Source organism: Nuphar pumila, chromosome 3, assembly GCF_984573655.1.
Source record: "Nuphar pumila chromosome 3, dmNupPumi1.hap1.1, whole genome shotgun sequence".
Taxonomy (NCBI): Eukaryota; Viridiplantae; Streptophyta; class Magnoliopsida; order Nymphaeales; family Nymphaeaceae; genus Nuphar; species Nuphar pumila.
The window spans coordinates 130832584-130976762 of NC_143251.1; the positions used below are offsets into that span (position 1 = coordinate 130832584).

The 144179-nt window shown below is 39.2% G+C and overlaps 2 protein-coding genes and 1 long non-coding RNA gene across 4 annotated transcripts; all 3 read left to right on the forward strand.

The window, feature by feature from the left end:
- The first annotated feature begins 29997 nt into the window (after positions 1-29997).
- Positions 29998-80755, forward strand: LOC149843833 (uncharacterized). The gene is made up of 4 exons (XR_016431167.1): positions 29998-30525; positions 33159-33219; positions 33366-33565; positions 80259-80755. It is a non-coding gene; the product is annotated as an uncharacterized LOC149843833 (long non-coding RNA).
- A 5761-nt stretch (positions 80756-86516) lies between these two features.
- On the forward strand, positions 86517-94492 carry LOC149843834 (nucleobase-ascorbate transporter 2-like). Its single transcript, XM_090001957.1, has 14 exons — positions 86517-86738; positions 87156-87253; positions 88467-88643; positions 88749-88849; positions 89464-89539; positions 90351-90410; positions 90689-90873; positions 91066-91162; positions 91949-92035; positions 92883-92941; positions 93057-93148; positions 93243-93320; positions 93455-93615; positions 94137-94492. The coding sequence occupies exons 1-14, from the start codon at positions 86648-86650 to the stop codon at positions 94347-94349; spliced, it is 1575 nt and encodes a 524-aa protein (XP_089858083.1). The 5' UTR covers positions 86517-86647; the 3' UTR covers positions 94350-94492.
- Positions 94493-114544: 20052 nt separating this feature from the next.
- LOC149843835 (shaggy-related protein kinase eta-like) lies at positions 114545-123773 on the forward strand. Of its 2 annotated transcripts, none has more exons than XM_090000086.1 (12): positions 114545-114673; positions 116060-116158; positions 117088-117147; positions 117223-117495; positions 117581-117655; positions 117763-117819; positions 119592-119732; positions 119826-119876; positions 119950-120045; positions 120692-120775; positions 121282-121383; positions 123290-123773. In XM_090000086.1, the coding sequence occupies exons 1-12, from the start codon at positions 114602-114604 to the stop codon at positions 123383-123385; spliced, it is 1206 nt and encodes a 401-aa protein (XP_089856212.1). In that variant the 5' UTR covers positions 114545-114601; the 3' UTR covers positions 123386-123773. The 2 variants fall into 2 exon arrangements, with proteins under 2 accessions (XP_089856212.1, XP_089856213.1); XM_090000087.1 differs by having other exon boundaries at positions 114661-114833.
- The last annotated feature ends 20406 nt before the right edge of the window (positions 123774-144179 follow it).

Consider the following 144179-nt stretch of genomic DNA (forward strand, 5'->3'; position numbering starts at 1 on the left):
AAGTCTTGAAAGAAACATAATAGATTTAGAACCGCATAATTGAAAAAACTAGCTTGCTGAAATTGACTAGACATCAGCATTCATTAAATATTAAAATACATGGACAGATCACAATTGGCTACCTTGATTATTCTAGTACAAATTAAAAATAAAACAATCTTTTGACTGCATATGGTGGCCCCTCTAGGTGGGCAGGGGTGGGCCCATGGGTCACATGCAAGAACAATAGGCGTCACATTTTCATCCAATAAAGGATGATCTATGAACTTTGTCATTTTAATTAAGGTACGTTTGAAAGCAAGGAAAACTCTTGTAGAAAAAAAATTGCTTATAAAAAGTTTTGATATGATATTTTTTCTAAGATAAAAAATTTTCACTGTTTTGGGTAGTATGAGAAAAATAAAATGAAAATTCTTAAAAAATGAGAGAGAGGAGGCGGGGAGGTGGCAGAGTTTTTTCGAAAGGTGGTAGTGGTGGACATGGTAAAGCTTCTGCAACACCATTTTTCGAGATGTGGGTGATGGTTAGATGGATACAACAACAACTACGCCTTCATCCCAAAACAATTGGGGTCAGAGATATGAACCAAAAAAAAAAAATCATTCTGGGTCTTCCACATGAATCCTTCTCTTCCAATCATTTATATCCAATGTCATGTCCTCGGTGAGGTTCAAAGCATTCATATCCTTTATTATCATCTCCAACCAAGTCTTCTTAGGCCTACCACGACCTCTTTTAACTAATATATTTTCTCATTTCTCCATCCTTCTAACTGGAGCATCATTAGGCCTTCGTCGAATATGTCCAAACCATCGTAAACGATTCTCTCTCATCTTATTTTCAATGGGTGCAACACCTACCTTCCTACGTATCTCCTCGTTCTGAATATTATCTTTTATTGTATTTTCACACATCCATCTAAGTATACACATCTCAACTACACTCATTTTTTGAATATGATGTCTCTTGGCAGCCCAACATTTCGTACCATATAGTAAAGCAGGCCTAATAGTCATCCTATAAAACTTTTTCTTCAACCGCAATGGCATTCTACGATCGCACAACACTCCAGTTGCACTTTTCTATTTCATCCACCCAACCTTTATCCTACGATTTACATCTCCATCAATTTCTCCATACTTTTGAATGATAGATCTCAAATATTTGAAACAATCATCCACCGGTATTTCTTACTCACCAAGCTTCACTACACTCTCATCACTACTTTGTTGCTTACTAAACCGACATTACATATATTTTGTCTTACTCTTACTCAACTTAAAATCTCTTGCTTCCAACGTCTTTTTCCATAATTCTAACTTAGCATTAACCCCAGCCCTAGACTCATCAATCAAAACAATATCATCAGCAAACAACATACACCATGATACATTTTCTTGAATTGATCTCGTAAGCTCATCCATCACTATAGCAACTAGGAAAGGGCTTAAAGCAGATTCTTGATGTAACCCAACCGTTATAGGAAAATTGGTTGTCACCCCTCCACAAGTGCATATATTGGTTATTACTCCTTCATACATATTTTTAATTATACTAATGTACTTGAGAGAAACACATTTCTTCATCATTGTCCACCAGAGAACGTCCATAGGTACTCTATCGTATGTCTTCTCCAAATCAATAAAAACCATATGCAAATCTTTGTTCCTCTCTGTATATCTCTCAATAAGTTGTCTAAGAAGGTGTATAGCTTTCATAGTTGATCTTGCAGGCATAAAACTAAATTGATTCTCCGATATCATGACAACCTTCCTCAACCTAGACTCAATCATCCTCTTCCAAAGTTTCATAGTATGACTCATGAGTTTTATACCACGATAGTTTGTGCAATCTTGTATATCACCCTTATTCTTATATAGAGGCACCAAAGTACTCTTCCTCCACTCATTAGACATCCTATTTGTCTGCCATATCTTGTTAAAAAGATTTGTCAACCATTCTAAACCTTTCTCTCCCAAGCATTTCCAAGCCTCGATAGGTATACCATCTGGGCCAACTGCCCTTCCTGATTTCATTTTCTTCAAAGCCTCTGCAATTTCTTTCTTTTTGAATCTTGCGCAAGAAGTCATGATTCATCTCATGAAAAAGAATGGAGAAGTCTCCAAGATCCTGAGCATGACTTTCATTAAATAGCTTATCAAAATAAACTTTTCATCTCTCTTTAATCTCATTTTTTACTAAAACCCTTTGCGTTTCATCTTTGATACATCTAATCATACTGAGATCCCTCGATTTCCTATCTCTCATCTTTGCAAGCCTATAAATATCCTTCTCACCCTCTTTGGTATCCAACTTGTCATAAACCTCCTTTTATACCTTATCCCTTGCGTTTTGAACTATTTTTTTAGCTTCCTTCTTTGCTATCTTATACTTCTCCAAATTCTCATTATCACGACTCTTGCTTAGATTTCTATAACACTGTCTTTTAACCTTAATAGCTAATTTGACATTCTCGTTCTACCATGATGTATCCTTACCTAGCGGTGCACCGCCTTTAGACTCACCCAATACCTCCTTAGCCGCCTTTCTCATGCTACCCGCTATCGTACTCTACATTGGTTAGATGGATGCTAGTGAAAAATCATCGTGGTGTTTGTGGTGATAAAACTTCTTTGGCACCATTTTTTATGGTGAATGGTAGTGGAAAGGATGGTGATGATGGATAGTAGAAAATCATCATGGGAGTATGGTTTTTTGAGATGTGGGTGATGATGGGTGGTGGTGGTAGAGCTTCTTTGGCATCATTTTTCATGAGGTGAGTGATGGTGGTCACCCCATGGGTGCTAGTGGTGAGATGGATAGGAAAAAATCATCATGGGGGAAGATAGTTTTTGGAGAGTTGAGTGATGGTGGGGAGTGGACTTCACTTTTTTCTCTTAGTTGAAAACATTTTTACACCTCCCTTTAGTGAGGAATATGTCTTGTAAAAAATGTACATTTTAGAAAAAAATTCTCAAAGATATTTTTTTTTTCTTTAATCGTACTAATTTTTCATTTTGTATCGTTTTTCCTACATCTTTCCCACTTCCAAACGTGTCCTAAAGCTTTGTTTTGAGGCATTGGAATGTGTTGTAAGGTTGCGTGGTGATAAGACAGCGGTTGAGAGGGTCACCCCCAACGGGGGCACCCTCCCAACGGCTAAGCCATGTAGACATGTGACAGTTAAACATAAAACAGTTAAATTAACATAAACATAAGTTAATTAAAAGATATGAAAAATATGATTAGAAGGATTGTGACCCTTTAAAACTTCTTCAATCTACATGTCTCACTCAACCCTCTTTTAGGGTTACAAAAAGGGCTTACAGATGATAACATACAAGAAACAGACAAGTATTTGTTGGATTGTCGATTTTCTGAAAACAAGAAAATCACTCTGAAGGGCTTAGAGGTTAAAGAACAGTCCTTGGTGATTCCTTACATAACAACGCACGCCTTCGACCCCGGGTTCACCCTTAACCGCAAGTGCAAAAATCCTTACATGTGTTGGTCCATGGCAACTGCTAGTGGCATAAGGCCAAGTTCATTAGCTCTATCTTGGGTTTACTAGTAGTCTCTCTATATATATTGGTCGCATCACGTGGTGCAGAAGCAAACCTTGTGGTCTGTTTTGGATACGCCATCTTATCCAGAAATGTGGGATAAGTTATGATGCTTGGTTGCTAAGCATAATGCAATATCTCAACCTATCCTGTTTTTCAATACAAGTTGGTTTATCCAAAAGATACTGTTCATGTGGATATAATAGACACGAGGCATCTCTTAATAGTCTGACATTCATGCATGGATTTTTTTAAGTCACTTTCTATGCAGCAGTGATGCATGCTTATAGCCCCGTTGTTGATCACCATATATCTCATAATTTCTCAGGATGAGAGCTACACTCATCTCGGGCAATGCCAAGATGTGTGGTGATCAATCAATTGGGTTGTTGCATGCTCACCATGCAGCGACTATGCATATAATGTGAATACTTTTTTTTTATGACTTGAAAACCTATTCAAGGCATCAAACTATCGTGAGAGGGTCCGAAAGTCTCATGTGGACTATTCCTTTTGTTCGACAGTTAAACTTTAGGCCATGTATGGATAACAAGGAACAAAACCTGATTTTGGGTAAATTAGGTTAATTTTACCTGAAACTAAGTTTTTTTTTTTTGCAAACGTGGTTTGCCAAAAGCCAACAACACATATTTTTTTGGGGGGGGATAAAGCTTAACAAAGAGTTGTTTGGGTGACCAAAAACTAAAAAAAAAAAGGGTCGAGCATTTTCCAGTCAGCCACCTGCCAAAAAATGGCTGGTCGTGCCCAAGAACTAAAAAAAAAAAAGACTAAGAGAAAGAAAATAAATTATGGTCGGCCATTTTCATCCGATGGCTGGCCAAAAAATGGCAAGGGCCGCAAGGCAGGTGCCACCCTTGCCTAGCAGCACCAATCCAACCATTTCCCAGTCTGTGGCTGGCCAAAAAATGGGTGAGTTAATCCACAAATCTAAAAAATGATGAGAAAAAAAACATTGGCCAGCCATTTTTTGACTGGCAGAAAAATGGTTAGCAATGTTTTTTGAAAGCAAAAAAAAAAAAAAACCATATTCCGACTAGTCACCGACATAAAACATCTGAATTGGTTATGCCCCAGTCCAATTATTTTTTGACCATTGGCTGGCCGGGCTAGAGAAGGGTGAGATGGGAGTGTAACGGCCCAAGATTTTTAACTTGAATTTGCTCAAAAATTATTTTTTTTTAAATCATCAACTAAAACTTTTTAAACTTTGGTTTAAAACCTCAAGTGGGTTACATATCATACAATATGATAATACTAAATTTAAGACAAATAACATTCCTCATTTAAAATATTTCGATTCAAACAAACATAGTGATACATATCCAAAATGAGCAATAATGTTTTTCCAAAATAAGTAATATTGTTTATCACAAAATTCAGTTCTCAAGAAAGAAAAATAACAAACTCGTTGGCGCTCCACAACATCCTGCATTCGCTCTAAAACCATACATCATTATTCACCTGAAATCCTGTAAAAAGGGTCAGACTCGTGAAAGCCTAGTAGGTCTAGGCCATAACATATATTGATTGATTGTACAAAGTTAACACATATATTACTTTAATGATAACATAATCTAATCAATCATATATCTACAATATACATCAATCATGATACACATACATACATACACATAATATATTTCAACCATAATGCATTTATTTACAAAATAACTAGATAGGATCATTCACCAATACGCTAACAAGTTCATTATAAACAAAACTTCATGTCATAATCTATAGTTTCTCAACTATCTCAACAAGTTCATATAATCATGGCAATCCATCATAACCATTATGTTTAACATGTTCAACCTTATAGAGATTTGTTGTATCTTGAAAATAAGTTTATCGTCGGATTACATGATCTTGGATTGGACACCCTCACAAAGATCGTCATAGCCGAATTACCTGGATTGGACCTGTATACCGTCACAGAGATCATTCTAACTGGATTACCTGATTTTGCATTTACATGTTCTTGCATAAATTGTCCTTTTAAAATTAATTCCTCAATGGGCTACTTGATCTTTAAAATTTAATTCATGAATTCTATAACCATATATGCATAAATATAATTAACCACTAACAGAATCTTTGATAACCAATTCGGGCACCAACATGTATCAATTCAATTAATCAATCACAAGGTTATTGTCTACCACTTTAGGACATCAAATCATATGAATTCTTTTGACCTAAATAAATTATTTAATTTGTTAATTAAATATAATTGATAAATACTAGTTAATTAATTAGTCAAAATGACAAATTAAATTGAATGCTAAAATAATCTCTATTTTAATTACTTTAAATTTCCAAAAATTTGATGGGTATTTCAGGGAGGGTGAGGCCAACAGGTGGTGAGGGGATGAGAACAGAGCTGGACTATTTCGCATAACTATGTTGAAAACCAAGTTGAAAAAACAGGGGGTGGGGTATTTTGCACAACTATGTTGAAAACCCAATTTTGCTATCAAACCAGTTTTTGTGTTTAGTAGCATCCAAAGTCTAAGCAGCCACCAAAACCAGGTTTTGAGTGCAAAACTTAATTTGATACCTAAAACCAGGTTTCCAACCTAGTTTAGAGTGTCATCCAAATTGTACCTTTTAGGGTTAAACCTTTTTGCTCACTAGGAAGATACCTCCAACACTTTAACATGGGTGCATATGAAAATTTGATTGTAGAGTCTTCAAGGAGGAGTGTTCTACTGTCAGTATGCGAACACATTTTGGTTGATGTTTTTCACCTGGTTACTGTAAGATGGCCTCAAGTGGACACCAATTGGACTTTGACTATCTTTCGTAGTTTTCCAATGTTGTACTCTGTTTTGATGGTTGATGTCTCACCGGCCTAATTTTTGTAATTTTGCTTTAAATTATTAGTATTAAACTATTTTGTTCTCTCAAAAAAATTTGTAGAATATATGGAAGAGAATGGACGACCAAACATTCACCTTAGCCATATGTGTTGGATTAACCACCACGATTAACGTGGTGGTTATCCACAATGTGGATACATCCCCATTGAGGGGTGATCCTGCCGATAAATCAGCATGAGATAAAGGGGAACGGTGCGTAACCGTTCCCACCTTATGCATATAAGTACAGGGTATCATGAGCGACCCTGTGTGTGAAAAAGGAGATCGAAGGTCTACTCACCAACTGCATCTGGTAGCCTGGGCTCGTGAAGGGCAGCAGTCCGGCTGAGCAGAAATTCCGGTGACCAACTTCGGCGACCTCCGACCTCCGTAAATGGCAGCATCAGGTACGTTGTCTATATATTTTTTTTGTTTTGTTTTGTTTTTGCAGGGCCACCGCTCTACAGAGATGCCGGAAGTCTGCGGCCTCGCCGGAAGAAAAACCACGCCGGAACCCTACATTGGGTTATGGGCCCACACCCCGCTTCCGCCGCGGGGTGTGCTCCGGTTTTGACCAGAAACGCAGGTCACCGTGGGGTGACCCTGTCGCCGGCACCGGCGACTGTCGCCGTTGGGCGACAGTATATAAAAAAAAATACTTAACTCTGGTTTTTTGAGGGTTTTTTCTGTCGGCGAGGATCCCGCCGGCGTCTTCTTCTTCATCCGCCATTAGGAGGCTGCGGGAGTTGTCGCCGACGATTTTTTGAGTCCCCGGATTTCTGAAATCTTCTGCGGCATTGGTCGGCGGATGGATGCTTTCGCCGGAGAAGGGCGTCATCTGATGGCGGCGTTGGTCGCCGGCGGATGGCGACGTTGGTCGCCGGCGGACGACGGCATTGATCGCCGGCAGGCGCCGGCGTTGGTTGCCGGCAGGCGGCGGCAACACCCTGCAACAAATGAAAAGGGTCGAATTAGGGTTTTCTGAACCCTAATTCGATCTTATCATTTTTATTTTTGTTTTTCGAGTCGGGTTCATTTTTTAACCGGACCCGCCCACCCGAATCCGATCCATAAGGTGACCCGGATCGGATCAGGGATTCGAGTGGGGACCCGCTCGGGTCCGACCCGGATAAGGTAAACCCCGGGTCAGACCCAGATCCAGCGGTTACCGGGTCCGACCCGGATCCGGTCATTACCGGGTTAGACCCGGATCCGTTTTGTACCGGGTCTGACCCGGATTCGGTTAGTACCGGGTCCGAACCGGATCCTGTTAGTACCGGGTCTGACCCGGATCCAGTAGTACCGGGTCCGACCCGGATCCGGTTAGTACCGGGTCTGACCCGGATCCAGAAGGGTCCAAGCACTATTTGGCCTGAACCGGATCAAGGACTGACTCAGTCCCCTTCCGGGACCGGTCCGAAGCCATTTTTGGCCGGTTCCTTCCAGTTTCGCACCGGTTCCGAGATGCTAAGACCCTATTTTTTCTAAATATAAGAAAATTTAGGGGTTTTGGCATACGGTTATAGGGTTTTAATAAACCTTTGTTCATATTTGACCCGGTTCATAAGGTTCAAAACCGTTTCAGACCCTTGGATGACCGGTTCGGAGCTGTTTCAGATCGGTTCAGAGTGCTTTAAGACCGGTTCATAGAACATATGACAGGTTCATTCAGTTTTAGAGCCATTTCAAGAGTCATGTGTCTGGTCCATTCGGTTTACGGACCATTTTAAGATATAATTTTGCATATTAGCATTAAGGATAGTTAGATGAATCAGTGTTTTCATGTCACCAAAGTGACTGAATACACGTGAGTCATAAATGAATTTTATACTATCATACAGTTCCTAAGCCGTTATGCACATTATACTTATATTCATGAAACGATAGACGACCCAAAGGTAGTTTTATCGTGTTTGGAATTTAAGTAGGGTAGAATAAGGTAAATGTGTCGAGATACATCATACATGTGTATCCAAAGATACCTTGTGTTGATGGTCTATCTTCACAAGAACCTTAGTTTTACCGAATATGGTCGGTAAGCGAAGTGGTTTCGCGTGTTGAAGCTCTTATCAAAGTAGGACTTTGATGACCCCCTTCACTCGCCTGGAAAGAAGCATATCAAAGGCCATTATCATTTTGCTTTTTCCACTAAAGTTTTAGTCTCGTATGAATGCTTCCTGATACGTGTCTTTTGTCATGCAGTTTCTAGTTTTGTGATTTTAGATGGCTCTAGCTCTATACCTTTTCTAGATGGATCCAATTTTAGTGATTGGAAATAAACTGTTTTATTTGCATTAGGGTATATGGATCTAGATCTGACCCTAAGGATAGATGAACCTGCTTCCCTCACTGATCAGAGTATTGCTGATCAAAAGATTGCTTTTGAGAAGTGGGAGCACTCGAATAGACTTAGCTTGTTGCTTTTGCAATCTAAAGTAGCTAAGAACATTCGAAGTGCTATCTCACAATGCAGAACAGTGAGGGAATTCATGAATGCCATTGAGGCACAATTTGTGAGTTCAAACAAGGCCAGAGCCAGTACCCTGATGTCAAAACTGATATCTATGAAATATACTAGAGGGGGAAACATTCGCCAGCACATTTTGGAGATGAGAAACATAGCGTCTCAGCTGAATGACATGAAGCTCACCATCTCTGATTCTTTCCTAGTGCATTTAGTTCTAACGTCCTTACTTTTGGAATACGGACCTTTCAAAATCTCGTACAACACACATAATGATGAATGGACATTTAATGAACTCATGTCCAAGTGTGTTGAAGAATAAGAGAGGATGAAAGGTGAGAAGGTGCAGAGTGCACATATGGCTTCTCATACGTCCAAAGTAGGACCAAAGAAGAATGCATTTAAGAGAAATGCTAGGAAGAAGCCAACTGGGGATACGTCATCCCAAGATAAGCAATCCAACTCTGCTCCCATAAAGTGCTTCTTTTGCAAGAAGAAGGGACACATAAAGGCAGATTGCATAAAGTACAAAAAGTGGTTGGAAAAGAGAGGTAATTTGTCATTTGTTTCTCATGAATGTAATTTATTACAAATTTTTTAAAATAGCTGGTGGATTGATTCTGGTGCTACTGTTCATATTTCCAACTGTCTACAGTTGTTCCTGAGCAGAAGGGAACCAACAATGCATGAGAAAAGCATCTATTCGGGAAACAAGATGTGTTCACATGTGAAGGGTGTTGGAACCTGCAGGATTACTCTGGATACGGGCGTAGTTTTAGATCTTCATGATGTCTTTTATATTCCATTGTATAGTAGAAACTTAATTTCAATTTCAAAGTTGGATAAATTTGGATATTGTTTTAAGTTTGAAAATTCCAAATTGTTCATATTCAGAAATTCAATTGAAATTGGTTCTGCATCTGTTTATGATGGTTTATATAGATTGAATGTGAAGATCTAAACTCATGAGTCTTTGACTTCTGAATACGCATTAGTTGGAAATAAACGTAGCATGACAGATAATAAATCTTACATGCTTTGGCATCGAAGGTTGGGTCATATCTCTGAAAAGAGAATAAAGAGACTGGTAAATGAAGGGATCTTGCAATCTCTAGATTTTACTGACAATGACCCATGTGTTGATTGCATAAAGGCTAAGCATACAAACACATATAAAGAGGGTGTCAAACGCAGTAGTGAGATATTAGAAATAGTCCATACAGATGTATGTGGACCATTTTCCCCCTGTTACACAGGCAAAAAATATTTCGTCACCTTTATTGATGACTATTCTCGGTATATGTATCTTTACTTGATTTTCGAAAAATCTGATGTTTTTTAGATGTTTAAGGAATTTAAGAAAGAAATAGAGAAACAAACCGATAAGGTTATTAAAATAGTCAGGTCTGATAGAGGTGGCGAATATTATGATAGGTTTACTGAAATGGGGCAAAGGGAAGGACCATTAGCGCGATTTCTTAAAGAGGAAGGCATTGTGCCTCAATATATCATGCTTGGTAGTGCCTATCAAAATAGTGTAGCTGAAAGGATAAATCGTACGCTTAAAAAAATGGTCAGGGCTATGTTGAATTATTCAACACTTCCCATAAAGTTGTGGGGTGAAGCCTTAAGGACTGCTGTGCATATTTTGAATAAGGTTCCTACGAAATCTGTGTCTAAAACTCCTTACGAGTTGTGGACAGGTAGGAAACCATCACTGTCTTATATGCACATATGGGGATGTCCTGCAGAGGCTAAACTGTATAACCCCCACATTAAAGCCTTTGATCCAAGAACAACCAGTGGATATTTCATTGGTTATCCAGAAAGATCAAAAGGGTACAAATTTTATTGCCCATCTCACTCACCACAGATTGTTGAAACGGATAAGGCTAAATTCCTAGAAGATGGTTGAGTAGGATTAAGTGCACTTCAAAGCATTGGTTTTGAGGAAATACAGGATCCAGTTTCATCACCTGTTAAGGAAAACATTGAAAGATACCACATTGTTATTCTTAATGATGGTGTGGTTGATCATTTGATTGTTAATGCACAAATCCAAAGTGAACCTATTGTGGACAATGCGGAAGAGCACGAGCAGGATGATCAGGTTTCATCTGAGCCTGAGGAACGACCTGTTTGGAGATCCACAAGGATTAGGAGATCTGCCATATATCCTGATTATGTGGTGTACCTTCAGGAGCCTGGTGATTTCATAGATATGGATGATGACCCGTTGACTTTTATGGAAGCTGTTGAAAGCAAACAATCTTTGTACTGGATTGAAGCCATGAAAGAAGAGTTAGACTCTATGGCTAAAAATCAAGTGTGGGATCTTGTCATGTTACCTAAAGGAGTAAAGCCCGTAGGGTGTAAATGGGTCTTTAAGACCAAGAAAGACTCCAAAGGTAACATAGAGAGACATAAAGCAAGATTGGTTGCTAAAGAATTCACCCAGATGGAGGGCATTGACTATAATGAGACATTTTATTCTGTCTCAACTAAGGAGTCAATGAGGATTATTCTGACCCTCGTAGCTCATTATGACTTAGAGCTACATCAGATGAATGTGAAAACAGCGTTCCTCAACGGGGATCTGAATGAAGAGGTATACATGGAACAACCTCTTGGTTTCTCTGAAAATGATCGTTTGGTTTATAAGCTTAACAAATCAATATATGGACTTAAACAGGCCTCCCGACAGTGGTATATTAAATTTTCCCAAGTCATTGTGACTTTCGGGTTTACAGAAAACATTATTGATCAATGTATATACCTTAAGGAAAGTGGGAGTAAGTTCATTATATTGATGTTGTATGTGGATGACATCTTACTTGCAACCAACGATATGAAGTTACTTTCAGAGACAAAACAGTTTCTTGCATCACATTTTGATATGAAAGATATGGGTGAGGCTGCTTATGTTCTTGGCATTGAGATTCATCGAGACCGAGCAAAAGGGTTGCTAGGCCTCTCTCAAAGATCCTATATAGAAAAGGTGTTAAAGCGATATGGGATGGAGAATTGTTCTCCTACTTCTACACCCATATCAAAAAGTGACAAGCTGAGCCTAAAGGATTGTCCACAAAACGATATTGACAAAGCACAGATGAGTGCTTATCCATATGCATCAGTTGTTGGCAGCTTGCAGTATGCGCAGACATGTTCTCGACCAGATATTTCTTTTGCAGTAGGGGTACTTGGCAGATTTCAGTCTAATCCAGGTTTACCCCATTTAAAGGCTGCCAAGAAAGTCTTGCGGTATTTGCAAGGGACAAAAGACTATATGTTAATGTATCATAAAGTTGATCACCTCGAGGTCATTGGCTACTCAGATGCGGATTTAGGAGGATGCCTTAATAGTAGAAAGTCTACTACTGGGTACGTCTTCTTACTTGCTGGGGGAGCGATCTCTTGGAGGAGTGGAAAGCAGACGACCACTGCTGCCCACACCATGGAGGCAGAATTCATTGCATTGTACGAGACTACTTCGCAGGCTATATGGTTAAAGAACTTCATATCACAGTTAATGGTGGTCGATTCCATTGGGAAGCCACTGAAGGTCTACTGTGATAATGAAGCTGCGGTATCCTTTTCAAACAAATACAAAGTACTTTGTCATGCAAGCATATGGAATTGAAGTATTTTGTTGTTAAAGAAAGGACAGAGAATCATACACGACCAGCATGAGGATGTGGAGAAGAGATCGTATTTAAGGAAATAATACAATAACCCAGATTTCACCAGAGAAGAATAATACACGACCAGCATGGTTTTTCTTGCATAGATCTCTTGATGGAGATAAGTACTACGGTAACTTTGTAGTTTTTTTTTTATAGGCAAGCTGGGGTTAGTCTGACCCCTACCAGATATCTCTTAAGCCCCCATGTGGCAGAGAGATTCGAACCTGGGCCTTCAGCTTGGCACAGGACCCCCCTTACCACATGGGATACCACCTCGGTAACTTTGTAGTTGGTAGTAAAACTGTCAAAACCTATATTTCACATTAAGGTTTAGTTCAAAGCTTACTATCTAGCGTTAACTTTGATACATAAAAAAAATAGTAAGCGTGGCATGTTAAACATGATCCATAGGTTAGTTTTTACTTTTGAATATTAAAACTTTGAATAATAGAAATATACCACAAGAAGTTCTACTTTGAAAATTAAATCTATGCAAATCAAAAGTGTAACAGAAGTTATGGTGGTTGATAAGCTCTCTCTCTCTCTCTCTCTCTCTCTCTCTCTCTCTCTCTCTCTCTCTCTCTCTCTCTCTCTCTCTCTCTCTCTCTCTCAAAGGCATCGTTTGTCCGCTTCGCCTGGTCTCCTCCAGTATTGTCAGTCCTTCTCCGTTATCTGTGATTTTCAAGGCTCCGTCTACTGTGGACAATTTTTTTTTCTCTGAAGAGTGCCCCATCGATAGTCACGGGAGCTACCACGCCTCGGTCTCTCATTCTATTGTGGCTACGCCAGCACCGAGCAGTCATATCTCATCCTATATGGGTCTGTCTGTGGTTGAAGCCAGAGAAATGACTTGTGCGATCAAAGACTTACAAGCCTAGGACAAAGGAAAAAAGAGCTACACCGGTGCAGATTTTTATGACGGCCTAGAAGGAGATGACAACTGGGAAGATCTTCCTCGTAAATTCATAAAGTTTGATGGGACCGGCAACCCCAAGGCTCATCTGGCTACATTTTTCGCCGAATGCAACCGATTCAGAAAGAACAATAGGGCTTTATTCCTATGCTTTCCACGCAGTCTAGAGGGAGTTGCAGCAAGATGGTATGCCGACCACATCAACCCGATTGAACTGCGAGAATTTGACAAAGTCATCAACTTGTTCATTGAAAGGTTTCTCTTCAATACTGAGGCTCCGCCTACCCTCAACCATCTTTTCAACCTAAAGCAAAATGACAATGAGAGGGCAAAAGATTTCATTCATAGATGGAGATCCACCTGCAACCGGATGAAAGATCCGATATCAGAGGAGCATGCACTCTCAATAATTTTGAACAATTTCTCTCAACCTCTGAAGGGTCTGATCTCTACTTCTCCATCTAAATCTTTCATCAAGTTAGCATATTGTCAATATTGGTACCAAAGAGATGATCGTTGATCCTCTTACTAAAGGGCTAGCACCGGGATTATATTCCGAACATGTAATGAGGATGGGATTGTTAAACTCTTTTTGACATATGCATATAAATAAAGTGATCACTTTCAGACTTTTGATTCTCATTATGGTTGTTGTTAATCTCATAAGGATTAGAGATTCAACTAAGGACCTTTAGAATAGAATATAAAGGCCATTCTATTCATCAAGTTATTTCCATAAGGTTTTCTGGTTAAAAAGATTTATCGCCGGATCAAGTGGGAGAATGTTGGATTAACCACCACGATTAACGTGGTGGTTATCCACAATGTGGATACATCCCCATTGAGGGGTGATCCTGTCGATAAATCAGCATGAGATAAAGGGGAACGGTGCGTAACTGTTCCCACCTTATGCATATAAGTACAGGGTATCATGAGCGACCCTGTGTGTGAAAAAGGAGATCGAAGGTCTACTCACCAACTGCATCTGGTAGCCTGGGCTCGTGAAGGGCAGCAGTCCGGCTGAGCAGAAATTCCAGTGACCAACTCCGGCGACCTCCGTAAATGGCAGCATCAGGTACGCTGTCTATATTTTTTTTTTTTTTTTTGCAGGGCCACCGCTCTACAGGGATGCCGGAAGTCTGCGGCCTCGCCGGAAGAAAAACCACGCCGGAACCCTACAATATGATGTTTCTTTTTTGAGCAAGTATGATTTAAGAACAACCAACACTACAGGAAATATGGGTTTTGTTGGCATACTAATAGCGCCAGCAAAAACCTTTGCTAGCGCAAGAATGCACCAAGAAAGGTACTGCCGTTAATGCATTTTTTGGCGCAACTTTACACTGCCAGGAAAAATATATTTTTGCTAGCGCAAATTTGCACCAGAAAAAAGTTAATACTGGCGCAGAACTGTGCCAATAAAGATCTTTCACGAAAAACGAAATGATCTTTTACTAGCACAAAACTGCACCAGCAAAAGTCCTTTTTTTTACTGGCTTTGATCTTATGCCAGTAAAAAAAACTCAAAGAAAGCTTTTTTTACTGGTGCAGTTTGCACCAGTAAAAACAATAATTTTTTTTTCAAAATAAACCTTTTACATATCATTGTGATGATTTGCATCTGTAGAAATAAACCTTTTAAATATCACTATGATGGTTTTCAATCATAATTCAACAAAAGTGATACTGTGAACAAGTATAACAGGTAGGGACTGAACTTAAGATGAAACAAGTTGATGAGAATTAGATATTCAAGTAGAACATAGCAATATAGAACAATATGGTATATAATCTTGCAAAAAAAATAAATTTGAAACATGACATAAATCTCCATCATTAATAGATAATACACATAAACTAGATATGTGAATCACTGCATCTCATATTATTCAAATTTTGTGTAACACGATCAAAATGCTGTAGTCAGAGAAACTCCAATCGTTCTCTAACACTGACCGAAGTAAAGCAGGACAAAAATACAAGTGAGAACTGACCATCACATAAATCCCAGCGAACAGAATTCTTGCAACAACAGCAGTGACACACATATATCGAAGGTAAGGATTAGATGGAATCATGGAAACTCTGTAAAGAAAAGAGATACTTGCATAATACAAGATATTATTCATCAAGCTATGACACAAAATATGACATTGTTTACCAACATTGTTCTTGTCCAAAGCAAACTTTAGGGAATCAATATTAGTGGGATCAATGATAGTGGCCTATAATTAGCAGTAGATATGCCAAGCATGATAGCCAAATGCTACTTCCAATCACCAGGAAAAAAAAAGAACAAGAAATTAGAATATGATAAAAAAGCAAGACTTGCAGAGAATAACTAGTTGACATAAAAACCCCATATTTAAGCTGAAAATACAAGGACAAGAAGCCAACAAACCATGTAGCACCAAAACAACAAAGAACTTACAAGGACATAATGCAGTTCCCTGACACCAAAAATCTTACACAAATATAGCAGAATTATAGACACAAGCACGTTCATGCATCCATACAAGAAATACACACATGCATGCACAAAAGCACAACAATTTATGTGTAGAACTTTTGTGATTAATAGAGCATATAAGAAAAAGAAAGTTTTCAATGTCGAAGCATTAGTAGGCCCCAAATCAGCATACTAATACCTCACATGTCTGAACTGGAAGAGTTTTTTTTCTTCCTGCCAAATGGTCCATTATACTTCAAGTGAACCAAACACGTTCATGCATCCATCAAATTACAACAACAAACGTTGTTACCTGGAACAACCAAATTCACAGCCTTGGAAAAATAAAAAGAAACCTGTTAATATGGTATGTGTGATTGGTGGCAATATCAAACACATGGAAAGCAAAACTTTGGAAGCATGCAGGAAAATCAGTCACAACAGAAGTAATAGGAAGCCATTTGACTAGTTGAGAAGTCATCTTGGATTTTGAATTGAACATTACCTTCCATGTGGCTTTGCAAGAGGTGATACCTCAATTGGATAGTCCAGCACAAATGTTGGATGCACGAATGTTGGTTCCACAATTGTCTCAAACACCTGAACAAAGAAAATCTATAAATTGGAAATGCTGGGTATTTGAGATATAACTTGAATTACAAAGGAATAGTTTACTAAGGAATTCAATATTTTATAGGAACAAACATGAAGTCAATTTTTTACCTCATTAAGAACATGACCCACAGATGGGCACATCTCAATGGAAATTCTGTCTTTTTGAGTTAAATGACTTTCTAATGCAAATATCACAACTTCTTTAGCAACTTTGGTGTCATCTCCCAACTCATTAAAATTGATTCTAGTTGCTTCTTTCACAAGATTATGCATAGTTTCTCTCGTCCACGGTCTTTCCAGGCATATTTTAGTCCCCTGAAGACAAAGCTATTGTCAGACAACTTGAAGGTTGAACAAGAAAAGCTACTTATCTTCAAAACAACCCCAAACTCTAGGCTTTCAATAAACCAACATTCTAATGTCTTGAGGCAGTCTACAGCTAGAATTATTTTCCCAAATGCATATGCCATTCTGCAACCTGTTTCACTAACATGAATTAACATACTCTGTTCATATGTTTACAGCAGTCCAGATGGACGGTTGTGCCTCTTGTAAGGACAAGAAATACAAATTAAAAAGGAACAACCTAGAAAAGCATAAGCATTTGTTGACTTAAGCACCCATAGGATGCATGATTCGAAAATCAATCGAAAAGATATGCAAAGAGCATGATCGGTTGAATAATAAGAGCCGCTAAGCTAGGAAAACCCCTTATTTAATTCAAACGATAACACAATCTAGAGGTCAAAAACAAAAAAAAAACACGGCAAATTCATTATAGTCGCTAAGCTATGACACTCGCCGTACGAGCAACGCTCAGCGAAGGCGATGAAGAAACCCTAGATCGGACTGAGAGGAACCCTTTTGTTGCTCAGGATAGAGTTGGGGTGAAAAAAAAGAAGAAATGAAAAAGTGAAAATAATATTCCCGCGCCCCCCCGCCCCCCCAAAAAAAAAAATTTTTTTTGCTGGCGCAACGTTACTTAGTGCCAGAAAATCCACACTGGCTTTGTTTGGATTGCGCTAGCGAAAACATTTCTGATGGCGCAATCCATTTCTGAGCCAGTAAAAGCAACTTTGTGATGGCGTTACCGCTGGGATGCGCCAGCAAAAGTTATTTTTCTTGCAGTGCAAAAGGGTCTCCACTTGTCTGGCTGGAACAGCTAGTGCACATAATCTTATGTTAGGACGTTACAAGTTCGAATGCCAATAGTATATGGTTGTATAACCCGTAGGGTCGGACTAACCCCAACTTTCTCTGTAAAAAAAAAGTACGACTTAAGAACAACATTGAAACTTGAATTTGTTGGCTTGAAGGCAAATACCACCCATGGGCGTTGAGCATGAAACATGAGGTCCATATGTTTCATGAGGAATTAGACAATGCTAGGGTATTGCATTTTTCAAGAATCATTGCTTGCCCCATGTGTGATTTTCAGCATGTCTTTCTATGCACTTGTGCAGCATAATCCTCACCAGAAACGTTTTAAATGCAACTCATCAATTGTGAAAACTATCACGATATTTTTATAATCTTTTGTTTTCTCGCGTTTATTGAGTTGAGAGAGATCAATAATTCATTCTATTTCTTAGATTCATGGACCAAATTCGATTAAATGGTGTCTTTCACTAGCATTTTTTTCAAACTCTTCAACCTGGAGTTCAGCTTTAGGAAGCATGAGTTGCGATGGAACAGCCGAGTGATGATGATAAGGGTCAGCCTACAAAGGTGATCTACTTTGCCTTATCAAAGATTTCGAGACTTAAAGGGTCAAGTCTCAAAGTTGGGTTGGGTTTTTATAGACACGGGTTTAATACACAACTTTGTGCAAATTGATCTCTCACACAATACCAAAACCTATAATCAAAGAACACCAAGTGTATGAGGTGGTTGTGGGTGATGACAGTAGCTTAAGGTGTTTTTAAAGTTAAAAACTTGCCAAAATAAGTATATATATATATATATATATATATATATATATATATATATATATTAGGGTAGTTAGATATCTTACTCATCATGTATCCAAACCAGTGGCGGAGCCAGAAGTTTTTTGTTGGGTGGGCAGACTTCGGGTGGTGATCATCGACCTCTGTCGGTGGCGCAGTGGCACGAAGCTTCCATGGTGGTGAAGATCATACATCGAGATCGAACGCCTGTTTCGGTAGTTGAGCCACCTCCTTCTCGGTGGTGATCCAGCAACAAGCCGAAGGTCTTCCAACTGAGGTGCCTCCTCAGCTCTCTCTCGGAGGGGACGGTCCTCGCCACAGCATCCAGGCAGAGCAACTTTGTATCGCAGGGAGGCGTGATCTCCACACATGCACGACCCTGCTCTGATCTTCTTCGACAAGCATTCGCAAGGAAAGAATGCAACCTCCAAATCGTGGGGAATGAAAAAGAAGACCCGAGTCATATCATATTTCGACTCGGTTTCTAATTCTGGGGTGGGCGACCGCCCACCCATGCCCACCCCTGGCTCCGCCACTGATCCAAACCAACCCAAATGACTAGTTGCTAGATTCGGATTGTGGTTCTGGTTGGGTCAAGAAAATGAAATCTCAAACATGGATTCACATAATTTAGAAGGTGCATTTTTTTTACAAAAATACATATAAAATACTCGAGTCAAGTCAAGTTGGATATTTGGCAAATATCATAACCCAAACTTTGTCCCACATATTACTGAGGTTGGCATTTTTATATATGCCCATCATGCCCCAGTATTCTGGTGAGTACCCACTCCAAACATTCCTGTTGGCAACCTTATTAGAAATATAAAAGATATAAAGGAAATGAACAGAAACATTAAATAGGTGATGTTTTGATAATGATTTGCTTATATAAGAGTAAATATTATATTTCATCAAAACTGTAATATGGTAATATATTGGAAGTTTAAAATGACAACTAAGATATCCTTTTATTTATTTATTTATTTTTTCCTGTGATGTTCTGAAAATATCACTAAACACAACCTAAGGGGACCAAATTATTATTTTTATATATTTTATGTAAAAGAATATCCTGAATACCTATTTGGGCAGGCTTGGGTTTCGCTCGACCGCTGCTTCGAATGTTTACGTAAACTTTGATCTTTTTGGCCTTTTCGTCCCGTACAATGCGCGGGACTTGCAATCAAACAACACCTAAAGACCCATACCGATTTGCATTTTAAAAAGCTCAAAAGTCAATAAAACTATGTGGCATTCATCCAAAATGCAAACAGGCGGTCACGATGTCGGCATGAGCAAAAAAAACTCATGTTCACCATGACCTGATCTGCTTCCCAGCTAATGTGAGGTTGGTGATGGGTTTAAAAATGTAGTTGGAAAATATTAATGCTCAAATATATGATATTTTAAATCTTTGTTTGTTGACGAGGGAACTAACAGTGGACAACCCTTTACTACTGTTGGTGAGACCTTTCTATTTATCGGTATAAGCACAATCAAATAATACTTGTCTCTGGCCCTATGACTGCACAATGAATAGATTGAGCAAAGCTCGGCCCACAGGCTGGCCATTTACATAATGAATCGAGCCCAAGCCTAAATGTAGGCTCGATTGTGTAAACTAGCCGAGCACAAGCAGCGTAAGAGCTAGGGAATATATGTTAGGCGTCTGCCCAATCTCAGCTTGCTTATGGGGAAAAAATATCTTCATGGGATTCGAACCCAGGATTCCTTCAGTTATGATAGACCTGTTAGATTCCCACGAGTGATCATCATCATCATCCCTCTCAATTAGATGTCGAAAACAAGGCAAGGCGTTCAATCTTTTTGTTTTGAAAAACAAGAATTTGTGACACAAACATTTAATTTTAATCAATAAGGACCATTTTTAATGTTTTAATATATAAAAAATTTAATTATAATGTTATTAAAACTATTAAAATAATATTAAAAATGTTAAAATAATGCCATATTCATGTTAGAGTTGTGTCATAACGTAGGCACTCTTGATTAAGGGTGTCAACGGGTCGAGTTTACCTGGAACGGGTCGGGTTTACCTAGACCCGACACGTACAATACCTTATAGGGTCCGGGTATGGTAATAAATAAGAAGACCCGATTAAGACCCAGGTCTGGACCTAAAGGTTCGATTAATACATGGATCCGGGTATAGTTTGTGAAATTTTATACCATACCTGAGCCTGACCTGAGTTTCGATTAAGCCCCACAAATTTTCAATGTAAAAATTATAAAAAATATTATTTTACCATGTATGGTCCGGGTCTGGTTCATGTAGTTCTTATTAGGTCCAGGTATGATTTCTCTTATGGTGGATCTGATTAAATTCGAGTTTGTACCCGATACCATACCGAAAAATTGGGGTCAGGGCTGGTTTCATCTGGGTTTGAACCAAACCCAACCCGTTGATACTCGTACTCATACTCATGCCTCTAAACAGCGTGTCACTAGGACATAGGCATGCATAAAAAAAGAAACAATGATATTTTATTTAAATCAGGCCCATATTCGGTATAAATCTGACAGTATGAGTCTGAATCCAATCCAACTATGTGAATCCAGATAAGTTCAAAACAGATATCATAAGATTGTCTAGTTGGATCAACGTTGAAATCAAGGTAAACAAATACTGTCAATTCGGATCAAAATCTTAGTTCAATTCAATCCATTTAACCTTCTCCACATGGAATAGCTACTTGATGCCACAGGGGCTCAGGTCATAACTTGCCACAGGGAAATACCCGTCGAATATGGATTCAGAACCAGACCTACTTTTCGAATCTCCAATTTATGGCTGAGCATGTTTGATGGCTCGTCCAGTGTACGGGATGAAAAAGATGTTCAAAATGATTTGTGTAACAAACATTGGACGTGACAGATGGTGTTCCGCACGTTCGCTGGGTTCATTAACTTGCATTGTTTTTTATTTACCTCTCTCCTGTTACAAAAAGAACAAGAACAGAAAGTGTCACGGGCCTATTTCCTTCAATGGGCCAGTGCGGTGCGACAGTCCTTTCCTCACCGCCGCAAGCCTACTAGTTAGCTCGCTTGCCGATCGCGAAAGCTTGTAATCAGAGTGCAAGAGAGCAAGAGAGAATAGGGGGAGCGAAATTGTAATCACAAGAAGCAATCACAACGAGGGTGAACAAAAGAAAGCTCAACACATTTACTTCATTCACAATTTTGCCCACAGGCCATTACAGTTCAAGTATACGGACTGCCCCTTCGGGGTATTGATTCACCTGAACCGGGCAGCTTACATCAGACTCAACAAAAGCAAAACAGACTCTAAGGGCAACTGTACACTGTAAGTCGCAAGGGAATATGCTCCTCCCTTCAAATCATGCACCGTCCTCGGCGCCATCTGTTTCGTGGTAAGCCCTGACTTCAGCCGGGTAGCGGCGGTTCATTCGAAATGCAGGCTCCCACGTTGGTTTCGATGTTTTCTCCCACTGCACCAAGTATTTCTTCGCTTGCCCCAAGTAGTTGACCTTGTGGCGAAGGATCTGACTGAGGTGCTTCTCGGCCCGTTGTGCTGTCGGGGCCCTTTGCATGATGGGAGCGCGTTGTGGCACACTGTGTTCCGGGTCTCCATCATCTGAATGAAATTGCTTGAGGTTGCACACGTGGAACATCGGGTGCACCTTGAAGTCGGGGCAACTCCAGCTTGTATGCCAGCTTGCCCACCTTCTTTGTGATGGTAAAGGGTCCTTCATACTTTTTGAGTAGTCCGCGATGCCGCCCGCGAAAGATGCATGTGCGACCAGGATATAACTTCACCAACACTTGGTCCCCAACTTGGAACCCTGCGGGCTGACGGTGTTTGTCCGCCCACTTCTTCATTCTCTTTGTCGCTTTGTGTAAGAATGCCTTTGCCAATTTATTCTGCTCGTGCCAGTCGCGAACAAACTGATAGACGAAGGATGGCCTTCCCTTTTCTTGTGCGGCAAGAGTGTGCGGGGTCAGTGGTTGTTGCTCCGTGGCTATCTCAAACGGATTGTGGCCTGAAGACTCGCTCTTCTGCAGATTATAACAAAGCTGTGTCACATCAAGGAGCTTCACCCAATTTTTCTGATTGGCATTAACAAAGTGCCTAAGGTACTGCTTCAGTATCCCGTTGATGCACTTTGTCTGCCCATCTGTCTGCGGATGAAAGCTTGTTGAAAACATCAACTCAGAGCCAAGTAGCTAAAATACTTCACGCCAGAACTTGCCTGTGAAGCGAGCATCGCGATCACTCACAATGTTCTTTGGTATGCCCCAGTGCTTCACCACATGCTTTACGAACAACTCTGCAGGGCACTCCTTGGAAGCTAGGATGAAAGTGACATACTTTGAGAAACGATCCACCACAACCAAAATAGAACTGAGGCCCTCTACCTTTGGCAGACTAACAATAAAATCCATGAAGATGTTATCTGAAGGACGTTATGGAATTGGTAGAGGCTCAAGGAGACTGGCAGCCTTCTGGTTTGTCCTCTTATCTTGCTAGCAGATGAGGCATGTCCGCACATACCCTTCAACGTCGTCTCTCATCTGCGGCCATTAGTAGCCGCGCTCAAGGAGTGCTAAGGTCCACTTATGACCAAGATGGTCGGCCCATAGTGTATCATGGCACTCCTTAAGTAGCTCTCGGCGAAGGCTTCCCCACCGTGGCACAAAGATGCGTCCCCCTTTTGTTACGAGGAGGCCATCATGTAGCCAAAATCGTCGAGTCTTCCCTGCCTGCGCCAGAGAAACAAGGTGTTGTGCAGTCGAATCCTGCTGCGTACCTTCGCGGATGCAACTCAGCAATGCACCCTCCAAATGCACTTCAGAAGGCTCAGCGCGTGCAGCTGTCAGTTCAACCCTATGGCTCAAAACATCCGCCACAACATTAGTCTTTCCAACCTTGTACTCCAAGGCAAAGTCGAACTCAGCCAAAAACACCTGACATCGAGTTTGTTTAGGCATCAACTTCTTCTGCGTCTGAAAATAGCTCGTGGCCACATTGTCCGTCTTGATAACAAACTCAGCACCCAAAAGGTAGTGCCGCCAAGTCCTGAGACAATACACAATGGCGGCCATCTCACGTTCATGTACTGTGTAACGCCTCTCTGCATCTTTCAGTTTGCGACTCTCATATGCGATCGGATGGCCATCTTGCATAATGACTTCGCCAATGACAAAGTCTGAGGCATCCACGTGGACTTCAAAGGGTCTCGAATGATCAGGCAGTCGCAACACCGACTCCCTCACTAAGGCTTTCTTCAAGCCATCGAAGGCATCTTGGCACGCTCTTGTCCACAGCCATACCCGATTCTTCTGTAACAAATCTGTGAGGGGCGCAACAATGAGGGAATAGCCTTCGATGAAACACCGATAATAGTTTGCCAAACCAAGGAATGACCAAAAGTCTGGCACTTTGCTTGGCGAAACCCATTCCTGGATGGCCCTTTTCTTCTGCCCATCCATACGCAGCACACCACGCCCCACAACGTGGCCAAAGAAACTAATCTCCTCCTACCCGAAGAGACACTTCTCTCGTTTGACACAGAGGTCATTCTCCTTCAGCACCTGAAACACTGTTCGCAAGTGCCTGACATGTTCATCCATGTTGCTGCTGTAAACCACGATATCATTCAAGTAGACTACCATGAACTTGTCTAAGTAAGTGTAGAAGATCTGGTTCATTAAAGTCGTGAACGTGACTGAAGCATTTGTCAACCCGAATGGCATTACTAGAAATTCGTACGCACCATAGCGGGTGACACAAGTTGTCTTCGGCTCATCACCCTCAGTAATCCTCATCTGCCAACAACCTGATCGCAGATCTAGCTTGAAAAAGATATGAGCACTACCTAGCTGATCGAACAAGTCCGCTATCAGTGACAATGGGTACTTGTTCTTCACTGTGACTTTGTTCAAAGCACGATAATCCACACATAATCGTTTGGAGCCATCATGTTTTATCTGGAAAAAGGACTGGGGCACCAAATGAGGCTTTGAATGGACGAACAATACCTGTGTCCAACATCTCGTCTAGCTGTTTGCGCAGCTCCTTCAGTTCAGCTGGCCCCATAAGGTATGGAACCATTGCGGGAGGCTTCGCTTCCGAGGTCAACTCAATCTTGTGGTCAACCTCACGTCTTGGCGGAAGACGCTTTGGCAATTCCGGAGGCATCCCCCCCGAAACTTCTCCAATAGTGGGGCTAGGGTCGGTGGCACTATTGCTTCTACCTTCCCTTCATCTGCACACACTGCAACTAAGAATGTCTGTTCCCCATGCTTGACACCCTTCTTTAGTTGTATTGTCGATAACACTGAAGACTTGCCTTTCTCCGTAAGGCACTGCATTGTGTGGGACAGGTCTGATCCTATGATCGTCAACGTGTTAAACTTTGACAGCATCATAACATTCTGGCTTCGCAGAAACTCCATACCTCGAATCACCTTGAAATCGTCTAGGGGCACCACAGAGAAGTTGGCTTTGCCGACCCAACTCCCCACTTGAGTAGCCACATCTCTTGCTTCACTAAGGATGGGCTTGGCCTCAGAGTTTATTGTTTTGATGGTCCTCTGTTTTGGCCCAGTTTTCAAGCTCAACCGCTCTGCCTCTTCCCGCGAGACAAAGTTATGTGTGGCCTCGGAGTCTATCATTGCTGAAATAGACTTTCTATTCATAATGACTTATACGTACATAAGTTCCTTACTGACCTGCATGTTCTTAGCCACGCAACTTCTAGTTGTGTTAATCGATCGCATGACCCCCATCCTTGGTTGCATCGCTTCAGTATCACTGTATTCTTTCTGTGCAGCATTTGCTTGCCCGTCATCCTTTACGAGGCGCTTTGGACATTGCTTGACAATATGTCTATCACCGCAGAACCAACATGTCACAACCACACCCTTGTTGCTGTTGTTATGCTTTGTGAAGTTCTATTTCTTTTCGAATTGATGGTGTGTCGACGCCTCACCGTTATCATTGCGCTGCTCACCCTCCGTGGTTAGGCTTCTTCCCGACTTTGATTGATGGGGTGAAGGCTTACGCTGAGTGTCAAGTAAGCGCTCGACCGCCACATATGCATCTTCCAAAATACGGGGGTTGCTCCTTTTCACTTCAGACTGTGCCCATGGCTGAAGTCCCACAATGAACCAGTTGAGCATGTCGTCTTCTGACATATTGGGTAACTCCAGCATAAGCTTCTGGAACAATCTTATATATTATTGCAACGAACCAGAGTGTTTGAGCTCACGAACCATCCGGTGTGCCTGTCTCTACGCATTTCTTGGCATAAAGTAGTTGCACAACTCCATTTTGAAGTCATCAAAGGTGTCTATCACACATTGACCCTTCTCCATGTCATTGCGCTTCCGCCTCCACCAAGCGATAGCATCTCCATCAAGTAAGGTCGCTCTAACCTTAATCCTCAGATCTTCGAGGGTCACATTCTGGATATCCAATTAGTCTTCTACTTGGAACAAGAAGTTCTCAATGGCCTTGTTGTCACGAGAACCATTGAATTTTGAGAGTCTTGGCACATTAATCATTGATGGCCTCTCACCATTTCTGCCATTTAGGGTCACCGTCCGCTGCAACGTACAGTTCTTTAACTGAAGCTCCCCTACTTCAGTCTGCAAATCGGTCACTATAGCCGTCAATGAAGTGACCTGCACCATTAAAAAGGTTACCTGCTCTTGCAAGCTCACCACTACATCATTCAGTCCATTGAATGATTCACATGCGCGTGAAATCACTTCCTCATGCGAAGTCACCTCTTCTACCAGCTTGTTAACAGTTGCAACCAACTCTTCTTGGCCCCGAGGTGAACCCATCTCCTCAGATTCGCCAACTGCCTTGCCTTTGGTGTTGCGCAAGTTTTGATAAGGCACCACGATGTCTTGCTCAAAAATCGCAGTCTGTCGACGTGTCTGTCGACACAGACTCCGAAATCCCTTCTCCAGCACGAGAATGGGCTCTGGTACCACTTGTCACGGGCCTATTTCCTTCAATGGGCCAGCGCGGTGCGACGATCCTTCCTCACCGCTGCAAGCCTACTAGTCAGCTCGCTTGCCGGTCGCGGAAGCTTGTAATCAGAGTGCAAGAGAGCAAGAGAGAATAAGGAGAGCGGAATTGTAATCACAAGAAGCAATCACAACGAGGGTGAACAAAAGAAAGCTCAACGCATTTACTTCATTTACAATTTTGCCCGCAGGCCATTACAGTTCAAGTATACGGACTGCCCCTTCGGGGTATTGATTCACCTGAACTGGGTAGCTTACATCAGACTCAACAAAAGCAAAACAAACTCTAAGCACAACTGTATACTGTAAGTGGCAAGGGAACAGAAAGAACTATGAAACAAATAAAAAAACATCGACGGGAGTGGGGGCCCCGTCAATGCATCTCTCTCCCTCTCCCTCTCCTTCTTTGTGTCTAACCCTCATGGAGTACTTTCTCATCAGGCTCGTCATATGCTTTCATGCGTCGAACGATCACCCAGCTTGTTCTCCACCCCTCATCGAGACACAGGCTCCAAGCGCCATCACCCTTTCCTCTCTCTCCAGCCCTTTCTCTCCCTCCCAAAGTTCAATTGAGCCCTCTCTCTCCCTGCAAACCTATATTCCCCTCTCGAAGTTCGCCTGAGCCCTCTTTATCTCAATTGAGGGCTACTCCCTCTTTCTCACCCTATCTAGAGATGACGCACGACACAACCCATGGAAATGAAGAGGGGTACTGATTTAGTTTTTTTTGCAAAATAATTTATTTTTTCTTAATGTCTTCTTTTTTTTTTCTAGATTTTCTGAACAAGGATTACCAGAATGAACAAAAAACCACTGTTACCATCTGAGTCTCTTCTCTGAATTTTTCTTTTTCTTTTTTTTTTGTGTTTTTTTTCTACATTTTTGGGGATTTTTATGAGCTAGGTGTCAAGAAGCACTCCTTAGGCCCCCTCTTTCCTTCTCTTCTCTTATGTGAATAGGAAAGGCTGAGACTCGTGAAACCCTAACGACTTTTTCTGCCCAAAGAAGGAAGGAAGGATAAAAATTAACTTGTTTTAATTTGTCTTTTGATGATTGAAGTGAAGAAAAAATATACTTTTAGGTTGTAGTTGTCTTTTTTTTTAAAAGGCCATATTTATGAGTGTAATCAGTGCTATTTTTGTTAGTAATTTATGTGAGATTTTTTAGTTTAACTTTAGTTGAATTTCAATTGCAAATGATGGTTTCTTATTAATGTTTTTTGTTTCACAAAATTTTTTAAGATTCGATTCTATTTTTCTTGCTACTAAATAGAATTTATTTTTAATTCTTAGTAAGTTTTTTTTCATATTTGTTTCGGAGAGAGAGAGAGAGAGTACTCCAGACGTTGTTTTTTTTCCAGTATTTCTGTGAGTATTTTTATTCAATTTTTTGGTTATTAAAATTTCCATTTTTTTTTTACCTTTTCTTTAAAGAGGAAAAGGCAAGAGAGCGATTTTGAAATTCAGATTTCATGAAATAAAACGGGGGCAGGCTTGAAAATGAATTGTGTATTTCATAATTAATATAATATTTTTTATTTTATTTTCATAAGAAATTATATGGGATCGAGATAAATTTGTAAATATATGTTATTTTTCTATAATTTGAGCACTATTTTTTTTTTCATTGTTTTTTCTATGATTTTGTTCAAAGATATTTACATTTTTGCTATTTGTGCAATAACTTGTATGTGATGATTTTAGGGTGGTAAACATGAATGCTATTTTTGATCATTGAGACTCGAATCAAAGAGAGCTCTTTCGTTTCCTGAGAAGGTAGGGCAAGACCCTCTATGGTTTCGATGGTTAACCTCTCCTCTCTTTCCTTCTCTTATGTTTTGCTTATTTTTCATATAGGGGTGTAAGTCATTGGGGAGCTGTATTTCTCCCACTTGGTTCGGTCAAACTCCGGGCTGCATTAGCTTATTAACTCAAGCCATCATTTGTTGTCTCACTTATGTATACCTGTTTTTGTTGAGTCCATGAAGTTGATTTGATTTTTGTTTTGGTATCTCTGGTGATTATTTTGGCTTGTTGGCGGTAGCAAGTAAAAGAAGAACCACCAACAATTGATTTTGCACTCATGCAATGCAAAGTTTGAGAGAATATATCACCAATTATATCGAGAAGAACACTAAACAACAACTCGAGCACTTGGAATGGACCTAGAAACAAAGCAATCTGTCCAAATGTTCGATCAAATGTCAGTATTAATTAAAACCATTGTTTAATTAAAATCATTGCAAGTGTTTATAAGAAATGCATATTCACTTCATTCTTCAAAATCAAATTCATATTCAGCAAAAATTCATTATTTTAGACATAATTTCGTAATTGAATTCATATTTAGACAAAAAACCACAATAAACTTATTAAAACACACAAAATGGTGGACGTATCGGGTCATGAAATGCAAAATAAAGTAATTTGACCCATTATCCATGACTGCCCAAGTTATCCACACATTATCATCAAACAACAAACATTTGCAACATAGCTTCTGAGTACAGTCTAAACAAACGATAAACTTAAAATAATTGTTACGGAATGAACAAAACCAATGTTCGGTTTCATCTTTTTTGTTTATTTTGTACAACCTTGGACAAGCCATCGAACCTACCCTCAGGGTACATTCGAATCAGCCCAAATAACAAAGTGTAGAGTTCAGACTTTGTCGGGATATCAAATTTGAAATGCCAAACTTAGATTCATATAATTTAGTAAGTTTACTTTTACTTCAAATCAAGGGTGTCAATGATTCGAGTTTGGTTGGGGCCCAGGTAGAACCCGACTTTGACCCGATTTTTGGGTATAGTATTGGGTTCAATTTTGAGTCTAATTGGGTCTATTATAAGAAAACCATATCCAGTCCCTGATAAGAACTATATGAACCAGACCTAATAAAATAATATTTTTTATTATTTTTACATTGAAAAATTGTGGGTCTTAATCGTAACTAAGGTCAGGCCCGAGTCTGGTATAAAATTTCACAAACTATATCCGGACCCATGTATTAATTGGACATTCAAGTTTGAACCCCGGTTTTAATTGGTTCTTTTTATTTATCACCATACCCTAATCCTACAGGGGTTTGGTCCCGCTAAACCCGACATGTTGACACCCATACTTCAAAATACATATAAAGCACTCGGGTTGGGTACGTGGCAAAAATCTTAAGCCGAACCCAGTTCGCATATTCCTCGGTCGAATTTCGGTGTACCCCAATATTATTTGAGTCGCCATTTTTTTTATGTCCAATTGTCCATACTTAGGAATTTGAGTTTGAGTCGGGTCCGGTACACCCGTACAAACCCGACCCGTTGATAGTTTTACTCCAAATCCAATATAATATCGGTTTGACCTTGAACCGAACCACATCCGACCCGTTTCCATTCCTGCAAGTAGGGCGTTTGGGTGTATACAAGAAACACCGCCTTCGGCCTTCACTGCACTCTCTCCCGCTCGAATTCCCCGCCAAATCATCTCCCTCCAAATCCCTCACTGCATCCAAACACCTTCCTCTATCGATCTTCTTCTGAAATCCATCTCTTCTCCTTCTTATCTTCCTTGTCAGGAACTTCGGCGGAGGGGAATTCCGAATTCCGTGTCCCCTGAAAACCCTAATTCCTCTCTCGCCCGGCGATGGAGGGGAAGGAGGCAGAAGGCATCGCCCTCCTCTCCATGTATAACGATGAGGACATGGATTTCGATGATGATGATGACGACGACGATGATCATGGTGGTGGTGGTGCCAATGACGATGGTGGCGTCGACGATGACGACGGCGACTATCGCAGAGACGATTGCGTTCAGTCCAGAATGCCTGGCTAGTGTTTTCCCCTCGAGAGTCCTTCTCCGTCGCCGCTGCTGTCGATGATGCTAAGCCGGCGGGGGTACAGGATTCTTATGGAAGGAGGACGAACGGCGCTGGCTTGGCGATCGTCGACTACTCTCACGACGAGAATGCGTTGTCTCCGAAAGAGGAGGTAATACGCTGCCTTCTTTTGTTTAAATCGTGTTAGTGAAACATCTTTGTTATTCATGAGAGTTAGGGTTTCAGTTTTGATTGTTTTTTGGTGGGTTTAGTTGAACAAGTTATCTTTGAGGATGGATTTTTTTATCTCTTTATTGATATTATCATCATCTTATGCGTTGCTGTTGGGAATCGATTAGAATTAAGGTTTACTTAAAGAATTTGATGGTTGAATTGGGGCTTATGGAACAATGTGGTCTGATTATGATTTTCGTGAAATATTTTGTTGTTCTGATTCTGTTAATACGGTCATTGTCAAAGTTAACTGATCGGTGGAGGTGTAGATTTGTTAATGGTGTTCATTATGTTTTTGGTGAATAGTCTTTGATGTGGATCGACATTATAATTGTTTCATTAAGGTTTATCTGATTATGGTTCAGCTGAATGTGAAATCTATTTGTTAAATTGTATATTGGTTTCAGTGCTAGGGATCTGTGAGCATTGTCTTTTCTTTGAACTATAACTGCTTATCTGATTATTGGTTGATACCAAGATAAAATCCATAAATAAGCCTCAGTTTTTTTCTTTCTTTTTTGGGTCTTGACGTTCTTTTTCATGTTATAGATTTGACTGTTGGAAGCTTTGCGGTGAAGAGCTGTAAGTTTTAAAACTTCTGTTAGTTTTGCTACTTCCGTTCCCTCTTAGATATGTTCTTTGTGACCGAACATGGTTTTGTTCAGTTATGGATTAAAAGTTTTCATGAGGCTTCAAGGGCAGGGTAGTAATGGCATACCAATGTTGTGAAAAGCGTTGAGGAATAGTGAAGCGCTCCACCAAAAATGAAGCGAAGTGTAAGCCTCTAGCGTAAAGCGTGATCCTCAAAAAAATTGTTTTTGAAAACTTAAAAAATATCAAAAAATACAAATAAATAAAAAAATGCTTTATTGATAAGCAACAACCAATAAAAAATAGAAAATCTCAAATAAATACTGAAAATATGAGATTAACATGTAAAAGTAACATTAATGCAACAACTTGATCTATGCAAGTATCTAACAAATAAACTATGAGCATTCAAGAAAAATTAAGTAACAAAATCACTAACAATCAAATTTCTCAAAATCATGTCATCATCATAAAATGCATATTAGCATTAACAACCGAATTCCTTTCTTAGTAGATAAAATAAAAAAAAACAAAAAATAAACAAAAAATAAAAAACTTTACAATCTATTCTTTTTGCAAGCAATTGCTTCAAAAATGATTTTCCAATCTATTCTTTTGCAAGCAATTGCTTCAGAAATCTTTCTTTCTTACAGTGCATTTTTAACTTGCATGTTCGGTGCACTACCTGACATTGAATAATTTCCAGCAGATATTTGCTTTAAGAAATACAATATTCATATTTTATTGGCCTATTTTCAGGTTCTCTTAGGCTAGATGATCTAGTGGCCATGATATGTCAAAGATTAAAAGGACAGTTTTCAGAAGGTGAAGTGGTACATGGAAAAAGATTAAAAGGGCAGTTTTCAAATTTCTGTCGCTGCAGAATTTTGAAGGTTCTCAATGGCCGAGAGTGCCAAAAAAATGGGAGCATATCAACAAATAATGTGAATAGGAAGAGATAAAATACAACTGCAAAAAAAAAATGATATGCAATTTCATCTAATAATAACATTAAAAAAAACCCGACGTTCCAAGCGAAACTGCAATCATTGTTTACATCCATACATGTTTTCGTGCACTGGATCAACCAAGTAAAAATTCCGTAACAAAATCACATTAAGGAACAACATACTCAACTTGAGGCAACCGAAGAGAGAGAGAGAGAGAGAGAGAGAGAGAGAGAGAGAGAGAGAGAGAGAGAGAGAGAGAGAGAGAGAGAGAGAGAGAGAGAGAGAGAGAGAGGTATTGCCCTAAACCATCAGGGTCTCCCCTAATTTGGGTCAAATGGGGGTTTTGAGCACGTGCCTCATAGCCTATGAGGCGCACACCTCATGGTATTTTTGCATTTTCCGCACGCCTCAAGGTTCAAGGGCCCTCGCCTTGTGGCAAGGTGTGCTTTTAACAACCTTGTGGCATACTATAAAGTTTTTTGTAGTATCAATGAATTATATATAGGACAAACAAAATCTTTTACCTGATAAAAGGAATAGTAAGAGATCAATCAAGCAACTCTAGTACAAGCTGATTGCGAGGGAGATGGCAGAACTATCTAATAGACTGTACCGAGTTTACATTAAGCTATGTAGATTCCACTAATTCCATACATGAATTGTGTTGTAGATGGGCCTTCTTTCTGCATGAGAAAAACACTGAAATGACCGCCTGCAACAGTTATCGGGATTCTATCAACTAAAAGTTAAATGATCAAAATATAACACAAAACCTATGACCAGAAAGTTATGTGTTTCTAAGACCCATCTGATAACACTATGAAATCCGTGACTATTCACTTATTGCTATTATGAACCTCCAAAAAGTTGCTTGCATTGATTTGGTGATGTTCCCTTGTAATGAAGGTTGTGATTCTTTAAGTTAATATATTTCCTCTAAATACATAGTATCATTTTTGGTTTAGTTAGTATTTTATTTTGATTGTTGGTCCCTCAATTAACTGCTCAGCTTTTTCCTCTTGGATCACAGGTGGCTGAGATATTAAGTATAGGTCTAGTTGTGATTGGGGCAGAGCTTCAACATGTCAATGGTTTGTTCTCTCAGCTTTCTTACTCTCTGATGCTAACTTTGGGTTTATTTTTGCAAATATCACTTTGTTGTTGTGTGATATATATGTTTTTTCTACTCATTGACGTGAAGGAATTGGATAATGGTTTTATATTATTGGTTATCCAGATATGGATGGGAGCTATGTAACACGGACTCTTCTAACAGGGCACCTCACCGCACCCGCACCCGCACCCGCACCCGCACCCGCACCCGCACCCGCACCCGCACCCGCACCCGCACCCGCACCCATGCAGGTGTGACACTTGGACATGGTTTCCTTTGTGTCAGGTGAAGTCAACCACATTGAGGTCCATTTCTGTCCAAAGGTAGATTCAGTTAACCCTAACCAAGTTCAGTTTTATATATATTTTATATATAAATATATAAATGCACATACATACACGTAGTGTTAACTTAAAACTGTTAAAAATTATATATATACCCTCCCTGCACTCTTGCACCCAAGTCTTTTTAAAGTGTCGCATCGCCGCATCCACATCCACATCCGCACCCGCACCCGCACCCGCACCCGCACCCGCACCCGCACCCGCACCCGCACCCGCACCCGCACCCGCACCTATGTGACATAGCATGAGAGTTAATGTTACATCATTTGCTTTGTTGCGTCCATTTGTACAAGGGCATATTTTTGCAATTGAAAATGATCCTGCTTTGTGTATAAATAGTGAATCTTATACTCTTGCCCGTCTTTACTTCTGAGTGTGATATCTTGAGTGTTAATTTTGTTGTTGAGTGGACATAGTATTTGTTAACTACACAAGGCAAGATATGAGTATGACATTAGACTTATGGAGGGAAATCCTGAAGAACAATGCCTAAGAGTTAGTAAAATAAAAAATAAATATAAAGTTATAAACCAAGACGATTGAAAATATAAATGCCAGGTATGAATAGATCACATAGTGACTAAAGCAAAAATTTAGTTTACATTGTACCAGAGTTACTAATCTAATAATTTTGAAAATATCACAATTTTATCATGAGATTATTAAACAGTATTAAAGATGCCCTATTTCGATATGAAGTATCATTATTTTCAATTTATCGTGAGATTTTCATGAATATTTACTAATATATCATGGTTTTTTTATTTTTTGTCGAGGAACAAGAAATGAGTATTCTTACACTTCATAATGTTTCTCTTCAGTGATGTAACTGCAAGGTGATACTGATTTATTTATGTTGGCAATAACATATCTTCCATGTAAAAATAACAATAGAATACATACCAAGAAGTGTTATATACCAACAGCTAATACATTTGCATTGGTTGACACTTGAGAAATATTATGAAGTTTAAGACTACCCATTTCTTATTCGTCCTTGACAATTTTCCATTGAGCATTGAAGTGTGAAAGATGATTGGCATGCATGTTTGTATATATCATATATAATACATTTTCAGACTCCCGTGCTACTAAGAGCATATCCAAATGTGTGGTAGCAAACCGCTCGATATAGTACACATACACACCCGAGCCCGCCAGGTACCTGGCTGAAACCTGGCCCGTTATACGCCCGAGTTATTTATTATTTTTTTAATAATATAAAATCAAAGCAATTGACTATTGCATAGTCAACTTGGTAACTATTACTATTTACCTAATTAGTTACATTAATTTTATGGAAACTAGAAAGATAATTAATTAGGTGCATGGGAAGTTGGGAACTTGTTAATTATTACTATTTACAAATAGATTTGGGCTGGCCCCTGCCTGTTTCACATTGGCCCATTGGGCCAATGGGCCGGGCCATGGGCTGCTCTTCAAACCTGAGCCCGTTAAGAACTGGGCCCAAACCTGGCCCTTTATTAAACAGGGTTGAGCCCTCTCTGAGCCGGGCCACACTTAAAGCCCGGCGGGCCGATGCCCACCCCTAATAGTACTCGAGGCATCCGTTAGGGAGATCCAATGTCTCCCTATTTGTTCCTAATTGTGATGAAGCGCCAGTGAAGATGCTAATGGTAAGATCACTCCGGTTGCAGTGAGAGGTTTTTCTTGGAGTCATAGTTTATATGTTGATGAGTCCTTGTTCTTTATTATTGACAGAGGAAAATCTGTGGAGAGTTTTATTAAAGTTATTGGTGAATTTGAAGAGGTGTCAGGCTTAAGAGTGAGCAAAGAAAAAACAATATTTATTCCTTTTGGGGTTGACAGTGTCAGTGTGGATCAGGTTAAGAATGTTTGTCAGTTGCAGAGAGGGGGCCTTCCGTTCAAATATCTAGGATTACCTGTTTTTCAGGGAAGTCTTAAAGCTGCTCAGTTCAATAGCTTGTCAAATTTCAAAGGAAAATTGACTCCTGGAATGGGGTTCTTCTCTCCTTGGCAGATCGTGTGACTCTTCAATTCTGTGTTGGCATCTTTTCTGGTGTACTGGATGATATTGATGTTATTCAGTCTCCCTAAGACGGTGGTGAATAAAATAGAGCTCATGATGAGGAAGTTCTTGTGGTGTGGTGTAAATGGATCCAATAAAATGCATTTGCTTAGTTGTAAAGAGGTTTTCAAACCTCGTAAAGAAGGAGGTTTCAGTATAAGGAGGATAGAGGAGGTGAGTCTTGCATTATTGGCAAAAGGTGCTTGAAAAGTGGCTAGCAAGAGATCAGATCCTTGGACTCTTTTGGTTCAAAGCAAATATTTGCATATTAATAATATAATAGCCTTTGGATGGAATGACATCATGGTTGAGTGTCGTGGGGATGGTAGTTAGTGAAGAGGGGAGTGGCTATTATGGGTGAAAGACACTTTTGTGGACAGTGGGCTTGGGTGAGATCATTGGGTTTTGGTTTGATCCTTGGGTGGGACATTTCTCCCTCATAAGTCTCCTAGAGGGGAATTATTCTTGTAGAAGATGAACCGAACTTGAGAGAGAGAGAGAGAGAGAGAGAGAGAGAGAGAGAGAGAGAGAGAGAGAGAGAGAGAGAGAGAGAGAGAGAGAGACGGCTGTGCAAAGAAAACAGAAAACTTAATCCTCATTAGGGCTTCTCTCTATATTAAATAGAGAGAGGCAAAACAAAGAAATTACAACTAAGACCTTATGAAAAAAGTATTTCAGAAAACCTCTAATAAGGAACAACTTAACCTAAAAACCACCTATTCTCAACACTCCCCCTCAAGCTGGCATGCTCAGCTTGTCACAGCATCTGGAAAAATTAGGCCTAGCAAGAGGCTTTGTAAACATATCTGCAACTTGGTCTTCAGACTTTAGGTATTTTGTAGTGATATGACCAGCTTGAATCATATCTCTTACATAGTGACAATCAACCTCAATGTGCTTTGTTCTCTCATGAAAGACAGGATTGTTTGCTATATATGTTGCTGCTTTGTTATCACACATCATGGTCATTGGAGAGGAAACCTTCACCTGGAGATCATTAAGAACAATGCGAACCCATATCAATTCAGCAGTTGTTTGGGCCATAGCCCGATATTCTGATTCTGCACTCGACCTGGAAACCACATTTTGTTTCTTACTTCTCCATGAAATCAAGTTGTCTCCCAGAAACACACAGAATCCTGTGGTAGACTTTCTATCTACTACAGATCCAGCATAGTCAGCATCAGAATAAGCTACTATCTCCAGAGTTCCACCTTTCTTGAACAATAACCCCTTTCCAGGAGAGGATTTTAGATATCTGAGAATCATTATGGCTGCATTCCAGTGTACCTCAGTTGGTTTGTCCATGAACTGGCTAACTTTGCTTACTGCTAAAGCAATATCTGGTCTGGTCACAGTTACATATAGTAACTTCCCTACTAGGGAGCGATAGCGTTTGCTATCAACAGGTTTTGACCCTTCTTCAACCAACTGAACTTTATGGTCCATGGGAATATTTGCTGGTTTAGCTTCCAACATGCATGTTTCCTTTAATAAGTCAAGAACATACTTCCGTTGAGACAGAACCATCCCTTCACGGCTTCTAGCAACTTCTATGCCCAGAAAATACCTGAGTGAACCAAGGTCTTTTGTAACAAAGTGTTTGTGAAGATGAGCTTTTGTGGCTTCAATAGCTTTCACATCATCTCCTGTAAGAATGATGTCATCCACATATACTACCATAACAACGATGCCAGAGCTAGTTTTCTTTATAAAAAGAGTATGATCTGCTGCTGATCTGTTAAAACCAAAGCTTGACATCACTTCAAACAACTTTTGAAACCATGCACGAGGACTTTGTTTCAAGCCATAAATCGCCTTTCTCAATTTGCACACCTTATGACACTCCCCCTCAACCTCAAAACCTGGAGGTTGTTGCATGTAAACGGTCTCGGAGAGATCCCCATAAAGAAATGCATTTTTCACATCTAATTGACACAAGTTCCAGCCATGCTGAACAACTACTGAGAGAACAAGACGGATGGTACCCATCCGTGCAACAGGAGAAAACGTTTCAAAGAAGTCAATTCCATATGTCTGGGTATATCCTTTCGCGACCAATCTGGCCTTGTACCTTTCAATAGAACCATCAAATTTGTACTTTATTGTATATACCCATTTACAACCAACAATGTCAGCATCTGCTGGGGAATCAACTAGATCCCAGGTATGCTGAGATACCAAAGCCTTCATTTCTTCTTGCATAGCCATCTTCCAGCGATTATCAAGTGCTGCCTGCTGATAGTTCAGAGGAATGGTTTCAGCAGACAAGGCTGAAATAAAAGACTTCATCTTATGTCCAATTCTGGCATGGGAGACAAAATGAGCTATGGGATATAAGGTGCATTGTCTTGTCCCTTTTCGTAGAGCAATAGGCCTGTTATCATCATCCTGAAGAACACTATTGTCAGTAGAACTTATCTCAGGAGAAGAAGAAGATGAAGGCTCTTGCGGAAGTGGAGCTCTACGCACATATACCAATGGAGGATTATTAAATCTGGAAGAGGATGAAGTTTGGTTCGGTAAGGAGGGCACATATTCGAAAGGAAAAGGAGGTATAGGTAATGGAAAAGACTCAGCTGGATCAACCTGCAGCGGAGAACCGGAACTAGAGTAATATGGAGAGGATTCCAGGAAAGATACGTCTGCACTAACATACTCTCGGCGAGAAATAGGATCATAACATCGATAGCCCTTCTGATTTTTCGGATAACCAATAAATATGCATTTTGTAGCTTGAGCTGCTAATTTATCACGGTCAGGGCCAAGTTTATGAACAAAACAGACACATCCAAATATTTTTGGTGAGAAAGAAAAAAGTGGGGCATTAGGTTTTAGGATATGTAATGGAATTTGATCACCCACAGAAGACGAAGGCATGCGGTTGATCAGATAGCAAGCAGTGGTAATCGCATCACCCCAGTATGACGCAGGAACATTGGATTGAATCATAATGGTCCTTGCAACATCAAGGAGGTGCCGATGTTTTCGCTCAGCCACCCCATTTTGTTGAGATGTATAGGCACAGGAAGTTTGGGGTTGGATGCCATGATCTTGGTAAAATTGTAACAGATCTTTTGATTTAAACTCAAGAGCATTATCAGTGCGAACAATCTTGACACTAGATTCAAACTGAGTTTTTATTTCAAGAATTAGGGATTTGATAAGACTTGGAACATCAGATCGTTCTTTTATTAAAAATACCCATGATAACTTAGAGAAATCATCAACAATAACAAGATAATACCGACACTGAGTCCTAGTAGGAATCTTACTAGGACCCCATACATCTGCATGAAGAAGTTCAAAAACTTTATTACTCGACTGACTCTGACTCAAAGGGAACGAACTTCGATGATGCTTGCCCAACTGACATGCTTCACACTGAAATGATGTGGTGGAAGGAATCTGAGGAAAGACCGACCGAAGCTTTGACAATGAAGGATGACCAAGACGACGATGCCACTGAACAGGGCTGAATGAATGGTCCAATGCAGCATGAACAGAACCCATTGGATGATGTAGGTAGTAAATTCCATTTTCTTCATAGCCTCCACCAATCTTCTTCCCCGTCAGCAAATCCTGAAAATGACAACCCATTGGATCAAATATTACTCTACAATTTTGTTCTTTTATAAGGCAACTAACAGAAAGTAAACTTTGCGGAAAGTTTGGAGCATGAAGTGCATTTTTCAACTGTAATGAGGAGGATATAGAAATATTTCCCTGACCAACAACCGGGGAGGATCTCCCATCGGCTAATGAGACTCCAAGTTGAGCCTTAATGACCTTTAGATCTGAAAAAACACGAGAATTTCCACACAAATGTCTGGATGCACCAGAGTCAATAACCCACTTACTATCATTCGGATGGAGATGATTCCCGATTGAATAGGCAATACCAGCTACAGGAGAACTGGAACTCAAAGGTCGGAGAGCAATCAACTCATCATATTCCGCACGACTAAGAGTGATATTATTTTCATTTGCAGTGATATTATCTTGTGCATTAGTTGCCTCAATAGTAGTAACATGAGCTTTAGGATTATATGACTTTGATGTAGAAGAGAGTGGCCGACCATGCTTATCCCAACAACGATCTTCTAAATGACCAGATTTTCCACAGAATGTACATTGAAGCTTTCCTCTGCCTCCCATACCACGTCCACGTCCTCGTCCTTTGATATTCCGAATATTTCCACGGCCATAACTAGATGGGGCAACAAGAGCAGATGTCTGAGTCACAGGCTGAGATTGTGGCAGAGATATCGCAAGTCTACTCAGACGATTGTAAGCGTCAGCAAGAGTGGGAACATCTGAACCAGTCAACATTTGAACTTTTGCAACCGAAAAATCTGAAGAGAGACCTGTAAGAAAACGAGCAACCATGGTTTGTTCTTGATGATCCTTTTGCTTCGAGCAACACAAAGGCCGGTGAGCATTAAGTCTTTCAAACGCAGCTTTGACAGAGGCATAGTACTGGGCCAAGGTCTGATCTCCCTGTTGCAAGTTATATATTTCCTGTTCGACTTGTAGGACACGACTCACATTCGTTTCTTGTGAGTATGTATCACGAAGATTGTCCCACATTAGTTTGGCTGTATTATAGTAGATCAATCCATCTGCAATATGGGGTTCGACACTGTTCATGATCCATGACATAACTATGTCATTATCTTCATCCCAAGTAACATATTTTCCCAATTTCTCAATGGGTTCGCCTTCCAACAAAATATGTTTTCGACGATGTCCAGATACCGACATCATAAAAGTTCTGGACCACCTGGCATAGTTGGTTTCATTCAACCTAACAGAAGAGCCATACGAGAAGGGGTTGGCAAACGCCTTATACTCCCCAATATGTTCCATTTTGGAATCACCTTTCGACGTTTCAGCTATACCAAAAAAAAACTCACTTGAACAACAAGTGTTCAAAAATTTTTTTTTCAACTCAGCAGGAAACCACTCCTGCTGTTCCACAACATAAAGATCAATCCAGCATGAAATCACATTTGCTATTTTCCATGACAGAAGAGTAACTTCAACACTCGACACAACAGGGAGTTAAAAAAAATTCAGTTGCTGTAGTTACCACAGAAATTCCGATCCTTGCTGCACCCAAACACATCACCACACATGATAAAATGCAGTCGCAAGACACACTGTTAACCAAAACTTGCTGTTCTCCAACATATACGACATGACATCCAGTAAATATCACACAAAATCAGCTTTTGCAAGAACTCAACACTTACGGCCACAAAAAAAAATAAATTCTGTTTCTCCCAAACAGCAGGAACACACCTCGACGAGAATTCAACACTCACGACAACAGAAAAAAAATTCTGTTATTTCCACCCATCAGGAATATCCTTCGACACCTTATGAACCAACACACAACTCGTCATAGCAGCAGGAAGACTCGGCACCACCAGGTCGCAGCAAACTCCCAACAACGTAGGTATTCACGAGGAGAGAAAACAAAAGAAAACAAGGAGATACAACACCCACAGCAGGCATCCACGACGAGCACGAGGAGATACGACCCCCACAGCAGGCATCCACACCCAGCAGATGATACGACACCCACAGCAGATGATACGACACCCACAACAGGCATCCACGACCAGCAGAATGCCAAAAAAAAATATTTAAAGTGCTGACCTGATTAGATCATTACTCAGCGTGATCGAAGTTTGATCATGATCATGAAAGCCTCCATGAATCGACTGAGATCTGGTAGAGCACGATCACACCCACGTCACAGTCGATATCTCGATCACGCTCCCACTTCACAGTCGATCACGTTCCCACGATCGGCTGTGGCTTTGATACCATGTAGAAGATGAACCAAACCTGAGAGAGAGAGAGAGAGAGAGAGAGAGAGAGAGAGAGAGAGAGAGAGAGAGAGAGAGAGAGACGGCTGTGCAAAGAAAACAGAAAACTTAATCCTCATTAGGGCTTCTCTCTATATTAAATAGAGAGAGGCAAAACAAAGAAATTACAACTAAGACCTTATGAAAAAAGTATTTCAGAAAACCTCTAATAAGGAACAACTTAACCTAAAAACCACCTATTCTCAACAATTCTAAAGAGGTGTACATTTCCATGAGAGGAGAGTGAGGGTTCATCACATTATTTCTGACACTAATTATATGGATCAATACTTGTCTAACTTTCATGTGCAGGTTAGTGAAATACTTTGTATTTCCAGCCACGTCAACCTTCAGCAGAGAAAGGGGAAGAGAAAGACAGGAGGTTGCTGCACAGAATAGGTCAATATCGTGGCCTAGAGAAGCTGTGTTTATATATAGTGTTTTACAAAAATACTATGAATGATAATATCCTTGATTATAAATACAAAATACAAGTATATGCACATGTGCAAATTAGAAACTAAAGTATGGATCTGGACTGAATGTAAATCCAGAACCATAACACGCCATCTTTAACATAACACGCCATCTTTAACAGTCTCCCTCAAGTTGTGCATGATCTTGAATCATGGACAACTTGCTTTTTAAAAACCAAAAATTATATTTGGTCACTTTTTGCCTGACAAAATGTTGATCTATCTCAATATGTTCAGTACGATTGTGATGAATGAGATTAAAAGAAATATTTATCGCACTTTGATTGTCACACAATAATAATGATCTTGAGATAGGTTCTCCCAATTCTGTTAGCAAGTGTCTAACCCACGTAGCTTCTGCTGTAGCCGCTACCATGTAACGATATTCAACCTCAGTACTAGATTTGGTAACAACCTTCTGTTTGCTACTACTCCAAGACATAATGTTGCTGTCAAGAAATATACAATAGCCTGAAACTGACCTTCTCTCGTCTGGATCTCTTGCCCAATCCGCATCTGTATAGATAAAGATTTTATGAGCCCCTTTATCTATAAGATTCCTCTTGTAAACAAGTCCATCTCCTACTGTACCCTTTAAGTATCTCAATATCCGTTTAACTGCATCCATGTGCCCAGTTTGAGGTTCATGCATAAATTGAGACACTTGATTTATAGAATAGACAATGTCAGGTCTAGTGAAGGTAAGGTACTGGAGCATTCCGACTATACTTCGGTATCTGGTGGGATCATCATATAAGTCTCCATCTTGGGAACTCAACTTTTGCTGTAAAACGCTCGGAGTAGCTAAAGGCTTGCAATCTTTCATCCCTGCTTTACTTAACAAGTCAATGGTATATTTATGTTGTGTTAGGCTCAACACATTGTCTTTCCTGTCAACTTCTATTCCAAGGAAGTACCTCAGTTCTCCAAGATCCTTCATTTTAAAATTTTGACTCAAGAATTCCTTGACTTCCTAAATATGATTGCAAGAGTTGCCCGTGATAATGATGTCATCTACATAAATCAATAAGAATGTGATTGTATGCTCGTCCCTGAAGATAAAGAGTGAGTGATCAAGAGCCCATATCGAAAACCAAGATTTTGAACTTTGAGAGAAAAGCTATCAAACCACGACCGTGATGCCTGTTTTAAACCATAAAGGGCTCTCTTTAATTTGCAGACATACGCCTTAGGATCTCCTTCCGCATATCCAGGTGGTTGTTCCATATAAACTTCTTCTTTAAGAGCCCCATGGAAGAAAGCATTTTTTACATCCATCTGGCTCAATGTCCATTTGTGATGGACAGCTAGAGATAGTATGTTATGAATTGTCCCCATCTTGATCACAGGACTAAAAGTCTCATCATAATCCTGACCATATTCTTGAGTGAAACCACGTGCAACAAATCTTGCTTTGTGTCGTTCAATGCTCCCATCAGGTTTATACTTTATCTTATAAACCCACTTAGATCCCACAATGTTTCTATCATTGGGTCTGGGAACAACTTCCCATGTTTGACATTCATGTAACGCTTTCATTTCATCATTCATTGCCTCTATCCACTTGTGTGACTTGACTGCCTGATAGAAGGTAGTAGGTTCATCTTGCTTTTCAACCTGTGACAAAAATAACTAAAAATCCAGAGTGAAATTATCGTAACTGACCAATCTCTGAATTGGGTGTCGAATTCTTTCTGATCTCCTAATAGAAGTATGATTTTCAGGTTCATCAACAATCACATCATGAATGGTGAAAATATTTTTTGCTGCTCTTCTCGTATAGACTGGTCCTGAAAACTTGTCAACCTCCTTGGGCAGCAAATTGTCAATCTCGATTTGAGTTGTGCAACAGGTTTCATCTGGTGCAAGAATAGGCATGGGAGCAACACTGCAAGCTGATGAACACTCTCCGTTGATGTTAGCGAACAACTCAACATTCAACCATGGAGAATAAACTTCATCATCATGACACATATTTTGTAAAGAATGCCCATCTTCAAAATTCTGCTCATCAAAAACCACATTTCTGGAGATCTTAACACGCTTGGACAGAGGCTCATAGCAACGATATCCCTTATAATCATCCGTATATCCCACAAATATGCACTTAGAGGCTTTATCCTGAAACTTATTTCTTAATGATTTGTCAATATGCACATAGCAAACACAACAAAAAACTCGTAAATTATCTTAATCTGGCTGCTGTCCAAAAAGAGTATAATAAGGTGATTTATTTGCTAAAATGATCATCGACAAACAATTTATAATATAAACTAAACCGCGGAGTGAAAAGCTTCTGTCCATAACTTAATAGGAATATGACTCTCATGCAACATGCTGATCACACTCTCAACAATGTGGCGGTGTTTCCGTTCAGCCACATCGTTCTGTTGCGGTGTGTGCGAACATAAAACTTTGCGACTTATTCGATTGTTTCGAAGAAAAGCAATAAAGTCATTTGAAGTGTACTCACCTCCCCCATCACATTAAAAATTCATAATATTTGACGAAAATTAAGTTTTGACAAAGACATGAAACATTCTGAACAATTGAGGAACTTCAAATTTATGTTTCATGAAGTATATCCAGGTATAACGAGAATAACTATCAATGAAAACAACATAGTATCGACTTCCCAAAAAAAGAACAGGTAGGTGCAGGACTCCATACATCAGAATAGATAATCTTAAAAGGTCTTGAAGCTCTTTTATTAATTGAATTGAAAGGAAGAACATGACTCTTGTACAATTGACAACTTGTACATTTCTTATTATAAAAAATAGGACTCAAACTAGATGAGGAGACACGATTATCTCTTATAAGCTTTTCAATAAAGGAGGAACTACAATGACCAAGTCGACTATGCCAAATATTTGACTTATTACATTTAGACATGCTAAGAAGACATTTAGAAGAGGATTCATCGGACTCCAACGAAGGCTTCAAGACGATAGAAACATAAACACGAACAAAAGGATCTTCCTTGAAGATATACATATTTCCTCGTCGCTCCCCTTTAACGAACGTCTCCCTCGTTTGAAGGTCCTTGACATACACAGAAGAATGAGTAAATTCGACAGAAGAATGTGTATCATCAACTTTGGAAACAAAAATAATGTTCTTTTTTATATTAAGAGCAAGTAGAACATTGGACAATTTAATGGATGAATTTAAGAAGGGTATTATGACATTCCCAGTGTGAGAAATGGAATGATGAGTTTCATCTCCAGTGACAATACTGCCATTATCGAAATAAGGAGATAAGTTTGAGAGTTTAGCTGGGTCTCCCGTGACATGGGTGGCTGCCCCAGAGTCTATATACAATACTCCCTATATGAGATGTCTTGACAAGTGTCTACCGCAGTCCAATCTGCACAGAAAACAGAAAATCTGTATATATATATATATATTGTAAAATTGTCTACGAAGAAACAATACGCATACAAGCACAAATACTTTATGAAAGATGTGCACGAAGGCACTCACACAACACTTGAACAAAATACGCACAAAAGTAGCAAACATGCACTAAGGCATATATTTTATAGAAAAGAGCAAATGCTTGAGACTCTCAAGCTTAAGGAATAACAAGGGGGAACACCCCTATTTATACAAAAACAAAGGGGTATAAGGGGGGCTCCCAAAGGAGTCGATGGGGAGCCCCCAAGGACTCTATTGGGGGACCCTCAATGCACCTTTATGAAAAGGAAAAAAAATAGAAAAAAAAGAAATACAAAAAAAAAGAAATTACAACATATTCCAAGTGGAATATGCACAAGATGTGAAATTACAAGAATACCCTTTTCGGGTATAAGAAAATAAAATATGTATATATATATATATTTATATATATAGAGATACATATACATATATGATATATATGTATATGTATCTCTCTATATATAAGTATTTATATTTATACTTACAACAATGGTTTTGGAGATACATTTTAACACCCCCTTCAAACTTACATAATAAGAAAAGCCTCCTTTTGAAGCAACAGGTGCGGGTCCTCAAACATCTGAATGAACAATTTCAAAAGTTTTAGAAGAGAACATAGTTCTTTGCTCAAAAGGCAAACTCCGCATTTTTCTGAGAATACAATCATTACAAGAAAATGAACTTTTACATAGGTCTTTTGTAAAGTGTAAATAAGATAACTTGGTGATATTAGGATGACCAAGTCTTTTGTGCCACACATTTATATCTTTGTGTCGGGCAACATTACAAAATTTTTTTGGAACTTGAAGAAAGTTCATATAGTATAAGTCTCTCTTCCTAAAACCTTCCCCAATCAATTTCCCAGACTGATGATCCTGTATTAAACATTTATCACAAGAGAATTTAATATCGTAACCATGGTCCGAGAGTTGAGAAATAGAGAGAAGGTTTAAGTTTAGTTTAGTTATAAATCTAATTTTTGGAATAAAAAAGTCTTGAGTTTCAAAATTACCTATGCCTTTAATTTCAAGAGAGGTTCCATCCGCAGTGAAAACAAAAGATGGAGAAACATTTTTTGAGTAATCGGAAAACAAAAATATGTTTGGGGACATGTGAAAAGATGCACTGGGGTCCAAAAGCCAAGAGACTTTACCTGGAGAGGAAGGAGTAGACACAGCGGCACCGGAGGTAGCTCCCTTGAGGAGAGGTTGAAGGGCTTCCATTATTTGACTTAGAGAGAGATCCACTTGAAGATGCCTCTTCTTTTTGCGGTACACCGGTGGTAGCCATTGCGAGAAGCTTCTTCCATTTGGGACATATGGGTTTGATATGCCCCGGTTCTTTACATAAATGACAAATAAATTTGCTATAGTCCTTTTTTCCTCTTTGCCCACCATTTTCACCTTGATTTTGTAGTTTAAAGTGAGAAGGACGATAAGTTTTTACATTGTTTTCGGGTCTTGATACGGCATTGACCCCATTGTTTTCTTCATAATTACAAGGAACCGCAAGAACATTTGATCCTTGTTTACATAAACCCATACGAGTCTCCTCATTACTTAATTTGGTGAGTACATCTTCAAGAGAGGGAGGAGTAAACGATGATAGAAGAAATAACCTTATTTGCTCAAATTCGGGCCTTAGCCCATTTAAAAAGTTGAAGAACCGATCTTCTTCAAGTTGCTTGTGACAGAGTTCAATCGCCTCTCCACTTCATTTTGGTTTAAGCATGGCAAGCTCGTGCCAAATGGAAGAAAGATCGGCAAAATATTCCCTGATAGTCATTTCACCTTGAGTAAGAGAGAAAACCTTTTTTTGAAGGTAATACTTATAAGATAAGTCCCTTGACGTATACATTTTCTCAAGATAATGCCAAGCTTCTGATGCTTTCTTGAACTTAATAATGTTGGCATTAATCTTAGTTTCAACGAATGCGAAAAACCAAGAAAGAATCTTGAAATTTTTTATTTCCCATTCATCGTGCTTCTTAGAATACTCTTCAAGGGCTTTGATTCTTTCTTCTCCCTCAAGAATCTTGATTTCACTTTCGTTTACCACGGTAATTTTGAGTTCCGGTTCCGGAATTGTGCCTTGCACGTAACCTTATAGCCCCTTTCCTTTTACGTGAGCCTCAATGTTCCCAGCCCAAACATGATAATTGAACCCATTTAGTTTGAAGCCAAGAGCAAAATGAAACTCTTTTTCGCCCATTAAGAAGTAAAGAGGAAGGGAGAAAATACGTACCAACAAAAGATTTCAAATCTGACTTGCACAAGATTCTTCTAAAATATTTGAGAAGCAAGATCCACCACTTCAAACTTCAAAGATCCGAAGGCACGCTTTTTGAGGCACTCAAAAAAAAGAAGAATCCCACGATCCTCTATCACCAACCTTGCTCTGATACCATGTAAAATTGTCTACGAAGAGACAATACGCATACAAGCACAAATACTTTATGAAAGATGTGCACGAAGGCACTCACACAACACTTGAACAAAATACGCACAAAAGCGTAAAAGTAGCAAACATGCACTAAGGCATGTATTTTATAGAAAAGAGCAAATGCTTGAGACTCTCAAGCTTAAGGAATAACAAGGGGGAACACCCCTATTTATACAAAAGCAAAGGGGTATAAGGGAGGCTCTCAAAGGAGTCGTTGGAGAGCCCCCAACGACTCTATTAGGGGGACCCTCAATGCACCTTTATGAAAAGGAAAAAAAGAAAAAAAAGAAAAAAAGGAAATACAAAAAGAAAAGAAAAGAAATTACAACATATTCCAAGTGGAATATGCACAAGATGTGAAATTACAAGAATACCCTTTTCGGGTATAAGAAAATAAAATATGTATATATATATTTATATATATAGAGATACGCAAGGTTGTTAAATGCGATGAGGCGAAGCGAGGCGTAAGCTTTGAGGTGTTGAAGCGTAAGCTTCATGATCAAAATAATAAAATATATAATATTAATAAAATAATGAAATAAGAAGTGAAAATGAGTTATGCATACAATTACAAAATGAGTATACATAATAGTTGTAACACTGAGAGAGAGAGATAGAGAGGTTGTGATTTACTGTTTCAAGTTGACACAGATTTGAAAGTGTGTAATGAGCAATCAGAGTGTGTAATGAGCAATCAACCTCTATCATGCATATGTAGTGACACTGAAAAGCAGGTGATGCCCGAAAATATAAACCCAAAAGTAATGTCCAAAATACAATGCATTTTCTCTCTTAGGCCTGTATCAGGGGTTCAATCAAACCTTACACATACAGATCACTGACCATAATCTTTGGCCATTTGGAAGGAGTTAAGTCATTAGGGTTAAATGTCATTGAAAAATGCACAATGTAAAGTTTGTTACATAACACATTCCATCATGTCCACATCTATCATGTTCTCAATGTCAGCATTAAAGCAAGCCCTATAATGACCAAAGCTTTCATCAACAGAAAATGGCTACGAGTTTGTATAAAAAACAAATTAGATAAAAGACCATGTAATAGCAAATTAGACAAAAGATCATGTGATAGAAACAGGCAATATGAAAGCACAACTTACTTTTCTCCACAAATTTGTTCACCTGAAGACTAAAAGAAGAAAGAGGAATAGGTTCCAATGTTGTTACCAAATACATATCATTGAACTCATTATTTGTATAAGTCCCATCATTTATAATACTGCAATTATTCTAAAAGAAACCAAGTAAGCACACTAAAAGAAAAGCATCTAAAAGGGCATGTGAACTCGTAATTACTACAGTTAGCAAACACCAATTGCAAAAATCATAGGGCAACCAACCAACATTATTTTTATGTAGAAGAATAAGAGGAAGAAAAGCAGACGACCAGATTGTAGAAACAAGTAAAACGAATATGAGTGGCATTTATGTTCTCACTTAGAGAGGAAAAAAACAGCATAATTTAGCAACCAACCAACATGATTTTTCTGTAGAAGGATAAGAAGAACAAAAGCATACAACCAGATTGAAGAAAGAAGCAAAAACGAATACAAGTGGGCATTTACATTCTCAATTAGCGAGGACAAACACAACAGAGAGGAAAAACTAACATAATTTAGCAACCAACCAACATGATTTTTTTGTAGAAGAATAAGAGGAAGAAAAGCAGACAACCAGATTGCAGAAAGAAGTAAAACGAATATGAGTGGGAATTTATGTTCTCAATTAGAGAGGGCCAACAGAACAGAGAAGAAAAATTAACAAAGAAAGAAACAAAAAAACAAAGAAAGAAACAAAAAAACAAAAACAAAAACAAATGGAGGATGATGAAGAGGAGGGAGTAGGTAACAAAGAGGAGCTTGTCAAGGCTCTCGTTGGCAACGTACTCGTAGACGAGGATCTTCTCGATGCCCTCAGTGCAGTAGCCGAGCAGGTTGACGACGTTTCGGTGCTGCACATGGGAGAGGAGGGTCGCCTCATTCTTGAACTCCTTCTTCCCCTGCCTTGACGCATGCTACAACTTCTTCACCGCGATGTCCCTCCCATCCTTCAACTTCCCCTGATCATCATCCCCACAAATCATCAAAACCAAAACCATCAACAAAGCAAAAAAGAAAAAATACCCCATTTTCTCCCTCCTCTAGGCCCTATGAAGACGACGTTCTTCCCCATATGGGCATTCATAAAAAAAAATCCAAAGATTGATTCAGTACCTTGTAAACAAGCCCATAACCACCTTCACCGATACAGTTATCGGGGTGGAAGTCGTGCGTCGCCGACCTCAACGCGGTGAGGCAGGGGTGGAAGTCTCACCTCTTTTATCTTATACTGGAGAAAATCTAGAACCTGTATGTCGTGGAAGTTGCGATTTTCTTGTCCTGCGAGACGAGAGAGAGGGGAGGTGAGAAGAAAGGGGGGATGAAGGTTTAAAAGAAACCCTCGCGCTCCCCCCTCTTTAGTGTTTTATATTTGTGGGTTGTACATGATGCTTACGCCTTAGAATCGAAGCGGGCCTTGAAGCGAGGCACACGCTTTACAGTGCTTCGGTACTTTGAGGTTGTGCTTCGCCTCTGAGGCGTACACTTCAGGTACTGAGGCGTACGCCTCTCACAACACTGGAGATACGTATACATATATGATATATATATATATATATGTATCTATATATATATAAGTATATATATTTATATTTACAACAATGGTTTTGGAGATACATTTTAACACACACACACACACACACACATATATATATATATATATATATATATATATATATATATATATATATATATATAGAGAGAGAGAGAGAGAGAGAGAGAGAGAGAGAGAGAGAGAGAGAGGTGCAGATCAAGCACGCACGACCTCCAAGCCCTAATCGTTATAAAGTAAAAGCAATTTTACAATGTGACAATATTACAGAAATGCCATTAATGAAACAACATTGTGCGTGTTTTATTGGCGTCCAGATCCATACACATGCTCTATTTTAACACCCTCCCTTAAGTTGTACGTGGTTTTAGAGCATGTACAACTTGCTCTTCAATAGCCAAAATTGACGTCCTGTTAACCCCTTGGTAAACAAGTCTGCCACTTGATCTTCTGTTCGAAGATGACGTAGTTCTATCTCTTTCATCTCGACTTTCTGTCATATAAAATGTGGATCAATCTCAATATGCTTCGTTCTGCTATGCTGAATAGGGTTACATGCAATATTGATTGCGCTTTGATTGTCGCATAGAAGAAATGATCGAATAATTGTCTCCCCAAGATCACTCAATAAGTGTCTAATCCATGGACTTCTGTCGTGCCTGCGGCCATCGACCTGTATTCTATCGTGCCACTATCTTTTGTTTTCTACTGCTCCAAGACACTAAATTGTGTTCAATGTATACACAATATATCCAGAGACAGATCGTCTTTCATCTGGATACCCTGCCCAATTTGCGTCTGTATAAGTGATGAGTTCATGTCCTGTATGTAGGTCATCGTTTTTGCGGTAAACAAGTCCGTCTCCTATAGTTTCTTTCAAATAGCGTAGAATACGCTTCACAGCTTCCATATGACCTTCCGTTGGAGCATGCATAAACTGAGATACCTGATTGACAGCATAAACTATATCAGGTCTGGTAAAAGTCAAATACTGCAGCATCCCTACGAGACTTCTATACGTTGTAGGATTGATACAAAGGTGGCCATCTTCAGAGCTCAACCTTTGATGTAGTACACTCGAAGTGTTGACAGGTTTGCAATTTGTCATCCTGACTCTTTTTAGAAGATCAAGAGTGTACTTCTGTTGCATGAGTGTCAATGTGTTTTCTTGTCTGTTAGCCTCCACACCAAGGAAGTACCTTAACTCCCCTAAATCTTTCATCTTGAAAGTTTTCATCAAAAACCGCTTCACTTTTTGCACATGATTATCAACATATATAAGAAGAAGTGTAACGATGTCTGTCTCCTGGTAAATAAAGAGCGAGTGGTCCAGAGAGCATTTTCTAAAACCATAGGCTTGAATTTGCATGGAGAAACTTTCAAACCAAGAGCGAGACGACTGTTTCAACCCATATAGAGATTTCCTTAGCTTGCACACCTAGGCAGTAGGATCCTTCTCGGCATACCCAGGAGGTTGCTCCATATATACTTCCTCCTTTAAAACCCCATGCAAGAATGCATTTTTAACATCCATCTGACTAAGCTTCCATCCTCGGTCGACTGCTAAGTATATGATGACACAAATTGTGCTCATTTTAACTACCAGACTAAAGGTTTCATCGTAATCTTCACCATATTGTTGCATGAATCCTCGAGCAACAAGTCGTGTCTTATATCTATCAATACTTCTTTCGGGCTTATATTTTGTCTTATAAACCCATTTTGAGCCAACTACATTCTTTCCTTCTGGTCGAGGTACTATTTTCCAAGTCTGACACTCATGAAGAACTTCCATTTCTTCATTCATAGCCTCAATCCAATGACGGGATTGAAGAGCTTGGTTAAAACAAGTGAGTTCATTCTGCTTTGTGAGTTGAGACATAAACAACTGAAAATCAAGAGAAAACGTCTCATAACTCACCCATCGCTGAATAGGGTGCCTGATGCGTGACGGCCTTTAAGCTGGATGACTAGAGATGATTTCCACATCCCTCGACCCTGTATTTCTGTCCCTTCTAGTGTAGATTTGTCCAGAAAAACGTTCAACTGGAGGTGACTCAACGAAAGATGGCTCAACATGCATCTGTGTGTCACTCAACTCCCTATTCAAGTCGAAGGAAGGACAAGTCGCTTGACATGTCTCATGTATTAGCAAAAAGGTCTGCGCTCATCCATGGATCATATACCTCTACTGCTCGAGATGACAACGGTTCAGAGTCATTGATCTAAAAATTTTGTTCATCAAAAACAACATTCCGAGAGGTCCTAATACGTTTTATAGTAGAGTCATAGCATCGATAGCCTTTGTATTCATCCGCATACCCAACAAATCTGCACTTAGCGGCCTTATTCTGAAATTTATTTCGCAAAGATGAATCAATATGTACATAACATACATAACAAAAAACACACAACTCATCATAAGATGGATGTTGCCTAAATAAAGTATAATAAGGGGATTTCTGATCTAGAAGTGCCATAGGAAGACGATTTATGACATGAACAGATGTGTGAAAAACTTCTGTCCAGAAACTAATGGGCACATTGCTGTCATGTAACATGCTCATCGCACTTTCGACAATATGCCAGTGTTTCCTCTCTGCAACCCCATTTTGTTGAGGGGTATGAGGGCAGAAACCTGTTGACTTATTCCTTTATCTCGAAGAAAAGCAATAAACTCGTTCGATGAATACTCTCCTCCACCATCACATTGTAAATGCACAATATTACAGGAAAACTTTGTTTTGACCATCGAATGAAATTCCCAAAATATTTGGAAAACTTCATGCTTATGTTTCAAGAAATATATCCAAGTATAGCGGGAATAAGAATCAATAAATATAACATAGTAATGACTGTCAGAGAGAAGGAATAGGGGCAGGTCCCCAAACATCGGAAGAAACAATCTCAAATGGCTTTGAAGCTCTTTTATTAATAATATGAAAAGGAAGAACATGGCTTTTGCAGAGTGCACAAGATGAACATTTTTTATTCTTTAAAAAAGAACATAAACTAGACTTTGGAAGAAGACCATTAGATACAAGTTTTTCAATGAAACCCCGACTACAATGTCCCAAGCGACTGAGCCAGATATCTGGCTTATTACAATGAGATGAATAAAAAATTTTCAATGGATTGAAAGACAAAGACTTTGAAGATGAAGATACTGAAGAATGCTTGGACGACGCCAACTGGAGAACTGAAACTGAGGGAATCTTCTTGAAGAGGTACATGTTTCTTCGTCGCTCCCCCTTAGCGAACGTCTCCTTCGTTCAAAGATCCTTAACATAAACAGATGAGGGAGTAAATTCGATTGAAGAATTCATATCGTCAACAAGTTTAGCCACAAAGACAATGTTCTTTTTAATATTAGGAGCAAGAAGGACATTTGACAAGTGAAGTGAGAACTTTGACAGAAGAATATGTGCACTGCCGATATGACTAATGGAGTGATAAATTCCATCTCCCCTAACTATACTACCTTTTTCAAGATAAGGCAATAAGTGAGATAACTTACCCGCATTACCCGTGACATATGTGGCAACACCAGATCCAACATACCATTCTTCTTGTTCATTTTGCTTGATCGTCATCTGTGACAATGCTGATAGCAAAAGTTGTTGCACATCTGCAGATGGTGCTTTCGAGTCCACAGTAGTAGATGGCTTATTCTCAATTTTGTTTATTTTTTCTTTGTTCTGCAAATTAAACCAACAATCGGCTTTCACATGTCCTCATTTGTTAAATAAGAAGCAAGTGGGCACTTTCCTCTTATTCCCTTCATTAAAAACACCCGAACTATTAGGTGTAGGCAAAATACCGCATCCTCCCTGCCCAAAACGTCCTTGACCCCTGCCTCCTTGATTGCCTCCATACCCTCGTCCAAAACCTACAGAAGTGTCCATGGCCAAAACTGAGTGAGAACGAGCTGATTCATTTCCTTCCGCCCTTTGTTTCATAATCATCTCATGCTGGAGAAGTTTCGCCTGAAGATCATCAAAGTTGGGCAAGTGGGGAAGACATGACAAAGCTGTGGTAAACATGTCAAAATCAGGGCCCAATCCATTAAGAAGTTGTTGTACTTTATCTTTATCTGAAATAGTACTTCCAATAACAGCCAATTGGTCAGTGATACTCTTCATGCGGCCTATGTATTCCATAACTGTCATTGCGCCTTTCTTCAAACTCTGAAACTCATTTTTCAAGTACATAACTCGAGCTTCTGGTATCTGAGAGTATGTCTGAGAGAGCTTACTCCATAGTTCTGTTGCAGTGCAATCATCTGAAAGAGTCGCCAACACTTCTTGAGAGAGTGCTGACGTAATATAAGCAACCAAAGACTGATCCCGCTTTCTCCAAGTTGTATACTCTGAATTTTTAACAGATTTAGTAATTGTGTCACCCTTCTCATCCTTGGTTTCCTGCAAAATAAGCCGTGATGGTACAGGAACAGAACCATCCAGATGTTCATCGAGATCCTGACTCCGTATAAACGGAAGTATTTGTTTCTTTCATGTCAAGAAATTAGAATGAGTAATTTTTTCTGTAACGAGCTGATTTAAGAAATTTGCTGTAAGATCTCGTGTTTTCAGACCTTAGTCACTTCATGAAAAACTTTGAAATTTGGCTAAGTCTGGTAAGAAAATCGTTTGAGGCTTGAGTTTAGACCAAGGTCTTAGAGTTTGGGTTTGACCCAAGTCTCATCATCAGGGTCTAGACAAGCCAATCGATGTGTGGCAAAGAGTTTTAAATTCAACCTTTAAATTCAAGCGAAATTCAAGCGAAGTTCGGGTTATTTTCGGGCGAAATTCGGAATTTGATATTCATGTAATATATCGTTGGATGCGTCTCGAAATTCTGAGTGCAATAGAATTTTACTTTTTCAAATCCGAGTTCCGGTTGGCCCAGAAATCACGTTTTTCTAAAATTTTAGCAGTTTGTTGGGACGGATCCGAAATTGGATCGGATTGAATCCAAGGTATAGGATCCAAATTTTTATGGATTTGGGTCCTAGTTAGGTCCTACAAAAATCTGGAATGGATATAAGTCTTAATCCAAATCTTGTATGAGTATGGGTTTGGATCTTGGATCCGGATCCGATCCAAAATCCAAGCTTAACATTTTTATGACTTTAAATTCAGCTGGGAGTTTTAAATTGGGGTTATTATTATATAAAAAGTCTCCAGGGTCAACATGACCAATTTTGGGAACTTTTGAGTACCCATTAATAAGTAAATTCAAAAAATTGTATTTATTAAATTAATGATTTTTATTAATTTCGGGAATAGAGTTAAGAGGGTTTAGGGTTAGCCCTCTTCCCTAATTAAAAAAGGGTATTGAGGATTCCATACCTTTTAGGATTAGGAGGTCAAATAGTCAACCAAATGTACATTAGGGAAGGAGTCTAGAATTTGGAAACTCCCTAATGTGGGAGACCCAAATCTGGAAACTCACTAATGAGTTTCCAGCATTAAATAGGAGAAGGAAGGGGGGCGGCAGCCCTTTTCCTTTCTTTTGGCTGGAGAGAAAAAAAAATAGGAGAGAGAAAGAGAGAGAAGAGAGAGAGAGAGAGAGAGAGAGAGAGAGAGAAAGAGGAGAAAGCAAAGAGGAGTGAAGGAGGTAGAAGAGGAGGTTGGAAGCATTGGAGCTCAGCCACACGGCCCCATAGCCTCTATTCTTTTCTTTTTCCAAAAAGGTACGGGTACTTCTTGAAACAAATGAGAAATAGGGTAAAGATTGGATTTTCCATGCTTCTTTTGATGGAAATCCATAGAGGAACAGTGAACCTCGATTTTCACCGTTATCCCGTTTCGTATAAGCTGTATTTTTGCTGTTTTAGAGAAATATATATATAGATACATATATATGACATACTAGGGGGCAAATTTCTCAAAAGAGGTGTTTTGCTGCTGTTTTTGACAGCATGCACAGGTCCAATCTGGACCTGTGTACATATTTTGGACCCAGCCGACAGGGTCGGCTGGGCTGGGTATCTTTTAAAAAAAAAAAAAAAAATTTCAGTTTTTGCAAAATAAGTGGTGCTGCTGTTGTTGACAGCATACACAGGTCCAAACTGGACCTGTGTACATGCTGTTGGACCCAGCCGACAGGGTCGGCTGGGGCAGGTGTGTGTTCTCAAAAAAAAAATCCAGTTTTTGTGGGGTGGGTTTTGCTGTCACCTTTGACAGCCTACACAGGTCCAAACTGGACCTGTGTGTATGCTTTTGGACCCAGCCGACAGGGTCGGCTGGGCTGGGTGTTCCCTTGTTAAAAAAAAAGGAACACATGATATTTTTTAGTAGGCAGTTGTGCTTAAATAAATTTTTTTATGCTGTTGATTGTTGACAGCATACACAGGCCCACACTGGGCCTGTGTATATGCTGTTAAGCCCAGCCAACAAGGTCGGCTGGGCTGGGCAGGGTTGCAACAAAAACATTTGAAAAAAAAAAAATTTAGTTTTCTTGTAACAGGTATGCTGTTCTTTTTGACAGCATACACAGGCCCGAACTGGGCCTGTGCACATGCTGGTGGACCCAACCGACAGGGTCGGCTGGGCTGGGCATTGTCCTTTCAACAAAAAAATAAATATAACAAAAAAATAAAACAACAAAAACTTTGAAATCTGTTTTTGTGAAGTATCGGCTGTTGGTTTGGCTGGCTGGCAGCCAGCCGAGTGGCTCTCGGCTGACTGCCAGCTGCTGGCCGAACCGACAGGCCCAGCCAAGTGCTTGGCTGGGTGAGTGGATGGTTTTGGCAGGGCTGGGGCAGGCCCAGTCGACCCAGTCAGTGGGTGCTGGCCTGGGCCTTGGCCTTGAGAAAATTTTTGGGTATACTTTATACAGGAAATTTTCTGTACAGGTGGGACTTTTTGACAGCATACATAGGCCCAAGCTGGGCCTGTGGATATTCTGTCAGACCCAGCCGACAGGGTCGGATGGGTTGGGCTGTTAAATACAAAATTTTTCTCATGTGGATACGGTAACATGCTAGTAACATGAGTGTGTTAAATTAAGAAAACAGAGCCTGTTGTGTGATTAGTAAAGTTTAGAATTTTTAGTCTCTTGAAGCACGATAAACTTTAAGAATGAGTCATGTACTTGAAATTTTGATTTCCATATCTGTTGGAACATGTTTACACATTACTCCATGATAAAGTTTGTTTTGAGTACTTACACATCGATGGATTTGACATGTGTTGTTGCACATACATAAATATATGAATGCTTCTTTGCCCATCTCAACACAAATCATGGTTAAAGGTATATGTAGTAATGATTGCACAAAGATGCTTGCATACTATGCATATGCACGGGGAAAAGGGGCATAACATGGGCAGTTTAATTTGCATATGGGAATGTCATATTTCATGTTCATTATCAATTGGTTAATTTGTTACATATATGACTACACTTTGCAGACATGTTAATACCATTGCATACTTTACATATGATTGTGATTCGTGCATTAGTGCTCCGGTGATCAAATGAATCATCGCGGGTTTGGTAAACCCGAGTTGTGGAAATGTTTCCCTTACTCATTTCAATGCATTGCAAAGATCATGCCTTATTAATATTTCAGTTTTATTGCACTGTTCTATATGTTTCCACAGGCCGGAGTCCTATGATGGCTCTCGCGAGGTAGATGCGAGCTTTTATCTTTCTTTTTGCATATGATGTTGCAAAACTTAAGAAATTAAATTTAAATAAAAGAATTATAAAGCACAGTGTAATATACCTTCTGGGATCACCCATCCGGAGAATGGAGATCTTAGAAATCCGGTCTTGGGGAGACTGTGAGGATACAAAACTCCGTGTGCTTAATTTTGGTCCCCTGAACTCGATATTGAGGTTCCTTCTCCTGGCCACGGTTTTAGGGAGAGTCCGCCACTTTACCTGGGAGTGGTGTGTTTGACACAGCTGTTGTTTTTGGTACCAAGGAAGTGGGACTTGTGGGCGTGGGGTGTCCCTTGTGTCCCCGACATTAGATGTGGAGGTCTAATGTTCCGAAGGTGATTCGGTCGAGGGCTAAGTTGGAACCCAGTAATAAAATATAAATTGTGTGCTAAGCTACCCTGGGAACCTAACTTAACCTCGGGGTTTGTACCCGTTTGGTGTATCCGCGGGCAACGGTAATTAAAAAGAGAAACTTAAAGTTGTATGCATTTAATAGGGCATGCATAAGGAAACAAAAGACTTAAATGGAAGATAATAAAATGATTCATGCATTGCATAAAAGACATGCATTTTTCCTGTTATGCATTAGATCATGCATACTTTAATGGTTTCCTTACTCAGTACATGAGGGTAGATGTTGAATGTTAAATTCTTGTTGCATGCTGAAATTTTAGTAGATGCTACTGCTTTACTGTCTTTGCGTGCTTAGCAATTATGATTGTTGCATGATTAAATTCTCAATTGCTATAAACTGTCTTGTATGTATTTCCATTAATTGTTGCATGATATCTCATCTTCATTCTTTATCTCACTTGTTTCATTAAGAAGTAGCTGTGCTCAGGATTTCGATTCTGACACCCTACTTCGTTGGTTTTTCGCAGAAGCAGGTGATCAGTGAAGTCGACAGCTACTGCGAGGGCGTGAGAGTCACAACGAGTTTTGACAGTCTTCTATGTGGACAGAGTGGCTCTTTGTTTTGTTTTTTTTATTTAGTGTTCTTGTTATTTGCTTATTGTCATCAGTAGTTACTTGAGTCAGACACTTTCTTTTTGAGATTGGTTTTTCATTCATGAATAAAGGTAATGGTTAGTTATGGATGTTAATTGCAAGTTCCTTTGTGGTTTGTGGCTATCCAGTTGGAATTGGAACTGTGAGGACCCCGGGTCTCTGGGAAGTTTTCCGCACTGTTCTAGGAAAAAAAAAATTCCGCATTTTCAAAGGGGATGAGTTGGGGTCGTTACAGGTTTGGTATCAGAGCCCCACAAATACTTGCAATTTTATCGTCTTTTAATGTTTAATTCTCATAATTGGTATGTGAGCCCTGTCCTGAAGCGTCAACAAGTTGTGACTCGTCCTCCAGAGCAGTCTTCTTCACTGGTATGTTGCTTAATACTTTTGCTTACTTTATATAAGTCCTGTGTGATTATGTTACTTAAAATTTAATGTTCTTTGGTGTGAATTAAAAGTCTGATGTGATTCGGGAACGAATACTGTTAATGATCAACCCTAAAGGGGTAATGTCAATAATAGTCTAATTTGAAAAAGGTGGTGCATTGTAGATGTCGCACTATACCCGTAGAGGCGCTTCGTCTTCTACTGCTGCTCCCACGAACTGGCAGGAGGAAAGAGATTTCATGATGGAGACCATCCATACCCTAACAGAGACTATGGCGGCACAAGCTGCACAAACGGCCCAAGCAGCACAGGCTGCACAGGCAGCGACTCGTGACCCTCCGGTCAACCTCGTTCCCAACGCAGGTGGCGTTTCGTTCGAGAGGTTTCTGAAGTTGGACCCGCCTTCCTTTTCAGGAAAAGCAGACCCGGAGGCTGCCGAGAGATGGGTCGAGGAGATTGAGCGGGTGTTTGACGTCTTACTTGTCCCTGAGGAGAGAAAGACACCCTTTGACACTTACCGCTTAAAGGGCGATGCCATGAACTGGTGGGACACCCTGCGAAGGGTGAAATTTGCTGATTGGGATGAGATTCCTTGGGAGACGTTCTTGGAGGAGTTTCTGGACGCCTACTTTCCCCCTTACGCCGAGGAGCAGATGCAACAAAGGTTTCTCGATCTGACTCAGGGGACCATGAGTCTAGTGGAATACACTACTAAGTTTCGGAGTCTTGAGAAGTATAGCCCAAACCTCTTCAAGAATGAGAAGGCAAGGGCGGCTAGATTCGTGCGTGGACTGAAGGACGGGTTACGGACTCGTGTGCTCGGAGGTCGTCCTTCTACCCTGGCTGAGGCGATCGAGTCGTCCACCGTACTGACCGAGGACTGAGAACGATCCAAAGGTGGTTTTCAGAAGAAGGGTGGCAGCGGAGGAGGTTCTTCAGGCGGGACCAGGAAGAATCCTCCCGCAGGAGGGGGAGTGCAGAACGGGAAGAAGCAGCGGACCTGGGACGGGCGACAGCAGGGCACGCAACAGGGCCGACCTCAGCCGCGGAGACAACAGGGGAAGGCCCAACCGGCATGCCGCAGATGTGGCAAGAATCATCCATTAGGTTTTTGCCCATCGTTTAAGGGGGTATGCTACCAGTGCCAACAGCCAGGGCACATTGCCCCCTTCTGTCCGAACAAGCCTGCGGTTCCGGGTGGACAGCCGCAACAACCACAGCAGCAGAGGCCTCAACAGCAGCAGGGTCAGCGCAAGACCAATGGACGGGTCTACGCAGCGACAGCGACCTCCCAGGATGATCAGGCTGATCTGATCGAAGGTATATTCTTAGTCGCCGAACACTTTGCACGTGTTATGTTTGATTCGGGTGCAACACACAGCTTTATTTCCTCTTCGTTTGCAAAGTTGCTTGATTTGGTTCCATCTAGCCTCGAAAGGGCTCTTGATGTGATGTCACCTATGGGTGCATCCTCTTTCTGCGGGAAGTATTTTCCGTCCGTATGCGTGGTGATAGAAGGCCATGAGTTGTCGGCCGATTTGGTCATTTTGGATATGACATTCTATGATGTCATCTTGGGCATGGACTGGTTGTCCAAGCATAATGCGACCCTCCAGTGTCGGGGCAGGAAGGTAATCTTGGAGCACCCCAAGTTATCGACATTGTTGTGCCATTCGACGAGACCAACCGATGGGGTGAAGATCGTGTCAGCTTTGAAGGTCTCCAAGTACCACAAGAAGGGTTGCATGGTATTCTTGGCCAGTGTTTCTGCTCAAGACAGTCAGGCGCCGTCCTTGGAGCAGTTAGACGTTGTCCGCGAATTCCCGGATGTTTTTCCCGAGGATTTGCCGGGTTTGCCTCCGCATCGAGAAATTGAGTTCTCGATCGAGCTAGTGCCTGGTACAGCACCAGTTTCACGCGCTCCGTATCGCATGGCACCTGCTGAGTTAGGGGAACTGAAAAAGCAGTTGCAGGAGCTTCTTGATAAAGGATTTATTAGACCGAGTGTATCCCCTTGGGGTGCCCCGGTCCTCTTTGTTAAGAAGAAGGATGGTTCAATGCGACTTTGTATTGACTACCGCATGTTGAATCAAGTGACGGTGAAGAACAAATACCCTTTGCCTAGGATCGATGATTTGTTTGATCAGTTGAGAAGGGCCAAGGTGTTCTCGAAAATCGATCTTCGTTCAGGATATCATCAGCTGAGGATTAAAACCGAAGATATTCCTAAGACAACGTTCAGGTCCAGATATGGGCATTATGAATTTCTAGTGATGTCATTTGGACTTACAAATGCCCCTGCGGCATTTATGGATCTGATGAACCGGGTTTTCAAGTTGTGGCTGGATTCTTTTGTCATCGTGTTCATAGATGACATTCTGATATATTCGGAGAGTGTGGAAGATCACCGAGAGCATTTGCGACTCGTGCTGCAGACACTGAGAGAACATCAGCTTTATGCTAAATTCTCAAAGTGTGAGTTTTGGATCGATAGGGTGATGTTTCTTGGTCACGTGATATCCGAGAGAGGTGTAGAGGTTGATCCAGCAAAGGTGGAAGCCGTTTTGTCATGGGAACAACCGAAGACGGTGACAAACATTAGGAGTTTCTTGGGATTGGAGGGTTATTATCGTCGATTCATTCAAGATTTCTCGCGTATAGCGGCTCCGATGACTCGGTTGTTGCAGAAAGGAGTGAAGTTCGAATGGTCCTCTCGCTGCGAAGACAGTTTCCAAGAGTTAAAAAAGAGGTTGACCACAGCGCCGGTGTTGACATTGCCTTCCGGGGCGGGTGATTTTGTGGTATATAGTGATGCGTCAGGGACTGGACTGGGTTGTGTTCTTATGCAACATGGAAATGTCATAGCATACGCTTCTCGACAGCTAAAGGTGCATGAGAAGAATTATCCCACACACGACTTGGAGTTAGCGGCAGTAGTGTACGCGCTGAAGATTTGGCGTCACTACCTTTATGGAGAAACGTTTGAGGTCATGTCTGACCACAAGAGCCTCAAATATATCTTCACCCAGAGGGACCTGAATTTGAGGCAACGTCGGTGGTTGGAATTCTTAAAGGATTACGACTTCTCCATCGCTTACCATCCGGGTAAGGCGAATGTGGTGGCTGATGCGCTTAGTAGGAAGGCGTCAGTCACAGCAGCTAGCTTGATTGGACGCAGTTGGGATCTGGTCGAGGAGTTCGTACAATGGCAACCTTTTTCTGATGACTCCGAGCGCATCCTTTGTGCCGGGATGCAGGCACGACCAGAGATCATAGACCGAATCGAGGAACTCCAATCAGAAGATCCGGACTTTGAGAAGTTGTGCGATAGTGCTCAGAAACCAGAAGCGCAGTTTCGCCGGGAGGAGAGCGGAACCATTATGTTCGGAGACCGATGGTGGGTTCCTAAAGCATTACGGGAAGAGCTGATGAGTGAAGCTCACTGGTCGAAGTATTCCGTTCACCCTGGTTCCACCAAGATGTTCAAAGATCTTCAGAGGACGTACTGGTGGAATGGGATGAAACGGGACATCGCGGAGTTCGTATCTCGGTGTCTTACTTGCCAGCAAGTGAAGATTGAACACCAGAGACCGGGTGGACTTTTGCAGCCTCTTGAGATTCCAGAGTGGAAGTGGGATGATATCTCGATGGACTTCATCGTAGGGTTGCCTAAGACCCGACGACAACGAGATGCCATATGGGTGATTGTGGATCGTTTGACAAAGAGTGCTCATTTTCTTCCGATCAGGATTAGTCAAAGCTTGGAGAGCTTGGCCGATCTCTACGTAGAGGAGATTGTTAGGCTTCACGGAGTGCCTCGTTCGATAGTGTCCGATCGAGATCCGAGGTTCACATCTCGATTTTGGCGACAGCTTCAGAAAGCCCTTGGCACTACCTTGAAGTTTAGTACTGCTTTCCATCCGCAGACAGACGGGCAGTCAGAGCGGACAATTCAGACGCTCGAGGACATGTTGAGAGCGTGCGCTCTGGATTGGGCCGGTGATTGGGACAAACATGTGAAGCTTGCAGAGTTTTCTTATAACAATAGCTTTCATGCTAGTATTGGCATGGCCCCGTATGAAGCACTGTATGGCCGACCGTGTAGATCACCGGTTTGTTGGGATGAGGTTGGAGTGAGAGCAGTAGAGTCTCCAGAAATCGTCCAGCACTATGCGGATCAGGTACGTTTAATTCGACAAAGGTTGATTGCAGCTCAAAGTAGGCAAAAGAGTTATGCCGATCAGCGGCGTAGAGAGCTCAGTTTTGAGGTAGGCGATCACGTGTTTGTTCGAATCTCGCCTACGAAAAGTATCTTCCGGTTTGGGAAGAAAGGCAAGTTGAGTCCCAGGTATGTGGGACCCTTCGAAGTCCTTGGACGTGTCGGAGAGACTGCGTATCGAGTAGCCCTTCCTCAGTTTTCGCAGATTCACGATATTTTTCATGTCTCGATGTTGAGAAAGTACGTGCCTGACCCCTCACACGTAATTCACTATGAGGCAATCGAGGTACAACCTGACTTAACAACGGACGAGAAGCCGATAGAGATTGTGGAACGCCAGAAAAGGGTACTGCGCAGTAGGACGATTCCATTTGTAAAGGTGCGTTGGCAGCATCATGGGCTAGATGAATGCACTTGGGAGCCTGAGGCGGATATGCGTCAACACTATCCTCTTTTATTTGGTACGTTCTAATTTCGAGGACGAAATTCTTTTAAGGGGGTAGGGATGTAAGATCTCGTGTTTTCAGACCTTAGTCACTTCATGAAAAACTTTGAAATTTGGCTAAGTCTGGTAAGAAAATCGTTTGAGGCTTGAGTTTAGACCAAGGTCTTAGAGTTTGGGTTTGACCCAAGTCTCATCATCAGGGTCTAGACAAGCCAATCGATGTGTGGCAAAGAGTTTTAAATTCAACCTTTAAATTCAAGCGAAGTTCGGGTTATTTTCGAGCGAAATTCGGAATTTGATATTCATGTAATATATCGTTGGATGCGTCTCGAAATTCTGAGTGCAATAGAATTTTACTTTTTCAAATCCGAGTTCCGGTTGGCCCAGAAATCACGTTTTTCTAAAATTTTAGCAGTTTGTTGGGACGGATCCGAAATTGGATCGGATTGAATCCAAGGTATAGGATCCAAATTTTTATGGATTTGGGTCCTAGTTAGGTCCTACAAAAATCTGGAATGGATATAAGTCTTAATCCAAATCTTGTATGAGTATGGGTTTGGATCTTGGATCCGGATCCGATCCAAAATCCAAGCTTAACATTTTTATGACTTTAAATTCAGCTGGGAGTTTTAAATTGGGGTTATTATTATATAAAAAGTCTCCAGGGTCAACATGACCAATTTTGGGAACTTTTGAGTACCCATTAATAAGTAAATTCAAAAAATTGTATTTATTAAATTAATGATTTTTATTAATTTCGGGAATAGAGTTAAGAGGGTTTAGGGTTAGCCCTCTTCCCTAATTAAAAAAGGGTATTGAGGATTCCATACCTTTTAGGATTAGGAGGTCAAATAGTCAACCAAATGTACATTAGGGAAGGAGTCTAGAATTTGGAAACTCCCTAATGTGGGAGACCCAAATCTGGAAACTCACTAATGAGTTTCCAGCATTAAATAGGAGAAGGAAGGGGGGCGGCAGCCCTTTTCCTTTCTTTTGGCTGGAGAGAAAAAAAATAGGAGAGAGAAAGAGAGAGAGAGAGAGAGAGAGAGAGAGAGAGAGAGAAAGCAAAGAGGAGTGAAGGAGGTAGAAGAGGAGGTTGGAAGCATTGGAGCTCAGCCACACGCCCCCATAGCCTCTATTCTTTTCTTTTTCCAAAAAGGTACGGGTACTTCTTGAAACAAATGAGAAATAGGGTAAAGATTGGATTTTCCATGCTTCTTTTGATGGAAATCCATAGAGGAACAGTGAACCTCGATTTTCACCATTATCCCGTTTCGTATAGGCTGTATTTTTGCTGTTTTAGAGAAATATATATATAGATACATATATATGACATACTAGGGGGCAGATTTCTCAAAAGAGGTGTTTTGCTGCTGTTTTTGACAGCATGCACAGGTCCAATCTGGACCTGTGTACATATTTTGGACCCAGCCGACAGGGTCGGCTGGGCTGGGTATCTTTTAAAAAAAAAAAAAAAAAATTCAGTTTTTGCAAAATAAGTGGTGCTGCTGTTGTTGACAGCATACACAGGTCCAAACTGGACCTGTGTACATGCTGTTGGACCCAGCCGACAGGGTCGGCTGGGGCAGGTGTGTGTTCTAAAAAAAAAAATCCAGTTTTTGTGGGGTGGGTTTTGCTGTCACCTTTGACAGCCTACACAGGTCCAAACTGGACCTGTGTGTATGCTTTTGGACCCAGCCGACAGGGTCGGCTGGGCTGGGTGTTCCCTTGTTAAAAAAAAAAGGAACACATGATATTTTTTAGTAGGCAGTTGTGCTTAAATAAATTTTTTTATGCTGTTGATTGTTGACAGCATACACAGGCCCACACTGGGCCTGTGTATATGCTGTTAAGCCCAGCCAACAAGGTCGGCTGGGCTGGGCAGGGTTGCAACAAAAACATTTGAAAAAAAAAAAATTTAGTTTTCTTGTAACAGGTATGCTGTTCTTTTTGACAGCATACACAGGCCCGAACTGGGCCTGTGCACATGCTGGTGGACCCAACCGACAGGGTCGGCTGGGCTGGGCATTGTCCTTTCAACAAAAAAATAAATATAACAAAAAAATAAAACAACAAAAACTTTGAAATCTGTTTTTGTGAAGTATCGGCTGTTGGTTTGGCTGGCTGGCAGCCAGCTGAGTGGCTCTCGGCTGACTGCCAGCTGCTGGCCGAACCGACAGGCCCAGCCAAGTGTTTGGCTGGGTGAGTGGATGGTTTTGGCAGGGCTGGGGCAGGCCCAGTCGACCCAGTCAGTGGGTGCTGGCCTGGGCCTTGGCCTTGAGAAAATTTTTGGGTATACTTTATACAGGAAATTTTCTGTACAGGTGGGACTTTTTGACAGCATACATAGGCCCAAGCTGGGCCTGTGGATATTCTGTCAGACCCAGCCGACAGGGTCGGATGGGTTGGGCTGTTAAATACAAAATTTTTCTCATGTGGATACGGTAACATGCTAGTAACATGAGTGTGTTAAATTAAGAAAACAGAGCCTGTTGTGTGATTAGTAAAGTTTAGAATTTTTAGTCTCTTGAAGCACGATAAACTTTAAGAATGAGTCATGTACTTGAAATTTTGATTTCCATATCTGTTGGAACATGTTTACACATTACTCCATGATAAAGTTTGTTTTGAGTACTTACACATCGATGGATTTGACATGTGTTGTTGCACATACATAAATATATGAATGCTTCTTTGCCCATCTCAACACAAATCATGGTTAAAGGTATATGTAGTAATGATTGCACAAAGATGCTTGCATACTATGCATATGCACGGGGAAAAGGGGCATAACATGGGCAGTTTAATTTGCATATGGGAATGTCATATTTCATGTTCATTATCAATTGGTTAATTTGTTACATATATGACTACACTTTGCAGACATGTTAATACCATTGCATACTTTACATATGATTGTGATTCGTGCATTAGTGCTCCGGTGATCAAATGAATCATCGCGGGTTTGGTAAACCCGAGTTGTGGAAATGTTTCCCTTACTCATTTCAATGCATTGCAAAGATCATGCCTTATTAATATTTCAGTTTTATTGCACTGTTCTATATGTTTCCACAGGCCGGAGTCCTATGATGGCTCTCGCGAGGTAGATGCGAGCTTTTATCTTTCTTTTTGCATATGATGTTGCAAAACTTAAGAAATTAAATTTAAATAAAAGAATTATAAAGCACAGTGTAATATACCTTCTGGGATCACCCATCCGGAGAATGGGGATCTTAGAAATCCGGTCTTGGGGAGACTGTGAGGATACAAAACTCCGTGTGCTTAATTTTGGTCCCCTGAACCCGATATTGAGGTTCCTTCTCCTGGCCACGGTTTTAGGGAGAGTCCGCCACTTTACCTGGGAGTGGTGTGTTTGACACAGCTGTTGTTTTTGGTACCAAGGAAGTGGGACTTGTGGGCGTGGGGTGTCCCTTGTGTCCCCGACATTAGATGTGGAGGTCTAATGTTCCGAAGGTGATTCGGTCGAGGGCTAAGTTGGAACCCAGTAATAAAATATAAATTGTGTGCTAAGCTACCCTGGGAACCTAACTTAACCTCGGGGTTTGTACCCGTTTGGTGTATCCGCGGGCAACGGTAATTAAAAAGAGAAACTTAAAGTTGTATGCGTTTAATAGGGCATGCATAAGGAAACAAAAGACTTAAATGAAAGATAATAAAATGATTCATGCATTGCATAAAAGACATGCATTTTTCCTGTTATGCATTAGATCATGCATACTTTAATGGTTTCCTTACTCAGTACATGAGGGTAGATGTTGAATGTTAAATTCTTGTTGCATGCTGAAATTTTAGTAGATGCTACTGCTTTACTGTCTTTGCGTGCTTAGCAATTATGATTGTTGCATGATTAAATTCTCAATTGCTATAAACTGTCTTGTATGTATTTCCATTAATTGTTGCATGATATCTCATCTTTATTCTTTATCTCACTTGTTTCATTAAGAAGTAGCTGTGCTCAGGATTTCGATTCTGACACCCTACTTCGTTGGTTTTTCGCAGAAGCAGGTGATCAGTGAAGTCGACAGCTACTGCGAGGGCGTGAGAGTCACAACGAGTTTTGACAGTCTTCTATGTGGACAGAGTGGCTCTTTGTTTTGTTTTTTTTTATTTAGTGTTTTTGTTATTTGCTTATTGTCATCAGTAGTTACTTGAGTCAGACACTTTATTTTTGAGATTAGTTTTTCATTCATGAATAAAGGTAATGGTTAGTTATGGATGTTAATTGCAAGTTCCTTTGTGGTTTGTGGCTATCCAGTTGGAATTGGAACTGTGAGGACCCCGGGTCTCTGGGAAGTTTTCCGCACTGTTCTAGGAAAAAAAAAATTCCGCATTTTCAAAGGGGATGAGTTGGGGTCGTTACATTTGCAGAGGGACCAGAAGACGAGAGGAATCCATATCGATGAAACAACGAATAAGCAAACAAGGCAGGAGGAAAGAAACGAACTGATTTGAGATCACTTAATCAATCAGCAGAGCTTCAATAAAACATGTACTTGCACAACCAATGCTTGAAAGGAAACTTTTTTTTTTAGAGTTGAGAATGTAACACAGATAAGCACAAAACTGATTTTACTGCTGATTGAAAAGCACACAAATACAAGTTCGGGAATGATATAATAGTGAATGCTGGACTACGACAGCAATATAAAAAAAAACGAATATGAACGTCCAACAATATAAAAAAATATGGAATACAAAGGAAACGATTTAGACTAGTGCAAGTTGTATATTAAGTAGAAAATCACAACTTAGATTGCTTGAGGATTATATGATATAACTTATTGACTTAGGGACAAAAGACAGATAGCATTAAATTAAAGAAATCAGAATAGAGGAACGATAATGACGTACAACAAAAGAAAAAAGGGGGATTTATGACAGAGGTTTAAGGAAAAGAGTATTGAGGGTTGCACGTGGTGCTTTGAGGTCTGCAGGTATTGGGGTCTGCACTATGCATGCTTTGAGATCATTAGGTTCAGAGAGTTATAAAGCAATGAGGGGTCCCGATAGATATAGTGATAGAGATCTGGACGAATATGAAGATGATGAACAATATGAAGAATAAGCGAAGGGGAAGAGGACTAGAAGTTTTACCGACAGGGATTTAAAAGACAATATGACAGGAAACGAAGATCTCGTTAAATGATTCTCTGGTAGGGTTCCGCAACCTGAGTTTTAATACCATATGAGATGTCTTGAGAAGTCTCTACCACAGTCCAATCTACACAGAAAACAATATATATATATATATATATATATATATATATATAGAGAGAGAGAGAGAGAGAGAGAGAGAGAGAGAGAGAGAGAGAGAGAGGCACAATGGTTGGGGTGGCTCAAGTACGCACGACCTCCAAGCCCTAATCGTTATAAAGTAAAAGCAATTTTACAATGAGACGATATTACAGAAATGCCATTAATGAAACAACACTGTGCGTGTTTTATTGACGTGCGTATGGATTTGGATCTAGATCCATATGCATGCTCTATTTTAATACCCTGGTCATTTTGTGCTATTGTCATCTTTGAAAGAGTTGCCAATAAAAGTTGTTGCACATCATCTCCACGAAATTTACTCTCATCAGGCTGCCTTTTTGATTGAATAATATAATTCTTGCCTTTATTTTAAGGGTTGAACCAACAATCAACTTTAATGTGCCCCCTTTTTTGACAGAGGAAGCATGTGAGAATATTTCTTGAATTTCCTGCATGAGAATTAAGAGGCATGTTTGGGGTAGGAAGCAATCCACTTCTCCCATTATCCACCATATCGTCCTCGAGCTCTACCTCCACAATGTTTATTTCCTCCACCACGACCTTGTCCATAAACCAGACCAGTAACCAAAACATTTTGTGAGTCAAGTTGCCCACCATCATCATCAAAAAGGTTTTTCAAACTGATCTCATAATGTAAAAGTTTAGCCCGTAAATCTTCAAAACTGGGTAAAACAGGCAAGCATGTGAGGGATGTGACAAGAACATGATAGTCTGCTCTCAGTCCGCTTAAAAGTTGTACCTTATCTCTCTCTCTCTGAGATCACACATCCAACAAGAGCCAACTCATCTGTGATGCTTTTTACCTTGTTCAGATATTCCATAACAGACAGGGTTCCCTTCTTTAATGACTGAAATTCTCGCTTGAGATATAAAACTTTTGCTTCTGACATTTGATAATAAGTTTGAGCCAACATATTCTATAGTTAAGCGGCTGAACAATCATATGGAATTGCAATTAGTATTTCCTGTGACAAAGTAGAAGTGATGTATGCGACTAGTGCTTCCAAGCTGTGAAGTCAGGATTTTGAATAATTCGAGATGAAACAATCCCTTTATCATCCTGTATTTCTTGTGTGATAAATTGAAGATGGGCTGGAGTTGATCCATCTAGATGCCCAGAAAGATCTTGGCTTCGTATAAAGGAAATTATTTGTCTTTTCCAAATCAAGAAATTTGAATGGTTGAGTTTTTCAGATACAAGTTTACTAAGAAAGCTAGAGGAAAGACCAGAATAAGTAGAGGACAAATCCATATTTTTCAATTATGGATTGCAAACTTTTCAATGCGGTTGGAGGATGGATCCCATGCCTTTTTTTTTTTGAAAATTTAGTTCTAGTTATGTACCAGAACCACATCACAGGTCCTTATGATGCTCAGTATTTCAGAACAATGGATTACGAGATTCCAAAGACATGACGTCTTTTGTAAAAAAAAAATTAAAATTATCGATCCAACAACAATGAGATGCAAAACTTCTGTTGTGAAATACAGTAGTCTGAAAAAAAAATTAAGAGATTAGGAGCGAATAACGAAAATAGTGTTGGAAGAAAGGTATACTTAACGAAACGATTTTTAGAAGAAAGGATATTTGGCCGATTAAGGCAATAGAAGAGAGAACATATCAGTTTGACGTGATCTGGTATTGTGAGAACAAGAAAAAGGATTAGGGTAAGAAGAACGATTAGAGGATAGAAGAGAGAACAGATCAGTTTGACGTGATCTGGTTTTGTGTGAACAAGAAAAAGGATTAGGGTAAGAAGAACGATTAGAGGTTTGACGTGATTTAAGTATAAGATCAGAAAAGAAGACAATACCAGATCTGATATGATCAGATCTGTCTTAGACTGGATGCAGGTCTGAAATACAAATCTGAATACGAGAGAATATGGAGAAAGCCCAGATCTGACGTAAAACAGAAGGGAAAAAAAGAAAATGAAAAGGATGAACAGAAGAAGGGAGAGAAGTCATACGAAGCCAACCTTAGTGAGCATGGATCGGTTCAACTTGCTCTGATACCATGAAAGACTTTGTATTTCCAGCCACGTCAACCTTCAGCAAAGAAAGGGGAAGAGAAAGACAGGAGGTTGCTGCACAGAATAGGTCAATATCGTGACCTAGAGAAGCTGTGTTTATATACAGTGTTTTACAAAAATACTATGGACGATAATGTCCCTGATTATAAATACAAAATACAAGTATATGCACATGTGCAAATTAGAAACTAAAGTATGGATCTGGACCGAATGTAAATCCAGAACCATAACACGCCATCTTTAACAGTTAGTTACTCATGTTCTGCAGGTGGTTTCGAGATGGCGAGTTGCTGATCATAGGAGAGATCAGCTTTAGTGGACTACAGGAGAGGAGTTCAATTCCAAAATGGCGTGGGATATTGTTTGAGATCCAGCCCAGGCATATCCTATGCATCGCCTCATCTGGGCATCAAATCATTTTCCGAGAGCTGCTTATTCCTTGAGAATAGTGCTGGACAAAAGGCTTCTTACATTGGATAAGCTGCAAAAATTTGGATTTCAGATGGCAGACATATGCAGCTTATGTTTCTAGGATGAAGAGACCCATGATCATTTATTTCTACATTGTTCGATTGCCTGAGAAGTGTGGAAGCAGGTGTCCAGTATTTTTGGTGTCCGCTGGAAATCTAAGGAGAATCTGGAAGAATCACTTCAAAACTGAGCTCAGATCAGATTGCTTGACAAACTCATTGGGAAATGTTGGATTCTGACGTTTCAATTGGTGGTGTGGTTCACCTGGGAGTCTCGGAATAAAGTGGTGTTTGATGATGGAGAAGCAAAGGTGGAGATTTGAGTGGTAACTATTTTAAATCAAATTTGTGAGCATTTGCTGCCCTTAATGCGTGGCTCTTTGCATCCGGTTTGTCTTCGTTGGACTTATGCTAATAGATGGATACCCCTTCCTCATGGGTGGGTCAAACTATCGATGTTTAGTAGGTTCCATATAGAAGTGAGCAATGGGCTGGGCCAAAAGTCAGGCCCGGACCAAACCGGTCCGACATAGGCTGGGCTGCGGGCCAACATGGGACGGCTCGATCAGGCCCACGAGCCTAATGGGCGGGCCGCGGGCTGGGGTTTTTCTCAACTGGCCAGCCCAAACCTGGCTTTAGACCTGATCGGCCTGGTCCATTAGCGGGTTAGCCCGTTGCCCACCCTTAGTTCCATCACTATTTGTGAGTGGGGTATACCTTGAGGGATGAGAAAGGTTTGAACCACGGTTGCCAGTCGAGGAAGCAGGAGCGGGAAGCGATACGGGAAGCGGAAGCGGGAAGCGTGACACTTTCAAACTTTTAAGAAGCCGGAAGCGTGGGACGACTTAAAAGCGAATCAAGAATCGTCTCGGAAGCGACCTAGGAAGCGAGGGGAAGCGAAAAAATAAAAATAAAAATACAAAAAATGAAAAAGGGGGGAAGCGTGCTTCCCAAAAAAAACTGGTGCTTCCTAGGCGAAACGCGCTTCCGGTAACTCTGGTTTGAACTTGAAGTTGGGGTGGATTTCTCGGCAAGATGATATATCTACACAAGAATGGTTCTGGTGGAAGTTAATTCTAGAAGACATGAATGTTCAGTGTCATTGTGGAGAGCACTCTGAAGGATGTTGTGCCAGTGTTAAATAATGTGTTATAGAGCAGAATCAATCGTCATGTGATTGATATTAATGTCTTGGATTTTTTCTTCAAGTTTAAACTTTAAACAGATCAAATGTCTTTGGACCCCAAAGGAGTGCATTTATACGCCGGTGCACCTTGAGGAGCTTGGGACTCTTGGTCAGGATAGGAGTTGGATGGACAAAACCCCAGATTGGTTTCCCTTTGTGATGTAATTTTATGTTGAATGCTCGATGTGACTGGTAGGGGTCTGCCTAACCCCAGCTTGCTAATCCAAAAAAGCTATTCCTATGCCCATCCATCATGAAGCCTTCTTTATGGATCTTAGACTTTTGAATCCATAGGTTACTCAAAATTGTTGTGTATGGATTTGATCTTATTCTGCCTCAGTTTATTCAAGGAGAGGATGATTACAAGCCAAGAATCTAGCAGGTCACTCAAAAAATTAGTGTTGCATTATGAAATGTTATGTGACTATTAGTCTTCTTACTGATGATCTCATGATCTTTATGAGGACTATCTGTTAAAATGTAAAATTGTACATATATGTATATATAATAATATTATATTATTATATATATATATAAATACATTTTTCATTTCTGTAATTTTTTTCTTTTATTTTTATTTTTTGTCTTTATGTCATCTAGTTTAGTTTGAACTAGAATGACTGTTGCTAGTCAAGTCCTGTCCAGACTTGACTAGCAATAGAGCTGTTGGACTGACACATTCCAACAGCTCTAAATAGAGCTGTTGGACTGTGCCCAACAGCTCTATTGGGTCCTCTTTCAGCTGTGTATATAAAGGGGTGCAGCCCCTCTTGTATTTTATTCCAATCCTTCTTAAGCAATTGGTTTTTCATATCAATAAAGAATACATTTTTATTTTTATTTTGTTTCCAGTTATACCCTTTTTAAGGGTTATGCTTTAGTGTCATTCTTGACACTTGCCCTTGTTAATCTAAGCTCGTGTTTCGAAGATCCCCATTTCATTTCATGGTATCAGAGCCGCGGAAGTACTAAATCTTGAGGAAAAGCTGCCTCGGTTTCCGTGCCCGTTTGCAAAAGTGTTCGCCACTTGAAGAGAAGTGTTTTATCACTTCATTGGAGAAGATTTCACATCTTGTTGTATTATTTTTTTTTCTTTCTTTTTCATTTTCCTTCTTGTTTCTCTTCTATCCCTATTCTTTCTCTCCTTGTAATCGATGGATGACAATGATAAAGTCACCATCATGCCTATGAAACTAAGCGATACGAACTATGTAACATGGGCTTCAATCATGAAGCACCATATATGGGGAAAAGGCTTATGGGGGATTGTGGATGGTTCCGATTCAGAACCTAAGCTATCTCTTACTAAAAAGGAGGGAGATAAAGAGGTCCCTCTATTGGAAGAAAAGAAAATCAAGGCTATTGCCTCATACGAGAAGAAATGGAAAGAATGGAGAATATCTCATGCGAAGATAATGTCATGGCTTATCAATAGCGTTGACATTAAAAAATGTTCAAGTCTTGCCAAATTTGATCATGCCGATAAGGCATGGGAATACCTTAAGAATATGTATTCCCTTAAAGATATTGCACACGTGTGCAACCTTCAAGAAAAAGTTCGAATGATGACACAAGGAGACAAAACTATTCGTGAATATTACAATGGGTTGTCCGAACTTTGGGAAGAACTTTCCCTTTTAGAACCAAAGTGGCATTGTGCCGAAGACATCGAGCTTCGTCAGAAACAACTCGATGCTGAACATTTTTACCAGTTTATCACTGGATTAAGGCCGGAATTTGAAACCACTAAATCGGCCCTACTTCACCGGGGAAAAATTCCTTCTATTGTTGAAACTATTGAAGAGTTAACAATGGAAGAAAATCGTCTCCGGAAAGGTTCTTTAAAAATTGAAGATGATTCCGTTTTAGCCGTGTCTAGACCAGAGAATCATGTTCGATCATATAGGCCTCCTCACTTTAACCGACAAAATGGTGACTATGATAAGAAGAAAGTTATTTGTCATCACTGTCATGAACCGGGACACTACAGGCCACAATGTCCCAAACTTAAGGAGCTGAGAGAAAAAAGAGCTGCAATTGTTGGATCGGAGCCTAAGGATCAAGATGCACCAGTTTCCTTGGCCCAACTAATGGAGATTCTTCAGCCTCTCATCAAAGGTGCCTCTTCCTCATCTGAAGCTTCAACTGGCGCAGCAGCCTCATCTTTTTCTGATCTAGGTAAAATTTCTTGGCTTCTTGACTCTGGTGCATCTTTTCATATGACCCCAAATAATCAAAGTCTATCCAAATGTGTTAAAAATAAAACAAGTGTGTCAAAGGTCTTTACTGCTGATGGGACTTCTCTTGAAATAGAAGGAATAGGAAATTTTGAAAAAATTTATAAAACAAAAATATTTTTTATTCCAGAAATTAGACATGTTCTCAAATTAAATTTAAATCTTTTATCTGTATCTCAAATTTCTGATTATGGGTGTAATATTTCTTTTTCTTCTCATGGTTGTTGGGTACAGGATCGCCAGTCAGGCAAGCTGATTGGGGAAGGCCATAGAGAAGGGGGACTCTATTACATGGATTTTTTGGAAATGCCGAAGAAAGCTTTTTGTTATAATATTCAAAAAATAGAGTTGGAACTGTGGCATAAGAGACTTGGTCACCCACATATAGCCAAAATCCAACATTTTCCAAATCTAGGGAAATTTTGTAACTCTGAATCATTTGATTGTAAAGATTGTATTCTCGGCAAAATGAAAAGATTACCATTTCAGAATAGAACCTTTTTCTCTTCAAGACCACTTGAATTAATACACTCGGATGTTTGGGGTCCTGCACCAGTAATTTCTAAAGGAGGATTTGTTTACTATGTAATTTTTGTCGATGATTTCTCTCGACATACGTGGATGTACTTTCTTAAACATAAGTCTGAAGTATTTTCATACTTTCAAACTTTTCATAATATGGTTAAAAACAAGTTTCAAAATGATATTACTATTTTTCGCACAGATTCAGGGGGAGAGTTTTTATCCACAGATTTTCAAAATTATCTTAAATTGCATGGCATCACACATCAAAGATCTTGTCCTTATACACCTCAACAAAATGAACTGGCAGAACGAAAACATCGTCATATTATAGAAACCACTAGGACTTTATTAATAGCAAATCAAGTCCCGAAAGACTTTTGGGCAGAAGCTGCCTTAACTGCCACCTATCTCATTAATAGGATGCCATCTTCTTCGTTACAAAATATCACTCCCATTGAAAAACTTATGAATATTTCTCCAGACTACTCTAGACTAAGAATATTTGGGTGCAAATGTTTCATATTTACTGACAAAAATGATAAACTTTCCCCTCGTGCGATTCCCTGTGCCTTTTTAGGATATGCTGAAAACCAGAAAGGTTATAGATGTTTTGACTTCAAAAATAATAAACTATATGTGTCTAGAAATGTTTCCTTTCTTGAAAAAGAGAGCTTCTTTGATTTTAGAAAATTAAAAGACGTCACTGAGTACTCCTTTTTGCTAGATCTAACATCAACATCTGATGAATATGACCTTGACTGTAACTTTGATGATGATCAAAGAATTATTGATCTTAATGTTGAAAATGAAGAAGTTAATAGAGATACTAGTATTCAATATTCCAGGCGACAAGAGTCTAATCCTCCATGTGCACTTGAGAAATATTCTAACATTCCAGCTAGACAATCATCCCGAATCTCGAGGCCTCCAGGAAAGTTTGTATCATACGAGTCTTTCTCACCCATATATAGGGCAGTTATTGCATTAATTCACTCATATGAAGAACCATCCACATATTTTCAAGAAAAAAATGATATCAAATGGATAGAAGCCATTAAAGTTGAATTAGATGCACTTGAAAAGGCTTCTACATGGAATATTCAAGATCTTCCTCCAGGGAAGAAAACTATAGGATGTCGATGGGTTTATAAAATTAAAACCAAGAGTGATGGTACTCTTGAAAGATATAAAGCCCGTTTAGTAGCCAAAGGTTATGCCCAAGAATACGGGATTGATTATGAAGAAACCTTTGCTCTGGTGGCTCGTATGACTACTGTCCGAACCTTAATTGCCTTAGCTTCTATCAAAAAATGGTCTATTTTTCAAATGGATGTCAAAAATGCTTTTTTAAATGGAAAGCTAGTTGAAGAAGTATATATGGAACCCCCTCCTGGTCTAAGTATTCCTAAGGGTAAAGTCCTTCGCTTAGAAAAAGCTCTTTATGGACTTAAACAAGCACCAAAAGCTTGGTATGATAGGTTTAGTCGTGTTATGATTGATATTGGTTTTCAATTCTGTTTAACTGACACTGCTTTGTTTATTAAGAATTCTAATGCAGGGATCATTGTGCTTTTTCTCTATGTGGATGATATGATCATCACCGGAAGCGATAAACAGGAAGTTGAAACAATCAAAACACTTCTTAAATCTCATTTTGAAATGATTGATTTGGGCTTGTTGAGATATTTTTTAGGCATTGAAGTTGCTTATTCTCCTAGAGGATATTTATTATCTCAGACTAAATTTGCTTTTGATATTGTTTTCAGGTCTGGTATTACTGATGATAAGAAAGTTGACACTCCATAAGTTGTTAATGTTAAAATGAAGATTGATGATGGAGAACTTCTTGCAGACCCTACTCCTTACAGACAGCTTGTCGGGGCACTTTCCTATCTATCCATTACCAGATCAGATATAGCACATGCTGTTCATACAGCAAGTCAATTTCAACATGCTCCTACTTCTGTTCATATGGGAGCAGTCATGCGTATTATCAGATACATCAAGTCCTCTCTTTCACGAGGACTTTTCTTATCTTCCTCTTCTCTTGATTTAATTGCATATACTGATGCTGATTGGGGAGGTGATCCTAATAACAGACACTCAACCACTGGCTTTTGTGTCTTTTTAGGGAAATCATTAATCTCGTGGAGGTGTAAAAAGCAACAGAAGGTATCTCTCTCATCCACCGAAGCTGAATACAGAGCCATGGCAACCACGACCATGGAAGTAGTTTGGCTCCGACGACTACTTGCTGACATGGGAGCTGAAGCAACAAAGGCTTCACAAATGTGTTGTGACAACAAAAGTGCGATCTACATTGCCAGTAACAGAACATTCCACGGACGCACCAAACACATTGAAATGGATTGTCACTACGTCAGAGAGGAATATCTACACGGGATAATTGATCTGCCATATGTCACTTCAGAATATCAGTTAGCAGACTTCTTTATAAAGCCTCTCGCTGCTCCCCGATTTCACTTTCTCTTAGACAAACTTTCGCTCATTGTACCGTAAGTTTGAGGGGGAGTGTTAAAATGTAAAATTGTACATATATGTATATATAATAATATTATATTATTATATATATATAAATACATTTTTCATTTCTGTAATTTTTTTCTTTTATTTTTATTTTTTGTCTTTATGTCATCTAGTTCAGTTTGAACTAGAATGACTGTTGCTAGTCAAGTCCTGTCCAGACTTGACTAGCAATAGAGCTGTTGGACTGACACATTCCAACAGCTCTAAATAGAGCTGTTGGACTGTGCCCAACAGCTCTATTGGGTCCTCTTTCAGCTGTGTATATAAAGGGGTGCAGCCCCTCTTGTATTTTATTCCAATGCTTCTTAAGCAATTGGTTTTTCATATCAATAAAGAATACATTTTTATTTTTATTTTGTTTCCAGTTATACCCTTTTTAAGGGTTATGCTTTAGTGTCATTCTTGACACTTGCCCTTGTTAATCTAAGCTCGTGTTTCGAAGATCCCCATTTCATTTCACTATCATCGCGAGATGTTTGTGACTATGGTAACAGGTTGCAGCCCATATATTGGTTTTGAGGTGCTGTGCTAGCTCGAGTATAAAGTGAGGTCTAATTTGGCCTTAGATCAACATATAAAGGTGACACCTGATGCCCCTGATCAATATGAACTGTAATGTGTCATAATCAATTACATAGAAGAGCTCAGGAAGAGATCAAGGTTTGAAAACTATGGATCTTTCCCTGGTCCAAGTGTTTAGTCATTTTTTATAGCTGGAACACGAGGAGTTCTGCTTAGACCTCCCTCTGTGTCGTAGCATTTGGAACTAATTTTCTGCAATTTATAGCATAAACCAAATCATTTAACAATATAATACAAGTCCTTTAGCAATGAATGCTTCAACACCCAACGCTTTCAGCAATTCACACCATTTGCGTTGATCAATCATCCTCAGTTCCGCTGCCTAATCAATTTCAAATGCCCCATCCAACTCAGCCACAGAGCCAAGATCGTGAACCATTATTAGAAAATGTGTGGTATATGAATTTGGGAGTAGAGAAACTATGTGCTAGGCAATTTGAGTAAAATACTAATTGCTATCTTAATCAAAGTTTAGGAAACATTATAGGTGGGTGATGGTACCCACCATTGATTTGCGCATAGTGGGAGGTGATTGATCACATCATTGAGGCATACACAAATGTCAGCTGATGAAGGGCATCAGCTGAACATGGAACTTTTTTAAGGTTCTTCATCATGAGGGTTTGTGGGTTTTCTCTTCTGACATGCCCTGCAGAATTTTGTACAGTTTTTGTATGTTTGCCTAATGCAAAATACTGAACAACTAATTATTGTAATAGCTGTGGACAGAAAGTGGGGTTTCTAAATTTTTTATCACATTGCTTGTTGGCAGACTCAGGATATGATTTTTGATCCTTTATCCTTAAATGTATGAAATTTGTGGATTGGATTCCGACATTTAAGTTCAATTCTTTCACCTTATTTTACCTTTTTCGTCATTTGTGTTTGCCTGCAGAACTATATGAAACTGGATATGATTTGTGAAGGGCTTGGTCCAATTTTCTTGTTACTAAAAGTTGAGCGTGGAACTGGTTTCTAATTCACTGATCTACGTTTTTGTGCTACCATTGGGGACATTAGTAGCGTAATTAATAGCAGAGAGTAGTTTAGACTATCAGCTTGGTTGCAACCAGCCTTCTTAATCGTTGTTTACGTTTAGTGCAGGCAACAGAAAAGAAAAGAAGCTGCAGAGAAAAGATCAAGTGAGAAAGCTGGAAAAGAGACAGGGAAGTAGCTTTAGTTCTTGAAGGTGGTGACTGGTGGGGAATAATTTCAGTGCAAGAGGTACCTTTCGTAGCTGCTCATATTCCCATGTCAGAATGCTAAGGTCACGCCTTTACTTTTTCTATTCTTTATTTGTAACGTATGTAGCTTGACCTTAACACAAAAAGGACGAGAGAACAGAAAAGAAAAAAGAAAAAAAGTTAAAACCTACCTAGTTTTCAGTCCAGAACATAGAATAACTGCAAAGTCTCACATGAATTAGTCCTGCCGGTTGGGGGGGTCTAGACTTTAGAGTGTAGACTCATACAGCCCAAAACCGCCTCACTCTTTTGGAGCATGTGAATTGAAGTTATCGAGGTTTATTGACCAAACTGAGTATATCATAGTATATGTTCAATTTACAGGCAGATGCATACAAAGAGAAGAAGAAATGTCTCATTTTCTTCACCTAATGCTATCATTGTTGTTCCTTTCTCTTATATTTTTCACTTATTTGATTCATTTATTTCTTGTTTTTTGGTATAAGACCTGGGAATATTAAAAAAAACTTGAAACTCTAATAAATTATAAAATAAATGCTCTCTCTCTCTCTCTTTTGTCCTGGGGGGACCTGATCCATATCTGATAGCAGACCCGCACACCTTGCCTTTAGAGGCCGACCACAATAAATGAGGGAAGATAATCACATCTCTTATTTATAAAATATTTGTGCTTACTACTTTTTATATTTGAAGCGTGAAGGTATGCTTGCTGCACCCAATCCTAACCTTAGCCATAAAGATTTCTTTCAAAGTCAAGACCCCACCTAATCTCCCGCCGACTCCCGTCGGTTTTCCTTCATCATTCCTCTTTCTCATCTCAAGGGGATTGAATCCATGAATCAATCATATGAGAGAGAAAGAGAGAGAGCCGAAAGAGAGAGAGAGAGAGTGTGTGAGTTGGGTTTTTTCTTTCGAAATTCTTCATATATCATAGGATAATTTAGATGGTTTGTGGCAGACAAAGCAGTGGAAAACTCTCCGTGAGGGAATCGTCCACAGCTGCTTTTTATAAAAGTGAAAAAAGCAAAAAGACAAAAACTCGGTTCTCACTTTCTCAATCATCTTGTAAGATGGTGATTGCGTGATAGCTTTGCACCTGTTAGTAGGGGTGACAATGGGTTAGGTTTGATCCGGACCGACGCCTACCAAACCCTATAGGGCCAAGGTTTGGTGATAAATAAGAAGGCCCAATTAGAATATGGGTTGGACCTGAAGGGTCCGATTAACATAAGGTGCTGGGTATGGTTTGTGAAATTTCATACCAGACCCGGGCCCGACCCTATTAAGATCTGCAATTTTTTTATGTAAAAAGGATAAAATGTATTATTTTATTGGTTTTAGTTCATACCATCCTTATAAAATTCGGATATGGTTTCTCTTATGGTGGGTTCAATTGGACTTGTGTCCGGACCTGGTACCAACATCTCAAATCAGGTACGAGTCTGGTTTAACTTGGGTCCTAACCAAACCTGACCTGTGGACACCCCACTTGTAAATGGTGGGGTTGTCTTGTGTTTTCCTGAATAGCCAAACGCGTGGGCCTCTTAGGGTTAGAACCAGTTAACAATAGTATAACCTATCCAGCCATCTCATTCGACCCCAATGGTTTGATACTCTTTCCAGTTTTATCACTTACTCGCGAGAATGTTAAACAGAAATCAAGCCATTAGCCAAGTGCTGCCATGTGTTGCATAACTTGGTTCATGGTTTGAGATCAGATTAAACGATGGAACGTTTGGGGGGTATGGATACACGTGAACATTTGGTGGTTTTGGCTTGATTTCAGAATATGATGTGTGGTCTCAAGCAAAAATATGGGAAATGTTTTTTTTTTTTCTTTTTTAGACGAAGAACCTTTGCTGAAGGGAGAAAAACCCTGGGTGGAGCTCCACGACCACCCTGTCTTATGTGACCCACATCTGAAAACTATGCACCCGTGTGCGATCCGGCACCTTCATCTCAGCACCCTCACAACCACCCTACTGGCCATGCGGCCGATCCCTGCAGTGGTAGGAACACTGAAAATTTTGTACTAGTGATCTGCGGACAGCGGAGATCAGGTGAGAGTCCCTCCTAACGGGGATCCCTTTGATGCCGTTCATCCATGTGATGAATGGGCAACAGACCACCGTCCATTCTTGATGCTGTTGTTGCCAATCATTTACAGCATCAACGGCTCTTAAAAAATTTGTGGGACCCATCTGGGATACAAGCAATACAATTATGGTGTTGCTGATGCGGTAGAGGTACCCTGAGCTGATCCACGGGTCATCCTTAATGAGAATTTGATGAATCATAGGTTTTCTTTTGGATAAAGTCATTGCAAGCTTTAATTAGTCCACCAAAAATGTGGCCTGGGCAGGCAATAAATAGACGGTGGAAAAATTGGAAGTTGCAGCTTGTATTGAACGTGTGTGCAATTTTCATCAGCAAAGTTGAAAAAAAAACAGATGGCTGATGTGTAAAGCTTTCATATTTAAAATATTTCATGTCATCTATTGTTACACTTATTGAGCTAATACGTTTGCACAGTCTGCTTTGGGCTCGTTGGTATCCTCGTTTCAACTGTGTTTTTTTTAAGAAAAGAAACCTTCGAAATCCGGGTCACTTAATGGGAGGGTTGTCAACGGGTCCAGTTTGTATCAGGTACCTTACCTGAACCTGAATTCCCTTTATGGGCATGAAAAGTGTCAACACCAATAATATTCGGGTAGATCCAAACCCGACCCTAATAGCCTTACTGCAAGGTAAACCCCGGGTGGGGTCTCCGACACCCAAGCCCTTTTGGAGCTCACCAATTAAAGCTATCAAAGTTACCTTTTCCACCTAAAAAAAGTAACCTTGCATTTTTCAAAGTGCTATTATTTTAAAGGTGTTTAAATCATTTTTATAAAGTTGAATTTTTCTTATGTTAAATATTAGATTAACCATATATATATATAAGAAAATTCTGAAAACTTACACAAGAAAACATGGTAAGAAAATATGAATACACAAGGGTTAATGTGGTTCAATTTCAATAAGAATCTACGTCCACCAAAATAAGAAGACCTCACATGCCAGAGTCTCCCTTCTCCATTAACTACTTTAAATAGAGGCATATAATCTTGCCTCAAATGTTTACATTTGTTACAATCCAAAACCAGTTTTTTTAAGGAGTATCAACAGATTTACTGTTACAAGAATCTTGGATTTTAGGATTGATCCTTGATCGCATCGTGATCCTCAAAAGAAGAGAGAGAGAGAGAGAGAGAGAGGCATTCAATTGATTTCAAATGATAAAAACACATTAAAAATTTATGGTAATTTTGCAAATATGTAACTATTTATTCGTAGTAAAAGAAATCATGTGTACTTTTCAAGTCAAAATTGCAGAAATATCCTTGTTGACTTTATGAAATGCCTTTGATTTTTTTCTTTTATCTAAAAATACGTCATTTTCGATCATGCGATGGTGTATAACAATTGGTTTGAGTATATGCTTTAAAAAGAAATGGAGTGTTTTGATTCTAGCTTTTATATGTGCGAAAAAATGCAATATTTTAGCAATGAACAATTTCCACGCAAAACAAAGAAGAGAAGTGGTGCTGCTTTTAATGAAAAAGGAACTATGAAGATTCTCAATCTTTACCTTTAATCTTTTCAGGTTCAGCTGAGTCAGCACGGCTAAAACACTTGCTCACTCGGCTGCACCTATATCTCTTGACCAAATGACGAGAATGCCCACACCAAGCACACGCCTCGCCCTGTTTGGACCAGGGATGGATGACATGAAACGGGGATGAAGGCGGGGATGGAAGTTAAAATCAAAACGGTGACAATCGGGTTGGGTTGGTGGGTCGGGTCGGGTTCGCAGGTCGGGTTGGTGGGTCAGCATACCTCAACCCGACCCGTTTATTAAACGGGTCGGCTGTGGCAAACATGAACCCGACCCGTTTATTAAACCGGTAACCCGACACGACCCGCCAACCCACTTAATAAACTGGTTGGGTCGGGTAAACGGGTTGGCGGGTTGACCTGCCCGCCTTACCCGTTTATTAAACGGGTCAGCCGGGTTGGCATACCCCTAACACGAACCCGACCCGTTTAATAAATGGGTTAGGCGGGTCAACCCGTTTATTAAACGGGTTTGTTTTTGCCCAACCCGAACACGCTTAAGAGTCGGGTTGGCGGGTCGTGTAAGGTTTTGCCACCCCTAATCAAAACCCGTGAGGGATCGAAGCGGGGATGGACTTAAGCTTTATCCTGTCCCTAAAATGCTAAAATACTCTTTAAGGATGGCGGTGGACGAGGGGGAAACGGAGCCCTGCCTCGCCTCCGTTTGAACTGGGGATGGAGGACATGAAACGAAGATGAAGTCGAGAATGGAGGTTAAAATCAAAACCCGTGCGGGGATGGAGGAGGAGATGAAGGGCAGAATTTTGAGATGGGGGCGGGGGTGAAGACCTTGAACCATGCCCCGGCCCTGATCCACTGCCATCCTCAACGCCTACTTAGCTCTGTCTTGTATCCTTTTTTTTTTTTCGACAGAGAAAGCTGAGGTTAGGCCGACCCGAACCAATTATATGATCTTGCAACGTCCTAACACAATGTGCATTAATTGCTCCTGCCAAACAAGCTGAGCCCCTTGTTGGTTGAGCCTTGCATTGAGATAGAAGCACGCTTTCCATGTATTGCTAAAATATGGTTTTGCCAAAATGCGGTACTCTGATGGTGCACTTGCAAAACAAGATATTCTTGCCAATGGTATTGAAATGTGGTGTTGGAGCTGTCAACTCCATTTTCAATAAAGTGTTTTGCCAACACCACAACTCCCAAACAGCAGAGATGACGACAGCACTGGCGATAACCAATTCAAGGCTCCCAAACAGAGCCTTAATTGGGTTGCCATCTAGTTGAACATGGCAAGTCTTGTTGGCTAAACGGACTCATTGCTGCGCCCTTTTCTTTAAAGAAGAGACTCAAGCTGGCTCATGATACTATGATACTAGATCCAAGCTTTCCCACCTTGTCCAAGTTGGCCTAGTCTTGGTTAGTTGCAAGGCCATTGGAACTACTACGAGATCCAATATCAATGTAAATGCACTAAGTTTTATATATGGATGGTGATATCTATTGATACAAAGCCAATTGTGGCCTATGTCACATGGACACCCTTAAAAGGACACGGGACACCATTTTTAGGTAGTTTTTCATTACATGTTTATAAAAGAACACCGAGCACGCCATTTTCAAGTAGCTTCCCTTTAGCAACAGTATATAGAGAGGCAGGACAACAAAATAAATTGGAGTAATCCTATCACATAGATCATGATACTCTCACTGAGCGACTGAATTGGCATGTAGACAAGATTTGTTGAACTCACGGGTGGCATCCCTTGCCGCAAGGTCGAAACTGGGTGTACTCCTTGGTGGGCATCCGGGACCTTAAGGATTTTATCAACCGGAGGCCAGCCAATAAGCGCTCAGAGATGAAGGTTTTTTTTCCTTGGACTATCAAATAAAAAAATAAAAGAATTGCTAAACCTATACTCCTGTCAATTTTGCATTGACAGACTTAACACCATCATGCATGTTTCATAACCAAAGTCCAGATTATTGAGACAACTTTTTTTTTTTTATGATGAGGAACCCTAGCCAAAGCGAGGAAAACCCTGGGTGAGAGCCCAAAACCACCTTTGCCTTAAGTGGCCCACCTCTGAAAGCTATTGAAACACTCCTGCGCCAGTGGGGTTTGATCAAGTGTCTTCATCTCAACACCTTCACAACCATCTCCACTGGCCACGTGGGTGACCCCGGCGGTGGTGATTATTGAGACATCTTATGGTGAGGAATTTGCAAACCAGTTTTGGCAAACATTCAAGCATAGAACACACTATTTCTTTCACGATTTAATTGCATCACATTTTTATTAGTGTCTGGAGCCACAATGGTCAATTTTAGGGCACTTGTGTCTATTCCTAACTCCATTGAAAATAGGAAAAGGTGAAAAACGTGTGTGTTCCTCGAATGCATTTCTATCTTTTCTTCGTCATTCCTCGTGAATCCACATCTCCTTTGACCTCACTTTTGCACCCTTCCCCTTATTCTCCTTCCATCTTTTACCTTCAATAATTCCTTGTTGCCTTTTTCTTCCTGCTTGCTTTGCTCTGCTTTTGTTTCTATATGATTGTGGTGTTGGAGGTTTGCTTCTAGTTGATGCAAATTCTGTATATTCCTACTGCCAGTACCAATCTTCCTGCTTAGCTGTTTCTGCACACCGGTGTTGAGTTGCAGGCCACTCTTTCAATGGATGCTCCAAAATTAGAGGAGATAATTCATGCTCCCATGGAGCAATTACAAGGCCTTGAATATTGCATTGATTCAAACCCAAGTTGGGGTAAGCCGCTTTTTTCTTCTTTCTATCAATTTTTTTATTTAGCAGCACCAGCACCATCATCATCATAATTAATAATGTTCTAAACTTCAAAAGCTTTTCCTCTCTCTCTTTCTCTATTAATAATCAGCAATCATAAATTCATAATTGTGATGTTGTGACTCACATTTTTGGTTCGTGGGTTACTGTCTGTACAAGCAGTAAATTGGGTTGTTTCAGTCTTCACACTTAATACCACCACCACCATCATTGTCTTTCAACATCATCATAGCTTTTAGCTGTACATTTTTTACCATTCTGTATAGTCCAATTCACGTTGGGTATTCCAATTCTATTGTTTTTTCACTACTGTCACCACCATCACCTCTTTCAAGAAGACTAATCAGAAATAACTAACATGGGTGATGGTTTTTGTGACAGGGGAGGCGATTGCCTTGGGCTTCCAACATTATATTTTGGCGTTGGGGGCAACCGTGATGATCCCATCTCTTTTGGTTCCTTTGATGGGTGGAACTGATGTAATTCATCTGTCTTAGCTCTTGTATTCTGTAACTTTTTCAGTAGTTTAGCAATCCCCATATATGATTATTTTAGCTGTTTGATTTATAGCGCAAAACTCAGCTTGCTCTTTTCTCACGCCTGGAAATATGAAAGAAGCATCTATCGTTACAGTTGGCTATCTTCGGCATCGTGAAATTCAGCAGAAGTTTAAAAGATACTAAAAATTTTGGCACTGTAAAATGGTCTACCACCCATTTTTTTTTTATATTTACACGGAGAAACAGACCTAGCCGCACTGGTTCTGCCTTCAGTCACTGTCGTGGTAGTGTAAAACTCCGTGGGCTTACCCCCTTCCCTTGCTCCCTGGGAGTCGCCACACTTAAGGTCCACCTCCCATTTATAAAATGAAAGATATACCAGTTTTCTATTACTGTATCAACAGTTTCATTTCAATTCGTGGTTTAGACTACCTCTTCCAAATTTCACATGCCATTCATGCATGTGAATGTCATACAGATTTTTTTCACATTTTCTGAACCTAAAGGCAATGTGCCATTAGTAGAAGATGCAAAGGCAGTTTCAGCCATTTCTCCCCCTCTTCTCTTTTTTATCTTGATCCCAGGTTTTCAGCCAATTGATGGTGGAAATTACTCTTATAAAGTGCTAAATGCATTACCAATCTGCTTTTTGTTTCCAATTTAATCATGCAGACAAGAAAAATGAAGTACTTTTGTTTTCCTGCTTTTAGTCTCCCTCTCTTTCTTCACTGAGCAGAGACCAGACAAGGTCACAATTTGCCAAAAAAATAACATTTACAAAAAATATCTACTGGATGGTAAGATATTATGTTTTATCGTTTCTTTATTTTTTTAATTGTTGGAGGTGCTTTTGTGAATGCGACATCCTAGAGCATTTTAAGAATGCAGAGAATTTTATGACAGAGAAAAAATATATACGCTGACCTAGATTTGCCTAGTTGATGAAAAGCACAGATAACCTAGGGAATTCTCAGCAAAATACTCTCCTTTTTTCAAGTGCTAGAGTCTGTATAATATGGATTGATTCCATGAATTTGTTGTTCTCTATAATGGAACTTTATGTTGGTATGTACATGTATCTTACTAACAGCTACTCCCTGTTTCACTTCTAAGAAGACCCTAAGCAATTACATCATGCTTCAAACAATTTGCCATGGTTCTGATCTTCATCTATATATTACATGGAAAACAGGATGACAAGGTGAGAGTGGTACAGACATTGCTGTTTGTGACTGGTGTGAACACACTGCTCCAGACCCTGTTTGGCACCCGATTGCCCACTGTGGTTGGGGGCTCCCATGCTTTTATAGTTCCAATCATCTCCATCATTCATGACTCTTCCTTGATGCAAATCTATGACAGCCATGAGGTTAGGGGTCTCTTTCTTTCTGACATCAAGGCCACCTTTCACGAATGCAAAAATGTTAAGGGCTCACTGTTCCAAATAAATGATTGATTGGTTCTCTTTTTGCAGAGATTTATTCAAACCATGAGAGCCACCCAAGGAGCTCTTATTATCTCATCAAGCTTGCAGATAATTTTCGGCTACAGCCAATTATGGGGACTCTTTACCAGGTGAAAGAAGCATCACCAAGTGTAGTTTGGTAAATTTTGCATTGGATGGCCCCTCATTCATGGGATCATGAGAAGCATATTATCAAGTGTAGTTTGATAATTTTGATTGGGTGGCCTCTGGTAGTCTGATGGGACACGCAAATCTTCATGAAAAGATTAGGATTTGGATCTCCAAAATATGGCAATCTTATCCTTAGAGATGTGGTTAGCCTTCTTAGTTCTTAGATACTTGGTACCATGAAAATTTCTCATTTTCCACTTATCCAGCAAACTGTGAAAACTGAGTGGATCTTTTCCCAGTATTGGATAAGTGGCTACTTCACATACCCATATAATTGGATAAGTTGCCTTTTTTTATGGCATAATGGGCCTGCCCGGTGGCAGCGGGCTTGGGGAGAAGGTGTTGACCCCTTTATCCCAGGTTCGACTCCCACCGAGTGTGCGGGTGCCTTTAAATGGTGGGATCCCTAAGGGCTTGGGTCTCTGTGACCCCACCTGTGGTTTACCTTGCAGGGGGAGGGGGGTCTATTAAGTGACCTGATTCTTGGAGAGGGTTATTCGTCATAAAAAAACTAATAATGTGATGTTGTTTCTATCATTTTTTTATAAAACAGGTTCTTTAGCCCTCTCAGCATGGTTCCTGTGGTCTCCCTTGTGGGCTTTGGTCTGTTTACTAGAGGCTTCCCAGTGGTATGTTCATGCTAAATTCAAAATTGAATGCTAATAATATATTTCATGCATAACATGGTAAATATTGGCTACTATTGGAGGTACCATACTATTGATTTCTTTTTTTTTTTTAAATAAATCAGACCTTACACTTGCGTTCTGCATTGTTTTCTTAGTAGGAACTTAGTTTGAGATCATGTACAATTGTATTTTTACATTAAAAAAAAAAACATGATTTACTGTTCGACCCTCTTACACATTTAATTGTTCAAATTGAGTTGATACTGCTTGCACCTATGATTTCCAGCTCAATATAAGGCAAGTTCAATAATGGCAAATATTTGTCATTTCAAAGCTGGTGCACTTGATTATGGCTATACTTAATTGAAAATATGTTGCAAGCTTTATCTAATCAATCTGAACCCACTTGTTCAAAATAGTTCATTTATTATGTCACGTAAAATCTAAGTGCTTTTTTACATAAAAGTATGTTTTTTTTTTAATTATAAAATTTTGAATCATTTTGAATTCTCAATTTTAAAAATCTTAGAAGTCCCTCTTATACAATACAATATGATTATTCAAGCACAATTTTGGTTAAATAAACCATGCATCAGACTTGATAAAAAAATCATGAAAATATTAAGAAACGCACTTTTTATACTATATGGTATAGTAGAATGTAGCGAATATTTCCAAGTCCTATAAAATGACAAATGATAACCCTTCAAATTAACTACAAGGGTGTATTAGGTAAGCTTCTTGTGCAGGTGAGGCAGTTTGGTCATTTTGAATTTGTTCAGCTGTTTTCTCTTTTTGATATTTTTTTCAGGTTGGAAAGTGCGTGGAAATCGGCGTTCCCATGCTGATTGCTTTCATAGCCTTTTCTCAGGTAATTATCCTCTGTTGAATTCTTACGTAAATTTTGGGCAACAAAGCAAAATCGCAAGGTAAACTACAATGGTGCCCTTCGTTTCCACGAAATGACCAAATTATCCCTTAGAAGTATCAATAGATATGTAATATGTTCATCAATCATCACTCTTCACTCTTCACCTAGGCTCTTAATTCTAGATCCCTTTGCCAAATGACCACTATACACAAGAACTAGACTTTCTAAACCACTCATAAGAGAGTATAAAATTTTCAATTTTGTTCTTGATTCTGCAGTACATGAAGCATTTTCATGCAAGAAGGTTCCCGATCTTCGAGCGCTTTGCGCTTCTGATATCGGTGGCGATCATCTGGGCTTACGCATACATCTTGACAGCAGGTGGCGCCTACAAGCACCGGCCGGAGAGAACCCAAGTGAACTGCCGGGCGGACCGAGCCAATCTTATTTCCTCCGCTCCTTGGTAAATCTCCAAGAATGGTGTGGCTATTTCTGTCATTGACTAAGGTGTTCTTGTCATTTTGTTTAATGACATGGGCAAGTGTTTCTTTGGGTGAAAGGGTATTTGTGTAATTTACCGTATTAGGTTGGGGGTCTTTTTTGTCCCCTGGCTAAAGCTTGTTATTTCTAAACTATTCTTTTTGTCGTTTTCCAGGATAAGGATCCCCTACCCGCTTCAGTGGGGCCCACCAACCTTTGAAGCCAGCCACTGTTTTGGGATGATGGCTGCCGTATTGGTGTCACTCGTGGAGGTAAAACAGACCCCCTTGGCCTTTCTAATCCTGACCGTCCACGACTCGATCGAGCGGTACAGATTCTACTGCTTCAACCCATTGGATTTGGGTCGGACCGTAGCTGGTCCTGCTAACCATCAGCTGGTTTTCGGACACAAGTTGCATATAATTGTGATGCATTCCATATCCAATCGGGTTTTGGATTTGGTTCAAATTGGATCCAAATTCATATTAATGTGGACACTATGGCACCAATCTCTAGCGGATGAGTTACACAATTCACAACAAATGCCCTAAATGGATCTAAAGATTCAACGCCATAGGAGTCTAGTTTCTTATACAGCTTCAAATTTCCTATAATTTTTAGGAAATTTCAAAATCCTGAAAATTCTGGATTTTCTGTGGCGTGAGCGATCCCATGCTTGAAAAAACAAAAATTGAAGTTTCATGGATTGTCAATACTGTTAATGACAGATTGTTGAGAAAAATGGGTTATTTACAAAATCATACCTAATACATTTTTATAATTCGAATTCATACCCAGAAAAAATTGTAATTCAAACGCATACCTTATTATATTTCAATTTGGTTAGCGAAAATCATACCTGTGGTTAATCCCAATGTTGTCAGTATCGGTATCGGCCCTGAATCGTTGGGCTGCCGATTCAACTGTATCGTATGGGCTGATACAGATCTCAGCTGAATCGTTCTGTGCGGCCAATAATAATAATAATAATAATAATAATAATAATAATAAAACATTACATGTCAAAATTTTATAGTAACTATTGCTTATTTATGCAGTCAAGTGCAGCATACAAAGCAGCATCTAGGCTTGCAAGTGCGACGCCACCTCCTGCACACGTCCTAAGTCGCGGCATAGGCTGGCAGGTGATACGACATTTTACATCTTTCGTCCACACCACCAATTTGTTATTCATATTTATGTCACAAAGACACGGGCATGAACTGTGTGTGATTCGTGTGAGTTCAAGATTGCGAATTTACAATTTTTTTTTTGAAAAAATAAGACAGAAGAAATGGATTTTTTTTTGCTATTTAATCGATTACATTTTTTAGTATTTTTAATATATAGAAATAAAGTCATTATGAAAATGGTATTTAAAACTTCAAGCTCCCCTTCCATCTCCCACCGCATGGACTAATTATTAAGAAGTAATAAAATATTATTTATACATGTCGTGGGCATGTCCCACGTAGGAATGACAGTGGATCGGTGAGGATGTGGGGACAAGGTCTCCACTCTCGTCATGTTTCAAAATTCTGCCCTCCATCATCTCCTTTCATTGGGTATTTTATTTTAACCTCCCTCCTAGTTTCATGTCCTCAATCCTCGGTCTAAATGGTCGAAAGGTATTTTAATTATTTTACCAACGGGGACCGGGGGACGGGACGGGACAAGGCGGGAGAACAAGTAAGTCCATCCCCGCCTCAATAACCTTTATCCTCGTTTCATGTCCTCCATCCCCAGTCTAAACAGGACGAGACAGGGCTACAGGGCAGAGGGTGTCTTCAAACACAAGGCCAAAGATGACATGTCCCTGACTTCCTGTGACATAGATCATATTAACCATTCATTATAGTGGCTTCTGTAGTTAGGAAAACTGGCTTTTTTAGAACTGAGCTAGAGGGAGTGAGCTCAAATTTTGCTGCAATATTCTATGACCTATGCACAAGGCACGTGCCATTTAACTTGATAGAACTTGTACAAAAGCAGGGAATTGGAATTTTACTCGATGGGCTGTTTGGAGCAGGGACTGGTTCTACTGTCTCTGTGTAAGATTTTTTTTCTTCTGCTTTTTCACCTTTTTTTAATCGTTTGGTACTACTTTTCAGATACCATCTTTTGAATTTTCTTTCTTCATTGCCTCATAATTTTGTATTTCCACAGAGAAAATGTTGGACTACTGGGTATAACTCGTGTCGGCAGCCGTAGAGTGATCCAAATTTCAGCTGGCTTTATGATATTTTTCTCAATATTAGGTGAGAAACCTCAAAAAGTATGCACAGTTGTGGAAAACTATTGCTCTTGGCGTTTTTGATGATCAAAGTTCTAACTTGACTTCCTTTTAATCAGGAAAGTTTGGTGCTCTTTTTGCCTCCATACCGTTCACCATCTTTGCTGCTGCCTACTGTGTTTTATTTGGATTTGTTGGTACGCTGCCAATATCTCTTAACCATGTTTTATTGAACTTAGTGGACATATCATAGTTGCAAAGTTTTCATGAATATTGGTTCTCAACAGTCATCCTCATGATTATGTCATCTGTTTTTTTGTTGGTCTTTCAGCATCAGTGGGTCTCTCGTTCCTGCAATTCACAAACATGAATTCAATGAGAAACCTTTTCATTACTGGTGTTTCCCTCTTCCTTGGCCTCTCTGTTGCTCAGTATTTTTTCGAATACACAACTACAGCACAGCATGGTCCTGCTCACACCAAGGCTGGATGGGTAAGTCTACAAAAATACTACATAAAATAAAGATATGGGGATGCTTAGATGACTTGAACCGAGTTGATCTGGCCACATTAGTGTTTGAATGCCTCGGTCTCAAATCCAACCCCGGGGATTTGAGAATGGGCCAAAGATACCAAAGTCTTTCAAGGTCGGACCAGGTGATATGCCTTCATCTTTGTGTAATTATGACCACCAACTTTATGTTATTTCCATTGTTTGAACAATGAGTGGTGGTGATGAAGGCTACAGACGATGGCAATTTCAAAAACACAAAAATTTTGTATTTTGGCATATCACCCGACATCGACCGGGCCGTGTGTATTTCCCTTTAGATATGTTTCAAAAAGTGAGGATATGTCTTGGGGCGGGGGTCCTAGCCTCGGAGTTTTATGCTGCTGGCACGATGACAGGTTGAGCCAGCACAACCAGGTCTTCCTGCCTTGGATCTCTAGGTGTGGCCCCACGATCTAATACATTAGATCGATATATAATGACCATCAGATCTGTTACTGCAGTTCAATGACTTCATCAACACTACATTTTCTTCGCCGCCAATGGTTGCGTTGATCATCGCCGTATTTCTTGATAACACACTGGAGTACAAAGATACAGCTAGAGATAGAGGAATGCCATGGTGGGTCAAGTTCAGGACGTTCAAGGGGGACAGCAGAAATGAGGAATTCTACACATTGCCATTCAATCTCAATCGTTTTTTCCCTCCTTCATAGATCTTCTCTTTTCATCTGGGAAGGAAATGAGAACAAAATAGTTAAAAAGAGGCACTGTTTATGTATCTTGTAACGTGGGGAAGAGTTCTTGTACTATTTATGTATATCTGAGCTTGTTTCAAGTTGTTTTCTAATTCTTTGTGTGATACTAGTTTCTAGTACAAATTGTCACTATCAGTTTTGTATGTGTATTCAGAGTCACTGTCATCGTTCTAGCTTTTATCTCCACAAACAATGCTAGTCAAGAATGGTAGTTGTTCCTTTCCACTGATACCAATTTCAGATTGTTTTCCACTACATTTGAAAAAGATTTCACATTATATGCAGCGTTGCTGCATGGTAGGCATGCGGCAGCCTTCTTGACAGCCACATTTCTCGAGATAAGTGCGGTGTCCATAGTCCATAGTCCATAGTCCATAGTCCATAGGGACAGTTTAGGTCGTACTACCGTAACCAAGGGGTCTTAGGTTCGAATCTCACGCTGTTTACCCCTCAACTTACCAATAAAAAAAAAAGTTCATAGAACATTTCCATTTTTCTAGCCATTCTAAGCTGCACTCTAACTTGCATGGATTTCAAATTCTTCAACATTTCCATGTATCCAACCTTCAGTTTAACTCTTTTTTTTTTCCTCAAATTCTTATAATTTTGTTTTATTCTTTGGCTATTCAAGGGTAGCTGTGTCCTGGCAATAGTGAACAAAGCAAGTTAGTCAGATCGACTTTGAATCCAGCATGAGAAACTTGGATGTGTGCTTTCAGAGCATATATGGTAGCACTTTGTAAAGAAGCGATAGAAGGGGTGCAACTATCACAAAAAAGTAACACGTGGACTTAAGAGTGGGCATCGGGCTGGCCCAGCCCTGCCCATTGGTAAACAGGGCGGGTTTTGGACCGGTTCCTACTCGGGTTTGAAAAGCAGCCCATGGCCCAGTGGCACAATGGGCCAATGTGAAGTGGGCCGGTTAGGGCCTAGCCTGACCCAAACCTAATTGTAGGTTATGTTTTAATAAAATTAATAAATTAACTTTTAGAACACCAAAAAATGAATTAAATAAAAAAACATAAAATTCAAAAATCCACATCTAAATCAAAATTTCATAACAATATTTCATCCAAGGTATAACATTTGAACTAATAAATCAACATCATTTTTCAAAATAACATAAAGCACGATCTTGAACTTTAGTCCTCCTATGCAACACAACATGGTTTTTTCAATCCATTGATATGGTTTAACCCATTATGCAGCATAACCTATAAAAAAACAAATCAAGTATTGATGTGCATAAAATTAATGCATCTAATTAGGTAAATAATAAGTTAAAAGTTACAATGTAATTAATTATTTTTAAAAAAAATTATATTATTAAAAAAATCAATAAATAACTCAAGCCCATCGGACTAGCCCAGTAGCCTGTGGGTTGACCCGAACCCAGCCCACATGTGTATAATGGGCTGGGTTTCGGCCCAGTAGCTAACAATTTTGAGCCTAAAACCTTGACCCAAACCTGGCGGTGAGCCAGGTTAGCTTGGCCCATCGGGCCACCCGACCGGTTGCCCACCCATTCATGGACTTATTTTACATGGATATGGACATTGGCCCTATGAATAGATTGCCATGTGATTTTCATTTGTTTTTAATAGGACATGAGGATACATATTTTTTAATACATAATTTAGAACAATATATGATAAATTTTATTTTTAAATTATCTAGTTAATATTAAAACTCAAATTATTAAGCAAATATAAAAATCATAAATAATCATAATAAATGTTTTACTAAAAAATGCTAATATGAATTGTGGTATAGTGTGTCTTGTGTCGTGTCACCATGCCATGTTGTATCCCGACCCCAAACATGTTATCTTATTGTGTTCCCATGACATATTCAAGGATGAGTGCGCCTCTAAGCTAAATAATGAATAATGTTTCTTTTCTAATTACATTTGCCATTTACTTTCAATTTAATGCAGGAATAAGAACGAACGATCCGAATCTAGGATCAATAGGTGGATCTATTTTTTTTTTAGATTTGTTGATACACTTTGGATATCAGATCTATTTAAGATCCATTGCATGAATAAGGTTTTATTTAGTTTCTTATAAATATTTGCTACGTGGGTTTGGGTTTGTAACTGATGGGTTGATGAATAAATTTTTGAGTATTTTCTTTCAATTTAATTAATTATTTTTTATTAAATTTGAGTTTTCATAGTTTAATTTAGTAGTTGTAATTTGTAAAAGTAGATTTCTTCATAATCTCTCTAAAAATTAGCCTACTTTTTTTTGAAATTGTTTTTGCATCCTAAAGGATTATGCCATTGACATTACTTATTCATTCCTTTGTATCATTTTGAACAGGATTCCATTTTTTTAGTCCTTCATTCACCAACCTTGTTTTCATCTCTCTCTCTCTCAACCCGCTAAATCCATGGCTTCAAAATCCGTTTATAGGGTGACAAGGTTACTATTGAGAAAGATGAAAAAGTTAAGCTCAGGGGTCGCTATGATGCTGACCACGGTCTCTTTCATTTAAATATAACTCATTTTATAAATAATGCAATAAATGTTTCGAGTTATATTGATTATGCATTTAATGTTGATGCATATTTATGACACTTAAGGTTAGAATATATAAATGTCAATAAAATAAAAAGAATAATTTGTATGAGATTATTACCTTTTAAAAATATAGAATTTGAAATATGTGAACCATACATATCAGGTAAAATAACTAGACAACATTTTCTTAAGGGTAATAGAGCATATGACTTACTAGTTTTAGTATATGTAAACCATTAATAGCAAAAACATATGAAAAGAAATTATATTTCATCACATTCATAGATGATTGTTCAATGTATAGATACATATACCTAATCTCTAATAAATCTGAAGCTCTAAAAAATTTTAAGGCATATAAACATAAAGTTGAAGTATTATTAAGAAGAAAAATCCAAGTTATGAAATCTGATAGATGAAGTAAATATAATTCTGATGAGTTTAGGACCTTTTATAATGATAATAACATAACTCTTCATACAACTACGCTTTATACATCTCAACAAAATGGCGTAACAAAAAGAATTAATAGAATCCTACTGGATATGACAAGGTCTATATTGGTATATGCAAATCTTTTCAAAAATTTTTGAGGAGTAACAATATTCATTGTCATGTATATTCTAAATAAGATTCTTTCTAAAGTTGTAGAACTTAGACTTCATGAGTTATGGATTGACAGGAAGTCAAACTTGAGTCATTTGTGAAAGTAGAGTTCACCTGCTCATGTGTTGATTCCTAATCAGATGAGAGACAAGTTAGATATCAACAGTATCAAATGCATCCTCATGGGATACCCAAAAGGATCAAAGAGATATCATTTATATAATTCTGAGAAAAAATTTATAGAGAGCAGTGAGGTAAAATTCTTAAAAATCAAAGAAAATAATTTTGATCCTAAAGATGATGGTGTCCTTCCGGATATCATAAATGATTCTAGAGTACTTATTCAAGAGTTAGAGCATAACGATTCAATTATGAATAATGAGCGAACTTCACAACCAATAATTGAACAGAAAAGAACAAGAACTCTTCCATCTTATTTGAATGATTATTACACATTCTTGAGTAAAAAATTATGTTATTTCATGGACTTGGATGAAACTCTTGACAACTTGAGTTTTGATGATGCAATAACTTTCAATGAATTAGAACTATGGAAGGAAGCAACGAAAGATGTGTTGAACTCTATAAAAAAGAATGGAGCTTGGGAATCAGCCATATTATCTAATGGATATAGGGCAATTGATAGTAAGTGAGTTCTTAAGAAAAAACTTAAGGCATATGGATCTATTGATAAATTCAAGGCAAAATTAGTAGCAAAAGGCTATTTTTAACAAGAAGGGATTGATTATGAAGAAACTTATTCTCTTGTAGCCAAACTGGAATCCATTCATATTATTTTGGCATTAGTAGCTTATTTTGATCTTGACCTATATCAAATGGATGTAAAAACAACTTTTTTAAATGGTGAACTAAATGAAATTATTTTTATGCAGCAACCAGAAAGTTTTGAAATTGAAAGTCAAGAGGATAAAGTATACAAGTTGAATAAATTCTTGTATGAACTTAAGCAGTCACCAAGACAGTGATATTTAACTTTTTATAATGCTATAACTCAGTTGAGATATGAGCCAAATAGTCAGGACCACTATATATATGCCAAGAATAGTGAAAGTAAGTTTATTATTTTATTTCTTTATGTTGATGACATATTAATTATAGGAATTGACATAAACATAATAAATATGACTAAATCATGGTTAAGTTCTAGATTTGAAATGAAGGATATGGGTAAAGCTTCATATATCCTCAAAATTAAAATATAAAAAATAAAAAATTGAGATTGTTGTATCTAAGTGAAGAAAAATATCTTGAACACATTCTGAAGAAATTTAGAATGTAAAGTACCAAGAGAAAGGGTAATCTTGTAGTAAAATGTCAAAAACTAAGCAAGAATGATTATCCAAATGATGGACAAGAAAAGTTTAATGTTATTTATGCTCAAACAATTTGAAGCCTGATGCATTTAATGCTTTGCACTAGACCTGATTTAAGTTTTGTTATAAGTCTAGTGAGTAGATATCAAAGTAATCCTGAGCTCTCTCATTAGGAAGCAGTGGAAAAGATTTTTTGATATTTAAAGGGAACTAAAGAACTCAAGTTGTGCTATCAGTCAAATAGTCTAAAGCCTGTAGGTTATTCAGATGCTGACTTTGCTGGAGATAGAGATGAAATAAAGTATAACTCTGGTTATATATCTATGTTAAGAGGTGGGGCAATTGCATGGTCATGAAAGAAACAAGGGTGTGTGACACAACATACCTAGGAAGCTGAGTATATTACCTGTAACATGGTAATCAATTTTGGTATGTGAATAAATCACTTCCTAAATGAGTTGAAATTAGATATTTAAAAAGATTCAGTTCAACTTTGTTATAACAATAAAGCTGCTATAAAACTGATACAAACATGAGTTGATAGCTCTAAAAGTAAGCATATTTAAGTTAAATATTAATATATTCATGATATGCCTATGAAAAATAAAATTACAGTGAATTATATTCTTTCAAGTGACATGGTAGGAGATCTGCTAATCAAGGCAGTCATTGAAGATGTTTTCACTAGATATGTGAGTAAGAAGGGACTCAGGTATGTCTAAGTAGTGAGTGAATAAGTTCACATAGATTGAGTGAATACAATATCACTAAGAAAATGTATATGCAAGGATCTGGATGAGAACAAGAATATAAACATAGGATATCCCTTATGACCAAGTGAGAGATATACGGTCATGTGGCCATAAGATGACTGTTGAGAGGTTATCCCAGCAATCACTTTTTTTTCAAAAGTTACAATTGTTCATACATGTAACAGTTAGATTACATATAAAATAATTAGATAATAAAATATACTTAAAATACAATTATATATATGAAACACCAAGATATGTGTTTCTTGGGGCTTAAGAGATTTCTCTGAGGGATGTGTCCCAAGCTTGAACCCCTTATAAAAGGGGTGTATGAGTGAGAAAGATACTGAATGCAAATTCTCTGAGAGTGAGAGATTACTGCAATGCAAGAGGGTTGAAAAGTGTGGACTTTCTTTGGCGATTTTGAGCGTAATAGTGCACACTTTAGCCTCCTAAATTCTGCGCTCTCGCATATTCAAGTTCCTACACCCATGTCATTGTCAAAACGTTCAATCTAATATATTCAGTATAAAGGATTTTTGTTCTTGATTTGCAGATCAAGTACTTATCTTTTTTCGATAAAGAAAGCTAAGGTTATGCATACCCTTACCAGTTATACAACCACACCATTTGGGGTTCAAACTTACAATGTCTCAACACAAGGAAACCTACAATAATTGCTCCTGCCAGACAAGCGGGGCAAGTTTGGTTCATTAAATCTGTGTGACTGTGATTCATCCTAAATCTCTGGCTCTTTTCTTTTTCAATCAGATTGTTTTTTTTTTTTGCTATTTTAGATTCTACGATTTGCTCTTTGATCTAAAAGTTGTGTATTTATGATGTAAATTCGGGAATGGATTTACAAAAAAAGAAACTAACAAATTATAAATTTATCTAAGAAAACAACAAAAAATAAACAAAAATGCGAGAAACGAAAACTAAAAATTAAAAGAAATAAAATAACTGCAAATCAGTATTCATGTGAATTGTTTATCTACATAGATCTCTCATTTATAAATAGATGATATTTTACTTTATTCTAAATAAAGCAAACTACTTGTTTTAATAACATTCTATAAAGATAGCACTTGTCTTAAAAGTATAGTGATTCAATATCTAAATACAATAAAAAAATTTAAAATCTAAAATAAATCCAAATGAACCTGAGTCTTCTACATTGCTCTTGCATCAATTTCTTTTTTGGTATTATGGATCACTGACAAAGAGCATTGCTCTTAGTCCAATAAATGATATTTCTCTTTTAAGTATTTTTAAAAGATAAAAAAGCGCATTCGCTTTTTTCTTTTGTAGATTAATCCAACGAACTCTTATCCTATGTTATAGAGATACGGGGATGATCGGACATGCCACTCAAGCTCAACATATGCGTTCAAATTTTTTTTACTAATAGGATATGGTGACACCTAATTTTTTTTATTCAATAATTTTTTTTTATATTTCAGTATATTAAAATACATTTTTAATGAATTACTATTAACAAGTATTAAAATAATACTTGCACATGTCAAAGTCATGTTAGTGTGTCATAGTGTATCAGTCTGGTATCGCCTATGACACACCCTCCAAAATGGTGTGCCTATGTGACAGCACTTATCAAGTTTCTAATGACACTTTCATTATAGAAATGAGATTTACTTTTTCTATTTTCAGTGGGAAAATGCTGTACCTTTTAAGATTGAAAGAGGTGAGCATATTTGGATAGGAGAGTTGAAAAATGCTTATTTTCATATGAAAATAAATCACTTTCTTGCTTTCGAAGCATGCACAATCAGTTGTGATTTGGGATGACAGTGGACCAGAAGAAAATGGGGTTCTGCCCCACCTCGCCTTGTTTGGACTGGGATGGAGGACATGAAATAGTGATAAAGGCGGGGATGAAGGTTCAAATCAAAACTCGTGTGGGGATGGACTTATGCTTGCCCCCGCCCATCCCCGATCCCTGTTAATAAAATAACTAAAATGTCATTAGGGATGGCACTGGACCGGGGAGAAATGGGGTCCCGCCTCGCCCGTTTAGACAGAGGATGGAGGACATGAAATGAGAATGGAGGTTAAAATCAAAACCCGTGAGGAGATGGAGGCAGAGATGGAGGGCAAAATTTTGAAACGGAGCGGGAGTGAAGACCTTGTCCTTTGCCCCGCCCCGGTCTAGTGTCATCCCTAGTTGTGATGTGAAATAAATGTATTTCATTCATACGCTAGAATGAATCTGGGGTCAAACTGGATACTTGTTAGATATACATATGCGTCCGTGGAGAATATAAAAAAATAGAGTAAAAGATCAATCAAAAATATGGAATACTATTCCATTGATTGAACCAATGACTATTCATGATTTAATTCTCTATTGAATCAATCCCGTACCGATTCCGAATTATAGGAATATTTGTTATGGTAAAACTTCATTTGAAACGATGTGGTAGAAGGCAATGTGCGACTTGAATGACATGATCGGCTGTTGATTTTGACATCCATCATCTTCAATGAAGATGCTCTTGGCTTGACATATTTTGTTTTGTTTCACTATTACTCCACGATGTTTGGTTGTAATGTAAATAGTACACGATGGAGCTCGAGAATAAATGATTATCAGAGGCAGGATCTAGGGTTAGTGCCAATCAATAATTTGGAACGACTTCGTAAGTATATCTTCGATATAGAAAAGGTCGAATTGGACCGAGTTTCAAATCAAAAAGTTTGTTGTAATTGGTGAAACTATTTCGATTATAAAGAAGTGTATCACAGGGGAATTAATTGAATCGTTCGTATGATTCTTCGACGTAAAGAAAGAAATAGCCAAAAGGTATGTTGTTGCCATTCCGGAAGATTAAAGATCACCGAAGTAATGTCTAAACCTAATGATTCAAAAATAAGTGATTCCAAAACAAGAAAACACCATTTTCAATTATTGTCTCAATCAAGTGGATTGGATAAGAAATGGAAATAGATTCCAGATGAGACAAAAAAGGGGTTATAGACCGCTCAAGAAATATTTATTTAAGGATTTATTTTTTAGTCGTTTGAGAATTACCCAACTTGAGTTATGAGGACGAATCATATTTTTTTTTTCTTATTCTTAAGAAGGAAGAATGATATACATCTTGGAAAAGGATCTGTTTCAGATCTTGGTATAACACAATTCAACTTGTGTTTTATTAAATAAAGTCGGGATTTGGTTTAAGTTTTGAATCAAATATCACACGTCTAAACACATTATATTTAGATATGATACATGTAGATTTGGTTAGTCTTAAGATATCAAAATGTCATTAGTATTTAACCCATTTGGGTTCGAATGCAAGATCCAATCTAATTTGTAATTTTGGAACTTGTTGAACCTAACATTTCATAGTACAAAGCAAACATAAGAAACTGAATCCTGTTTTAAACAGTCAACAACAACAACAACAACAACTACTACGCCTTCATCCCAAAACAATTGGGGTCAGCGATATGAACCAAAAAAGAAATTCATTTTGGGTCTTCCACATGAATCCTTTTCCTCCAATCATTTCTATCCAATGCCATGTCCTCGGTGAGGTTCAAAGCATTCATATCCTTTCCTATCATCTCCATCCAAGTCTTCCTAGGCCTACCCTGACCTCTTTTAACTAATATATTTTCCCATTTCTCCAACCTTCTAACTGGAGCATCATTAGTCCTTCGCCGAATATGTCCAAACCACCGTAAACGATTCTCTCTCATCTTATTTTCAATGGGTGCAACACCTACCTTCTTACGTATCTCCTCGTTCCGAATCTTATCTTTTATTGTATTTCCACACATCCATCTAAGCATCCGCATCTCAGCTACACTCATTTTTTGAATATGATGTCTCTTGGCAGCCCAACATTCCGTACCATATAGTAAAGCGGGTCTAATAGTCGTCCTATAAAACTTTTCCTTCAACCGCAATGGCATTCTACGATCGCACAGAACTCCGCCTGTGTATAACTGTTTAGTTATACACTGCCGGTCCCAAGCCCGGATAAAGGAGGAGGGTTGCGGTAGGCCTGTGACAGCCAGCATAAAAACTTTGTCATATCCTATGAAAATGTTTTAAACAGTGGAAAACAATAATAATTCATAATATTCTAAATAATAATGCAATTCAGTTTCACCACTGGTCGTCCACTGGAATTCTGATGCTATACATTCAAGTTCTCCCAAAAAACAACAGAGAAAATGGAAAACGTTGAATTTAGTGGAATTGTGATGACCATTGCTATTCTACCCAACAGCAGGCATCCAAAGTTGTCCATAAATTAGGACAACATGATGGACACCAGTGGATGGTCACTGTAGATGTTCCAACATAATGGACATAAATGATAAGACTGGGACTATCGCCTATCCTCTAGTAGGGTCCCTTAGCAGATGTAGGTACCCCTATTTGTAGGGTGCCCTAAACCTATCAGTTTATTGAAAATGAAAGTTGGCGAGTAGTGAAGGAGAAGAAACGTGATCGGGCCAAACAACTTGAGTACCATCCGTCTTTAAAACCAAGGGGATTTAGTCAATACCTGACAAATGACGTAAAAATTTTCGATATGTTATGGACAAACATGGTAGGTTGGTAAACTTTTTTTAAGGAAGATAAAATCATGAGATTTGCAAAAGGATTCATGCCTTAAATGAATATATCGTGATCATAACATTATATATATGGACGTGAAGATTGAGAACTTGAGGAAAAAAAAAAGATTTTAAAAACCTGAGCTGGTTGAGTTATTACAGACTTGGACCCACCTGCACCCAGATCTTATCAGACCGGATAGGATCCAGCTGGCACGGGCTCAATTCACTTGTTGATCGTCCCACTCGTCTTCACACTATCCAAGGATATGGATTCACCTGTTATCTGTTAACAAGCAGGCAGGCAAGCCAGACCTCTTAACCCTAATTGATTGGGCCACGACATTGATTACGGGTCGGGTCTGGCCATGTTGGAGTCAGGCTTGACTCAGTAGACCCGTTAAGTATTTGCAAGGTCAGAATCAGACCCGATGTATACGCTGCCACCATAATGCATTCTAGATTGCTTCATCTAAAACAGAACCCTGGTGGACCTGTCCACTGTGACACTGTCAACCCTTTTCGATCCACACCCGGATCCGTAGTAGTGCTTTTACCTTCAGGACGTTTCCGGACTCGATCCACTTAAGCTTATCCCGAGGTGGACCAATTAGAGATCCATCCGGAAACTCACGAACTAATTCCCAGATGTCAATATCATATTAGATAGATCCTGCTGAGACTCATATCGGGTCTGCTAAGGGCTCCTAATTTCGGACCCCAAACTCGGGACAGGCGAAGTAAACTCGCACCTCCCAACAGGGTCCAAAGACTCCGAACCATTTAAGGATGTCAATGGGTCGGATATTATCCGACATCTGACCTGAATCCTTATCTGATTAGTTGGGTTCGGTAGCCAATTAGCAATCGGATCCAGACTAGCTATTAAGTTTTGCATTGAAATCCGAGTCTAGTTCCGACAAAATCTAAATCTGAATACATGTAAAAGTCGGGGTTTAAGCTAATTGGATCTGGATTCATTTTAAGCTGATTCCAACGAACCCCTTATCCGAATTCAAACCCGATTATGTCAGACTCACAGTAAAGCCTAGATCCGACCCGTTTAGCTGATCGCACCGGACTCCGAAGCCAACTCAATCGTGGTTCGTGAAATGACTAAAATACCCAAGACACTGTGAGAACTCCAAAGGTCACTACCGTCAAAAGCTTTCGGGGATCGAGGTCTGACCGAAGCAAAAAGTCGCCCCCATGAGTCATGAAAAGACACTCCTGCCAGGAGTGTCCGACACGTTTCAGTAAACGTGTCAGAGTGACAAGGGTACCACGTATCAAAACGAGAATCAAGGGACTCTGAGCCCCGGAAAGAGAGCTTCTGGTTTTACCAAAACTAGGGTTGTGCATCACATCATGCACAGAGACCGGGACTCGCTGACTCTGACACTGTTTTCAACGCCTTGATCCACAAACCCTCACCAAACATTCTTGAAAAGAGGCTAGAACTCCATAAAAAATAATAATTATTAATTTAAGCCAGATGTTATCCTTAAATTAAAAAAATCGGTCTCACATTTTTTTTTAGATTTTTTGATATGAGACTCTATTTTCCTAAAACTACCAAAAGCAGACCTACACTAAGTTATTCTATCTCAAAACTGGATTAAGTATGAAAACTGGATTCAGTATAAGATCCAAATCTATATAAAACTCCAAAAAAACATGATAAATCCCATAATTCATAGAATACCAAACACAGTTGAAAATTTAAGGCACAAACATAATAGTGGGTTCACATCTCAATATGTTTGGGAATCCAAAGAAACAATTATGACCTAAAAATGATTACCCAAAAAAAGCTAATTATACTTAGCCCTTGCGTTTAGTAGGCAGCAAGAACAATGAAAAATATGAGTTTCATTATCCCGGAATAAGGTCATTCACCAATCCAAACTCCTTCCCTCTTCACTCCAATATTCCAACATAACTCAGGTTAAAAATGCAAGTCAAAATTGCTATAACAATCTTCATAATGAATTATTTAAAAAATAATTTCTTCATAATGAAAACCAAGAAAAGATTCATGTTTTTCAAGATCATGGGTGTTGACGGTGGAACTGAGGTGCACTAAACCCATGGCTCTTTTTTTAGAATTTTGAAAAAGTGTGACCACTTCTGAAATAAAAGGTAAATTGTTGGTCACTAATGAAATTTTTCTATAAAAATATGTGACAAGTATTTGAATTATTTCTTTTTAAGATAATCCGAGAAAAGATGATTTTTTGTTCGAGGGAGGTACAATTGATCGATGATGTACTATTTAAATTATTTTCTAAAACATTAATGAATATAGTGTTTAAATTATTTTTAAAAATACTCAAACACAAGAGATGGCATTTGTTGAAAACACTTAAACAAAAAACACTAATATATTATACATAATATTTTCTCATTTCTAATGAAAAAATCTCTACTTGGAAACTTGGCATTCATGTGTGCAATATCTATTCACTATTTATACCACCTAAGGGATCCCATGTGGTAATTAAGCGGGGTCCTGTGTCAAGCTGAAGGCTCAGGATCGAATCCCTCTACCACACTAGATTTGTTCGGGTAGGAGTCCACCTAACCCCAGCTTGCCTTTCAAAAAAAATCTATTTTATTAATTATTATCTCATAAATATGTTCAGGATGGTTTGTTTGGAATTACAGTTTGGATTGTGTTATTTAGACATAAAAATATAATTTTTCTGAATAGCAAATTTTTTGAAAGTCTTAGCCATTGTTTTTTTAGACTCTTAAAATCAGAGTGGTCTAAGACGTTTTCTGCCATGTCATTAATTGCAACTATCATGGAAAACTTAACAAGGATTTACCAAGGTACTTGGAGCTAGAAAAAAAATAGGGTTTTAGAGGTGTCATTGGGTTGGGTTTGGTCTTGATCTAGATGAGACCAAACCCAAATCTGATTTGAGATGCTCTATACCCGGGTTCAATCGAACTGACTATAAGAGAAACCATACCTGGATCTTATAAAAACTACATGAACCAAACCTGGACCATACCCAATAAAATAATATATTTCTATTTTTGTTAAATTGAGAAATTGTGGATCTTAGCTTGAACTCGGGTGCAGCTCAGGTTATGTATGAAATTTTACAAACCATACCCATCTTCATATATTAATCGGACCCTTTTGACTTTGACCCGGATTCTAATCAGACTTCCTTGTTTATCACCAAACCTTGACCCTATATGGTTTGGTACAGGCGGGTCCGAGTCAAACCTGTCCCATTGACAGGTAATGGTTTTAATTAAGCAAAAGTAATGATTGAAATAGTGGATCTTTTATTATTATCAAGCTGGGATTAGGCAGAGCGAGGGAGCAAATTCCAAGTACATTTTTTTTTGGTTAATGTCACGTAGAAACCTTGATCCTTTGAATTGTGAAGAGGTGCAACATTGCCTGATTCTTATTCTGGCGTTTTCTATGTAAAACTCCATATGTACTCTTTTCTACCTACCCGGAAAGCTTTTCCATGTGTTTTAGCTTGTGCATTAAATACACGTTTGAAACTTGTAGATGTTCCTTCATCTCAAGATATATGGGCATGTACATCTTACTTTTTTTTTATGACTAAGTTTCCCGCCCATGTGCGCAATCTCTGGGCCGGGTCACCGGCACCCAATCCCTTAGGGTACGTTTGATGAGCCGTTCTCAGCGTGATTCAGACAAATATTATGTTAAAAGCAGCAATTTTCAACAAACGTTGGATGTGGTAGACGACGTTTTGCGCATCCGCCGCGTTCTTATTTCTATGTTATTTTCGTTCCACCCTCCCCCCTGTTACAAAAATAACAGGAACCAATGGAACAAAAATTTCTCGACGGGCATGCCGAACCATCTCGCCCGCACCTCCTCCTCTCCCTCTCTCTCTCTCTCTCTCTTGTTGCGGTTTCCAGCAAGCCCCGACGCTACCGCCTCCTTCTTATTCTGATCTCTGTCATCGGCGACCTCGCAGGTACCCACTTCCCTTCCCGTCGCCAGCGAATCCACAAGGAAACCTGACATTGACGACGGTGCCCCCTCTTTCAGGTATTTCCCCTTCTTTTGTTTCTCGACAGGAGGCCGCCGACCCCTGCCGTGCCTCCCCCTCGCTCTCTGTGTTAGCCGGAAGGTTGGCAGGAGGTTGGTGGCCCCCCGCCGCACCTCCCCTTTCTCTTTTTAATTCCCTTGTCTTCTTTTTCCCCCTCCTTCGTTTTTCCTTTGTTGTCGGAGGGCCGACAGGAGGCCGACAGCCCCTCTGCCATGTCCTCCCGCTCTTTCGCCACCGCATGTTCATGACTTCGGTAGGGGCGGTCATCCTTGCTAGCGTTTGCTTTTCGGCATGCAGGGGCACGCCCCTGCTGCCGTGGCTCTTCCCGACAGGCAGGGGTACGTCCCGAAGATCGATCGTAGTTCTTCTGTGGCTCTTCCCGGTGGTTCTTTATCTTTCGAAGAACAAGTTCTCGACTAGGGTTTTCAATGTTGCCGAAAGGTCAGAGGTGAGATTTGCTGCCGACGTGGTGGGGAAGGCGAGATATGTCGTCTGTCCAAGTTGTCCGCACATTATCGTCAAACAACGAACATTTGAATCATAGCATTTGAGTACAGTCCAAACAAATGTTGAACTTGGAACAATTGTTATAGAACAAACATAACATTTTTCATTCTTTTTGTTCTTTTCGTTCAACTATGGACAATCCATCAAACATACTCTTATGGAGGCCACCAGTGAAAGACATGATGATAGTCAAACATAAGAGGAAGGGGTCAGCACCTTCTCCCCAAACACAATTATAAACCAAATTTGGTATGCACCTTGACTTTAGGCACTTAAAAAAAACAGAAAAGCATGTTATGGTTGTTCGCAATTGTTGCATTAACTAGGTAGTCATGTCCACGTAAGTAAGGGGCAGGGTGATCGTGGGTTCCCACCCAGGGTTTTTCTCGCTTAGGCAAGGATTCCTCATCGTAAAAAAAAAAATACAGGTAGTTATGTCAACTTTATTTTCTAACCCACCCTAACATGATATTCTTGACAAAACCAAAGGATCGAGCCTAAATCATTGGGTTAAAAAGTTGAAATAAACATGAAAAAATTATGAATCATGTCCCAAGTTGCCCTTTTGGACCATTGTAGATTTTACCAAATCAATTTGACTGGGATGGACTGGCCTGCCTGTGGCTTGCAAGTTGCTTACCCAACTAAAAGGTTGACCAATGGATTGGAATTTGCTAGCTCAATTTTCATCTATTTTTGAGTTCATAGTCACGGACCATTCAATTTCCGGTCACCCTTTTACCGGCGCCGGTCACCTTTTTACCGGGTGAGAACGAATCCCCAAAACCTAGCCTAGGCTCCACCCAAGAGGGGTTGACCTCAAGGGGTCTAGAGGCAGCCTTGGCCTACATCTAGCTACAAGTTAAGCTTAACGTATATGTCAACTCCAAACAAATAACACCATCTTGGTGTAATTAAGCCCTTCAAGCTCTATACACCATGAGGGTTCATATACAAAACCTTGCAATTCAAGTTTTCTAATCTCATGTGAAGACATAATTAATTAAGCAAGGAGACTACTCTGACTATTTATGCATGAGAAGTTGTCTTTCTTGTGTCTTGTATGGGAGTATCATATGTAGGGGTGTCAAAGGGCCTGATTGACCCGAACCAAACCATGTAGGGTTCGGATATGATGATAAATAAGAAGACCCGATTAAGACCTGAGTCCAAAACCAAAGGTCTGATTAATACATGAAATATGGTTTTACCGGGTATAGTTCAGGTTTGGCTCATGTAGTTCTTATCGGGGCCGAGAATTGTTTTTTTATAGTGGACTTGATTAGGCTCGGGTATGGACACGATGTCATACCCGAAAATCTGATCCAAGTCGGGTTCCACTGGGGTCCGAACCAAACCCGACCCGTTGACACCCCTAACCATATGTTTGGAGTGAAGGAACCTCTCCAAATGTAGAGACCTAGTCGTGCTGGCTCTGCCTGTCGTACTTACGTTTTCTGTCCATGTCAACATAAAACTTCGAGGGCTTAACCCTCGTCGTAAAAAAGAACTATGGTGTTGTTGCTGCTTTGTGGACAAATGCATCTTTACTGAACCACATTAAAACTCTGATATGCTCTTTTTTCTTTGTTTTTGACGATTTTGATGTGTTGAGTACGCGGGCAGGTTATATGTTCCCCCCAAGAACATGCACTGCAGCTACAGTGCATGTTCATGGGTCCCCACTGAGCGCCATGCAGCGCTCAGTCGGGTGTACGGGAGCCATACACCGCCGTACATCCTGCAGGCTGGTGTACGGTTCCCCGTACACCCCACTGAGCGCCATGCGGCGCTCAGTGGGGACCCCGGAACACGCACTGTAGCTACAGTGCATGTTCCCGGGGTGCACACACAACACCCTCTCGTTGGGTACTCCAATTCATATTAAACAATAACACTAAATCAAGAGTCTAAATCATCATTAGGGATGTTAACGGATCAGATTTTATCTGTTATCTAAATAATTCTGAGTTTGTTTTAGTCAAACTTGGTAAGCCAAAATCAAATTTGATTACAATCGGATGCAAATATAGTTTGATTTTTTGTTACCGATTCCAATGAATATCTACTTTTGATTTGTTTAGCTAACATCTGATTTATTGGATATGGTATTGGTTACATCGGACCTGAATCTGAACCATTTGCATCCCTAATCGTCAAGCCTTGCATGATCTTCATAATGAGTTTCTTAAAACTCCTGAGTAGGGATGTTGAAGTCTCGATAGCTCATGTTTGGGTTGGATATCCCTTTAAATTTGAATCTGACTTGTGAATGGCATTCGATTGGTAATCAGAATTGAAGTCCGAATTGTTCTTGAATCCAAACCCGATTACATATAAAACACGTTCGATTAGCCAATTGAATATGGACTCGGTTTACCCTTTGTCACACAACTCCAAATCCAAATAAGGCAAGACTAAATTTAGTTAGATCTAGTAATGCCTGCCTCCGAGCCTAGTCGGACCCATTCACATCCTTACTCTGTCGTTCATAGGCCTATCAATTGGACCGTTAATTTGACCCGTTGATGCCAGTTAAGTAGGTATGATTAGTTGGGGTTGGATCTATTGGGTCTACGGCTGTCAACTAGTCTGGTTTGTATTGGGTACCCTACCCGACCCAAACTTAAACCCAAATTCCAGGGTATGAACATGGAAACTGCTGACCGAAGCAATATGTAGATTTGGGTCATGATTTTTGGCGGGTACCCTACCGAGACCAAACTCCAAAGAGGAATGCCTTTTTGCCGGGCACCCAACCGAGACCAGACTCCAAAGCGGAACACACACACAAACAAAATGGTATTCTAGTAATTCCACAGACAGATAATGCTCAAACGACTGGGTCTAGCAGCTTGTGACTTGGCTGAGTTTGGCTCGTCTTGAACTCGTTCGTGATCGGTTTGTATAGTTGGCAAGCCAAGCCACTAGCTTAAACGAGTCAAGACGGCACACAAGGTGTTCAGCTTGGCTTGACAGTGCTCGTATAGATAAAATATATATTTTTATAGATAATATATATTTTGTGTAATATATATAAGAAAAAAATGCATAAAATATATATAAAAAGAAGGTTAAATGATAAATATATATATAATATTTTATAGACTATTAAGTGTAATTTATAAAAGTTATATATATTTTCAACTATAATATATAAAAACTGGGGAGTCAAAACTTCTCTAGTGTAAACCCTCCCAAACCTCCTCAATGATTTTTTTTGGTATTTTTTTCAAAATTCTTAACATGCAGATATGTTCATGATAGATTTACTATAATTCAACACTTCGATCATGAATTTTGCATAGAAAAAATGGTATTTTGAGCGTCTAAAAATTTTGAAAATTGTATACTGTTGATTTTAAAACTTATAAAAACTTATTCATACATCGGAATCAAATGCTTCAATAACTGATTTCTATAAAAACAAGCATATAGATGAAATATGTACGGTCAAAATTTTGAAAAAAATACCAAAAATCCAATAAAACGTCTATATTGAAAAAGTTTGGAAGGGTTTCCCATTAGACAGGTTTTCAATTTTTTATTAAGATGTATATCTATATACGAATAATATGGAATGTTTTTACATGAGCCAGCTCGTGTTAAGCTTGTCTCATTCATGAACGAGCCAAGTTCAAGCCCAAGTTTGGCTCGGTTATACACCAGCCAAGCCATGAGCTCAATCCACTAGTAAACAAGCGGAGGCCGAACATGCCCTATTCCGTTGGTTCGGCTCGTTTTACCAGCCCTGCCGAAGACCCATCCACCACCACCCCCTGTGTCCATCTCCTTCCTGATCCGTAATACATGTAACATTGCCGTAATTTTTGTCCTCGTGTCCTTGACAAAATGTTCAGGCGCTCCGGACAACTTTTTTTTTTAATTCTCACCTTGCAAAAGAAACACCAACAAATTATAATTTTAGTGGACCTGATTTATCATTTATTTTCTAACATTGCCTTTATTTTATCACATTTGGTGTCAGCTTTTATAATTTTTATAAATATTCTAACTTCTAAAAGCATGCTTGATCGGTCCTACAATCATTCAGTTTGACTAAATAATGAAAATCCAAATAAAAAAATCACATTTGAAACTTTATATTCAAACCTAATCACATCCCCATTCGAATATGAATAAGATTAAATTATAAAAACATAATTTCTAACCAAATCTTAGCTCAATATAAGTAAGAACACTTGGAACATGTTTGCCGTGATTTTTAAATTTTCTCAGTTTCTTGAGATAGCAAATCACAGTCACATTATTTTCTCAAGTCTAGTAAAGCATGAGAAAGTGCGAGTAGTGATTGTAATTCTCATATGAGAATGTCTCTTCGTGTGAAAGTTGATCATAAAACTGACTTTGTGACCAATAATTGTAGCTTTTGATTTTTCATCTGTGCTTGTTCATCCTACTATGGCCAAATTAAACTAAGTGGACCGGGGTGGGGGCAAGGTCCCCCCCACCCCGTCTCAAAATCTTGCCCTTCATTCCTGCACAGGTTTTGATTTTAACCTCCATTCTCCGCCTCCATCCACGGTTCAAACGAGGTGAGGTGGGCTCCATTTTCCGTCAGTCCATTGCCATCCCTAAAGAAGGATTGGGGACGGGGCGGGGCAGAAAAAAATATAAACCCATCCCCGCATCCATCCTCACATGAGTTTTGATTTTAGCCTGCATCCACCACTCCATCTCCGTTTCATGTCCTCCATCCCGGGTCCAAACGGGGTGAGGCACCCGTTTCCCCCGTTCCACTGCCATCCCTAATTTTGGCTTAGGCTCAATGCCCAAATAAGTGGATGCATAAATTTAAAAACGTAAATGTTCTTATATTTAACTTAATTACTATCCAAACATGAATGTATATGATCGGGTGTATCATCATAAGCCAACGGTGCCCATTTTTTTTAGCCGTAAGGGCTTTTAGCAACGGTCCAAAACCGCAGCTACAAGTTCTTAGCCGAGCAAAAAAAAAAAAACCATATGGTGCCCGGTGGATGTCCTATGCAGTGTTGTGAGAGGCGTACGCCTCAGTACCTGAAACGTACGCCTCAGAGGCGAGGTGCACGCTCAAGGTACTGAGGCGTGCTGTGATGCGCAAATTGCCCCTCATCAACCTCCAGAACCCCCTCCTTCATCCCCAAGTCTTCCTCCTCCGCCCGATTCATCGGCTGTGCTAACCCCAAGTGCCGGTGGATCCACCACCATGTGCCGGCCAACTGCTCCTCCGCCGCTCCCTGCCTCCCCTCCCACCGCTTCACTTCCATACCAGTTGTGAGAGGCGTACGCCTCAGAGGCGAAGCGCAGGCTCAACGCCTCGCTTCGCCTCATCGCATTTAACAACCTTGGTCCTATGATTAAGGCACCTGTATTTTTTTTAAAGGCAAACTGGGTTAGGAAGTCCTTCCGGTTACTATTCAACGTACCACTGGGGTTTGATCCTACAAGGTCCTACCTCTCTCACAGCTCCTACCAACCACGGAGAGCTCCGTTGGTAAGGTACCTAATTTTTCAGGCAACAAAAGGGCAAAAAATGTTAAGAAAAAACTAATTATCTAGAATTCTAGATGTGTCATATACTCTACTAGTTTGCAGTTAGCTTCGGTATTGTACTAAAAGTTAGTGCCATCCATGTCATTTAATAGGTTGAATGTATTACCTAAAATTCTGGTGGCGGGGGGTGGGGGTTTCATGTAAAAACTAATTAATTAGCTGGCTTTTTGTAAATTTCTTGAAAAAAAAACGAGAAAGAGTGGGTGGCGATATAATCAATAATTTGTTGGGGATGTAGTTGGGTTGAATGAAGCGGGCCACTCCGTCCGTCCACACCACATGGCTTCGCTGCCTCATTCGGATGAGGGATTGAAGGCTGCGCCCGCCCGCCAGGAGATGGCCGACGACAAGGTAAAACCTCTCCCTCCGTCCCCTTTTTTCCGGCGGCTTCGGCGTTTCCTTTGTTCTTTTTCCGGGGAGCTTCCGCCGATCTAGATCGTTCTTCCGTTGCTTGATCCGACGGGTTTAGATCCTAGCGGGTTTCGGTTAGGGAATGCCGGTTCCCGGCGAGGTTAGCGTTAGACTTTCGGCTATTTTCTTGTGTGTCTTTTGTTTTTTCTGTTTCTTGTTCTTTTAGGGCGATCGATGCGTTTGGCTCGCGAGATTTAGGTTTATCCGTCGTCGTTTGAGGGTTTCTCTCGGGAGATCTTTGCTGGTTTCCTGCTGTTCAGCCGCTTTTGCGTTGGTTCTCCGTCAATCTGGGCCGTTTCTTTGGGTTCCGCTTCTTTGCTTTCGTTGTCGTCCTTTTTTCTGGTTTTCGGCTCGGGTTTTGTCGATCTCGGGCCGGCGGTTGATGTTTCTTGCGCTAATCTTAGCGTTTTCTTGCTGGAACGTTGTTTTTCTGGTGAGAATAACTCGGTTTCTTATTGAAATCCGCCCGTCTTTTGTATCTGCATGCAGATTTTTCGGTTCTGCATGTTACGGTGGCTGATTTTGCATTGATCGTCTGTATTTAGCTTGCTTTTTTCTTGCGATATTTAGTGTTTTCAGCTGGAAGTAGGCCCTTTGGACGTCATTCAGCTAGATCCTGCTTTTTGTCTTGGTCATCTTTCATATCCTAGCCAGATCGATGTTACCAGCTGGGAATCTGGCGACGCTACGTTTCCCGGAGAGTGTTCTCCTCTGCCTGATGGGGATCTTATGGAGATAGTGCTTTTCCAGCCGCTTTAGGTTATAATCGATGGTTCCACTTTCGTGCATTCTAAGTTTTAATTCGTTCTCCATTTTTGTTTTAGGCGTATCTATGCCGCATTCTTGTAGTTTTCCTGCGGCGTCGTTGTTCCCTTTCCTTTTTTGTCTTATTGAGATCTTGGGAAAGGTCGATCTACTATTCTAGGTGTCTCAGTTGCTCTTTGTTAATGCTAGGGTTTCTATTGGTTTGTTAGTGAATTTTTGTTCTGTTTTTAAGGGGTTTAGTATGCTTTGGTCTTGCTCCTGTTTTTCTTAAGGGTAGATTTTTAGTTCACTCTTCCCGAATTTCTTCTTGTTCTTCGGTCCTCTTTGTGAGATTTACTGTATGTTAGAGTGTTAGTTCCTTTATTACATGCACCAATATTGCGTTCTTATGCTAATATTTTGTTCTTTAGCTTGAGCTTGGTTGTGTCATTGTTTCCTAAAAATGTTGCCATATTAAGATCTAAAGAAATATCTTTGATCTCTGATCTGCCACTTTGTTTCTTTTCCACTATGACCCTTTTGTATTCATTGACTTTTGTTAATGTTATTTTTGAAACACAGGATTTATCGGCCTCAATGCCTGTTGTTGAGGGGAATGACGCCGGAACAGGTCATATCATTTCCACAACTATTGGAGGAAAAAATGGTGAAATGAAACGGGTCAGTTTTCGTGGTTGTGCTCTCATAAAATTTCCTTTCCTTTCTCCATTTTTGCGTGATAATTAAATAATGGTTTGTATGGTTATTGAACAGTGAATTGTAGCATGGTAGAAGCTTGATGGTTGTTGTTCACTGACACAGTCTTCCAACGCTCTTTGCCCTCAATAATAGTCATACTTATAATAGAAAAATTGAATGATAACTGAATCTTCTGGATCACTTGTTTAATTGCAATTTTGGTTTTTTATTACAAAAATGGCTTGTCTGGATGTTAAATTAAGTTCTAATATTTGTGAGCTTGATGGCTTCTGTTCATTGTATTGCATTAGGCATGCGGCCTGCGTTCCATCATAATGGGTTGGGTTAAAACTAATATGATATTTGGCTTTCTGGATCATTTGTAATTTGTTGTTCTCAGTCATTGTCTTGTCTTTGTTCATTTGTCCCTTCATAATGTGTTTGGTTAAAACCAAAGTGATTTTAGTTTTATGGATCATTTGTAATTAGTTATTATCTTGGTTTGTATGGTTTCATGAACGTTATTCTTGTCAGTTGATGAATCTTTCTGGCTTAAAACTTGCTAATCTTAGCATGGGGTCCATTTGTATTGATTAATTGATCATTATTGTTATCATCATTATCATCATCTTCTTCATTATGAATATTAATATTATTATTGCTATTATGCTGTGTGAATCATATCTTTTGCATGCTTAAACTTTAAAGCTGATAGGTACTTGAATCAATGTTTTGCAAATCTGATTAATTGTTCTTGCCCTTGCTGCTGTATATTCCATTGGCTGAACCCCTGAATTAGAATTATAGACATGCAGGGTTCTGTTTTTCTCATCTTCCACGGATGATATTATTCTTGTATATTCTGCTAATGTTGAAGGGACACTAATTTGTTTGATTCTCTCATATTACAGACTATCAGTTACATGGCAGAACGAGTTGTTGGAACTGGATCTTTTGGCATTGTCTTTCAGGTATTAAAAAATGATCAGTTTGTCCTACTTTAAGGCCAGCTAGAACATTTTGTGTGCGTTGTGATTCATGTCTAGGCAAAATGCTTGGAGACTGGAGAGACTGTGGCTATAAAGAAGGTCTTGCAAGATAGGCGGTACAAGAACCGTGAGTTACAGCTGATGCGCTCAATGGATCATCCTAATGTTGTTTCTTTGAAGCATTGTTTCTTCTCTACAACAAACAATAATGAGCTATTTCTAAATCTGGTTATGGAATACATCCCTGAAACTGTCTATCGAGTACTCCGGCATTACAGTAACATGAACCAAAGAATGCCACTTATATATGTGAAGCTATACACTTACCAGGTATGCTGACCTGTCTTTTTTTAGTTCTTGTCATGCTATGTTGCTGAATTCTTGTTTTGGTTATTGACTGGTGTCTTTACTCCAGATATTTAGGGCACTGGCTTATATACACAATGGTGCTGGGGTTTGTCACAGAGATGTTAAACCCCAAAATCTTCTGGTATATATTTTTTGAGGTTACCTATTCTTACTTGATTTATGCTTAGTGAAGTGAATAATCTTTTCTTTCTTTTTTTCCCTCCTTTCACTATCTTTGAACATCTGCAGGTTGATCCTCTTACCCACCAGGTTAAGCTTTGTGACTTTGGAAGTGCTAAAGTTCTGGTACTTTCTGCCTTCTATTCTATTTTTTTCCCGTGCTTTTTGCTTCTGTATCAGCTGGGATCTTGATCACATGCTTTAAATTTTAATTCATCTTTTACATAGCGTGGGTTTCTAAGATCGACCCCATGTAGATGAGACAAGCCATGCCATTGATAATGATTAATGATATAGTACCATAGTAGGTTTCCTATGTTGTCTTTGCTTGTGTTAACTGTGGAATATTTAAATGCATGATCTGCATGTGTTCATACATATTATGCACATGTTGCCTTGCATGTGCATGGTCATTTAACTATATGAATTATAAACTGCATTTTACATAGGGATTTCTTCATGGGTATTGCAATGAGAGTGCATTGGGGTGCCTGTTTCTTTTCATATATTGTCAGTGAATAATAATCCGGATGAAATTTTCTCTCCTGTCAACTATGTCACATGGGTGAGGGTGCGGGTACGGGTGCGGCACAATTTAAAAAATTTTGGACACGGGGACTCGTCTATATAGAAAAAAATGATTGGACCTGGGTCCGGACCCAACCCGGATTCGGACCGAGTTGTCCCCCCCCCCCTTTATAAAGCAACAGAAGGCGGTTAGGGTTTTCTCATTCGAGAAAACCCTCCCCACCTTTGCTGCCTGCCCTCTCTCCTCTCCTGTCCGACCACCACCGCCCCCGCTCTGGCAGCTTTGCTGGAGCCCTCGCCTCCGGCCACCTCCCTTTCTTCTCCTTTGCTCATACCCCCTCTGTCACCCTCTTCCTCCCTGTGTCCGGCAGACACACCTGACGACCCCCAAGCAGCCCCGACCAGTATCTCCTCCTTCCTCTTCCACAGATTCTCTTCGCCGGCAACAGTCGTCGGAGCCACGTCGCCGCAACCTTCTCAGGTGACCTCTCCCCCTCTCCATGTCTTCTTCTTCCTCTGTCATCTTCTTCTTCTCCTTCCCTCGTCCTCTTCTGTTCGTCGGCGGCCTCGCTCCTCTCTGGTAAATCCCGACACACACCCCTCCTCGTCTCCCGGCCTGCCGGAGACGCCGGCAGGAGGTCACCGACCTCCTGCCTCCCCCTCTTCCAGGTGCGTTGACCGAGTCTATAAAGTGGACGGACTCAGCCCAGGTGCGTTGACCGAGACTGACACTTGTTGACCGAGTCCGCACCCGTGTCGGGGCATGTCGATGCGGGTGCGTCAACCCCCTAGCCGAGTCCGTGTGACATAGCTGTCAAATGCATGGTGTTTTTTCTTTTTGTGTAGCAAATTCTGTTGTACACTTGTCCTCTATTTATTCAGAGTGGTCTCTTGTGGTATAGACGAATGCGTGCTGTAAAGATGGCTTTCAAGAGTTTTTTTGTTTGTTGTCGAGGTCCATTGGATACCACTATCTTTATTTGGTTCATGCATGCTACCTGTTCTTTTGCATTATAAGTGCCCTTAAATGTTAGAATTGAATGAATACACAAGTTGAATGCCAAAGCCTGGATAGTTACTGATTATATGCAGTTTTAAGTAATGCTCATATTTGCATAATTTACGTACTGGGGGCTTCTTAAAATGCTAGTCTCTTTGGAATTCGGACCTTGTTGAAGAATCCAGGCTTTTGTAGATTAATGGATATTCCAAATTTTTTAGATTTGCGTGCATCTAAAAGAATATTTTGTTTGTTAAGGACATTGTATGATGTCTTCACGTATTAATATCAATTTTCTATTTCCTGTTTCACAATTCACATTCTTTAAAAAGTTCTCTCATGTGGCCATGGTTCTTGATCTGCATATCAGGTAAGAGGTGAAGCTAACATCTCATACATTTGTTCCCGTTACTATCGAGCTCCAGAACTCATATTTGGAGCTACAGAGTATACCACTTCCATTGATATATGGTCAGCAGGATGCGTTTTAGCTGAGTTACTTCTTGGACAGGTTAGGCTATGTCTTGTTTAATTTTTGCTTCCTGACAATCAGTTTTTATATATCTGCATTTTGACAGTTTTCATTTGATTTTTCTCTGTTTAGCCACTGTTTCCTGGAGAAAGTGCAGTAGACCAGCTTGTTGAGATCATTAAGGTAGCTATTCTTATTTTGTACAGTAACAATCTGCCTTCCTGTAAGTCAGACTCAGTCATCAAAACTTGTTCAGGTGCTTGGCACACCAACCCGTGAGGAAATTAGGTGCATGAACCCTAATTACACGGAGTTCAGATTTCCACAGATAAAAGCACACCCTTGGCACAAGGTATGATCATCCATTTGCATGATCTTGCTTCTCACTGAATTAGTGAGAAAGTTTGATCTTCCAAACATTAGCATAGATTGAACAAAGGGGTTGCTGGTCAAATATTCTTCTTGTCAAAGACAAGAATTATATTGAAACAGATAAGATGTGTTTTAGTAGTTGAGTTTAGCTGGCTGAAACTTGTATTGAGCTCATATTTTTATACTGCATGCATGCATGCATCATGCTTGTGTGAATGCATGCGTGACTGCTTGCTTGCTGGTTGGGGGCGAAATCACATGCCTGGTGTTCTTAACAGATAATGCCCCACTTGCTGCCAAAACCTTTTTCATGTTGAGAGTGTTTTAGGTCATATACCATCTCAAGTTTGATCCACGCCTCGACTGCGCTTGGATTCGACGCAGCATGCTTGCTTTCAGCTTGAGAACTAGATGAGGCTTGTCTCATATGCCTTTCTCTGGAGCTCATACGGCCTCTATGAAATGCAAGCTAGAGTTGCTTTTGAGTGGCTGAACTTATTTGGCAATACTACAAATATGTAACCGTTCTTGGGTGATGTGGCTATGTTTTTTATGCAATTTCAACTTTTTAATCAACTGATCTTATGTTGGGATTTTCAGTATGTTTCTTACGTTGTTCGTGTTAGGTTTTCCACAAACGGATGCCACCGGAGGCAATAGATCTGACTTCACGTCTTCTTCAATATTCCCCCAATATCCGATGCACTGCTGTGAGTTCAGTTATTTTTGGTTTTGTTACTTTGACAAGGTTGGATTTGGAAACGCTATTTGCTAAATAGAAGGGTTGCTTCTCATAGCAAAAACATAATTTATTTCCATATTTCTTGAATCCATTTTGGATATTGCTTTCTAGCATGTAATTGAAACCAAAGTTGAATCCTTATATTTTGATGTGTGGAGTCAAATTTGGCATTTCTATAGAGAAGTTGTTAAATCAAGCTTGAGAAATTTTGATACATCAGTAGCATAAATTGCTGCATCTCTGTATTTTCAAATTTTTGGTCCAAGCATTTAATATCATTTTTTTCCTGATTTATGTACTATTGTAAATCCTTCCGTCTTGTTCTTTTCCAGGTGGATTCTTTTTCTGAATGCCCTGTATTATTTAGTTTAACTTTAATGAGATGGTGTTAAATACTCCTGTTAAATACTCCTTTTTGTATTTGTTGTAAAACCATTTCTTTTGATAGGATTGCATTCTTTGTTTGTGCTGCAGCTAGAAGCATGTGCCCATCCCTTCTTTGATGAGCTTCGGGAGCCCAATGCGCGCTTACCAAATGGACGTCCCTTACCTCCAATTTTTAACTTCAAGCAGGAGGTATGTCTTCCTTGGTTCTGGTAGTTTTTTCCTTCTCTTTTGTTTATGCAACTTTTGTTGTCCTTTTGGAATTTGGATTTTTTTTTGCCTTTCAGTGTTTTGCATATCTATTTTTAGTTTTCTTTTCTTTCACCAACCATATTTGGTTTTTAATTTGAAAATTCCAACTGGCTCCTGTATTCTTCTGAATACTTGAAGTTTCTCTTTGTTAAGGTTTCCTCGAGCTCGTGACGTGCTTACATGCTATTTTGAATTAACTATTCTAAATCTCAGTTCTAGTCATCCAATTTTAAAATTATTTGGTAATTAGAAATAAGTTCTGATACAATCTTGATGCTCCTGAAGGTTTTGACAAGCTAGGTCTATGAGACACTGTAATATGTTCATTTATAAGGCTGAATGAAGTGTCATGGTCATGTTTAGCTTTCTATTTTGATTTTTTACTTATATCTGGCGCATCTTCTGTGTGCGCTTTGATTAGTTGTCTGAAGTGTTTTCTAGTTGCTCAAACACCTGTTCCTTGGTGCATTGCAGTCTATCCTTTTGGCATCCACTTCAACTGGTTGTCAGAAGTATGTTTTGAAACTGTTCTATATTTTTCTTAATAGTTTTTTTAGTCTATTCAGTTTTGAACATGATGGTGGTTATCTTATAATTTGAGGGGGACACGTCAGAATGGTTTGACCTCCAGTTTATTGGGGTAAAGTAAGTCCTTTGTTTTTGAGGAAAACAAAAAGTAAACACAATTATCAATCAGTTAACACAACCAATGTTAGTATTACTAAAATTTTTTGTTAGATAAACACTCTGTATGTGTGTTATTTTGGAGGGAAATGAAAAATTCAAACACATTTCAATCAGTTAACATAATTAACTTTACTACGACTCATTCAATGTTAGATAAACCCTGCGTGTGTGTGTGCATCACACGTGTGTGCCCTAAACAGTCTTATCTCCTAAACTGTCCTAAACATCTTTGAAAAAGCATATGCGTGAGTGTTTCCGTAATTTGAACTTGTAAATGAACTTTATACCATTTAACTTGGTAAAAGACATACTTTAGGTGGGATCCTTTATATAAATGTCTTTTTAGAGCAATAAAAAAAATCAGCTGCTCATATTTCCCTAGAACATCAGAAAATTCATTTTTTGGTCAAATTGATTCAATGCAAATGATTGATTTTTTAGTAAATAAAAAAGATAGATACATAGATTTAAATTAAGCAAAAAATACATGTTAGTGTTTTCCTAAAGTGTTTTGGTGGTTTAGGTGATAAAACTGTTCAGTAACTACTGCTTTTTCTATAGTGCACAAAAACTCTGATAAAATCTGTCCAAAGCATGTTTTACTAAACATTGTTAAACACATACAGATCAAGCATAAAACACTCGCAACTGTGATTTTTGTAATGTCCTGATGCCTGACCTAACAAAAAAGTGGAACGATGATCCTTTCTCTCTCTCTCTCTCACTCACACACACTTTTATATATGTTTATATTGTATGTCTGTAGTTTAAATTAAGCAAATATTACATGTGACTATTTCTGTGAAATGTTTAAGAAAATGCCCCCTCATTGTGTTAAACATCCTGAACGTGTATTATCTTTGTCACCATCCTTATTTGAAAGCTGTTGATAGTTTACAACTGTTTTCTTTTTTCCTTTTGGTTCTTCCTCTTTGAGATATCAGTAAGCAAAAGTCATTTGTTTAGTCCTATAGGCAGGCAGAGTAAAGTTGACCCGTGTCAAACTAGTCCAACAGGTTTGATGGTCCTAGTAGTTGAAGGGCTTGGATTGGGTCCCACATGGTTCAACAGTCAACTCTAGCAGTTTTGGTTGTTGGCGCTCTAAACTTTTCATTCTTGGCTGTGTTTAATTCCAAAACATTTGTTCTTTTTGTTGCAGTTGAATGGTGCTTCTCAAGAGCTCATTGAAAAGCTTCTTCCTGAGCATGCCAGGAGACAATCTGGCTTGAATTTCCTGCACCCAACTGTCACTTAGACACGCAGATGCGACCATGCTGTTTTCTTGTCCACCGAGGCTGGAGGTCTTCACCGCTATTGCATATTTTTTTTCGTTCTTTAGGCGCCAGCTTCCCCTGTACAACAAAGTTGAACCATGGGCAGCCCTTCTGTTTGTATCATGGTCCACACTTCCGGTGCTCGTCTGCCAAGGTGTGACCTTTGTATATTACTGTGATCAGAAAAGATTATCTGATCGGTAAGCTGTATGTAACAAGGGGGACAAAGAGAAAATCATATATTTGGAGTTGAAAAGGCCATGGTTTTTCTGGCAAGACCTCCGCAGGGGTAATCCTTAATTGAGGTTTGCGTTCTTTTTCCATAATTATGACCTTTGAATTAGTGATAGTCCCAATTCAGTTTTGAAAGTTGTTCTTCTTGATCGATTTGTGTACATGCTTGCTTTTTCACCGTGATTTTTGAAGCTGAATATGTAGAAAAAATAAAGGGTTTGCCCTTAGCTAATTTTCAGTTCGGAAATTGAAGCCTACTTAGAGCTATATTTGTGGGAAACGAATACAAGTTATTTTACTTCTATTTTCATTTGCTCTGGTCTTCGTTGCCCCTGGATGCTGCATTTTATGCTGACCCATCTAAGGATCTCGTAGATCGTTGGTGGACTTTTCTATGTGGTTGCAACTTGCATATTATCATCCACTGGAAAGAAGCGACTCATCGAATCCACTTGCCAGATCTGCTAATTCCTGAGCAAGAAAATAATTAAGTGTTTTGGCAACTTGTGTCCAATTGGCGTATATTTCTCTATCATGATGATCCAAAGTCTGATTGTGTGGTTCCTCAGTTTGATGCCGATGCGCCCATCTAAAGCGTGTCTGATCTAAACATAATTAAGTGTTTTGCCAACTTGTGTGTCTGGTTGTCCCATATTTCTCTATGATGATGACCAGAAGTCTGATTGTGTGGTTCCTCAGTTCGATGTCGATGCTCCATCTAAAGCGTGTCTGATCTAACTTTGTTGTGATCCAATGGCCGTCAATCTCCTGCATTTATTGTTGCTCTCCTAAAGACAGCCATGCTTGCCTTGTTCCGGTCTAGATACCCACCCAGGTCTGGCTGAAATCCAAGGTGGTCCCACTCACATGTGACTTGGTTAGGTCTGCGTCACTTAGGTCTTTGTTGGGCCCACTCGCTTGAGAAATGTCTGTAGATGGGTAGATGTTAGGGGTGTCAATCCGTCAGGTTTGGTTTGGACTCACGTTGGCCAGATTTTTGGGTATGGTATTGGGTCCGAACCTGAGTCTAATCATTGGTCTGTATAAGAAAAACTATGCCTGGACCTGATAAGAACTACATGAACCAAGCCTGAATCATACCCAGTAAACCATTTTTTTTTAATCATTTTTACATTGAAAAATTGTCAATCTTAATCGGAACTTGGGTCTGTGTCAGTCTAGTATAAAATTTCACAAACTAAACCTGGGTCCATGCATTAATCGGACCTGGGTCTTAATCGGGTCTTCTTATTTCTCACCATACGCTCACCCTATAGGGTTTGGTTTGGGTCCCGGTAAACCTGGCTAGTTGATACCCCTATTGGATGTTTTCTTTTTCGTGGTATATGTCAGATCGCTGGTCGCTTTGCTCTCTATTCTTGCTTGGATTAGGTGTGTCATTGTTGATCCGGTATCTTTGGCCTTTATTCTCCATGATTACTTTACGTAGTTGTGGATATCATTCCATCCTTTTCTTTCACCTCCTTTGGCCTAACGCTGGCTGTGGTTAAAGATATTGTTTGTAGAAATGAGTCAATCTGGAGAGAGAGAGAGAGAGAGAGAGAGAGAGAGAGAGAGAGAGAGAGAGAGAGAGAGAGAGAGAGAGAGAGAGAGAGAGGTTTCTTGTTGAAGTTTGTGCATGATTGATCATAGTATCTTCTTAGAGGGCTTATCAAAATAGAATCCCTACAATTTTAGGAACGACATGGGTTCAATAAGGATTCAACCTAAGAACGACATTGGTTCATTAGGAACGGCATGAGTTCAATAGGGATTTAACCTAAGAACGACATTGGTTCAATTGAAAACGACATTGGTTCACTAGGAACGACATGAGTTCAATAGAGATTCATCCTAATAAGGACATTTGTTCAATTGAGAACGACATTGGTTCACTGTGAACGATATGGGTTAAATAGGGATTCAGCCTAAGAACAACAATGGTTTAATTGAGAACGACATTGGTTTACTGGAAACAACATGGGTTCAATAGAGATTCAGCCTAAGAATGACATTGGTTCAATTGAGAACGACATTGGTTCAATAGGGATTCAGCCTAAGAATTTGGATTAGGAGGACTTCAACCTACAAATCACATTTCTGAAAAATATCAATCCAAAATGGGTTCAACCTAAGGATTGTAAAGAATATTGGATCAAGAGGACTTTAACCTACAGATCGAATTGGTTTGACAGACATTCAATCTACAAATCACATTGGTTTAGTAGGGATTCGACCTACAAACTATCAATTCCATAAGAGTTCAACCAAAGTGTCACATCGGTTCAATAGAGATTCAACCCACAAGCTATCAATTATATAGAAATTTAACCTAGGGATAACATCGGTTCAACAGAGATTCAACTTACAAACTATCAATTGCATAGGGATTTAACTTAGGGATCACATCAGTTTAATAGGATTCAACCCACAAACTATCAATTCTATAGGGATTTAACCTAGGGATCACATCGGTTCCGCAGGGGTTCGACCTACGAACTATCAATTTCATAGAGATTTAATTAGTAGTAAATCAGGATGGAACTGCTAAAATATATTTGGGTGCAAGAACATGCCTCTTCCCATCCCATATTTAGGAATGTACTTCTCTAAAAACAGAGGGATAAAATTAGGGGTGTCAACGGGGGACCAAACCCTATAGGGTCCTGGTATGGTGACAAATAAAAAGACCCTGGGTCTGGACCTGAAGGTTGGATTAAAACATGAACTTGGGTATAGTTTGTGAAATTTTATACCCGACTCGAGTTTTGATTAGGACCCGCAAATTTTCATTGTAAAATGATAAAAAATATTATTTTACTGGGTATGGTCCAGGTTTGGTTCATGTAGTTCTTATCAGGAGTATGGTTTCTCTTATAGTAGACCCGATTAGACCAGGGTCTGGGCTCAATACCATAGCCAAAAATCTGGTCCAAATCTGGTTCTACTTGAGTGAGAACCAATCCCGACCTCTTGACATACTTGAATTCAACCTGATGTGATTGATTTATTTCTCTTATAGTAGACTCAATTTTTTGTTCTTTTCTCTTGAATTCAAGAGGATGTGATCTACATACTTGGTTTTATATGGACCCACTCCTAAATCATCCCATTTTGATTCATAAACCAGAATTTTTAAGGCTTTAAAATTTTTGGTATTCGAAAATCACATTTTTTTCATCTAAAATAAACTATCCAATGTTTGATTTCCAGCAAATTCACCGTACCAAGCACGTCTACATGGTTGGATTTACAAAAAAAAGTGTTGAAAATGCCCATATTCCTAGTTATCGTACTCAATTACCATCATCGTCGTTATCACAACTTATTACCATGGGGTTGGCTTTACGGGCAGCATTTGTTACCAACGTGGGTAAGAAACTCCTGACTTGAAACCCATATGGGGAGACTGTTTTGATGAAGGTATTCAGCATGGTCAAAATAGTAGGAACCTACCTTTGGATTATAGTTTTTTCGACATAAAAGTATGTTTTTTTTTTTTTTTTGAATATTTGGTTATTGTAGGCGGTTGATTTTTTCAACCCTCGTAAAAACTGATATATTTCAGAAAAACTTGGTTTAGAGCTCAGTTTCTTATAAACTTTATGTCATATGTAGATCACAGAGCTGAAGGGCCAGATGTGCAGAAAGGCTGAAAAGAAAATATTACAAATTGTCACTAGAGGGTTCCTTACCCACGATGGTAGCCAACATTACCTTGGCTTTACTGTTCTGTACTTCTTCATTTCTTTCTATAACTACAACTTCGATTACTTTACAATCCTACCTATCACTTCTGACTATCTTCTTCTTTCAAAGTTTTTGCTACGTTTCTTAATGAACAGTGCTTATCTGCATGTGCACTCACTTTGTTACATATGTATGTGCTCGTGCACGAGAGAAAAGGTTATTGCTTGGTGCGATGCTTCAAGTTCGAGCTCTTCAGAAAGTGCTTCTGCGTCGACTCACTTTTTTAGACCCGAGGGGTTAGCGTAGTTGGAACAGGCCTCGACTGTTAGACGGGCAGTCAAGGTTCGATTCCCATGGGTGTTATTCTCCTTGCATAAGCCAAAGCCCGGTGGCTCCCTGAGGTCAACGGGTGCGCCCGGGTTTACACCCTCTTGGGGTGGTTTTTCGGTTCCTATATGATTTTTTTTTTGGAAAGTGACCACTTTATGCGCAAAAGGGCCGAAGGTTAAGGTCGTCTCTCTAACTCACCAGTCTCATGCATCTTGTAATATGGATGCCGTCAGTTATGAGCCCCTTTATGTGTCTATATGCGTGCACTTATTTTTGGAATTTAGCACATATATTCAATTTTATAGAAATGTAAATGGTTTGGTATTGGTGTAGAGCTAATTGAATCAAGAAGTATTGAATTTGGGTGGTCAACACTATGCTCCATATCCACTAGGGATGGCAGTGGACCAGGGAAAAACAGGGATCCGTCCAAACCTGCCCCGTTTGGACTGTGGATGGAGGACATAAAATGGGAAATGAACCAGATATAAAGGTGAAAATCAAAACCAGTATGGGGATGAAGGCGAGGATGGACTTACTCTTGCCTCCATCCCGGTCCCTGATCTTCATTAATAAAATTATTAATATACCTTTATCAGAGCCGGACCTGTCAAGAGGCCAATGAGACTTGGGCCTCAGGCCCTTTGGCCAAAAAAAATTTTAGGGGCCCATTTTTAATGGGAACCAAAAACAACAAAAAAAATTTTAGGGGCCCCAAAAAAATTGGAGGCGCTGCCCTCGAACTCCTACTATTAATAGGGAGCTCAAAAAATTCTGAGGCACTACCCCCAAACTCTTACTACTAATAGGGGGCCTATTTTTAGGGAGCCCATTTTTAATAGGGGCTAAAAACATTTCGAGGCCCTGCCCCAGAACTCCTGCTATTAATAGGGGGCTCATTTTTTCCCTTCGCCTCAAGCCCCATAAAACACAGTTACGGACCTATATATATATATATATATATTCTTAAGCCTAAACCCTTCCTCTCTTTGTTTTCTTCTAATTCCTCTTAAATTCCAAATAAAGTTATTTTGAGACGGGAACAAGGACGGGGAACAACTATTTTGAGATGGGGATCGACCGGAGATGGAAGGCAAAATTTTAAGACGGGTGGGGGTGGAGACTGCACCCGTGCTGGTCCACTGCGGAAAATGATCTTAGAGCAAGAGAGGAAGAAAAACAAGTGTTGGGGAAATAAGATATGAATATCGGATTGAGATTAATTCCCAAACCCTCTGGTTCAACTAGTTCATTTGATATATTCATTCAAGTGCTTGAGTCCAAAATGACCATCTCTTGCAGGACAGAATCCCCATCTTTGTTGTTCAACTGGTTCATTTGGTTTAGTTCAGTGCCAGCCATTGAAGTGCTTGAGTTCGAATTTCAAAAAGTCCTGATCTTGAAAAGAAAAGGAGAGGAATCAAGCTACAGTTCTAGATGACCCCAACACTTTTACTTTTAGAGGGCGTTTGAATCGCTTGGATCCGGGGCATATTTGACGATGAGAGACAACCGGATCTCTTAACCTACCTCCGCCCATCGGATAAGACATCCTCGGATTTCTCTTCCCAGAGATCCACTGTTTGAAACATCTTGGATCTGGGCATGAGACACGCACCACATAAAGAGCCCCGAGCGAGCACAGATCTGAGGACCTGAACTCTGACCGTTTGGAGCAAACCCTTGTGAAAATTCTGCAATTTGATCCAATGGGTCCCTACTGGACCGTTGGACCCTGATTTGATTCATCATGTGACAGCTAAGTGCATGTGCAGCTAGACCTACATCGACAACCTTGTCTGGAATCACTACTCCCTCCATTTAAGGCATACTTAAACTTGATTTGTACTACGCAGCTTTATAATGTGTTGGAAACCAACGCTACACTGTCCTACGATCCAAATCAAGATGGAGAGAAGTTGAAAAAACAACTAGTGATGGTAAACGAGCAGAACCAACCGAACAGGGAATGTTTGGGCTTGGCTCACTTACCAGTAGATGAGCTTGTTGCTCGGCTTGTGTTCGTGTTTAGCAGAGCCGAGTTGGAGCTCAGATCATCCCTGAATGAGACGAGCCAAACACAAGCTGTATTGGTTAAAAACATTTCATGTTATATATATATATATATATATATATATAGAGAGAGAGAGAGAGAGAGAGAGAGAGAGATCCATTTGATGCTAACCGCATGCTAAATAGGTTTTTTGGGTTTTTTTATTTTATTTTTAAATTCTGATCATACAAATGTGATCTATGTACTTGATTTTATAAGGATCAATTCTTGAAGCATTTGATTCCAACACATGGGTGAGATTTTATAAAGTTCTATAAAATCAATGGTTCAAAATCTTTGTAAATTTTCTAAGCTTTAAACTTCATTTTTTTACACATGAACCAGGTGTGGATTCTCAGTAAATTGACCATGCCCAATATATTTATAGGGCCAACAGCATAAAAAAACACCAGAGAAACTGAAAAACCCATTTATTACCAAATGGGTTTAGCACGGACCCATTACTCTCTCTCTCTCTCTCTCTCTCTCTCTCTCTCTCTCTCTATATATATATATATATATATATATATATATATATATATATATATATATATATAAACTGCTTTACCTTGATCAGGTTCGTGTTTCATTTGTCTCGGAGACAAACTTGATTGATTTATGCCAGTTTTTTACTTGTCAAGATGAGTGAAACCTAGTTAAGAATGCATGATAACCCGGCAAAGTTACAATTACAATTCTCATCAATTTGAGCCTAACAAATGGCTCGGTAACTGAAATTAGATCAAGCCAGCTCGGGTAAGATCGCTACATCAGTAGAGTTGTGCCATCTTAGCCAAGGGAACTACAGCCCCAAAACTAGCCCGGATTTATTATTAAATTATTAATCAGAACAAAAAAACTTGCATGAGCTTCACCAGACAATGAGAGGGAGAGAGTTTCATTGTCACAAATCTTGTTCTCTGGAAATTCTCGTGATGTGAACAATCTTGTTTTTTTCCAGAAAATATTGAAAAAATATCAGTGACAATAATTAAATAAATACACAAAAAGGAAAAAAATAATTTAAAATGCTTTGCAAAGAAGTGTTTCTATAATATCATGATAAAGCGTGGCATTTTCAAAATAGGTAACATTCCATATCATGGTTTTTTATAAGAGAATTTTCAAATGCCCCCCAACGTTTGGGTCTAATTCATGTGCACACCAAAAGTTTGAGAGTTTGTAAATTCAGGCTAAAGTTTTTACTTGGGTTCATCAAATTACCTCAATTATGAAATAACTTAGGTTAACACTAACTCATGTTTTAAAGTTACCATTTTATACATATAAATCATGAGATGAATTACTAATTTACCCTTATTTTAGAAGTCTGAACAAAATTTGACCATAGGGACAAAATATATTTAACGCAAAATAATCTATTGATTGCAATGATACTCGGAACTCTTGACCTCCTTAAATTAAAAAATAAAACACTGACCACCACACCAAATAACCATCTATTAATTTTTTTAGAAAAAATAGAATTATATAACCGTGTTTAAATTCAAGCAGGCCAATCAATCCAATAATGACCCGACTGGCAAATAGCACAGCTGGGTTACACATAAAGTTTCAAGTTTCCAAACAATAATTGTACTATCAGTGAGACAAGTCATTGTTATGTTGATTGGCTTTAGGGTTGCCAATGGGTCAATTATTCGACAGATCAGAGTATACCCAAATTTGACCAAATAATTATAAATATTTGTGTTCGGGTTTTGTTAGGCCAAGAAAATGAAATCCCAAATTCAAACATGCATAATTTCATAAATTTAGTTTTATTAAAAATACATAGAAATACTTGAGTCAAGTCAGAAAAAAAATCATATCCCAAACCCAGTCCACATTTTTTTGGTCGGGTTTGGGTTGGCAATTTTCATGTCCATACCCAAGAATTTGGATTACATTTTGAGTCTGGTACAACCTAACGTGTTGATAGCCTTAGATTAACTTGTTGGAATTTAAACATGGCTATATATAAAAGTTTTTCTAAATATTATTAATGATTGATCATTTTTTCGTAATGGTTAGTATTTTGTTTTATATTCTCAAGACTTCAAGTATTATTCCAATCAATAGATATTTTTACATTAAATGCATTCTGTTGACCGCCCTACTATCAAACTTCTCGAATAAGGTTTAATTAATAATTCATCTCACGATTTATAAGGTTAAAATGATAACTTTAAAATATGAGCTACTGTTAACCCGAACAACCCAATGTTAATTCAGTGAATTTGCGAACTCTCAAACTTTTGGTGTGCGCATGAATTAGACCCAAAAGTTTGGAGCATTTGAAAATTTTTAATTTTTATATTATATCAGCCTCTTAGAATATCGCTATAAAATCATACTATCTTCAAAATATCTATGGTATTTGCCATGGTAGGTCAAGATACTAAAAATAAATTATAACTTATAAAATTCAAATACTATAACGAATATTATCAATCAAGTATATCATGTTTACTTATGATTGGAATTCTAAAGAATTTTTGAAGAATTTTTTGTGAAATTTCATTACTTTATTTTGCAAGAAATCTAACATTAATATAATGCACCCATGCTACCGTTATGAGCATAAAAAATAGCATGGGGTCCTAGCCTTGGAGTTTTATGCTGTCCGTATGACAGGCTGAGCCCGTGTGACCAGGTCTTCGTGCTAGGTGCAGTTTCTTCGGGTTATAAAGAAAAAAAAAAAAAGCTTCATGCATAAACACAAGACCAAGTAATTATAGTTCAACCCTTTTATCTTTGAATTGAAAAAGTTCATTGCTTTTGCGAGAAAAAAGTTGTGTTGGTAGCTTTTGAATTGAAAACGTTTAGATTGGTCACGCTATACTGCAGTTCTTCATCATTTCTAAGTTTCTGCTTGACTGGTAATTTCAGCAGTTGATATGGTTGGGTTCTTCCAAAATGAACCACATATCAATCTTTAATATAGGCCGTACGTGTAATCTCAGTCAAGATTAATGGCAGTTCTTCTTAATGAAAGGGGATAATAAAAAATTAATTTCATGACTTTGTGTCATCTCATTCACATTTTTTTTTATGAAAAATGTTCTGTTGAGGACCCATTTTCTCCTGAGGGCCTAGCAAAACACATGGCTATGGGTGAATTTTGCTTCATCTGTATTTATCATAGTTCATTCAATATAGAACATACTTTAGATGAAGTATTTTTATGCACATATGTATTTCTAAAGTGGTGAAAAATCAAAGGCTCATATCCCAATAAAATTTGACTACAAAAGTTTCTCTCTTTTTAGTAAATTAATTCGATCTAAATCATGTTTCTTACTAAATAAAGAATAAAATACAACTACATAGATTCAACAAAAAATGCATGCAACTATATGTTGTTGGTTGGGGCCTATCAGAGGCGCTCATGAAATTGAGTTTTGATTAGAACATTTCTCATAGATATACAGTCGTATTGTATCACAAAAATGACACATTTCTCAAAAATTTCTATAATTTTCAAAATTTGGCCCATGTCCAAATTCACAAATGCCTGACTTCTGTATAACCTTTTTTACTTTTCACACGAGCGAACCTCCTTAAATCTGCGTGCTACATCAGTATATACTGTTGGTATCACAAACTTTTACTAAAATGTAGAGACATGAGTTTTTTTGCAAAGGTCACAAAGTTCTCACATAACCAAATTTGTTAACATCATGTAAATGAAACATGTGTAACTTTGCAAATACCATACTAAATTCGCATATATAGTATGGCATTTGCAAGATACCGTGCAAACCTGATTTAAGCAATTGATCTCCAATGAGATACACAAATATATAAGATTTAGGCATATAACATAATAATTTTTGTGAAATTTACACTCTAAAATAACCATCACAAATAAGGTATTAAATTCACATATATAGTACGACATTCATGAGATACCATGTGAACATCCTTTCAATAACTGATCTTTAAGGAGATTCACAAATATGCGTTGATTTGTGCATATAACATGTGAATTTCTGTAAAGTTTGCATTACCAAACAACCATCACAAATAAGGTACTAACTTTGCAAATAAGTCATTGGGAATATGTTTTTTATTTGTGGATTTGCTGAAACATCTCAAATATTTGGGATGAATATCATGTTAATTTTCTTGCATTGTCAATAGGATATTTTGTTTATTTTTTGCAATGCTTTAGCAATAACATATGACATGTTTTTGTTGTTCAACTCTTTAACTATTTTTTTATTGTAGTAAATTCTTAATTTGTTTATTATAATATGGCCTCAATGGTATGCAAGCAATTTATCATGCCAATCAAGACTCATTTTCAGATGATGATTTTGTTTGTGTCTTTGGCTTGACCATTACCTTAAAAGTAATAGAGAGTTGAAAAATGTTGAGTTATGCCAAATTTTTTATATATTTTTCTCAATTTTTAAATGAGAACTAGTATCACTCAGTAGATCCTTGAGTATACCAAAATAATATATACTCTTCTTGTAGATTAATGCAATTACATGTTGACTTTCAACCTTAGTGAATAAAGCATCTAAAGAAAGAGATGAGACTCAATAGTAAAGAAGTTTGACCCATTGGCTCATTTTGCCGTTGATGCTAATCTCAATATTTGAATAGATGGCCACCTGCGATCTCATTGACAAGATAAATATAAAAAGTAAGGAGAATAGAGGAAAATGATCAACCTTTTGGCATAAAAAGAGCAAAATGAATAGAAAGACTTTCCCCGCGGCATGGGGTTGGGGTTGCAACTCAAGTGGTGGCTCTCCGCCATTTGAGGGGCATTTGCGTTGCTGTCACCGTCTAGAGCATATAAGTGATCTGCCAACTACTTTTAGAAAAGTGATTTGGCATCCTCCCACAATGTACCCGAGGACTGGACGGTGAAGATGTCAAATCACTTTAAGAAAGGGATTTGACTCGCCTCCGTCTGTCAGCCAGATGCCCAGAGCGTGAGCCCCGCATGCATATGCGCATCCACGCAAACACGAAATGTACAGACGCAAACAAATAATGTCTTCCAAGGTCTGTTTGCGTGCACTTTCCTTTTAGCAGGAACAGAATCAGGCCACTCTTCCACGAGAACCCTTTTCTCTGAAAGTGGGGGGTCCCATGTATTTTGGGCTCCTTTTCCTCGATGAAAATGAGTACCGAGTTTGTTTGGTCATGGTGGGGCCCATGAAAATCGGTGCCATTTTGACAAACTAACGGGTTCCTACTGTTTCATCCATGCCATGAAACATATAAGACGAGACAGCTGGGGACCCACACAAAAAAGTTGAGGGCACCTGGATAGGACGGAACAATGTGTTGTGTCTTGTTTCACCTCGAGTTGGAGACATGCCCACCTCAAATGGCTTCTTAGGCAAATCAGTTCCACTCATCTCCAAAACCTTATCTTAGTATCCTTTCTTGGGGCTGTCTAAAGAGAAGGTAAGATCATCTCATTTATACTAGCCAAACCAATGGCACAATTTTCAGAGTATCCATATGATGGGGGTAGGAAAAATGCTTTTTGAGGGGAACTTTATGAGTAGGGGTGTCAACGAGTTGGGATTGGTTCGGATCCAGGTGAAACCAGACTTGGATCAGATTTTTGGATATGGTATCAGGTCTGGACCCGAGTCTAATCGCATTTACTCTAAGAGAAACTATACCCGGACCCGATTACAACTACATGAAACAGACCCAAACATACCTGGTATAAAAATTGCAAGTCTTAATTGGGTCTTCTTATTTGGCACCATGCTCAGACCATATAGGGTTTGGTCTGGGTCAAGCTCGGGTAAACCTGACCCATTGACAATGCTGATTATGAGCATGTTTTTATAGAGAAAATGTGAGGCCCATATTTGAAGAGCTTGTTTCACCTGTGATGAGAAATTAGATATGCTTGGCTTAGTTGATGGGTTGATGGGTTGATGCAGTGATCATGATAATCTCTCTTGAACCCACATATTGATACTTTAGCTAAAACTTTAATTATCTAAGAAAACAAAAATCAATGAAAAATAACATAAAAAAAAACCAAAAATCACATTCATTCATTAAGCTCTTCTTTGTTTTTCTCTACAATGAATATATATAGCAAAATACAAAGAAACCTTAGAAACCCTGGTCCTAATACAGTTTCAAGGTCGATTCGATAACAACTAACATCCAAAACATGATTCCAAGCCTAATACCAACTAAATAATTAAAAAAAAAATCACACAAATGATCAAGTTGGATATGAATGGAGCCTATGGAACCTGTGGTGTTTGGCTCCTATATTGTGGGTTGGAAAGGTTTTTTGATGACCAAGTTTTTCGTCTAAGCAGGTAATCTCCAGGTGGAGTCACTGACATCCAAGCCCTTATGAAGCCCACCAGTGAAAGGCACCCACACAACCGACCCCCGAGTGCCGAATATAAGACAAAGGGCTCAACACCTTCTCCCCAAGACCGCTACCACTCCACCCAGGTGTGATGGATTGGGAAGGAGAAGTCTTTTATATAAAAGACATTTTTCAAAACATTTTGATTAGTAGGGTGTAATTAATGTTTCCCAAAAGAATAGCTATGCATGCATTTTTATAGGAAAAATGCCATATAATAAAGCAATGTGAGCCAGATGATCAAGTGTTTGGCCATTTCTCACCATGGAGGAAAGAAGCCAGCCCGTAGTGGGGCCATGCTCCTTCTTAGAGCAAAACAAATATAGAAAACTCTTGTTCACAAAAACCCACACTTATTTTTGAACTTAATGCTATTTTTCATGGTAAAATTGACACACTAAACATTTCTCCAAGTATTTTCTATAGAAAATTTTAGATTAAAAAGGATTCCACTTGAACAAATTTCTCCAAGTAAAAAAAAAGCACAATCAATGGTCACTTACCAAATAATTTATAATTTACAGAGTGATGTAAATGAAATGGACCATCCAATGCTGAGAAGACTGTTCATATAGAGATGGCGGTGGACCTGTGCGGGGGTGGGGGACAAGGTCTCCACTCCCGCCCTGTCTCAAAATCCCGCCCTCCATCCTCACACAGGTTTTGATTTTAACCTCCATCACCCTTTCAAGTCCTTTCATCCCCAGTCCAAAACAGGGCAAGGCGGGGCAGGACAGGGCCCTGTTTTCCCTCGGTCTATTGCCATCCCTAAAGAAGGACTGGAAATGGGTCGGGTCGGGTCAAGGCAGGGAAAGATGGGGATTGGGACGACGATGGGGTGGGGCGGGGCAAGACGGGGTTCAGGACGGTAATGGGGTGGGGCGAGGGAAAGTGTAAGTCCATCCCCGCACAAGTTTTGATTTTAACCTCCATCCCCACCTCCATACCCGTTTCATGTCCTCCATCCCCGCCTCCATACCCGTTTCATGTACTCCATCCCTGGTCCAAACGGGGCGAGGCGAGATGGGGGGCAGTTGCCCCCCCCCCCCCCCTTCCACTGCCATCCCTATGTTCATAGCACTTAACAACTGAAAGTTGTTGCCATTTTAATGTGGCTAAGGGTACAATAAAACATCTCTTTGAAAGGTATAGCAAAAGCATTATGAATGTGAATTGCTTCATTGTTAGTAGTATATTTCTTGTGTTTCTACTACAACAAATGGTGTCAAGATCCGCTTTTGAACCTAATTGTTTTTGAAAAAGAATTTTCCAAACTGAATCGAATTGTTTTGAATTAGTCAATTAAAAACAATCAATTTTAAAAAAATAAATAAAAATTAGGAAAAATTATCTAAGCAAAGAAAATACAGAAATGAAGTAAACGAAGACTCATAGACTTCAATTGAATTCTAAAATAGGCATTCAATGCTAAAACAATATAGAAAATAAATGTCATAATCATCACAAAAGAGCAATAAAACCAAAACCAAAACCGAGTTAGGCTGATTTTCAATTGAATCATTGAGGTGCCCATTCGATTTGAATCGGCCAATCAGGGCAGATTTTGATAACATTGACTACAACAACATTGGACAATGTAGGGATTAATTTGGACCTCGATTATATTCTTTTATGTCAATCATTTCAAGGAAGAAAATTTGAAATTTTGAACAGGTTGAATCTGAAAAAATGAGTCAGTGCTTGTCTGCCCCAATACCTTAAGGGTCGGATATCCTTTTCTTTGAAATCTCCACCTCTTGTTCTAGATCAAACAAATCTCTTAATCTTGAATAGCTTTTTTTTTATAGGAAGAAAACTTTTTCTTCAAAAGTTGGTCTCAAAAGAATCCAGCTAAAAGCATAAATGCTTGGAAAGTGCACCTTTATTGCATATGAATCAAAACAAGTTTGACTAAAATTTTGTACTGTTCTGATACTATTGTATTATAAGAATGAAACAAAGTAGCTACATAGCTGCAAAATATAACATAGTTACATGTTAAGTTCAAAAAGGCTATTGGAACTTATAATTTGAGCATTACTACCATGAAAAGTGAAAACAACCATCCATTCACAATGAGAGTAGGTGCTTCTCTTTGTTGAATATGTTGATGATGTCACTGCCATTGAAGTGCTCTTTTCGCAGTTTATTATCATGATGTGGTTTAGTTGAGTTTCTAGTAACTACTCTTCACTATACAGTTCTAGTTTTGTAGCATCTCTCTCTCTCTCTCTCTCTCTCTCTCTATATATATATATATATATATATATATATATATATATATATATATATATATTACAACCATTGTGTTTTGAATCATTGAAAAACCAGCATGCAAGTCAGCTTCCTACAATTGAAATGCCATTTTGAGTAAAGGGAGTATGTAGATCAAATCTCTCTCTCTCTCTCTCTATATATATATATTATTGATTGACTCGTGATTCAATCGGGTTAACTTTATATTTTATATAAAATATATATTTTATAGTATATTACCTGTTGAATCCTGGTATGGATCCAGTGTGACCAAATCGGTCTCACATGAAATCCATAATAATGAAGCCCATTACACATTGGATTCTCGACATGTTTAGAAATCCAGTGGGATAGTTAGGGCTGTATAACGACTACTCAGAGAAGGTTAAATTCTCTAACCCCTGCCTCTTCAAGCACAAACAAATATCTTGATACTCATGAAGCATGTCGTTAATCTCTTACTCTCTTCTCTTCTCCTATTGTTTTCATAGTGCACACCTTGATCTAAGATCTAACAATGCTATCAGAGCCTCGTTGCGAGTGTGCTGGCATTGCAGTTGACTCGGCCTTCACTCGAATTGAACCTTAGTCTGACGGATCAACTCCCGCTTGACGACCTGCCCGACCTTCACGCTAGAGGAAGGAGCAAGAGAGGCAGAGGATTACCCCTCTATCAGATCCCCCATAAAACGGTGAAGCTACAAAGTTAAGAGTGTTAAGACCAACAAAACAACTATCGAGATCGAGAAATTTCATATTCTCATCAAAGACGTCTCAGAATCAGAAACTCCAAAAGCCGGATAACTCCCGATCTACCGGCTCAAGCATGAAAAGTGAGAAAGAGAGCAACTAAACTCGAGATTTCTCACTGCCGAGGAAAAGAAAAGAAGTTCGATCAATGATCAGAAGATTTACTCACATATCGATTAACTTTCAGAGTCGAGATCTGGAAATTAAAAGTAGCTCGAGCACAAAAATTTGCCTGAAATCCGAAACTATCACCGTCAAGATTTCCAAAAGCCGATAACTCTTCAATTTGTATAGCTTTAGAGAACAAAGAGTGACCGATATCATGAACTCTCACTATCCAGAATCCCACAATTAGATAGTTTCTCTCCATGTTTCGAGATCTATCAAGTCCACCAGAGAAGAACTTTATAGAGAGAAACTGAAGCGCCGACACTCGTTGGAGCTCATGAGCCGGACAAGGTTGACGTCACCAGAGTCGATGAGAGATGAGGCGTCAAAGGCAAAAAGGGGGTGAGAGGCACTCTGAAGTCGGAGTAGGCGGCTATCTCCTCTCTGGTTTTTACCTTTTCTTAAAAGGTTGAAAACCTTAAGATTTTTTTTTAGGAAAAGGGTAACAAAAAATAAACTTGCCGATCTTGAAGGAAATCTTATCGACGAGCCAATCGACAAACGAAGAGGGAGTAGTGGAGACGATTGGTGATGGCGAGGGAGGAAAAAGCTGCATCATCGTTGGGAACCTCTCCGATCGACCACACTGTGTAGCCATTTTTGCAGATGATGGTGGTGGTTATCGGATGTGAGGCAACAAAGCCACCAATGAGCAGCAGAATTGCAAAGTTATTACAATCGGCTAAAAAAAATGAGAAAATGAAAGAGGGGAGAAACCTCTTCCTCAAAACCAACTAGGGGGGGGGGGCTTGTTTGATCAAGAAGGGCACGGTCACCGAACCACGACGACATAGTGCGACCACCTCCGCCAGGCCGCGCTGGTCCTGAACCTCACACAGAGAAAAGAAAGACCCTAGAGCATTTTTTTTTATGGAACGCCAAAGAGGTTGAGGGAGCCATCCTTGGGCCGGATCTTGGACGACATTGAGGGAGCATTCAAGATGGGGCGCGATGGGCGGCTCTGCCTTCCACTTCATCAAGGGCATCAACAACTCACCGAGAGGCGAGCGAGTGGTCGGCACCATCCAGCCCATCTGAATGAATACTTCGCGTGTCGACATGAGTTTTCGTCGTCTAGGGCAACTTCTTCTCTGCCTTTGACTGTTCCATGGCCAACATCTACCAGAAGAAGGACCCATGGAACTCCATCATCGTCGGTGCCACCACTGGCGGCTTCCTCCAGATGCACCAGAGCCTCAGTGCAGTAGCTAAAGATCTTCTGTAGGGAGAGGTCCAAGAAGACCTACAAAAGTGGGTCAATCGAAAAATGGTGGAGCAGGGGAGGCTGAGGACCATTCTCCCCCGACAGTTGCCGAAAGTCACGATAGCCAGAGGACGGCGACACTGTCAGAGGGTGAAAAAGATCCGCAGTGTCGGAGGCCAACGATTGCCAAATCCATGGCAGTGGTTGTACTGGAGCCTGACGTCTCCCTGTTGCCGGTGTAAGGGGCAACATATAGAGATCATGCCAGTGGTTGCACCAGAACCCGTCGGAGAGTTGGCGGATCTCCTGGCGAAGGTGGCGGCGAGGGCAACGACACCTTCATCCGTTCCTTTTTTTAGCTCCTCTCTATTTCCTCCTTTTGTAAAAGGGAAAAACCTTAAGAGTTTTCCTTTTTACGAAAAGGATGACAAAAAAAAAATGATGCCTTCCCTCTTTACTATGGTAAAAAGAAAAAAACCTAAAGGGGTTTACTTTTAGGTAGAGTTATCTTTTGAATAATTTTATGGATTTTCCTATCTTATTTTTAATTTATTCTGGTTTTATGTTTCTGTTTTACAAAACAGAGGCCTCTGGTTTTGGGTAATTGCAAAAATAAGTTGTTCTGTGGATATTATCCAAGACAGGGTTAGTGTGTTTAATTTTTTAGATCAACCCCAATATTTGTAATCCACCTGAGTTTTTTTGTTTTAACTTTGAAAGTTTTAAAGTTTTATTTTAATATACTTATTTATTATTGTTACCCATAAATGTCTTTGACTTTTGTGATTTTACAGAAAAGTGATTCTTGTTACAGGAATACCTCAGTCAGGTTTGGATCTGGATTGGGTCAAGTTGTTCACGTAGCTACTTACAAACCTTGTTTGGATCCGGTAAAAATTTCTAGACCCAGTTATGGTTTACTTTATATCTCTACACTGATATTTTTGGATCTAGAAATATTGTGTTTGCATATATTTTTATTATATGCATTAATATTTTATTCATGTTAATATTTAGATCCAGTATTGTTTGATCCATTTTTTTTTAGATCAAGTTTAATTGTAAGATCTATTAAATATAATAGATGGGTCAAGATTGAATCTGATCAGTATTAGATCAAATGTTTGGATCTAGTAAGGTGTCATAGACTTAGTTAAATCAAATAATGCAATATTGGGTATGATTGAATATGTATAGATCTAGTTTGATCCAAATTTATGATTGGATTTGGTTGAGTGTTATGCCTCGATATGAAATATGGATCTAGTTTGATCCAGTTTGGTGATGGATCCAAATAAGTATAAATAAGATATGGATTCAGAATTGATCCAGAGACAAATCTAAATATATATACTTATACTATATGGATCTAGATTTGATCTAAGCTTTATGTTGAATCCGGATAGTATCAGAATCGATATTTGGATCTAATAATGATATATATTTTTTATTTAGATCCGAGATTTACATGGTTAGATCTAGATAAGTAGAATACTTGATGTGTAATATGGATCCATTTAAATTTGAAACATATGATTTTGGATATGGATTATAATCAAATCCTATTTGATCCATGATTTTATTTAAGCTTATATGGAAATCCATTTTAATATAGATCATGTTGGACTTGATAGATAACATCTCAAGTCGGTTTTGAATATGGACTCCTATGAATCCAATAAATTTGGATATATATATATATATATATATATATATGTGTGTGTGTGTGTGTGTGTGTGTGTGTGTGTGTGGATCCAGTAATACATTTGAACTTAAATGTTCAAACTTGTGGTTTAATTGAAGCCTTGGAATTGGTTTATCATATTCGGCATATTCAAATGATATAATGGATCTGGTGCATATCCAAATTAGATTTGAGTATGAGATTTTAGACTTACTTCGTGATGAAAAATTAACTTAGTTTGCGAATAACCTCATAATAGGGATATATCATGAAGGTGAAATCCAACTAGTGTGTCTAAAACCAATGATGTCATGGCTTAATGCAAATATTGCTTAAATGTAATGTATTGGAATAGTGGGAGCTGGATTATAATTTTAAATATGAATGTGAAGATATTTATTTATATATAATAATAGATAATTATTATAAATAATGCTCTGTATGGTATGCTTGTATAAATGCATGAAAGAATATTTTGATTTCATGCATAAAATACTAAATTTGTTGGTCAATCATATTTATGACTATTTGGATATAGATATACTGATCTAAAATAATGAGGTAGTGATCAACATGTGATAATGCACATGAAAAGTAGGAGTATAAGCTATGATAAAAATTTGAAAAGCGAGAGCATTTGCTATGTTTGGCAAATCATAAATTATTAAATTTTATAGTACTCCGCTAGTGTGCATGCCTATGATATGGTCATGGGAGAGCCAGAAGAACCCCATAACTATGTGAGACTTATATTATGAAGTATTCATTTCAAGTTAAGGATTGCATGACTTAATATGCAGTAAATGGTGAATACTTGAAATAAATTGTTATAATAAAATTGTATGACATGATGAAAAAATAACTTAGTTTGTGAATAGCCTCATGATAGGGACATATCATGAAAAAGAAATCCAACTAACGTATGTAAACTTCATAATGTCATGAGTGCAATAAATAATGCACTGATTATGATAAAATGTGGGTGTTTGCCCCATATGACAAAGTGAGAGATGTTAGATCTTGGTATGGATAAGTGTGACCAAATGGGTTTCACATAGAATCCAATAACTCACTTAGTAAGTCATTGAAATATGCACCAGCAGGATAACGGTGGGGCTCATTACACATTGGATTTCCAACATGTTTGAGAATTCAATGAGACAGTTAGGCTGGATAACTACCGCCCAGAGGAAGTTAAATTCTTCAGCCCCTGTCTCTGCAAGCCCAAACAAAAATCTTGATAGTCATATCGAGGACCCCTCCTAAGCAGGCCGTTAATCTCTTACTCTCTTCTCTTCTCTTATTGTTTTCACGGTGCACACCTCGATCCAAGATCTAACATTATCAATATATTGTATATAATATTTTTTATAATATGTTTAATGTAATATTTTATTAATATATGTAATAGCAATATTTTTATATCTAATATAATATATCTAATATTTTATATAATATAGATAATTATACACAAAATATTATATATATATATATATATATATATATATATATATATATATATATATATATATATATATATATATATATATATATATATATATATATATATATATATATATATGACTGGGCCAAATTTTGCTCATTTCTGGGTCATTCACTGGGTTGATGCAGTAAATGACCGAGGCAAGCCGAGTCACTGGGTTGATGCAGTAAATAACTGAGCCAAACCGAGTTGCTGGGTTGACTCAACGGGTTTTTAAACCATGATGAAAACGACCTATAACAATGAAGTCCAGGTATGAAGATAGGGACAAGTGGATCTCGTTTCCCTCATGGATCGGTACATGGATATGATCATTTGTTATCGTTCTTATCACTCTTTGCACTGAAGAACTTTGTTGTTTAAGTAGATTTTCGGTATGACAAAACTGAGAATTGTACCTATTCAAAACATGTTCAGGGCTGTTCAATCTCTATAGAAAATGATCTACTCTCTTTTTGCTATATACCGCAAGCAGTCACAAATAGGTAGACGTAGGACTAGGACAAAACTGATCCAAGTAAAGCAT

What these genes read in the sequence shown, in the direction of transcription:
- LOC149843834 (XM_090001957.1), top strand. Translation starts at nt 86,648, where the DNA reads ATGGATGCTCCAAAATTAGAGGAGATAATTCATGCTCCCATGGAGCAA. An exon ending in CTTTGATGGGTGGAACTGAT is followed by an intron (nt 87,254 to 88,466) that starts GTAATTCATCTG and finishes CATGGAAAACAG; the next exon opens with GATGACAAGGTGAGAGTGGT. An exon ending in TATTGGTGTCACTCGTGGAG is followed by an intron (nt 91,163 to 91,948) that starts GTAAAACAGACC and finishes TTATTTATGCAG; the next exon opens with TCAAGTGCAGCATACAAAGC.
- LOC149843835 (XM_090000086.1), top strand. Translation starts at nt 114,602, where the DNA reads ATGGCTTCGCTGCCTCATTCGGATGAGGGATTGAAGGCTGCGCCCGCC. An exon ending in AGGAGATGGCCGACGACAAG is followed by an intron (nt 114,674 to 116,059) that starts GTAAAACCTCTC and finishes TTTGAAACACAG; the next exon opens with GATTTATCGGCCTCAATGCC. An exon ending in AGCTTGTTGAGATCATTAAG is followed by an intron (nt 119,877 to 119,949) that starts GTAGCTATTCTT and finishes AAACTTGTTCAG; the next exon opens with GTGCTTGGCACACCAACCCG.